This window comes from Thunnus albacares, chromosome 11 (genome assembly GCF_914725855.1).
Source record: "Thunnus albacares chromosome 11, fThuAlb1.1, whole genome shotgun sequence".
Taxonomy (NCBI): Eukaryota; Metazoa; Chordata; class Actinopteri; order Scombriformes; family Scombridae; genus Thunnus; species Thunnus albacares.
The window spans coordinates 20,252,563-20,396,741 of NC_058116.1; the positions used below are offsets into that span (position 1 = coordinate 20,252,563).

A 144,179-nucleotide genomic window follows, 5' to 3' on the forward strand; every position below is an offset into this window, starting at 1 on the left:
CTAGTGGGTCTTTAATCTTCATTTAAACACATTACACATCAAGGAAAGTATTTCTTGACACTACTTCACAGTTCCTAGAAGTTAAAATGCTTCATGGTTGAAAGGTTTGTCTTGTGATGTTTGACTACTGAATAGCTATATTGTAAGAAATGTTTATCTATGTTTCCAGTGGGCTTGTAATCTACATATTATGTGTCGTGGCACACTTGAGAGCGCTGCCACAAACAAAACGACATTCCAGTGGGGTTTCCCGCTGAGCATTTAGTTGGGACACTCTGATGTTTCAACATAGGGTCTTACTAACAGAGTTAGGATTAAATTTGTAGATGTGCACCACACCCATAGCCTTGGTTTTCACCATGCTTGCCAAACTTTTCATAGCTCCACAGGCGAGACTAGAAGCAGATGACAGAAACATAGAAATCCACATAAGAGTGGTTTACAATAGAAGACAAAGACATTACTATTAAGACGTTTGCTTTACATCCAGTTCTGTTTTAGCTTAAACTGGGCAGTCTCAAGGCAACACTTGTTTTACATCATCCATCTGCCGAGCGCATTAATCCTAGTGTTGCTCTATATCTACAGTATATGGCTCTGTGTCAAAGCCCTATACATTTTCCCTCCACAAATAAATCAACAACATACCCTTAATGCTCAGTGCAGGCTGAGAGAGAGTAATTTAATGAGTAGGTGTTGAAATAATCATATTAATGCAATATAATTAGTGCATACACAAGGCTGTTCATTGTCACTCAATGCTCCGTCTGCTTTTTTCTCTGCCCAGCGGCTTGACTGTATGTCGCTCAGGTAACCTCAACAACAGCCATGATTAATGGAAAAGGAACACCTCATTAGTAGCTTTGACAGGGAGCAGGCAACAAGTGTGTATATGTAAGTGTGTGTGTGTGTGTGTGCTTCCTGACTCCGCAGTGTCTTCCCTTTTGTCTCGTCTTCCTCTCTCGCAGCACCAGAAGTAAACACAAAAGTCTGTCACAATATGCCACACTTTGTTTGCGTGGACATGAATAGACAGTGAATGTGTGTGCGCATCTTGTCTGTGTGTGTGTTTGTGTGTGTATGTATGTCGCTTATGTATGTTGTGGAAAGACACATGCGTGTGTGTCTGTATATTTGTACATATAGATGTGTATCTGCTGGTAAATAGTTTAGACAACACAGATGTACCCAATGAGAGTGAGAGATCTGCGGAGCCATAGGCCAATTAGATGCTATTATAGAAGCTGTTTGATACTGACACGCTCATAAATAACAAATGAAGTCTTCAGCACTAACAGATAAGTGTATATCACTTTTTTAATGATGCACAGTTTTTTGATGCCGCGCATCATTAAAAAAGTGATGTACACTTATGAGTGAGTGCTGACGACTTCATTTGTTATTTTGTGTGATCTTTTTGGGTCGGCACCCATTACACTCTAAAGATTTTGAGTTGAGCATGCCGGTTCTTTTGTTTAAGCATACTGACATGGTCACACACACACACACACACACACACACACACAAACACACACTACTCCAGGGCCTGTACTCCATCATCTGTATAATTAAGGTGCTTTTCTCTTGAATATTTTAGTTAAATGTCTCGCAACAGCTCAGCAACAGACCTGAATGTCTTCCCAATGAGGACTGCTGCTCGGAGAGTGAAGCCATCTGAAAGCACACAGACCTTATTACAGTGACTGATATTCCCTCAATGTGTTTTGATCTATTAGTATAGAACATGTTTTCAATCAAAATAATCAATCCCTATTAAAGATACTGGTAGTTAAGTGCTGTTTAATTGTACTTTTCCAAACAAAGTAATCATATATATATATACTTTGAATGAGTAAACTTTTGAACATTGAACATTTTATATGTTACTTTACCAGTTTTGTTGAACTAAATAGTTAAGATGGTGTCTTGTCCTCCTATTCTCCTTGCTGTTTGTGAATATATTATGAAAGTTGATTTTGTGTGTATGTGTGTGTGTGTGTGTGTGCGTGTGCGCTCGAGTGCATGCGTAAATCTAATCCTACAGCAGATGGAGGAGGAATATTATCCAAGACAATACTGGCAGAGGGAACAACAGAGAGAGCCACATGGAGGTGGGGACACTGTCCTGATGAGAGCCGACTGTATGACGGACGTCATCTTGTATTAGGACAGAACTAACTCCCTCCCAGAAAACACAAAAGCTCCTTTTACTTTATTATTATTCTTAATTATTTAAGTCAGGACTTGGCCATGACTGTTATGTTGCAACACCATGAAATGAGTTTATTATTACAGTTAAATTAATGATCAAGTATTCAGTCTCCAACAATTGTTTTCAACATTTTTTTTAAAAAAATACAGCTGATTTTATTATAGTTGAGTAGGAGACACAACACAGTTTTGTATATTGTTCATTGTTCATGGACCATTAGCTGGGTAATAATTAATGATGCACAGCAAAATACTTGAGTTTGTTTGTGGTAAATGTGTGTGTCTGTGACCGATATCATTTGTTTATATATTTTGTTTTTTTTGTGTAAGACGTAATGAATTGATAATATGTAATTTAGCTTTGGCGATAATGTAACTTCAACAATCATGCAAATAAAGATCGGGAGGGAGGGGGCAGGGGCAGGGAGTTGGGGGTTAAGGAGAAGACAAGGAGAGAGAGAGAGGGAGATTTTCTGTCTGCTTGTTTGCATTTTTGTGTGTCTCCTCGTGACAAAACCTCAATGCCATCAAGGAGACCGTTGTTTCCTCCCTCTCTAATTACAAGCTCTCATGGTTAAGCCTTGTTTAGTTGTCCTCCAGTAAATAAACCCTCATGTCAGACTGTTTTGTTTCAGGGCATTTCTCAGCTTGATGCCTTACTGACTAAATGTTTCCCAGGTAGAACTGTAGATTGCATGTTTTCTAAAGGAATAATCAGAAACATTCAAGTATAAATGTTTTGTTATGCTGCTCTATATCACTGACATATACTGTATAAAGTTATGTAGCATAAAGCTTTGCATTTACTTTCTCAGACACATGGAAAGTTAAGATTTCTACATTTTATCTTTACATCATGAGGGCTGATATATATTCAAAATACAGACATCCTTCTATTGGGTGCATTTGTTGTGAAGATGATAACTGGTTAGTCATTTTCAGTGAAGAAAATCAAACCAAAAAGATTTGGTACATGGCCAGTTCATCAGAGCATAATGAAACAACAATGCTTTTAAATTAGAGGGCAATTTTCTGTGTACAATTACTGTACTTGAATCCAATTTTGAGATGCTTAACCATTTACTTACATGAAACTATGTCCATTCTAGGAAATGTTCTTCTTTTCATTATTTCATTACATCATTTCATCCTGTTATTTATCCGGTGGCTGTGTTTAATGTTCAGACTTTACACTCAACGCGGGTCCATAAATAATCTATATCCTCTTTATTTATACATTTCTTCCCTTATTTCCTTCTTTCCTTTATTTCTTTCTTCATGTCTTCATTCCTTCTTCTCTTACCTTCCCTTATTCATTCCTTCTGTTTCCTACTTTCTTTTGTTTCTGTTCTTTCTATTTTTTTTTATTCTTGTCTGTCTGAACAAGGATGTGCACGCACAGAGGCTACAGTGGCTCTGATGGTAAACTCCCATGAGTTCCCGTATCCAAGTGCAACTTAAAAAGTTGAAACTACATTAATGGGACACTCAGTCTCCTTGTGTGACCGTCGGACGTCTGCTTGTCACACCGCAGTTGAGCAAGAGATCGACGGAGCATCAATCGGGAAATCTGTCATAGGCTAAAGCTAGTTAGGTTTATTTATAAGCACCTATCCAGCTGGGAAGTATGTTTAAGTATTTGTCTGCTTATGTTTTGTTAAAGTTGGAAGTAGTTATGAATTCATGTAAACTTGTGTGTGTGTGTGTGTGTGTGTGTGTGTGTGTGTGTGTTAAGGCATTTTTAAAAAAGGGTACCCTTTTTGCCCCTCACTGTACTGTACTGTACTGTACTCAATGTCCCTACCTCAGAAATCGATTAAAAAAAAAAAAAAAAATCCCAAAACTTGAGAAATAAGATATTCATCTGGCAGTAAAACCAAACTGTATATGAAACCAAACTGTACTCTGAATACTGATATATCTGCTTAAACTTGTTTACTTTTACTTGAGGAACATTTTGAGAGCAGTACAGTAATGAAGAATTGCACTGTTGTTTCACTACCTCTACTTATGTAAGGGTCTCATACTGCTTCCAGCTCTCGGTTAAGTCCGGCCATGCTGTTTCTTTTCTCAGGAAATAGCACAACCAACTGCTTACACTGCTGTCAGTCACACAGACACGTGTGTGACCATAGATTTGACCAATGTTCTTGCCATGGCAGGAACAAGCCTGTGAAATAACATTTTAGACCACCAGTCATGGGAACTAACAGTCTTTACCGAAGGGTGTACTGGTCGGCTGTACTGATTGGCACAGCTTTTTCCCCCAGGTTTTACAGAACGACACCCCTTATTAAGTAAAATCATTTTAATACATGAGGACAGTGCATTCTTTCAACAGTAGACAATAATCCTCCTATCTTATCTTTTATTAAAGAAAAACAAAATGGAAAAAAAATAGGCCAATATCAGCAGACGCATAAATCTGCTTCCCTCATGCTTTATACTCTCTTGCCTGCCAACCCGTCCCGTTCCCCCTGCACTAGCGGTATGATGGGACATGATGGTGACTGGATGTGGAAAGAGAGAGAATTGTTTCACAGTGGGAAGGAGGCCCAGCTCTGTCTGTTGTGGCAGGCCGGTCATATCAGTGCAGCCGTGCAGTTGCCTCTTAGAGGATGAAAAACAGAACTCGCCACATGAACCATAACCCAATTAATCAGTGGTGCAAATACAGGAACTAGAGGGGCAGTTGACTTCTTTGTGCAAACAGACACACTCAACTAGGCACAATCTTCATAAGATAAGAATAAACACTCCTTGTGTGATACTGACATGAATATATCACAAATGCAATTCCTTTGCCTATACGCAAACTTTTGCTTGCAATTGGTTGCAACTGTGTGGAAAAAAAGCAGCAATTGTGATAAGACATATCAACTTTCATTGCATTAGACCATATCACTGAATTCCTGAGAGGTGATAAGAAGTACTGTCTGTACTGAATGGTACCAAGTATATTTTAGGTGCTAATTTGTTCATCCTGCTGCTTTCTACAGACCCAAATAAATATAAGCATTAGTATTAGTATTAGTATTAGTATTAGTATAGTTAATATTATAAGAATTATTATTATTCCTGTTCAATGGTCACATGAATATTGTAATAATACTGTATAACTATACTTATACTATACTTATTATACTGTGTATAATGGGTATAATTTATATATATATGTATATATGTATGTATATAAAACCTATAATTGTAGGCCAACTTTAATTAGAACAATGGTGAGACGACCGCAGTTGTCTTGAGTTTTAGAATCCCCTGGTGCTGTAACAAAAAAAAGCACGACGAGTGCTGGTGTTGGCAATGGTAAGAAAGCGTCCCTGGTATGATGTTTGGTTCGGGGGGATAGTGTTACATGCCAGCAGCCCGCTGGCTTCTTGTCCTTCTGTATGCTGTGAGTATGGAGGAATGTGCCGCCTGGGATCCACAGGGAGGAAGAAGGTACTGACAGCGAGCAGTAAACACAGCCAGATTTTCTGTTTGTTTGTTTGTATGTTACTGTGTAAGAATGACATGTCTTGGCAGTTTCAAAGCTGCTCCTAAACAACATCTGTTCCGTGACTTTGGAGCACCATATAGCCACGTCAGGATACATCATGACTTGCAATAGCGGCTCTAAATCAATATTTTCCTCCATCTCGTACTGGATTGTTCCACTGGCAAGAGTTCAAGAATGGACAAGCGCTCATTGAGAAGAGGGAAAAAATGTTAGAGTGGATAGACGGGAGGGACCCATCACATTTTTCCTATTCACCACAATCAGAAACAGATTTTCAACAATTAGTTTGAACTAACATGCGGATTTATTGACTAAAAACATGGACAATTCCTCTCTGACAACCAAACGAAAATGATCACTGCTAAAAGTGTTCAACTGTCAGCATGTACTTCCTTTATAATCATATTCAAAAATATTGTATTATCAAGTTGCTCTTTTTTACTGTATTAGTCCAAATATTTAAATTTCTAATTCCTTCGCTGTCGACATTCAGTTTAATTTTAGTGTTACTTTGCTACTTGTAATAACTTTCTTTTCAATACTTTGCATTTCTTGTAGGAAATGTAACGTGTATTATTATTTCACAACTACATACTCCTGAGCGTGCCTGCTTTGTTTCCAACTTCTAGTATATTTGTGATTCTCTCAATCTTCCATGAATATGTAGTATTTGAAAATAAATGCAGTTGTTCACTCAGAAACTTCTCAATTGAAACCAAAAACCTCATATTTGTAAACTACAAGTGCAGAACAACTAGCCTTTGAATTGATTGTTAGCCGGAGGGCCCCCCGTATTAATCTCTTTCAGTGTGTAATAAGTGAATTAGTGGGATGTAGAGAATGATGTATGACGAAGGCTGGCACATCTCAAACCTGCTGTAAATCCACATGCCACAGCCACTTAATAATGTGGCCAGAGACCTCTTGGCATCATTCTTCACTGTATCCATTGACAACCTGGAACTCATAAATCTCTCAGAGTAAGACAGTGCTCTGAGTTTGCTGTTAAGCCATTTATTCTAAAAAAAAAAAAAAATTACAGGAAATGCATTGTGAAAATGTCCTGGTTTATTTTAAAGGACCTTTGAACACACAGCCACCTAAATGATATACTGAGCAAGACATATAATAAAAATCTTATTGTGATTTTTCACCTGAAAATGCAGCAGTGTGTGAAAGCCATGCTGCATACATGTAGTCATTTTTCAAAATGTAGTATGTAATTACCATTCTTAGCTATGTTTTCTACTGTGTCGTAATGATTTGTATAATCGTTCTTATATATATATAAAAAAAAGTTCATTAAGTTCATTCAGTGGGAGCATAACATTAGCATTAGTTAAACAGGGTCCCACTGTGACTTTTGGCAATGCCTTTACTTTTAAAAAGATTTGTGAAAAATTCAAACCATTAAAATATGATTGAATTAGTTTCTCATTACAAAAAAAATCTCACTCCTCAATCCGTGCAAGAGGACTTTCTCTAGAAATGTCTTCAGTGTCTGAGTGAGACCTACTGTAACCCACCATAGATTGATTGCAGGAAACGATCGAGTAATTTGAATTCAGGAGCTGTTTCTACCACTCCAAGTAGCGGCGTTGTTAGCTGCTGTGTCCTTTAACTTTTCCCATACGTCAGATGCCTTCCCAACCTCCAGCCTCCATCCCCCCACCACAACAGCTGGCGTCTCAGCCAGGACCCTGACGTTACACTGCCACCCCAGCCTTTCATTGCGGTTCAAGTATTGTGGTCTCAGGGGCCCCTAATGGCACTCACAGAAAAATGCACACAGTAGAACCAACACAAGCACATGATATGTCCCTCTATACAATGACAAATAAAACTTCGTCCTTCAGTCTGAGATTATAACATGGAAAACACTATAATCCAAAATGTATGTTCTCTTTTATAAGTAGGTTATTGGTTATGTGTCAAAATGATACATTAATATAGTGGCCATAAAAATGAACTATTTAAACAAAAAATAATTTAACATGTACATTACATATATATACTAATATTTAAAAAATTAAATTGTTTTAATATCAGGAAAAAGGTTTTCTGCATGACTCTCACTAACTCATTATTCACTATTTGCATCATGTCACTTATGACAAAATAAAATAAACTGGGTTCTATTTATTCCAAATTAGGTTAAAAAATGTCTCTACTGAGCAAAATCTGCATTAAAAATGACAAGATTCTGTTGGCTGTTCAAATTTCTAAATTTAAAGTGTTTCAAGTGTGCAACAATGGTTAATCCACAGTCAAAATTAAAAACAGATCCAAAATCACTGACTTAAAATTGGAGGCCGGCTTTGGCTGTTTTATTAAAAACATCAGGTTCTTACTGGGTGTTCCAGTCCTTTTTTTATTTTTATTTACTGAATAAAGGCCAAACTGTGCTAAATAAAGCCTAATGCTGATATGATATAGCTATTTCCTGTCCATCATCAAACCACATAACTATATATATTTAAAAAAAAAAAAACTCCCTGGGAAAATAAAGCAGAGAAATACTGTAAGTAAGAGGATATGTTGTAAATGTGATTGAATTATTTGTAGGTCACAGGAACATATGGTGTTACCCTTTTATTCCCGGAGAGATTTCTAATATTTCTCCTATATATTGCTCTCCATTTCACTGACTCAAATCACTTTTGGATAGACTAAGGCTGTAAAATATGCTGAATAGCTGAGTTTGTCATTCACGTCAAGGAGACGCCCGTGGTAAAGGATCTAAACTGACCTGTGGTGAACTTGAGCGCTGTGTGTTTTGCTGTCTGTCAGACTCTGTAGGACCCAGCGGAAATCTGCTCCAACCGAAGGGAGCCAGAGCAAAGAGAGAGGGAGAAAGCTGAGTGGAGAGAAGACGCTCTCAGATCAGTCAGTGGCTTCATGGAGTTATGTACCTCTGATCCGCCGCCATGGATTGCAATCCGCGATCACTCCTTTTCATTTTACCTCTTTTATTGTCCTGTGCTCTTCCTGCGTTTCCCATCATCTACCCTCCTAATGAAGGTAAGACAACTCAGGCTGCGTGAATATGTTTATGTGTGTGTGTGTGCGCGCGCAGGTGTGTGTGTGTGTGTCTGTGTGTGTGTGTGTGTGTGTGCGTTACGGCACACATCGTTGCCAGTGCTTTGCGCTCACCGCGGACTTGCTACTGTCCAAATTGATAACAAAAACAATGTGATCCAAAGCGCATTTCGATGACACCGAGGATCACCGAGAGTCTGTATTCGGTCACAACCGGACAATTTCACAAATGAAACTTGAAAATAGAGCCAAACAAGGCAGACAAGGCAGCCTAATTTCGGATAATCTCAAAAAAAAACGTGGATTAATAGTTGTTTAAATCGGGATGAATGAGCGGAGCGAAGGCGAGACAGCTCCCATAGCGCCCATCGAGGAGTTATTACGGGGCGAAAAGATGCAAAGAAACTCCGGTGTCTGTGTTTCCGAGAGAGGGGTCGTGTTGATCTGCTTTATCCATGAATCCATTTGGGGGTAGCTAGACACCCGAATGAGGCTTACAGTCACACCGATTTAAACAGACGATGAGCACAATCGCACAGCGCGTAAAAACGCAGATGGCTGTATTTATGGATTTGACCTGAATAATCCCAAAACAGTTGAATTATTGACTGCTGCGGGGTTCCTGTAAACTGTCCATTCCATGAAGTCACGTTATGATTATGTTTAAATGATATATTTCATTCAGAGAGTGAAAAAAATGACGATGTTGCAGGCGTAATTAATTTCATTTTATTTCCAGTGCGAGTCTCGCGCACTTCTTTGGTGATTTTAAGCATGTGGCAACATTTTGAAACCAGGCAGAATGAGGCAGATCGATCCACTTTGAGCACAGTCACTTCTTTAAACATGTGAAACTGCGCTGGAAACAACTGAAATCTGTCTCAGCTTATATTTACGTATTTGCTTAACTTTCATAAAATGTTCAGAAACATCGTCCCGTTACGCTGGATAGTAAATACTTGCTATGGTTAAAGTGTTTTGCAGCGGGGTCAAAGAAAAGAGATGCGTGCTGAAGGTGCCCCGAACGGTCAAAGCTGCGCGCAGCAGGGGAAAAGTACATTTGGCTGTAGATTTGGGTCACATTGTCTAAAGGAACATGATTTCTTGGATCACAGTTACAATTATTAGCCTAACTGTAATATATATATACATATATATAAAACGAATAAATAAAGTACTTGCTGTACAGTAACCTATATGAAGGCTTTGCCACTAAATTTCCAAATGGTGCGTCATGGGAGTTACAGACAGAGATGATCCAACACAGGTCACAGTCGAAAGCAGTGTATGGATCCTGATTTAAATCTTAATGCAAATAAAGTAATTAAATGAATCAGATTGAGCTTTAGTAGGACTAATCTACACTCAAGTAATTAAATGTTCAGAGTCAGACAAGTGGAGTACATAAAACCATAAATAGTGGCCCCTGATCCTCCTGCTGTTCATAGTGGGGGGACGATAAATAAATAGACTGCTGTTATAGGAAGTATCTGTATAGTTTTGGACAGCTGGCTACATCAAACAGTCAGAATTATAATCTAATAGAAGCATACAGGGAAGCTGAACATACCCGGATAGCAAATGATGTATTGTGTTGTTTCCGTTGACTTCATTTATGATCCGCAGTAATGATGACTCCTGCAAACGACATGGCCAACAGCCAGTCTATTCAAACTTGCTTTATTTTCACACGTGAACTTTTTTTTGTCCCCTAAACTTATAGGTTTCTTTTTGCCAAATTCAGTCCCTTCAAAGTTGAAACCTAAAACCTGATTTCGTCTTTGTATGTGGGCTTTTCATTCATTAAACGTTAGTTTGTTTGTTGGCGATTTTTGTTGTTTTTTTTTTAAAAAAAATCTTTTTGTGCGCCACAATTTGTTTCAGGCGAAGATCCCAAACCCCTGCCCTCTGCTTAGTTGTCAATGTGAGAAATCAAAATGTTCAATTGATGATACTTGACATGAAAGCATAATCAGAAGTTAGTAAAGATGTGTAAAAGTCTGTAAAATTAAAATTAAAAATAAATAAATAAATAAAAAATAGAGAGATTAGAGAGTGCCTGAGTCGAGGTCAACTAGGCCTACTGCAAATGTGGTTGGTGAGTTTCCTTTGCCCTGAGAAACTTTTTTTTTTTGTTGAACAGCCTAATAGTCCGGATATAAGTGGTTTATTTAAATATAAGGCTGATGGATATACTACAGTATACTCTCCGTGAGCCCAGCCCCGAAAAAAGAAACAAGACCACATAAAATACACCCTGACAAAATATACAGTGGTCGACTGGTGAGAGTGTAAGAGTTTGTATGTGTGTGTGCTTGAGTGTGTGTGCGTGTGTGTGTCTTAGAGAGAGAGAGAGACAGAGAGAGAGAGAGAGAGAGAGAAGTTTGAAAAGTGTTATACAGAAAGTTTATAAAGTCGCTGAGTTTTTGTGAGAGCTTGTAAAGGAGGAGGAGAGAAACCTTCTGACCTGTTTACAACTGCAAACATATGTGTGTGTGTAAAAAAAAAAAAAAAAAATACTAGAAACAACCCAGACAATTAAATTCACCTCTCCTAGACATAAATCTGCCAGAGAGTGTCAGTATCGAGTCGCTCCGTCTCTTTATTGTATAGAAATCCATACGCTTACATCATAAATATGGATCTACAAGAGGACAAAACGCACTTTGGATTAGTTGAGAGCTGTTTCTCCTGTCTCGTTCACTAACAGTGTTAACAGTGCAAACGGGATGGTCCCCTTATAAAGTCTGCAGTTTCCAGCGACAGGAACTACTGGACCCACTAGAAACTCACTGATGAGTGCTACAGACGTATTTCTCCTTATGGAAGGAATTAAATAACCCAAAAAAGACACTGTAATTACTTATATGGTTGTGTTTTTAAGTAAAAATTGGGACCGAATAACTTATTGGTGTATAAAAGTCCCTTCAAAAGTTATTAAACATGTCAGGGATTATGTATATTCTCTTCAGTTGTATTCATGTTTAAACAGAAACAGCAGTGACAGCCTAACGAATCACAAGCTTTTTTTTTTTTTTTTTTTTTTTTTTTTTTTTCCTAAAGTTGATTCACTTGTGCTGCATTGTCTGTTGGTTTATTCACATGGCTGAAGAATAAAGAAAGTTAGAGGCTACTGGCCTTTATTTGTATGCAGACAGGCTGAACATTCAGGAAATGTACTGACGGCCTTATTTTCCTATCGTGTGACTGTATGGAACTTGTAACACAAGACTTAATGTAATAGATTCACAAATTACGTTTTTTTAAGCAATAAAGAAAAAAAAATCTTTCGTGGAAAATAAACTCCAACTTTGATGACGGATAACGGAAAACCCGTGTGATTATTTTATTAGGATGTTTCCTCTTCCAAATAATAAGGAAACCAAAACGCATCATTTCGTTTAATCTTCTATCCAATCTCGGCACCACGCCTCGACCAACATTTTTTTTTAAGAATTTACTATGTGGCTTTCATTTAATCATAATGATCTTGTATAAAACTTTGAGGGAAAGTTGACTGAAACACAGAGAAAATCCGAGAATTTGCGGACTCATTTTAACAGATATGAGATATTAGGATTTTTTTTTTGTAAATTTTCCCCTATAATCGAAAAAAATAATGAAATGGCTGTGGTGCAGCGTTTCCCTTCGCGTATTCTTGCGTGGTGTGATGTTGACCCGCTGCAGGGCGTCGGGAGGCCTCAGGTATTTTTAGCCGGCGGTAGGGAAGCTCGGCCCGGAGAGCCCGGCGCAGTAGTCCCGCTGGGATGGATGGGCGTCTCTTAGCGATGGTACCTTTCAGAGGTGCTGGAAATGTGCTTACACATGCCAATCCTTTAACTCCCCCCGCCCCCCTCCTTTCTCTACATGTAGGTAAGCCTATATTTATATGTATGTGCCAACAAAACACTGAGCTGTAGTTGGAGAGTGGCATCTTCAATTTAGCAGCATGTGCTTTAGGCCTCAGAGTCAGATAAAAAAAAGATGAAGTGGTGTGTGAGAGATGGTTATATACGGTAGGCTATGTGTGCAGCATAGCTGTATGCATTTATGTGAGTGTATAAGTCTATGTGTGTAAAGTATAAGGTGTGAGAGTAGAAGAAAGAAAGAAAGAAAGAGGAATGGGGGCAGAGGGGTTGGGCACACAGCAGCAACATCAGACAGAGCGACTCTGCACTTGAATTATTCATAATGGGAGGTGAACACTTCACCCTTTAACACAGACACAAGTCGCCTTGCTTTGCCTGCACTGCAGCCTGCCAACCTTCACATGCACAGAGCCAGGCTGTAAAGACAAAGTCCCGCCCACTTTGTTCAAAATTAGATGGCAGATATTACAAGAACATGTGCAAGCATCTCTTCTCCTCTGTGCTGTTCTGTTCTAAGGGGATCTCCACTTTGCTGATAAAGCATGAGTTGATTCTAGACCATCCATGTCCATTGGCTGTGAGCTGGGTTCCTTCATCATCATATTTTACTGGCTTCTGGGGCAATTAAAGGACCACTGAATTAAAAGTTTGTGCTAGACTGTCATAGTGATGAACTTAGACATTTAAATATGTAGGTTGTAGATCTTTACTCCAATATTCCATGTTAATATTTCAACATGTCCTAGCAATAGTAGGTCACTACATGCTACATGACAAATGGTCTCAAATGTAATTTGTATGGTGCTCATCTGGATTACATATCCCTCCCAAAAAATGTCAATGTGTTTCCATCAGTTTATGATTGTTGCCTGTGGCGTCGCGTCTACTTCCGTCTTCTTCGGGTTCAGTTTATGTGTGTGTGGGGGAGTGTGTGTGATGGTGGCCCTCGCTGTGTGTTATATATTGATTCACCTGTTTCTACCTCTGTGATGTTTTGCTCCCTCGCAGACAGGCTGGCTCAGTTTGCTATTAATACTCCTACTTCCCGTTTAGAGGCACTCCCTGATGGGGCAGGGGCTATATGCTTGGCTGACGCTAGCTTGCTAACTGACTATGTGTGTGTGAGTGTGTGTGTGTTTGTGTGTCAAAGAGCGAGAGTAAGGCTGTCAGCAAATGTTGTGTATGCTCATATTTTGTGCATGCGTGTGCATGTTCAACTGAAAGAGTGCATGCGTGTTGTGTGCGGGTGTGCGCGCATGTGTGTGTGTAAATGCTTTTATTTTGAGTACGAATGCGTGTGAATCTAACATCTTGGTACAAATGTGTTTCAATGTGTGTTTACTCCTCTATTTTCTTGGATGGGGTTGCATCATTTGGTGTGATTCTGTGTTTTTTGTAACAGCGCACAGTGCGTGAGGGAGTGTTTATGCATATATTTGTGAGTTTGTAAGCCCATGTGTGTGTGTGTGTGTGTGTGTGTGAGTGCTGATTTCCCCAGCCAAGTGCAGCTGGAGGGAGCTTTTTTCCTCATGCGATATGAGAGCCGTCTAATTTTCTGCTCTCAAATTCCCCCGCTCGGCTCAATTTGAGTGGTGGGCTCGGCTCGTTGAGAAATGTAAATTGGAAGCAATGGCCCTGGATGCTGAGCTGCTATTATCTGACATGAACAGATAGCTTCATTAGACTCTAATAGGAATTTGTCTACTGCCACTCAACTGGCTGAGTGGCTTAGCATGGCTACAGCTCAGGTGAGCCTCAATTTAGTAGCTTTTTGAGCCTGGAATTTGATAATAAGGCTCCCTGTGCATGTGGGCGTGCGTCGTCCTTTCTGCACTTCCCTTTCAGGCTCTTTTCTGCCACATTGAAGAAAACGATGATTTCCATCTCAACCTTTATTCTAGTGTGAAACATGAATTAGTTCACAGAGAGGCAAAATCACTTTTCTTTGAAAATTTGGTTCGACTGTTTGACTGAAATAGTTTCTACAGCACTAAAGCAGTCTCTCATGACCCACAAATATTCTCTATGGTTGTGTTTGGAGATGTGTACACTGAGGCTCTGAATGGAAGAATACAGGGGGAATGTATTCCTCATATTTTCACAGTGAATGGAGTTACAGCTGCAGGGCCTGACTGCACTGCTGCTTCACTTTGCTGTGTATGTGTTCCCTCACTTGGGCAATTGTGTGTGTGTGTGTGTGTGTGTGTGTGTGTGTGTGTGTGTGTGTTTGTGTAAGTGTACATTTATTTGTGTATGTTGAGCTGTGGACTGCTTTGCTCTCAGCACGATGAGGAGAAAGAGGCTGAGTCAGTCTCAGGTTCTAACTTAAAGGGAGAGACCATTGGGGCGGCAGAACTTTATTGCTCTCCATCCATTTACATTAGCTGATTATTTATCCTTTACATTTTTATGTATGTCACTTAAGAGTGTGTGTAACAGCAACACAGCAACATGTAAATTCATGTGTTTTTTTTTTCAGTCAAATGTGGTGCTGTAAACATGAAGTGATTCCCTCAATTTTAAGGAGGTCCACCCAAAAACAGGCTTTGAAAAAAAAGCAGTTTTAGAAAGTATTTTTTGCTCAGTAATAAAAATGTGTATATTTAAGAAAGACAAACCAAAAAATGGAAGCCCACTAGAGACTTCTTTCTTCTCCACACTGTAGTGAAATATTTTAGCTCCTCATATGCACTAGTTTTTTCAATTAACCCTTTTTTAAAATGAATAATGCTCTTGTAGAGAAAGAGAATGAACAAGATTGAAAGTCAATTTCAAATTGTAATTAATTTTGAATAATGAACTTATGACTAATTTTTATTGTAGCTACACAGTCGCTTCTACAGTGGCTCTCTATTGTTTTACTTTACATTGAAGAACTCACATTAGCTTATTGTTTCTTATTTGTGTTGCAAACCACAATCTGGTGGGGAACTACAGAGACCATTTGGCTGAAGTGGGGCATCCATAGAGCATAAGGCTGCCTCTGCATTCCCCACTCCATATGTCATGGTCAGTACTGACAGTTGTGTTCGATGACAATCATTCACACCACAGCCGTGCGTGTATATACTAAGAATAGAAAATTTTGTAGCTAATTTTTCTGTGCTTGAGTAATATACTGTATGTCAGCATTGAGGGTTGGTAAGCGGGGTCTGTTCTTGTGTGCACAAAAATCACCTGCAATTTGCATTTTGTACTTGTGATTTTGGTCTGAGGAGGTGGGCAATGAAAATAAAAGTATCAGTAATTTGTGACGCCAAAACTGTTTTGTGCTGCTCCTTCAGAACTGACGTCACCGCTACTTCAGCACCATCAAGTTCACCAAATGAAACCCATTTTGTGAATACAAAGCTTCACCTTACACCATCACACATATTCCATCTATTAGACATGGACTTCCCTCAGTGCTTGATGTCTGTTTGATATAAATGAATTCTTGCCAGGACACACGTAAAAATGTATTTCCATTTGTTATAGACAGATTCATATTTTGTTGTCGGTGTGGCCAATTGCATTTCTGACTACTTCTGAAACTGGTGATTGCATCCTAATTTAGATTTGATGCATTTTTGCTTTACCATGGTTACAGTCCAATCATCATGGTTGAAAAGAAAATAAACATTTTCTTTTTGTGGTTCTTGAAATGTTGGCCTTTCTTCAGTTCAATACCTCCTCAGGATATGTGTGTTGTAGCCAGTGTGCCCAGCCAACTTCTGCTTTGATGACAAAAAAGCCAGCTCTCACTGTTGGTTAGCATAGGATACAGTCCTGGCGCCAGAGGATTTGGTTTCTATACGCAGGCCCTGACAATGAAAGTCATTTTTTTCAGACTTTTAAATGCAACAATGGATTCATATTGAATAGTTCAATGTTATGTAGGTTTACAGTATATTAAAAAGACTACCATGAAATGATATGCTTATTTACTGACATTTAAAATTCGTGTCAGTCGATATTAATAGTGCACAATAGACCCGATAGTGCAGCCTATTATTTATAAGAATGGCAAAGTATGCTATAGTCGTGTAGCCTCCCCCAACTATTAAACCTTATAATTCATACACAAACAGTCCAGGGGTTTGGTTTTATCCACCACCCCGAGGTCATCTGGAATTAATCTGCTTAATTCTCCAACATGACGGTTGGGAGAAGGGATGCTAACAGATGCACTACCGCCATCCAGTTCTGAGATAGCTGCTGGTGGCGAAAACAGCAAGCCAGGCCCTGTTAGTGGTGGTGGAGGAGAGGGGAGAGGAGATGGCGGGAGTGATAGCACTGTGGTGGCTGCTCTCTTCCCTACCGTGGTCGCTAGCTTGGTGCTAATATCAATGCTAGTTCCTGTTTCATCACTAGAATCTACAAAACTGCTAGCGGTAGCTGATTCTTGTAGTGTGGCTGCACCTGCTGAGTGACTATCCTCATTAAGTGAGCCTTTCTTGTTGGTAAACCAGTTTCTTAAGTCCATTTCCACAGAGAAATCCGATTGCTAATACTTAAACCGAGCTAGCTAGACGCTGGACAGCCAGCAGAGGGTGTACTTAGACTGTATTATCAGAAACAGAGCCAATTCTTTCAGGCTTTCGTCCCACAATTAAAACATGATATTCCATACGCTAATGTTGCAAGATAATTGAATACAATAATAAATCTATGAATACACACACACACACACACACACACACACACACACACACACACACACACATATATATATATATATGATAATGACCATAATAACACTGATTTCTTCTGAGAGAGCCAAGTTCCTGGATGTGCGAACTTGGCCCCCGGGGCCCGCCCATAGTGCCGAGTCTGATAGGATATGTGCAGTATGTGTGTATGGCAGCTGAGTAAACAGAGTCATGATCAGTGCTTAAGGTTGGTGATCCCTCCTGTGGGATTAGATAAAGGCTAATTGGGGCTAACAAGGACTAGACACTCATATGTTCTCTTTGTTTTCCCTCTCTCTTTCTCTTCCTCACCACAGTCAACCTGTTAGACTCCAAAGCAAGCCAAGGGGAGTTAGGATGGATTTCCTACCCATCGCATGGGGTGAGTACCTTCTATCTCTATATTTACCCACATTATGTCTGATTATGCTAGCATTTGGGAGACATATCCACCAACATGATTTGATATAGGATTCAGCCCCGCACCACATGAAATCAGGATTTTATGTTATGTCCTGTGGCTCTCACTGTGTCATCTTGACCCAATGAGCCAAGTGCAGATTAACCCACTTTTCTTTAGACGTTTTTTGTCCATTCTCCGTCTCACAGGTTAAAGGTTAAGTATTTAGAGTTTGCCATATGGTCAAGATGCTTAAGGGAAAATGTACTGTGTGTTTGTGTATTTGAGTGTGCGTGTGTTTAAAGAAAGATTAAGGCATTAAAGGATTTTAGGTTGTAGGCACAAAAGCATCCACACGAGAATGATGATAAGCTTACCCACTTTTTAGTGAATATTGCATCAACAATGCAGATAGCATTTTACTGCTGTTGCATGAAAACATTGTCATGCCATTGTTGAGATTTCACTTGTTTATCCATTTGTGCTTAATTGACAGTATGGAACCACCTCATTCTGTCTGTGGCACATGCGTCGAAACTGGCTACCAGTCTTTTAATACACATTTTCCAAGTTTGTGAGATTGTGCTTCTGGATTTGGCCCCTGGCATGTTATTTTCATTCCATAACCATTCTGTGCTAACAAATTCTCTCCAAAAATTTTATTATTACATGTGAGAATTGCACATCTCTCATAAAACTAACCACCAATGTTGCAGCAACATCGTCCCATACTTTTGGGAAAAAAAAAAAAAAAAAAAAAATCTCCACAGCCTCATCTATCAGCCTCTGTCTGCTACCAAAGTCCCTCCAGTGGGCTCTCGCTCAGTGTTTATTTGTCCAACTAGTTAGACTACTGTGCCTCAGGGCTGGCCCACTGACACACACACACACACACACACACACACACACACACACTTCCCTGTTTTTCCTTTATTAAGTGTTAGAATTACTCCTTGGCAGTGGCTTAAGGTAATCCAGTCATTTGTTCCGTAGAGCTGCCAAACCTTGTTTCCCTCAGCCATATGCAGCGCTGGCACTGTCAAAACGCTCTGAGTTTCTTCTTGAGGTTGAACCACAAATGAAAAAAAAAAAATGACCCAAGGAAAAACTGTAGGCTGTTTAAAAATGCATATAGTCTGAGAACAATTGCAGGTTACAGGACAATCGCGTGACCATATTGAGAGATTGATGTTGTGTTGAAAAAAGTTATTCACATGTGAGCAAGTAGGGAAAAAAAAGAGTACTGATATTGAGGACTTGATCCAGCACTGGACATTGGAATGTGTGTCGGACATTATGCAGTGTGCGCAACAAGCTCTGCTTTATTTCAACTTATTTGCTTTGATCGAGTTCAGAAGAAAAGCGTGTGGTGATACAGTACATAAAAATGCTGCCGGAAAAGGGAGCCAATGTCATTCTTAAATGGGAATGACTCCAGAGAGAAAGAGAGGACAGGAGAGGATCAAAAAAGAGGGGAGGGGAGAGAGAGAGAGAGGGGGGGATGCAAAAGGGATGAAGAGATAGAAGAAGAGAGAGGAGGAGGAGAGAAGGAAGGACATGAGAGGATCAAAAAGAGGGAGAGGCAAAGGGGATGAAGAGATACAAAGGCAGAAAGAGAGAGAGAGAGAGAGGAGGAGAGAAGTAAGGAAGGAAGGGCAGGAAAGGATGAGAGAGACAGAGAGAGAGATATTGCTGATGATCAAGTCCTCAAGGTGAATCATCTGTAATTACTCACGTCATCCACTGACTTGCTCCGATAAGCAGCCTGCCCTGGGAGACTGCTGCTCACAAATGATTTCTCATAATGTGGCAGTGGCACTGAGCCCTTACGCACACACACACACACACACACACACACACACACAAACACTCATTCACATTGATGGAGAGGCTGCGGCTATCGGCCTACTGAGACACAACGTGCTCCGGTCAGAACAAATTAAGAGTTTAGCTTCCCCAGGATGTTCACTCCATAGCCACTGACTGGACTGATGAGTGTGTGTGTGTGTGTGTGTGTATGTGTATGTGAGTGCGTGTGATCCAGATATACTGTTATCTGTTTGGGAGGCCGGCTGATTGCTGAGCAGTGTCCAGGGGGCTTAGCTGTCCACAAGACTAAAGAGTGTTAAAGATTACATTCTTGAGTGCTCTGAAAGCATTCTTCAGCAACAAACCAACACCCCAGACACTGGCTGTGCATACAAAATAGAATTAATGGGTACATACAAAGTAAAGTCAATTTTTCATAGAAACCTACAGAGGATACAAACTGCATTGCTGTGTTTGCCAGGAACTGTGCGTATTGCAGTGATTGGCAAATAGTGCAAAAGCAAAGTTTTTGCATACAAACACAGAAACGTAATTATTATGATTTTATATATTGAACTAAAATGCTGAAAACACTTAAGAAGCAAGTAAGTAAGTAAGTACAAGTAAGTGAAACCCACTTTATGCTTCTGAGTCTCATCTAAATTCCATTTTTATTAACATTTTCAAGAAAATAGTTCCTTGATGCTTGAATAGAAACAAGTTTCATGTCAGATGTTTGCTACAAGACTTTTGGTTAATTTAAGTAATATAAATAAAACTTCTTTGCAGCTGTTTTTACAGTTTAGGGCTCACTCCACCGGACTGTGCAAGTCTTTTATAAAAGCTAAGTAATAATAGCATCGACTGAACCTTTTTTATCACAATGAAGAAGCTTGACATCTATAGAAAAAAGCCAGCGGTCACATCACATCTCACATTCCAATTCTCAGGTCCAGAGGAAAGGATGGGGGTGGTGGGAGGGGAGGAGGGGGGGGGGGGGGGGGGGGGGGTAGTATAATGGCATAGCTTTTTATATTTTGGACTGGTTCCACCACTTCAGACAGCCAGCTTTCTTTTATTTAGTTCTCAGTGTACAGACTGCTGTTTCAACTTCTTTAGTCACCCAAGGGCTCTTAAAGCCCCCCCGTGCACTGCTGCCACCCCATCTGCAAATTCAGCCTGACCAGCATAAACTGCTCCCCCCGCCCTGCGGAAAGAGAGAGAGCGAGTACAGAGAAAAGCCCATCCATAAACGAGGATTAGCAAGGAAGGCAAGGGACCAGAGTGGAGGAGGAAACAGAGAAGGTATAAAGTGTGTTATGATTACTAGTCCAGCTCATGGCAAACCCTCTGACTGACAAGCACACAGCATGACATCATATCCAAAACTATCTCAAATATACTCATTAGTGCAAGAAATATATTCTAGTAGTAGATTGAATAATCCTAGAACAACAAAAATGTAAGACTTTAATATCATTTAAAAATAACTTGTCAGCAGCTTGTCTAAATTTATTTAATTTGCCCTTAAAAAAAAAAAAAACTAACGGAAATTACACATACTCACAGCCTCATTATCCAACATTGTTTAAATATACACACACACCCAGTAGGCTCCTTTGTTTTCAGCATCCTTCAGTGATTGTTGTTGATGTGTCCTTGAGTAAAGCATAGACAAGGATTAGCAAGTCAAAGCTCGGAGCTGTTCGAAAACAGGAGGAAGGAGGATGAAGAAGAGGAGGTATGAAGTGTGTATTCAGGTTTCTCTTTGGTAACAGCGGCTGATGAAATGCCCTTTGACTGATATGCTGCAGTTGGCGTGTCTGTGACCCCATTCGCTGACCTCTACGGAGCCCAAAAATGTAAGCTGCATGGCTCCGCACTTGTTGTAGACGATCCGGTTTTTAGAGCCATCCCTCTGAAGCTGTAGAGGTGTAATGGACAGTTGTGAGTCCCTTTTAGTAATTCCAGGTCCCAAAAAGATTACAAACAAGCTGTTTCCCCACATATATAAATATATAAAGATTGATTTAAGAATGAAAATGTAAATGCAAAAAATCTCAACTGGTTTAATTATATATATTGTACAACATATTTGAATTATATAATATTGTTTCAAACAATATTTAATTATATATGACTGCCATTCATTTAATTAAACTTCTTCTTCTCTTCTTTTTGTTTTATTTATGCAACCTGGATAATAATTATTGCTACACTGTAGATTTGGCCTATTCCAAATTAATTTCTGACAGAGTGACATGATAGACTCCAGTATGATTAAGATGTAAAATCCCGTCACTGATTATTTGTTTAACCTTGAAATAGAGGAAGCTCTTTCTCAATCTTGTTTCCTAAAACACAGCTAGTCTTGGTCTAAATGCATTGTTACCCTATACTGGTCCATATACTGGTCCATTAACTCTCATTGACCTGCGTGTCTTTGAAGTGGTGTGCTGACTTGGTGACTCTGAGACGTGCCTGTTGCAATAGTTGTAATGTTTTGAGCAGCTCAAGTTACCGCACTCTCATTTTACTGTCCCTTTAGCTGCTTCACCTACAGCACAGATCAGAGAAACCAGGGACAAGATCTCACCAAAGTGTGGCCCAGCTGTGACCATCAGGGGTCAGGGTCAGAGGTCACAAGGACTGGTGTAGGGTCCTTGTGTTGTTATATATCAATTAGAGGGCAAGGGAAGGGGAGTTACACCCCCCTGGAGAGAAACAAGGGGGTTGCCGGCTCACATTAGATCTTTATTTATTTAGACCTGGTCGATATACAAACAGCTCTACACATTCACAGTGGTAGCTGCCTTTGCTGATGGGCTCTGAGAAGCTCTGGGTGGGAGAGTTTCAAAAAGGAATGAGGAGCTTCGAGATCATTAAAATGATTGCCAATAGTACTTGCGCAATCACTGATAATTTGCGATTCTTTCTAATCCTACCTTGATTTGATTCATGCCCCCTCAAGTGCTGGACACAAGCAGTCACAAGGGTGTTCCACCGCTACCTTGCCACGCTTGACTATATCTTGATTCATGAATTAAGTGCCTAAAACTATGATTCTCTGAATATGCTAGAACTCTCCCCTTGCATTTGTGGCTGGTTACTTATTCATAACAGTGGCTGAGACTCATTTGTGCCGTTTTGTTCCATACAATTGATACCTTCACTGGACTATAGAGCATGTCATTCTCTCATTAGTAATGCATTTCTGCATCTGGAGCTGGATTATGGTTTCTAGAAATCATTTATGTCTGTCCTCACCCCCTCTTCCTCTAGTGAAGGACAGATAAAACAAGCCTTAGCTGACTAACACAGGGAAGTGTTTCAAGGTTGTTGGAGTTACTTCTTATGATGTATTGTTTGGAGTTGGGGAGGAGGGTAGCTCCATATATTAGATTTTATCCTCCAGAGTGGGATCCTCACATCGTTGCGGAGGTCTCATTTACTTTGGCAGAGACTTGCTTAAGTCAAGTCATCTCCTGTGGAATAGGATATAGCATACCTAACACACATACATGCACACACCCACACCTGGGTTTAATTTTGAACACTGTGTGTGTGTGTGTGTGTGTGTGTGTGTGTGTGTGTGTGTGTGTGTGTGTGTGTGTTTGTGTTCAGCAAACTTAAGACCCCTCCCAAAGACAGCTAAAAAGCAGAGAGCCCTCACTCGGTTTAGATTTAGCACAGTTTGCATCATATGGGTAGACATGAAAGTACATAAATGGATAAGACATAAAGGCTGCAGCTCACACAGACATCTGCTCACAAACTAGTATGCACAAACACACACAAAATACATACACAAACACAATGCATACACACATTAGCACACAATATGCTCATACGTAAGAAAGTGAGTGGAACATTGTTCATATTCACAAACACACATTTGCTCAGTATATACAGGCAGTATAGTACAAATACACACACTCTGCACTCCACCTTCGGGCCACTTGTTTTGTCATAAACCAATTTTGCTGGAGTAGCTTACTTTTCAGGGAAAGGGCATATTAAATGTGACACAATGAAATACGACAATAATTTTATCAAAACTCTTGAAGCAATGAGAAAGGGGAGGGACAGTCTGGAGTGGATATGTAAGCCTGCTCCATTTACATTAGTTCCATCCTCTTAAGGTTTTCTTATGATAGATCACAGAGAGATAGAAACAAAGCCACAGAGCCAACCAATTCTGTGCTCTTTATATTTAATCAAAAACTCTATTTTTCAGTTATAATAATGAATATTTCATGTTTTTACAAATTACTACATTTGGATTTGTAATCTCACACTTTTCAGTTTTGAAAAATAAGAATTATCAAGTGTTGCATTATGGGTTTTTTGTAGCATTAATGTTGCTAGGCTAGCGAGTGTCTTAAAGTCTGTTTACAGTGAGTGTGTTAGAGTCAGTCAGCACTAAAAGTGTTTCGTTAGTCAAAATTAACCTGCAGGAGTTTCTGAAAGCTCGTGTAACGTTTTCCTGCCACGGAAGAAATAAATTCATGACGAGTGAAAACGAGTCCAAAGCGTCTTCGACGTCTCTACTGCAGAAACGGAATATATCAAGTTGCCAAATACCACTGTGACAGATGATAAGGAGCTCAAAAAGACAAACAGGCAGTCTTATAAATGCTAACTGCCAGAGAAAATAATTTTTGACCGCTTCCAAGAGCCTGACAGGAGAGTGTGTGAGTAACTATACTATGATGTAAGTTATATTCAAAAAGTTTTCCAAAAACAGCTGTTGGAAAAGGAGGGGTCGTCCTATGATTAGGGTCACCTTATAGTCATATTATCATTTATATTTGTGTACCTCGAGCACGAGCACATTATGCTATCGAGAGCTGCTAAACGCATTGAAAAAGACTTGGAGGAGAAGACGGTTGAGCTAAAAGTCAAGCTAGCTCTGACCACCTAAGTTACTAGCTCTCACTAACGAAAGCTGCGTCATAACTTTTCTTAAAAATTAAACGGTTAGTTATCGACTGTCAAAAGCAAAATTACCCGATACTGACATCCCTATTCTGGACAGGATGAGAGTCTGTCTACTTATGTTTTTAGTACTTTTAGCAGGTCGCTAATATTTCCATTGAGTATTTTTAACCAACAGCACTGACAGATTGAATATGCACAAAAATTTAAATGCAAAATGTTCCAAAAAGAAGACATTTGTGCTGCTTTATATCCAGGCTTAAAGACATTATTTCACTATGACAGAAACAGTAGAACCAGAGAAGAATATATCATTACAATAAGTTCAAGTCAGTACATTGGCTTATCAAACATAATATCAACAGAATCGCTAATCATAGTGGCAGGTCTTGTCTTCCCTCTACTTTCTGTTGTGTTAAAGTCTGTCGTCGAATATTTTTGCATGTCATCACATCATTCAGTCGAGCTATTCATCGCATGACTAAAGCGAGGTGAAATATGAAGTTTAGATTCACCTCTCTATATTTAGCTCCACTTAATTCTGTCTACTTTCCCCTGTTATTGTTAGACGTATCGAGAGGACTACACTCTGATGAATGAGGTGATACTAAGGAAAGCATGACAGAGGAGACTAAACACCAATGAAATACCCCCTCCCCCCTTTCCCCCTTCAGTTTTCCCCCTCTCTCTATCTCTCCCTCCTTCCTCCTTCCACTCTGCTTTTTAGCTTTATCTTTTTTACTTTTTCCAGCTTTTTCTCCTTCATTCTCCTCCCCCCTCCCTCTCCCTCTCTCTCTCTTTCAGGGGTGTTTCATTAACTTTACTGTAAGATGAAAAGCAAGTGGCCATCCTTAAGCCTGAGAGCTGCTTGAACACCAGACACTCACAGATATGCTTTACACCCACACACCCAGACACACACACACACACACACACACACAGGCACACAAAAGCGCGTAATAGAAAACCTCGACTTTCTTAGCTCGTTATTAACTTCTGTGTTCGGGCTGAAAGCACCTGCTGTGTCTGCCTGCTATGGGACTTTAAACACTTCACATGAGTCTTATGCGAATGTATATGTGTGCGTTTATGTTTCCATTAATGGTTGTGTGAAAGAAGCGATAATTCAGTTTCCACTTACCAAGAAAGTGTTTTTCTCCCTCTTTGACGAAAGCGCTGCTCATTCAGACACACATCCATTCTTAACTTCACCAAAAAAAAAAAAAAAAAGAAAAGAAAAGAAAAAGCATCCATTGAGGCCCGTTTGTTGTAATGACTGTCATTTTACCCACAATGAGTCCAGTGTTTCAGGTGTTTGCCCATTCATCATCGCCGTGATTCATTGTTGATTTGCCTGAACAGCGAAGCCAAAGCACATGATCAATGAGTCTTCCCGCTGTGTTGAATTCAAAAGGAATGACCCTGCTTTCTTTTCTCCTCTCCTCTCTCATTGCTTTCTCCCAGTGGAGGGAAAATGTAAGATAGACACGGACGTTCCTGGTATACACTCACATCTGTCTATACTTCGTAGCTGCTTTTTGTTTCATAGTGGATTCAGCACGTTTCCTTTCGTAGCAATCGTACTGTGATGCAGATAACCAAGACTGCAGCTTGAAGTCCTAACGCGTTAGTATAAGGGTGGGAAAAAAAAAAAAAAAAAAAAAAACACTATAAGATTTTGTTAATATTTAACAGCAATTTAGTAGCTTCACACACATTTAGTACAACTGAGATGGGAAATCACTTCATGGTTTTTCTCTGAGATATTTTCACAGTGCGCTAATCTAGAAAATTTGGCTAAGGCAGCAAGTTTGCTTTTAATTAATTTGAGGAATTTACAAGAGATCTGATAGTGTGATTTTTCACCCTTAAGTGTTTATTCGATGTTTAGTATTCAGCAAGTGTATCTGAATTTGAATAATTCATTCATAACTGCTTACAGGGTGGAGATAACTTTATTTTTCTCTCTGCTATCCTCCCCTACTTTCCTCTTATTCCTCCTTCTCTGACTCCAACCCTCCCCTTTCCTTTTCCTCCCTCTTAAACTTTGCTCTCTCTTTGCTTGTCTTTTTTTTCCCTCAAAATGCTTATTTTCTTCCACCCCTTCATTCTCCGCCTCCCTTATTTTTTGTTCTCGTTTCTTAACATTTTTTTTCCCTTCGTCTTTTCCGTCACTTTCTTCCTCTTTACAACTCTGTCTGTTACTCCCATCATCCCTTCCTTTGCCTTCCTCCCCTTTTCTCTCCTTTCTCTTTAATCTACCCTCTTTTTTTTCTCTCCTGTTTATGCTTCTCTGCCTCCCTTGTCTGTTGCTCCTACTCGTCTCTCTCTCTGTTTCTCTCCTCCACTCCTCCTTCTCTCCATCTTATTTTTTTTTTCAGTGGGAGGAGATCAGTGGGGTGGATGAGCACTACACTCCCATCAGGACTTTCCAGGTCTGCAATGTGATGGAGTACAGCCAGAACAACTGGCTTCGCACCAACTGGATCCCTCGCCAGTCAGCCCAGAAGATCTATGTGGAGCTGAAGTTCACCCTGAGGGACTGCAACTCCATCCCGTTGGTCCTGGGCACCTGCAAGGAGACCTTCAACCTCCTCTACCTGGAGACAGACGATGACCAGGGCAGTCACTTCAGGGAGCACCAGTTCTCCAAGATCGACACCATCGCCGCTGATGAGAGTTTCACCCAAATGGACCTTGGCGATCGCATCCTCAAGCTCAACACTGAGGTGCGTGAAGTGGGCCCCATGACCAAGAAGGGCTTCTACCTGGCGTTCCAGGATGTGGGCGCCTGCGTAGCTTTAGTTTCAGTGAGGGTTTACTTTAAGAAGTGCCCACAAACAGTGAGGAATCTGGCATCCTTCCCTGATACGGTGCCAATGGACTCCCAGTCACTGGTGGAGGTCAAAGGCTCATGCGTCAATCACTCCAAAGAGGAGGAGCCTCCACGAATGTACTGCAGCACAGAGGGGGAGTGGCTTGTGCCTATTGGGAAGTGTCTATGTAACCCGGGGTACGAGGAGAGGAGCAACACCTGCCAAAGTAAGACAGATCTTCTTTCAATCATGCATTTTTATTTCTCAGTAGTTCTGTCATCCTTTCAATTTGTCTGTCATCTACCCTTCTTCTTATGTAATGTCTCATTTTCCTTTTGCATCAACAACAGGCTGAAAAATTAAATGTTTTGTTTTTGTCCTTGTTTGAAATGCTGTCAGTGACATAATACGGTGTTTACCAGGGCTGCAAAAGTGCTGTTTGATGTGAAGACTCTTACACTTCATATCTGTCAGCCCAGAACCTTTAATGTGAAATGCCCAACCTTTGTGTATACATGTATGTGTTAGTGTGTGTGTGTGTGTGTAATGCCTTCAAAAGAACCCAAGAAACCCAAAGTGTTGGTGGATAAGTCAGTAATTGTACCTATACATTTCCATGTATGTGTGTGTTGCGTTATACAGGTCTTTGAGCTATAGAGTGCAGCGCGCAGTAGTTCAATAGTAAGCTGCTCTGTGTCACATCATTAGCTTTGGGAAGATCTGAACCAAGGTAGCAAAGATGGGACTGATAACGCAGAAGAAAGGAGAGGGCTGGAGTGGATGGTGAATAATGAAATAGCTGCGGTGATGGTTGTGGGTGTCGGTGGAGTCATGAGTGGGCAGACATTCGAGTCTGGAGATACTCGATCTCACCCTCAAAATATGTTGTCGCCTTTGAGGTGCTGGTTAAAGTTAAAAAAATATAATCCCAGCTGTCTGACGGTTGACTTTCTTTCTGTTTCCTACATCATCATCATCATCACACATGTTTCGCTGAGGACTGATGTGAGCTGTTGCCAGTTGGTTGTTGGAGCGAATCAAAATGATACAGTTATTGGAGTCACTGAATGATGGTTTGGCTCCCGGTGCTACTGATTTTTGTTATATTTATGGAATAACATAGCGCTCATGCAAAACATTCCTTACCTGAGGATTTTAACAGCAGATGCAGCTGTTTTCTAGACAACTTGTTTATTGAATGTAATTGTCTGTTGTTCCTCTTCATGTTTTCAATTCATTTGAGCTAAACTACTTTGTCAAAAAAGATTAAGTAAAGGACGCCCCTATGGCAACTTTTATATCCCCTTTGGGATCAAGCAGCCAGTGGGTTCAAAGGTTAAACGGCATAATGGGCCTTTCATCTTAGCACATGAGACAGCATCTCAGTCTGTTTAAAATTCAGAGTGTAATATGCTTTTTTTTTTTTCAGGTGTAGGAAAGCATTTTCTTTATAGAGGGTTGCACATATGCATAAAGATATAAAATAACTAGGCTAAACCACTTGTGCAAAATTAAGTTTCCAGTATGTGGCTCCTGCGGCTGGTCTAACAGTTTTCATCAGTTACAGTTGCAGCACTTTGTCAGTGTTTCTCCGCAGCAAGATTATTTTGAGTTAGCAGCTTGTCCAGTGCAGCAGCTCCATCATGTTTTGCATCGGTAGAAAGTGTTGCTTCTAATACATTTAAATGTAAAAGGGAATTTTATATTTAAATACTGCAATGCATATGGTGTGTTACATAAACTAACAATAGACGTGGTATAAATACTCACTTACTTCAGGTTCCGCTGGTTTATGTTTTTCTATATTTTATTTGTCTTCATCAGACAGAAAACTGCTGGCAGCGGCAGACAGTGTTCCTCTTTTCTTAGTTTCAGAGAGCTCTTCACTCTGCTTAAGAAGCCAGACGCAGCATCTATTTGAGAGCAGCCACCTCTGCACTGCGGCTGCACCACAGTGACTTTAAAGTTAAAATAGTGTTGGAAGTTTGGAAAAAAAAAAAAAAGAAGTCTAGCTCTGTCTAGCTCTCTTATCCTAGTTATTGTAGCTGGTCCCAAATGCTCCCATGTTCATCAGCTCACTCCTCTCCAGAGCCGTGCCCAGTGTTAATTAAAGATCAAAGGCAGTCTACCAGGTCATGCCCCTGCTGTCAGGGCCAAGGGAAGCTCTTTTTCTGGGGCAGCGGACTCCAGGCAAGCCTGTCTCGTCATCCAGATGCAAGGAGAAACTTTGCTGCAGCTGTCAGATGGAAACCTTGTATCTACAAAATGTAAACACACTGAAGAAGAAGTTAAATGGGGGGTTTTCTATCGCTTTCATCAAAACAAACAAAAAACGGCAAATAAAAAAAGAGTTATTGATATTAATATGATATAGTTACTGATATGCAGACATTGATCAGTCAGTGTTATCTGCCTCTGAACCTTTTGTTAATACCTAAAACCCCCTGAAGTTATTCATTAGAATAGTTCTAAAAGGGACGTGTCCCATGATGTCATTTCAGATTATTTACGGGAAATATTTTAAACAATAGATTAATACAATTTGTGGAAACTTGAAATGTCGCCTTAAAGTTGAAGATACAACAATGGAACATTTTGTAGACAAATGCTCCCCACCCCCCTCACCACCCCTACCCCCACCCCACCCGCAACCCAGCCACCCCTCCTTTCACGTCCTGTCTCTGTGAATTGTGTGAATGTTTGGATGTATTTGACAATCTCTTATTAGTTTCAGAGAGGTCTAATGGACTCTAATAAGGTCTTATGTTACTCTGGAGTGGGACAGCTGCACCAACAGGCCCCCACAACCCCCTGCATGCAGCCATCAGGGGCCCCAGCGCGCAGCTCGCTCTCCAGGCCCCTCTGTGTTAACAGATAGATGAGTGCACGAGGTTAGGTCACCGTACAGACAGATAGCAGGGATGCTGAAAACATATTTACAGCGCTACAGCCAGCTAAAACACATAGAAACAGATGTCTAAACCATGTATTTACAAGTCACAGACCTGCAAACAGACACATATTGGGCTCCAAAACTCCACGCAGGAGTTTGGTTGTGTTTGACTTTTCCTTCTATAAAAAGATTGTATATCGATATAATATTGTTGTGTTCAAAACCTCTTCAAGGACTTCACCAAAATACACAAACTGATTGAAGTTCAGCAAAGATCACAAACGAATAATCAAGTAATTAAACATAACATGCTGTCAGGTAGCGGCGGTTAAGCAGTAGATTTAAGAGCGTGGCGAGCGAGGTGTTTGGGTTGAGTGCTGTTGGCTTTGACTGTTCGCTCTGAGTCAAGTGGATGGAGCACCTTCACTGAATATTTCATGCTTTGTTTTCTTTGACAGGACGCTTCAATGCAGCATCTTCCATTTACCTAAGTCTCTATCCGAGGAGGAGGAGAGAGAGAGAGAGACAATACGAGAGCAGTTGTCTTTGTTTATACAGTCTCCAAAGTGTGTTCAATGGCTCTAATAGAGTACACTCCGGTATTAGACTGTCATTATCTTGCTGAGCTGTGTGTGTGTGTGTGTGTGTGTGTGTGTGTGTGTGTGTGTGTGTGTGTGTGTGTGTGTGTGTGTAAAGCCAGAAATGTTTGTGAAAGCAAGGATGTTTTTTCAGTGGCGCCTTCAAAAGAACACATGAATTCTGTCTGGCTGTGGAAATGGGACACCACGCATGAGCTGCAGTTATGAGAGTGTGTGTGGACGTGTGTGGACGTTTGGGTTTGGGTGTGTGTGTGTGTGGCTGATGGCTGCATATGTGTCATTACATGTTTCACAGGATTCAGACTATTACTGTGAATGTATTTTGATATTTCATCATCTATATTACAGCAGGAGATGTCATTGGATCTTGTGTCAGGGTGAAACTGTGAGTTTTCATACTGTATGATTTGAATGGACATGTCAGTCATCATCTGGATTACTGTATGTTTTGTGAACAGACTTAAGGCTTTCTACGGAGAATGCGAGGCTGGATCTAATCTAGCTAAGTCGGTCTTTCATCTGTCATTAGAACAGACTGGAGCAGGTGAACTAACTCCTATCTACCATCAGTGTGAAATTCCTGCAACCCTAATTTGATCCTGAAACAGCGAACGGATGTCTGTCTGTAGAGTTTGTGCGTATGTGTGTGTGTAACGTGCGTGCGTACGTGCGTGTTGCAAATGCAAGCAGCTGTTCTGTTGTACGTTAAGGGGAGACCCAGGTTTACATTCTTGCTGGATTTATCAAGACACACAATCCTTATACTTGCTAGCACCATAATGCTTATTACAATTACACATACAGTAAATCCACACACACAGGGACACACATACTGCCCGAGTTTTTGGTCTTGCTCAGATTACTTATTATAGGTAGAAGAAAAGAAAAAAAAGTACTTTATTAGAAAGAGAATAAAAGTTAATTTGTTAAGTTTTAAGGCACTATAAAGTAAACAAGAATTCTACTTATTTCTAATAGATCATTTTGATGTTTTAAATTTATTTGTATTTGATGACTGCAGTGATCTTTTCCCAAATAACAGTGCCTTTTTTCTCCTTGTTTACTTCCTCTGCTTCTTCCCCCGCTCTCCTTTCACCCCAGTGGCTGATGGTCTTGGCTGCCGGTTCAAAGCCCTCTGTCCATCTCATGTCGAATGTTTTATATTACTCTCCACTCTCTCACTAAAATGATTTAGCTGCTGCCTTCATGCAAAGACAGGCTTTAGCTTTCAAGCAGACATGCCAGATCCGCATTACACATATTTCATTGGCTTTTGTAACACAAAGTTTACATCAACTTGACCGATGAAATACCGAAGTTTTGCTTTCTGAAATGATACGGCGTCTATTTAACTATTTAATTCTAAGCAAAACTCTATTCCGCAATATTTTAGATATTAGCACGGCCATTCTCACACAGTATCCATACACATTTCAAGTTGTTTGTATGGGTTTGCTGGTCTCTGTGGTGGAGAACCAACATCGCCAGTGTAGAAACTTTAGCACTTAGTTTGCCAAAAGAAAAACAACACATACTCATATGCATATACATACATACACACTCCAATAGGATGCAAGTTCTGCTCTGTTTCTGCTAGATGTGTTTTTCTTTCTGAGTTTCTTTTGGAGTCTCTCTGCCCCCTAGGGATCAGAAATCCCTTAATGCATGCAACAAAAATTGTTCCAGTGCTGTTTTTAGCTTGACCTTCTGTATTAGTTATACAGTGCATGGCCTGAGGAGAATAAAACCGTAGATATAACTTATCACACGATTAAAATACTGAAAATCATCAACCTCGACGTTAAACATTTCGGTTTTATTTCAAACGCTCTTTCTGGTCAATTACCGTAAGCGAAGCAGAAGAGTTTCAGCCATGCTGTCGCTGTATTCGTTCTACAGTTCGTTCTTATTTTTCTCATCACCCATATTGTTTTTTGTTCTGTGTTTTTGTATATATTTTTCTGCCAGACTGTTGAGGCTGAGTGCTGTGAATTCATGGAGCTATTGGCTCTCCTCTGGTCCCTTGGAAGGACTCTGTTTGTTTGTGTTGGCCATTATATAACTGCCCAGCTCTCCACAAGAACATGTCAGTTCAACACACACACACAACCACATCAAAACGCACACACACAAACACACACTCACCACCACATCCCCTCTAAATTGCTATGACAGAATTTCTAGTCCAGCAACAGGCTAATATACATCACTGCTTTTTTTTTCTTTTTGTCACTAATATGTGATTGCATGTGTGCGTATGTGTGTTGTAACCTTTATTTATCCCGTTCACAGTCAACTGAGCCATTTTTTCCCTTTTTCCAGCAGCACCCGGCTACACATCATAGTCGCACACGTACACAACCGGAGCTACACAGTCTCACACAGTACAACAATAGCCTGTTACTGCGGGGCATTCATTTCCTCGTTGAAGGGCACCTCCACACTTTGTGTTCAAGAACGGGTGTTACTCATATACATCCGCCACACACATTTTCAAAGCCAATCTAGGCATTCACATCAGTTCTCGCTGTCCTTTGTGTGTGTGTGTACGTGTTTGTTTGGGTGAATGAAGTGTTATACTGTACATGGCTCTGTTCTAACACTAGTGTTCCATTGCATCAGTCTCCTCCTCTCTTGTCACTTTAGCTTAGTGTGGAAGCTTTCTCTGCTGCAGCCTTTTGGCTGTGTGCTGCCTGGAATTTAGCCATTTTGGAATCTGAAAAAGAAAGGAGAGGCTGGAAGAAAGGACAAAGCCTGGATTGAGTGCTCCAGTTAGAAAGGTCTTGAATCATGATGTTAACAGTGAATTTTACTAAATTAGCTAAATGTGAAAATACACTTTTTTTTTTTTTTACAGCTGAAATCAGTGACCCATTCCAACTTGCTACAACACTTACGCAAATCAAAATGAGTAAACCCAAGCTCTCTCCCAAACAGTAGCAAGTGAGCACTCTCTCCAGAGAAAGTAGAGAAAGCAGCATCTTTTTGGGAATTTACACCTCTACACCTTTGACATTCACCTCATCTTTTCATATGTGTGAAAGGAAATCCATGCATATACATCTATACACAAAGTTGTACATGCAGTAGTGATGTTAACAGTGTGTCTCTACAAGTGCCCAAAATTTTGTACCCCTCCAGTACAATTTGACTTTTTGAGGATCTTCCATAACCTTGATTTTTTTAAAACAAAAAGAAAAAAGGAGCTAATTAAAGCATGCTGAGAAGCCTGCAGCAATCATACTGACTCCCACTTCACTCCGCAGCAGCCGGGAGGGAAATCTGACTGGAGGGAGGTGAAGAGAGGAAGGGAGAGTGAGAAAGTGAGATAGAGGGAGGGAGAGGGAGAGAGGAGAGATGATGAGCATAGAGTTAATTAGAGACCATTCCACTGTTGTCCAAAGGCAGAAATAACTCACTAAGCAAGGCAACTCAGCAATAATTGTGTATTTGCTCACATACTGTATGGTCTATATACATACTTATGTGTGTGTGAGAGAGAGAGAGAGGGAGAGAGAGAGAGAGAAAGAGAGCATGCATTCATATGCTCATTGCCCTACATGCAGACTAAAAGATTTCATGAGCATATGTCTGTTTGTGTCTCAGTCCCTCCCTCTCAGTCTACTTCTTGATCTCCGCTTGCACTCATACAATATACCAACGCAGCGCTGCTCGTGTGTATGAGTGTGCATGTGTGTCTGGCATGAAGGGCCAAGGAGGAGGCTGTAGCCAAGGATGCAGCAAAGGTTTGTTCATTCGGGGTATTATTGCCTGTTTGCTTTTCTCTTTATGGGCCTTCAACTGCAGGCTGGGGGTGGCGGGTAAGCCTGCCACCCTGGGGCCCTGGTGCTGTTGGGACTTCAAAGCTGTTGGTAACCACAGGCTCAGGAATTCAACTTAACACACACAGAGACAAATACATCCAAATGCACACAGACTCACACACACACACACACACACACACACACACACACACACACAACCAGGCCCTAAAACAGAAATGGAGGGATAGATAGATAGGGTGTTTATTTGTTGGAGAGGCCCCTACCAGTTGACAGGATCACTTCACAGTGGTCAGTCTTTGTGTGTGTGTGTGTGTGTGTGTGTGTATGAGAATACTGTATGTGTGTGTGTGTGTGTGTGTGTGTGTGTGTGTGTGTGTGTGTATAGTACAAAGGGATATGGTGAACATGCAGCTTGTGTGAGCACAGTAAAAAAAAAAAAAACTAAACATATTTAATTTATATATGAGTGTGTGTGCTTCCATACAGTCCACATATGCAACCGACAAGTACGGCTTAACACTGAGGGATGATCACTGTGGGACTCTTGCTGACATCGCTTTTGCGTGTATGTGCGTGTGAGTGCGTGTCAGTGGGTAGACAAGAACAGAGAGACGGACACAGTGGGGAAACGTCCTGTTTGACAGACACAGTGGTGGTTTGGATACACATGTAATGTAGCAGGGGAGGGGAAATTTGGGAGTTGCACAGGAAAGTCACTCCATCACCTCTGATAGATGAGAGGGAACGAGCCGGGGAAGGAGTAGGAAGAGGGAGGAGAGGAGGGGGAGGCGAAGGCATGAGAGAAAGAGAGTGAGCTGTCACTGGGTTATAGACCCCTGCTGAAAACTCTCTGGCACAGAATGCCTGTTTTGTAATTTGTGGTGTTAGTGCTATCAATTAAACATCCACAGAGAATGACATGTCATGTTTTTTTTTTTTTTTCTTTTTTTTTTTTATGTGCTGCACTGCTCCACTAATCATCACCGCTGTGTATTGCTTTCAAACATTCCAGGAAGTTGGCTGATAAAAAGATTTTCCACCACAACTTGAAGACAAACAGGTCACAAGATAAAACAATTATCAGTGACATTTAAATGCTTTTCTTTTCTTTGTCATTGTTACCTTAGTTATTTAAGTCATCACTAGGGCACTGTTTTGCATAAAATAACAGGAAAATGTAATGAAAAAAAAAAACAAAAATTGCAAAGTCCAGTTGGATAATGTATTGGAAAGAAGCCATGTGCAGGAAATGACTAATATGGACTTATAGCACAATCTGCAGCTCATTTGAATTTAAGACATTTTCTTCTCATTTTGTATTACTACACTCTATTACTATTATCAGTGTCTCACCTTGCAACTCTCTGTCTTTGATCATGTGAATTAATCGGATCCATCTGTCCACCTTCAGTGGGGGATGGAGTTCAAATGGTTGCACAAAAGGCAAATTAAATGGCCATATAGAATACAGCCACAGCCTATCAATGAGCCTAATTATAATACTACTGCTACTCTGAAACATAAAACGACTTTTACTATAAGCGATAGACACTTAATGTCTCCTTATTTAGCTCATGAATAAAATAGACCTATTACTGTAAAGCTATCATGTGTGATGTCTGCTGTCCTTGGTGCTGAAGATGCGGTGGTGACCTCAGCTGCGACCTCAGACACATATAGGGACCACATGGCGCCTGTCAAGTGTCTTGCTTATCTAAACAGGTCCTGTAGGCATGTATTGCAAGTTGTCAGAAGCATCATCTTGTTGTACAGCTGCGATGCGATCAGTGAATAGAGGCCTCTCAGTGTCATTTCATTTGAAAAAACATAAATGTCTGTCTTCCAGCAGCTGTCTGATCTCACAGTGATGCTATATCACAGATGTCAGCATGACAACCTTTCCGTTTCACTGCAGTCTTTAATGACAGCAAAACAAAGACAGAAATGTCTGTTTTAAGGCTTCTGAGAGTATGGCACGGCATGGAAATCTACTGATAATTCTGCATTGATGTTAGCCTGTTACCATATTTAAAATTACAGAAATCTCACCATCACCATTTTTGAACATTTCTGATCAACTTAACTTTTTCTGCAGCAGCCTCTTGCTGTGCCCCGTTACACAAAGTGTTCTAGTGTGGAATAAAAGAGTTTCCATTGAAAACATTAACATTTTGCTCTAACAGTAAACTATGTGACAAATATGAATACAGTACAATCAAGTCAGGGAGTCATTTTTGTTTCAATAACTCACAGTCACTACAAATGACATACAGCACTTTTGTAGTATTACTTCCTCTCTATGCCACTAACATTGTCCCACACCAACTACTATCTACTGTTATGTTTTACTTAGTTATTTTTCAATTATCAATGTTGTGATACTAAGACACTGCAATTTGCTTTGTCGCTCTCATTTATTTATTCCATTTGTGTGGCCAAGGCCTTGCTGACCTGTGAACATACGTACAGTAACTGTGGGTTTAATGTATTTTCACTGCAAATCAGTATTTATAGAAATCTTTGCATCACTATGTACATTTATGGTTCAATCTTCAGGAACTTTGAACAAAAAAGGCAGAGTACAAAATTTGACTCCTTGGTTTACCCTTAGCTGCTTTGGGTTTTTTGTATTTATTTTTTTTGTACCTGTGTCTGCTTGTGTGCTGCTGACCTTGTTATGGTAACCTTGGTTTTTTTTATTGTTTGTGTCTTCCATCTTAATCAGGTCTGCAGGAAGCGAGGCTTCAGAGCTCCTCTGGGATATATCCTCATATACTGCATGGTGTATACACATCTGTGTGTGTGCATGAGAGAAAGAGAGAGAGATAGAATGAGTGCAGTACATAACTGTAAGAGACATGTCTGTCAATATATACAGGTCATTAGTGGACTAGAAGTCAGCAGAGGTGAGAAAAAGAAGACAAGGTGCTTACCACTGCGGAAACTGCTTTTCACTGACACACACACACACACACATGTGCGTGTGCACACTGAAATTAAAATGTACTTCATATTCAGTGCATTTACAGTATGTCTGTCAAACCAATCCTTCATCCACCAGTCATTTTTTTCAATGCATTCAAATGTTCTCCTGTTTGTATTTGTCCATAAAGACATCACTTTCCAGTGAAAACGCTGTATGTTTGGCCGGGGCACAGCCTTGGGATTGACTGGCTGCCTTCAAGAGTTTTTCTCTGCTTTTGACCCTGAGCAGGCTGAAGTGGATCAAAGGAATCTGGTCAGGGGCAAGTTTTATAAATCCTACCAGGAAAAAAATGAAAAGGTTTCACTTGACTCTTCAGGTCCAGTTAAAGGTCCTAAGGTTGTCAAATTTCTTTTCATGCACACTGCAACTGAGCTTCCTGAGGTATTCTGTAAGAGATGCTCTGGCAGTATGGGATAACACGGCTGTTCTAATATTTACAGCGAAAGCTAGAAGTTGGCATTAAATCAAGTTTGTTTATGGTGGGAGTCACACTGGCAAATATATACATAGTGCCCTTCCATTTGTGATATTTATTGAATATTATATCATCAAATAGTAAAGACCTGGGGCCACATGCATAAAACGCATATGCATTCTTTTTGTCAGATTTATGAATCTGTGCTATGCATGGTTCTGTTTTATACATCTCAGCAAGAGGAACTGCTTGCATGTGCATGAGCCTTATTTCCACTCCCACAATTAGCCATAAATGGATGAAGACATGTAATTAACCTGCCGTTTTCATATTAATACGCTGCCTGCTCCACCAGTCTGTACACCTGTCAATTAAGCAAATGGAGAAGAAGAAGTGCTGTTTCACTGATTGTGTTGCGCCAGCGAGGTTCTCCAACAGCCAGAACAGCTGTCACTACGCACGACCATTACACACGGCTGTGTGGTTCTTTATACCATCCATGTAATTAATTCATCACATCATGGACCTGTAAACCATCGTTGGTGGTGATATCTCAGAAATGTAATCAATGGTTAGTTTGTAGTGCTCATATCTTTAGAAGTTATTTCACAACTAAGGATAAAATAAATAGAATATTAACAGCAGAATAAAATGTTGACTCTTGTGTAAATTAAAAGAATGATAAAATTCATCACACAAACGTAATGTATCATCGTTACCTTAGTAAATGTGCCTTTTATCAGCATTTTACAAATCTTTGTGTAAACACTACGAAAAAAAAAGAAAAAGAAATCATCCAATCAGTGTAGCTGGTTATCAACCAACACAAACAATGTTTTACTAAAAGATTCCATCTCTCAGCTTATATTTCATCTCCACCTCATCACATCAACCTCAGATCGCTCTAGAAAAACATGTATACGGCTGCTCTAAAGAATGCGAGAGGTGCGCACGATCTCACCGAACATTCATATTTATATATTTATATATTTATAAATACCGGTTCATGTGCAGGAGATGGTGTATGCATGGGTATTTGTGTGTATGCATCCTTTATGCATCTGGCCCCTAGACTTTGCAGTTCAATTGAATGAGGTGGACTTTTCCACTCTGGTGAAGGGACAGCATCTGCTTCCCGGAGTTTATGAATGTTTGGATGATGGGAACCAGTTGGCCGCTGGCTGCGACTATATTGGGCTATCATGATAAAAACAAAGTGGAGGCACAAAGCCATAATAGATGAAAAAATGACACAGCGGAGAGAAGCAGTTCAAGTACGCAACCTTTCTCTGTACGGTTACATGCTTCACTCTCAGTAATGTGCTCAGGAGCTCAATGAGTTTTGGAGTTTCATTGAGAAGTTGAGAAGGTTTACACCTGGTTAAGATCTCAAGGGCACAGGGCATAGCTGACAGATGACTGACCCAGGGCAGATCCAGGACATGCTGGGGCAACAACATCTCAAAGGAAGAAAAGGGAGAGCTGAAGAGACTTAATCTCTCTCTGCTGGCATGGAGCCACTAGACATGCTGAGAATAAAAACACTCATTTTGCTTTGCCTTATGGCCATCTTTAGCTGCAAAGAAATTGCATAATCCGATGTAAATCGACTCCATTCACTCATTGTTAGAACACACACACACACACACTTCCCTTGCATGAACACCCAAAATAAAGTATACCATCTCAAGAGAACTCATTTCTCAGCTTGTGCCCCCACTGAAGAGTCACTGGTCCCAGACAGTCCTGTCTTTCTGAAATGATCCATAGAGTCCATGCATCCCTGACTCTTCCTACTCCCACAGCTGATGGAGATAAAAGAAAAGGTCTCTGCACTTATTGCATACTCTCTATCCACTGGCAAGAGGCAGAGTGATGACATTTTACCTTCAGCCATGGTGGTTGACTTAGAAACGGTGTCAGGTGGAATAACATGCCCTCTAGTGTTTAAGTGTACGTGTCTCAATGTGTGCAACTGTGGAAGTGGAGTAGTTCATTTGCGTGTGACATATACTGTATACTATACTGCTGCGTATGCATATGAGTGCGTTTGAGTGTGTGTGTGTGTGTGTGTGTGTGCTGATTAAAGGCGGTCAGGCCTCAGTGATCAGGCCTTTAGCTGTCCCTGCACTCTGAATGCCAAACACAACAGAGCATGCCCAGAGCAGCCAAGCATGGAGAGTGCAACGCCGGACAATCTTAAAGGCCTGCAGCTGTGTCTATGTTTGTGTGTATGTGTGTGTGTGTGTGTGTGTATTTTTGTGTGCCCTCTTCATTGACCATTTCAAGCAATCTAGATAAGAACAATTCTTACTCAACACACAAGTTTTAATCTCCAATTACCAATTTCCAGCATCTAAATGAAGCACTATATTGACTGTATGTGTATGAATTCATACTTTTAATGATTTTCCGTTATTATGCCTCCACGTCAGCGACAGCCGTGGCGGGCAGCCTTATGTTTTCGGTTTGTCCGTCCATCTGTATGTCCATCCGTCTCATTCTCATGACTCCGATATCAAGAACCCCTCGAGGGTATGTCTCTCTCATTTGGCACAAACGTTGTGATCTCACAAAACAAGTTTTAGGCCATAACTCAAGAATTCAGACGTTAATTATGACAAATGTCTAATAGGATAAAATGATGAAGTGAACTGATGAAAAGGTCAACTTTGCTGTGACATCATAATGTTCTGCAAAAAGGCCTTTCTGGCTGTTATTCAGCACCATAACTGAGGAATGTTTTAGAACTTGTCGCTTCTTTGCATTTTGCTTTCCCAAGGTACTTGTTCTGATGTCAGATGTCTATGTTAAACATAATCAGAGTTCCAAAACTTGAGGTAAATGTATTTAAAAATGCTCCATGAAGGTCAAAAGCCAAGGTTATTGCTACTACTTCCTCATGATGACATCAGGTTGATCGGGCATGCCCACAAATGGCTGCCCATTCTGTAGCCTTTGTTTCTAAGTTGTTGCTAATTTCGTTTTACAAGCTGTTCACGTTGTCCTCTCGTATATTTTGGATCGGAATCTGGCTTGAACTCGTAGGGATGTATTTGAGAATTTCCATTTCGAGTGAAATCCTACTGCTACCGTTTGTTTACGTAGCCTCCCAAACTGCCGGACGTCAACCGAGACACAATTTCCGAAAGCTAACCAATCAGAATAGAGTAATGGGCCGTAAAGAGACAGGAGCTAAAATTGAAGGGCCGCATAAAGGGCCCGTATAACATAAATAAGGAGTTATTTGAACAGTTAATCATCCACAGATATTCTAGTAGAGCTCCAGAATAAATATATATAGACTTGGAAATGTGCATGATATGTCCCCTTTAAAATCTGAAGAGTGTGCTTTTGAATGATAGTTATATTTATACCTCCCTTGATTCAATACATGTTGAGTCAACATACATGTTGCTGTTCATGGTACATTTATTAAGAGAGACATATTCTTATTATTGTGTTTGTATTTCATATCTGTTGTTTTTCCTTTTATTGCGAAGCACTTCGTGAGTTATGCTGTCGAAACGGGCTAGAAGAAAACTTTACGTACTTACTTTGCCCCCCTCAGATTTCTGTCCACAAGCTTAATGCTCAAGTAAATGTGGCTTGTTTTGTTTGGAGACTGCTGGGTCTCAATGGTAAGGTTAAAATTAATGAGTTTGAAATAAAGTTATTATGTCCGTAGTGTTAAGCTGTGATATCAGCTGTGATGTATTATATTATTGCTGGTACAGGGAAAACACATGCAGCTTTAACTTCCTGCCTCATCATCTGGATCCCTTACCAATACCAGTGCTGTGTGTCAACAAGAGTTTGTACTGCCAAAAATGTTTAATGCTACCTCTCTCAAACCAGAGGCCTCTCTCTCTCTCCGTCTTTGTCTACGTCCCTTCTCTCGTCGAGGCCGGAATAAAGCGTCACTTATACCAGGACAAAGGATCCGACCTTTAAAGGTTCAGGGATACTGTGGAGATGAGCACTGACCTTTCTTACAAATTACACACACTCACTCACAAATTCTCTCTCTCTCTCTCATACACGCACACACACACACACACACACACACACACACAAACATGCATGGAAGGTTAGAAGTGGAGCGGAGTGTGGAGATGAGCAGAGAAAAATGGCAGACAGCAGTGTCCAACAAGATTACTGTACTCATCATCCACAGATTTCCCACCTCCTCCGATTCATTTCCCTTCATCTTTCCCTGTTCAAATGGATGGCACCAGGCATTTGTCAAGGTGAAGGTAGCACGGCCCACGCCTAGCGATACAACCGACCAAGTTTTCCATTTCTTCCGCTCGGCTGGTCTTTTGCTATTAAGTGTTCAATTTCAGCACCTGGAGCCGATGCCAAAGTGCAAAACCTCAAGGAATGTTAGAGAAATCTCACTGATTAATGCAAGGCCTCCGCACAGACTCCTGCCTGTTTCCCTGATTTCCTGACAGGCTTTGTACTGCTGCCGGTGAAAACAGCTATATTGATGTGTGGATACCGGCCTTTAACTAAAACCTGGATATTACTTTTTGCCCACTATCTATGATATATGATATGATATTTTTTTGATTTAATCACTACGCAATACATACACAGAGAAGTAGTTTGGTTTAATCTGAATGAGTGTGACCATTTATCAGATTCAAAATCATTCAAAATTTTTGTGTCCTATGATCTCAGTTCCATTTCAGAGATTCATAGGAAAGCACTTTTATACTCCACTATTAACATTTAATGAATGACTATCAGAATATCAATTCTTTCAGCACAAAAAAAAAAAAAGAAAAAAACCCAACTTATATCAATAGTATTCAGTTGTGGTTTGCTAAAATACAGTAAGATTCTTGACAAAGCGTTGTGGCGATGAAAGATTACTTTAAAAGAAAAAATAACATCATTTAAACATAAATTACTGGTGGATCTTGAGTTCCCAATCAAGAGGTCTCATGTATACCAATGGTTCTTTTGTGTGTGTGTGTGTGTGTGTGTGGGTTGAGTTGGGTTGACAGCTCAGTGCCAGGGGTAATTGAGGTGTATGTGGTATTGATGAGACCCCAACTCTAATGAGCTTTAGCCAATTAATCCATCGATTTACATGTAAATGGCTCCTGAAAGGTTAGTGGCTCTAACCGCCATCTGCATGTACTTACCATGCTAATGTCGGGATGAGTGACACGTACACTCTCTACACGCACGCAGAAACGTAGGGGTTGAGAGACGGAACGTGTGGGAGAGACAGACATAACCGCTTGATCGCTGATAGATTGCGCTGCATCCCATTATCGGCAAAATAAAGTGTTAATTACAATGCCATACATTAACCGCGGGTGTACACACCTTTTAATTATGAAGCGAACATCTTTCATCTGGTCTGTCAGTCTCCCCCCCGCAGTACATCTCTGCACATCAGTCTGTCTAGATGTTGTTTTTTTTTTTCTCTATGCATTTTTTGCCATCTTTTATTATTTATTACTATATTATCACTCTCTTGTTCTTGCTTTTTAACCTAGACAAGAATAAATTTAAGTGGGAAACAGCAAATAATAAGTTATTTTTCACTCAGGCATCTCAAAGATCTGTGAAGATTTCCAAGAAACTTGTGGGACACACAGGCATCAAGAGCAAATTTATATCTGGGAGTTTTGTCAGCAGACATTTGCTAGTTTTCACAACTATAAAACTTCTTCAAAGTGACTTAATTCCAAAGTTTAGGTGTGTATTTGCTGCTTCAAGCAGTCGTCGGAGAGAGCTGTGCAGCATAGCGGTCTCTAAGAGCGTTCTAGTTGTACAGTAATTACTCTTTCACTCCACATGCATTTACACCTCTCCTGCTAGTGTGAGGATGCTCCAGTGAAGAATAGCTCATTCTGGTTGAATGAAAATGGGCTCTGTGAAGTCTTTCACCTAAAACAATGCGATAATGCAGAGCTCTGCTATCAGCCAGCTAACTGACTGGGGTTCAGTGTTAATTACCAGTGTGCTCAGCTTAACCGAGATATTCTGTAAATTGTCCCCAGGTGGGGAAAGAATAGGCTCTATCTTCATTTGTCATTGCGGCAGTTGAGCTAATTATGATGGTATGTGTGTGTGTGTGTGTGTGTGTGTGAGTGAATTTTGCTTGGGAAGGTTGTTTTTTTTGTGTCTTTTGTGTATGTGTGAGAGTGTTTATGGGCCACTTGAGACTGTTAGCTTCCGTGTGTGTGTTCATGTGTGAGTTACAGTATGTGGTCCTCAACATGAGTTCATTGGTCCAGCTTGCGTATAGTATGTTTGTGTGTATGTCCATGCCTATCTGTTTGGAGGGTTTGAGTGTGTGTGAATGTGGTGCATTAAAACATTTCGTTAGCATCTATACTTTTGTCTTTGTTTGTGTGTGCATGTGTGTATGTGTTTGTACATCCAAACAAGGCGAAACTGGAATTGGCACATGCTAAAACATGGAACTTCCAAAGCCAACAGTCCTGTTAAGTGAGATGTGCTGCGTTATAATGATGCCATCTATCACTCCCTTCATCTCTCCATTCCTTTATCCCCCTCACTGCTCCATCTCAGTCTCTGTGGCCTCATTAATTTAGCTTGGACTATTTACAGGCCTATAAAAACAATAAGGAAAGAGAAGAAGGATTTTACTGGCACGACAGACGCTTGCAGCGCATGGGAAAGATGAGGAAGCCTGTTGAGTTAGATGGAGCATACCACATCACTTTCAGTTAATTGCGCTCTATTATTAACATCTGGTTAACATTGGAAGATGTTTCCATATATGCAGTATGTTTTTTGACATATCACAGCTAGTCTGTTCAATAATTCAGAGCATAAGCCTAGCTGCACCGATTGATAATTAGGAATGGGAGAGACCAACTTAACTTATGGATGTATCTTTTGCAATAGAAAGATTGGAGCTTAGAATTTATTGATATAGAAATAGTAATATAATAAGGTCTAACCTCTTATCACCCGCTGTTCTGTCAGTGGGACACTATCATAATACGGAACCTTTATGGACTGCGTGTACTATAAAGAGTAATATGAATTTAAATTGGTAATATATGCATTTATAGGTAAGATTCTTGTCTTGTTAGTTACTTTTATTGTCATTTATTTCAGGAATAGAGCCCTTGCACACAATAATCAAGGTACAATAAGGCAGAGTATAAATGAAGCCTTAAAAATATGGTGTCTACCTACCTTCAGACCATAGACAGTCCAAATGTAATGAGACCAAATTCATCACAAGGGTCTAAACAAACAAAGCTTTAGGTGATTTTAAGTCAAATTGTATGTGGTTGAACATTTTTCACATTTTACTTATTATTATAATGTTATACCATTAACCATTGAGTAACTATACCTATTTACTCGAAGGTTAATAGTGGAAAGTGTCAGGAAAGATGGATGGGAATGGAGGATGAAAGGTCCTGAGGTCTTTGGATGCTACGTTCCTTGTTACACCACCTTGTTACACCTTGTTGCATCATAACCAGCTGTGCTTAGGGTATGATGCAATAGATCATTTGTCATACTTTCCCATGTCCTTGCCTAAGTTTATATCTCAATTGCATGTCGGCTGATCTTCATGCTACTAACATAGACACACTGGTGCTTATTTTGTGTTTTTCCCACCCACCATTTTGGAGGAACACTGAACAAATGCTGTCATTGGTGTTCATAATCTGTTGCCTATTAGACCGTCCGTCCTACTAAGGAGTGTTTGAGGTTCAACAACTTTAGACTACAAGACTCTTGTCGGCCGCTGAACTATGGTAACCTGTGACTGCTGTCAGCGAAGAGTATGTAATACACACTATAGGCTAGCCTTTATGGGGTTGTAATGTGTGCTTGTTGCCTCCTGTGAGGCTTAAAACATAGGGCCACATGAGGCTTTGTGGAGCTCAAGGTCTCATTCAATGGGAGGCCACTCACACATTACTGTGTGTGTGTGTGTGTTTACTAGGCAGTAGAAGAGGGGGTAAATGGAGATAAAGAGTCAGGAAGGGAGTAGGGATGGGATGAGATAAAGCAGTTGGTTTGTGCAGGTGTTTTGGAAATGCATTAGAGGGTTTTAGCTGCTATTCAACGGTTGCAGTGTTTTTTTGTGTTGGATTTACTTTAAAAAAAATGTCACTGAGATTCAGATTTTCAAGAGAGACCCGAGAGAATTATCATGACAAGCAAAAAAAGTTGCAATTAATGTACATAGAATAAGTCAGTCATCTAAAAAAGAAAGCAAAGCCAATATGTACATGTCTGATGAGCTGAAGAGAAAGAGTCTATAAAGACTGTGAACTCTGTGCAGCTTTCATATTTTTGCGTACATGTCACCACACTGCGGTCTGCATCTGCCTGCAATGAGAACCCTTCACCAGGTTTCTTTTTAATGATGGACTGTTCTGGGTGGCTGTTACTGGGGAGAGTGGGGGTTATCACCCTTCTGCAGAGTGAAATACCATGTGTGCACCCAGCGGGAGAACATTCCTGCTAGCCCCATGATTTCCTCAGGTCATTCATGCAGTCCTCATCCCCACTGTAATGGTATTGTCCTGGGGCTCAGCCGCCCTGCCAGGCCCCCCACGCTTCAGCCTTTGGCCTCCCTGACAGCACTGCCCTTCAGCTGCCTGTCAACCACGCCAAGCCCGGGATGGTTGATGGGTGAGTGGGAGGGGTCAAGAGGAGGAGGCCTGCGCCGGGGCTAACGCTACATTCAGGTCATTTGAACATGATGGTGAAAATGATAAAAAAAAATGCTGTTTATCTATACTCAATTTATAGTCAGTGTCTAACAAAAGCTGAATTTCTAGTCTACTACTCATTGTAATAGATTTTTAGAATCCCTTTCATCTATATGAAGTGTGCAGCGTGATTCAGAAAGTGTGTGCTCGATTTTCAATAGCTGCCAAAGATGAAAAATGTACACACATCTTTGTGGCAGAGAAAACACACACTGACTCGCATTAAACCATGAAACGGTCATATTTTTAACTGCATGTTATTGAACTCTTTCGATTGCCAGCATGCTTTTCACACCTGGAGAGCAGAGAGCATGTTTTAGCATTCCCAGCGTCTGGCACCGAGAGTTGCAAAATATCTCTGTCTATGCTTTCCACGGAACGTCAATAGTAAAGTGACAGTCACATAACAAAATAACACCTCCTTTTAGCATTTGCTGAGCTAAACGCTGTCACACACCGTCTACACACTTTCTGCTGTCACTTTATTTTGTTCTATGATAAAGAAACATGAGCGTGAGGCTGTGCGAGCCAAGCGGAGGAACACAGTAGCCAGCGCCTTGTACAAAGCGAATCGGCCGCATTGACTAAAACGGATGTATGGAATGAAAGCAGAGGAGGACGGACGGCATCTGCCTCTACTTATGAATTCAACAAAGAGTATGCAACACACGGCTTCTTTCTCAAAGCTTCTCTCTCTCTCTCTCTCTCTCCCCTTCCCTCTTTCTCTCTGCATTCTGTGTGTGTAAAAGGGGCTGTTCATCATTATTCAAGGACGGAGCTGATTAAAGGTGATTAAGCCCTGCCCATCCATCACTCTCGCCTTTCAGCCTGTCACTGGCCCCAATATTAAGGGGCACACCATTGTATGTATGTGTGTGAGAAAAAAGACTGACTGTCCATCCAGCTATGTATTTTCCCAAATATTCACCATTACACTAATTGCAAATAATTTCTCAAATAGAAAGCAAAAATATACTGTTCTTGGCTCTTTAATAATGCTGCTTAATACTGGAATAATACACAAAAGTATTCAAATTGGGGTTTGAACTTAAATGGGCCATGGTAGTCCATTCTTTACAGGATTCTACCCTGTGACGAATGTCTCCTTTCTCCCCTGACAAATGAAGGCAGCGAGCGCCTTAACATTAACCCACAGTATCACTAACCAATGATGCTAAAAAGAAAGGATCAAGTAAGAGTTGAATGATTGATTTTACATCCTATTCTTGTGTAATTAGATTCTTAGACAGACAGGAAGCCTTTGAACAATTTGCATAGACTGGAGAAAGAAGGAAGTTCATTAAAATGATTTTTAAGGCTCAGATACCTCACAGGTTTACATTCTGCATCTGTAATATCATTTCAATAGAAACAAAACAGAGAGTCAGTGTTTTCCCCCGAATATGGCTATTCTCAGGGTGGAAATGCTTCCGAATTAACATTTAGACCATCACAGGACACTAAAACTGTCTAGCTTTTTAAGATTGGTGAGGCGGCTTTCATGGCAGGTTTTACAGAGTGTTGAGTTAAGTTTCACTAACTGTGGTCAGGGAAGGAAGCTGCGGATGACAAAGACTGGCTGGTATCTGATTTCTTTTAAAAGGACAATACCAGCTTCACAATGTGAGTCCGCTTTGGTTTCTGCTGCCCAAAGAAATGCTTCTTTGATGGGGAAAGGGTGTGTGTGTGTGTGTGTGTGAATACCGTATGTGTACTGATGGTGACGTGGCACGGATACCCTCTGAAAGTTTTGTGTTTAACTCTGTCTGTATTGTTTCCTCAGGAAATAACCGCCGTGTGACTGATACTAGCACACACACACACAGACTCACAGTCTGCTGTACAAGATCCAAGAATGATAATAATAGCACAAGGCAAATGTGTGAGGCGAACAGTTCTCAATATGTGCACTTGAGCTTGAGAGCATCCGTTTATGCAGAAAGAGGTTGCGTGCGAGCGCGTAAGAATGAGAGCCGGGTGAACTGTATTTGCACAGAACAGCAACTCCGGTGAAACCTGTAAGCCTTGCTTTGGGAGGAAGACGAGTCTGGTTATTTAACTCGTGTTCCCCACTGAAATGAGCCGGGGCTGCACAGACTCCCAGTAACATTTACTCTGCAGGGTGCTACACTGGAAATACATTTCTGCTGAACACGCACTTCTCCAAGTGTCTCAACCCAACCACCACAAAACACCCACTCCACCGCACCCCTAGGACACAAAGTCACAGAGATAAAAGTTTAGAAAGTCATGACTTAGTCATTTCTGAGCAAAGGTAATAAATGAATGTGATAATCCAGGGTTTTACATTTGTCGTATTTTGCCTTTTAGATGCTAAATATAAGTGACTTTTTTAAAAATTTGTATCTCAGTTCAACTTTCATTTTGCACACTCTCACACATTTCTACATATTTTTTTGCTACATACTCTTCTCTCTATCTGTGTCTTTAGACTGAACACAAATTTTAGAGGTAGAGAGATTGCGTGCAAAGAAAAATGCATTGTGCATTTTTCACTCAAGCAGAAACATTTGCACGTATCCCGGGGCTTATGAATCTGCTTCATAAATGTACAGAGACTAAGAGGAAAAAGGAAGAGAGACCTGAGGGAAACAACAAAAAGAACAGGAGTGTCTGATGAGTTCAGTCAGATGCTGAACACACACACACACACACACACACACACACACACACACACGGTTGATTGCTACAGTAGTAATGTCACTGGTACATGGGGTGTTTGGCACAAATAAACACAAACTGTCCAGTGGAAAATGACGCAATGACAAAATGAAGTTCGCTTACTGTCTGAATGCAATGTAGGGCAATACGCTTCTAATACATAATTGTGTTCTTAATCCAACAGATTAAGAAAACTATACTGTTAAAATACGACAACATTAAGCCAATTAACGGCAATACTTAGCTGAGCTGATCCATCGTCCCCATGGTGTTTGGATCCTGCCAAATTTTGCAGCTATATTTCAGTCATATTTACAGATAGCTTTCCTGTAGTCCAAACTGCTCAGGAGTGTCCCTCGTGTCAAACAGTCTTCATATCTTAATTGGTCACTAGTGTGTTGTTTCAAACACACTAGTGCTGTTAGTGTGCCTTCCAAGTTTAGTCCAGGGAGTTTACTTTAAAGGGACCCCTGCAAATGCTAACCATGCTTTCAGCGATGTCTCATCACTATACACACAATATATTGTTTACACTATCAGCAGGATTCTGTGCCTATATATGTCTGCACCTGTGTGTTTGATTTAATTGTGGCAGATGTTAGTATATGTATGTGAAGCACAAATTAAAGAAAAATGAATGATTCACAATAGTTAGCTTAATTCGTTATTTGCTTCTTTGTGTGTGTATGATTATGTGCGGGTGTGTAATATGCAATATGCTGCAGCAGCAGAGGGTGATGGGAGTTGTAGAGGTGGAGCCACAGGAGAGTCGGGAGGGGGGGGGAGTAAGGCGAGAGTCTTGATGTCTACTTGGATCGTGCCAGGATGTCTGGGCCTGTCTGTAGTTCACCTGCGCTGGTCTGTCACACACACACATACACACACACAGTCAGGAATGGGTGCACACATACAGGCAGCAATACACACAAACACACACTTCCAAGGGCATTGTATGTATACATATGCATTCTCACCCTCTGCTTCTCTCTCTCTCTCACACACACACACACACACACACACACACATGCATAACGTACTCTTAAATCACAAGATGCTGATTTATAGAGAGGTTTATCTCTCTCTCTGTGACCCAGTAACCGCTACCCCTGGGTCTCTCTCTCTCGCTCTTTCACTCTCTGCAGTAACACATGGCGGGACACCCTGTGGTGAGGTGTGTCAGTTGAGGAGTGATTTAGCGCCGCTCTGCCCCCAACCACTGCTGAGACACCTGCCCCATGAATTCCAACTGCACACACATACACATCCGCACATATTTCTATGGATGCACACAGATGCTTGCATTTGTACATGTGCATACAGTATGGGCACATGATGAACACACACATAGTAGCTTTACTGGCTTAATCTCTTCACACACAAATAGTCCATATTGTCTGAGGAGACCCTGTTTTACTGTTTCCACAAAGCTTTGCATACTTGGCTCTTCGTGAATCATCATCTAAGATATTCAGTCATGAATATGCCACTTAATCCTTTTCAGAGGGATTTGATACTGGACATACTGGATGGCAGAGAGAGAAACACCCCTGATCCTTTTTGTTCAAATTAGCTTCCATCTGCAAGTTATCACGATATGTTACAACATCAACGAAATGCCTGAAAGAAGCTCACAGAGGAGTGCTCTGACTGGCTTCAAGTTATAGCTATAATGACACTATATAAGAGCTATAATAAGACTCCCTCACACAAACTATGGCTATATCACATAGCTATGTACATAGCAGAGACTTTATAAGAGGTCAGATCTGAATTTACAGTGTGATTTTGTGCATGACACCTGCTTCGAGACAGTTAAGAATTTTTTTTTACAAGGGCATCAGCTAAATCAGTCTCTATGAAAGCTAATTTAAAGAAACACAAGAGTGTGTTTACAATATAATAGTAGAGTACATTTTCAAGTCCTTTTTGTTAAGGGACACATGCCTCTTGTAGGAATTAGTAAAATTGTCACGGGAATGAACATTTCCTCCATGTGTGTGGACATTTCAGGGGAATCATAAAGTTCAAATATGCAGCCAATGAAATTTCCCTTCATGGTAACACGCGTAAATGCTTTCCATCTAGCAGTTATTTTCCATGACAACCGTATAAAATGATTGTTTGCAGCTGTCCAAAATAAGTATTCAAATAAAATAAGAATTTAGATTTGGATGAAAGTGTCATGCAGATTCTTGGGCAGGAATAAAAAAAATCTTTTCTTGTTTGTCCAGATCAAAACGGATGAATGAGATAGGGCTAATCTGAATGCACACAAAACCGTAAGCGGAAGGGGCTGCAACATCGGCAAGGTGGTGTGAATGTGATTATTATTTTGTTATACGAAACCTTGATCAAATTGCCTCTCATTTATCCCCCGCGGCATGCGGGAGAATCCGATTAGACACCTCAGGCCTGGACTCCGCTGAGGAATTCAAAGACCTTTAGACAAAGAGATTCTGACCTTCCCGCTTCTGTCAGAGATTCACTGTGTGATGTTCACTTTCAAGGTGAGACCTAATGAGATACACATGAAATATTCGGTTTGGCATGATTTAATGAGGTAAAGAAAGGTGTGTTACTTTGCAATATGGTGTTATATATTTGTGACATGTCCACTGGCGCCTCAGGAGTGTACCAGGAATATAAGAATCTGAGCATTAGTAATGTTATAAAAATATTGATAGCGCAACATGAAAAAAACTCATATTAATGGATTTTGGCATTCCGATAATTATTCTTTGTTCCTTGTCTTACCTCAGTTTTTCTTCGATGAGGAGTATAACGTTGTCAGTGAGTAATGTCGTGGGTGACAAATGGCAAATTACCACCGTTGAAAGTATGCCAAATGAACTATTACCACTTCCTGTTTGCAGTATACCCATGGATGTATAGATAGTTATCACCGGATTACTGGATTCTCAACAAGTTCCGGACTTGTAGGGAACGTCTTTTTTAAATGATGTAATATTTTCAGGAAGTGTAAGTCACACTGAATCTAAAAAATAGGTGTATCATATCTGTGTGTTCAGATTTGATGGAGTTATAACTCAAAGAAGGAATACAACTTTTGTGGCAAATTGCGGCTCATGTCTCTCCCTCCATACCCCCCCCCCCCCCCTTGACCTCTCTTGCGCCGCTCACAGTTTGAAAAGGGTTATGGTAAAGGTAAAGTCATTTTTTTAAATTTACAATTAAAGAGCAAGGTTACATTATTAGCTGAAGAACCACTTTTATTGAATTTGCACAGTACAATTCCACCTGATCATGTCTTATCGCTCCTGCTTACAACATGCTTTTCTGTTGAAAATCCTATACGCCCCGACACATATGCATCCCTCACAGACGTAATCTACAGAAAGCTTTACTGAAAAAGTGAAGGAACCCTTTCAGCTTCAGACAGTGGAAACTAAAAGTGGATAAAAGTGTTATGGATCAAATCATATAGTTTACGCCGCTTCCCGTAGCAACAGACTCAAACCAGATGTTGAAATGTTAGACTGCAGAAAACCAGCGTAACACTTATTTGTTTCAGAACGCAACCATCTTGTCCACATAATATTCAATAAGAAAAGAAAATGTGCTTATCAGATTTGGATGAAAGAATGTTATTTTAATTTTTACTAACATACGTGATGGTAGGTGGAGACTAGAAAGCAACAGCCAGGAGTTTGAAGTATTTCTATATTCCTTCAGTTTTGAATTCATCCCAGCGTCCATTTCCCAGTCAGGATAATACAGATCCCAGTGAGAGTAACACTGTGGGCAATATGAAAGCCAGACTGTCATGCTGTCTGTGGTGAAAGGAGCCTGGGGGCTCTTTAGCATATAGCAGCGGCCACATACCGAGGCATGTGTGTAGGTGTCTGTCAGCGTATGTATATGTGTTTATGTCCTTCAGTCGTCCTCAGGTGCTCCAGCAGTGAAAGTGTTTTTTCCCCTAGTGGGCTTTACTGCATTTCTCCACCCAGATCTCAGCAGGCAGAGTAACTTCTCCCCAACTGGGGCTCATTGTCAGCAACCATATGGACGCTTATTCATCGGAATTACAATAAACACAGGACTCAACTGGAGTTAAAACATATGTCGGATTTATGAAGTATGAAATCAATGCGTTATTCAAAGACGGAAAAATAACAATTCACTGTTACATAAAAGTTACTACAAAAGACAATGGTTATCCGTATTGTAGTGCTACCAGTTGTTTATTAGGACATCGTGTTGTGAGTCACAAAGTTTTCTTGTCGGGAGACAGATGTCGTCAGTGTTCTGGTACAAGAGATGAGATGTGTATGAAGTTTTTTTGGTTGCATTAGTGCATTTTGGATGTGAGATTAACTGATGAGTTGAGCTGCATGATGGTAAAGGGAACTGTGTGAAGAGTTTTCTCACTATAGAGAAATGTGTTAAAAACTGTAATCTGACTGAAACTTTTCTTATGCTTATGTCTTTTCAATTTAATTGAAAAAGGTGATATTAATGTAATGCTGCATTTTCTTTAAATCAAATAATACAATTCTAAGTGTCATAGTTTATGTTGCATGCTATATTGCACCGATGTGATTGTATAAGTATACTTTTTTTTTTGTTCAAGCCTTGCTGACTGAGCACATTGAGTTTCACCATCACCACCAAGTGGGTCACCATCGCGCATGTGTGTGTGTGTGTGTGTCCAGCAGCATTGTAGATGACCTATTTTCTCTTAAAGCTGAGAGCATGTCCTCTCTGGCATTGGTCAATAACAATAAAACCGCCCTGGTGTTGCTTGTCTCTCAAAAAAGGACAACGTGTACATGCTGTTCTTATCCAGTCGTCATAAAGCTATTCATCGACACATTTATCTACACATGGGTCCATTTCTCAGTATGGTTCAGACTGCTGACACAGGGGGCAACACATAGTTTTAAGTCAACAATATACATTTTTCCCAGTAACAAGCCATAATGTTTATTATGTATTTTCTGCCACTTTTATTTCAACAGATGACACTATGGGAGTTGTAATAGAAAATGGATGCACTAGATTACTTTTACCAGTGACATACATATATATATGACATTACTTATGGAGTTCCAGTGAACAATAACACTTGTATAAATCCTTTACTTACCAATGGTAATCTGGGCAGAGGATGGAAAGTCTGTCTGAGCTCCACATCCCTGAATTTTCCCATATCAGCCTGGAAATGGCATCATGGTTGCCGCTGGCTACTATTGTCCCGCATGGGATTGTAGTACAATGGATCGTCCAGCTCTAAATCACAAAGATGACGACAGCCAGTGTGTTTGTGTGAATGTGTGTTTGGTGTACATGGCTGATTATCAGTTGTATTCAAAAAAAAGCACAATGGTCCTGTAAAGGATGAGTGAAAGCAAATGGGTTTAAATGCCAGTTAGGTTGTGCAGTGTGTGTTTCCAGGGAGTGTAACAGTGGAATGTGCGTGCGTGCGTGTGTGTGTGTGTGTGTGTGTGTGTGTGTGTGTGTTTGTGTTCGGGAAACTGTGAGGGCATTACGAGGTCAGTGTCATCTTCAAACACAACACAGTGCCTGCATACACACACACACACACACACACACACACACACAGATATACACACTAGTGTGTTGGGTTTGTAAAGATGTAATGGCAGTGTGTGTGTGATGGATCAAGACAAATAGGTCTATTGTTGTTGTCAGAGCATGGTTAGTGTTTGTGTGTGGGAATGCTAACGGGGCTAATATGGATAAAGAGAGGACTGTGTGCATGTGTGTAAGGAAAGAAAGACACTCAAACACACACACATATATATATATATATATATATATATATATATATATATATATATATATAGAGAGAGAGAGAGAGAGAGAGAGAGAGAGAGAGAGAGAGACTGTGATTCCCTGCTCACTCTCTTTCCATCTTTCTTTCTCAGTTTGTCTCCCATTTGCTCTCACCCTCCCTCATCCTCTCTTTTTTCTTCTCTCCAGGTCCCTCTCTATTACAGTTTAGGGTAACAAATTGATCAACATATAATTTGGACATATACATTTGTTAAAAGTGTTAATGTCCTGTCTCCCTGCATCTGCGTTATTGCAATTACCATTACCCCGATGCGTGTGTGTGTGTGTGTGTGTGTGTGTGTGTGTGTGTGTCTTTAGAGAGTGTGTTTCTGCTGGTGTGCTGGTTGTCCTGGATTTTCTTACTGACCCGGCTAATCTCTGGAGTGTGGAGTGTGTAGGAAACGGTTATCACATCCTTGATGGATACAGCAGGGAGTTGATCCATGCCTCAGCGTGTGTGTGTGGTTTACAGTACTTGCCCTGTTTTGCCCCACTTTATTGTCCTTCACATAACAGCAGCTTTACACACACACACACACACACGCTCTATCTGTTTAGTTTTACTGTGAGAAAAGGCACCACATGTGGTATCTGTCACATTTTATATATTAAATTTAGATACAGGTGTACTTTTTTAAACTTTTTGAGTTTGTTGTTAACAGAATTAAAAAAAAAATAATAACATTTTTATTTTAAATGATACTAAAGAGATTTGTTTGAAATTTTAATGGATCACCTTTGTTTTTTTTAAATCTCCCACAAATCTGACATTTAAAAACATCTTGAGGCTTTAAATGAGTAGTTTGAATCAATATTAGTGGAAAAATCTATATTTTTGAATTTATAGGGTATTACAATGATGCCACAGTGCAGCAGCTCAGCGAGCAAGGAGGCTTATACAGTATTCAAACAGGCATCTGACATGTTGATTTTTCCCCCTTCAACCGAGCAGAGCTTTTGTGAAAAACAATGAGACAAGTTCAGTAGCTCATTTTTTAATCATCAAGGTTAGACTGATATATGAGGTCAATATTTGCTTCTATTAAAGTCTAATTTAGTGCAGTCAGCCCACTTTGATTATACTGCACGGCTGATTTGATGATTAATAGTAATCATCAACATACTCCTCATCTACTGGAAATAATTGTGTTTAATTTTGAACAGTAATTATGGTAAATCAGTGTGTTTTTTGGAAAACATCAGATATTAAATGTTAAATATAAAAGGTGAATAATGTGCTTGCATGGTTTGGAGTGTTTCTACTCACAAACATGTGTTTTCTTTCTGCTTTCCTGTCTGCTACTCTACCCGTAATGTAGACCTTCTTCACCTTGCACTTCCTCCTCTTCTCTCTCACCTCCCTACATCTTCCTCCTCTACCTCCCTTAGTCTTCCCTCTTCTTCCTTTCAGCCTCCTCTTATCCTCCTCATCAGCCTGCTTTATTATGCAAATCAGTGTTGGATCAGATCACTTAATTAAGCTCGACTGTGCCAGCTTGCGCGTGCGCAAGCACACACACACACAAACAAAAAAACACACACTCGCACATACAAACACACACCGGACTACACATGTTAACTGTCCCTTGCACGGACAGACACTGCTGGTGGTTCTGTGGTGTGATGATTAGTATTCTGGACCCTGAATCATACACACAGCGCATCTAGGCAGCAGAAGAGTCTCTTTGAGTGGGTATAGATAAACAGACTTGAATAGCAGGGTCTCTTCAGGCCATTAGCCTGCAGTTAGCATCACAAACTCCAATCTGGCCCTCCACTGCTCAGCTGATGAAGCCAACTGCTTCATTTTTGTGGCTGCTGAAATTGCAGCTTATGGGGTCATGGTAATGATAGGCTGAACATCAGGGTCAGAAATTGATCCGGTGGCCCATTTTTAGGTTCTCTGTGAAAGCTAGATGAGCTAGTTTTCATAATACAGAGCTGGTTTATAGGTGGTTTTAAATTAAAAGCTAGTCAAAATAGAGCAAAGAGTTCGAAACATCCAGAATCATAGGAGCAGTATTAACATATTGTTACATTTTTAACCGAGTCATTATATACTGTAGATTTCATTGGGTGAAAATTGAAAATCTCCATGTACTAGGCATTTCCATTTTGAAATGTGTCAATGATGAACCCATTTGATGAATCAATGCAAAATTTTCCTCATATCACAGATCTTTATTTCCTTTATCGTTCAACCTTGATCTACCGCGTGTTCCCATTCCCAGTTACTGGTAGCTGTACTGACATATAGATCTCTAACAAATGAACAAAGAAACCGCCAAACACTGCTGATGTTTCTGCTTTATCCTACCTGATTCTTCCTCCAGCTTCTGTTGTGCCAGCACAAGACTGAAAAAAATACACTATAAAAGCATCAACAGTTATAATCTTAAGTGCTGAGAGCCTATCACAGCTCTTTGTTGTATTCTGATTAGCTTTGGCAGCTTCCATTAGCTACATTCGCTGAAACTGAAGCTTTAAAGGTTTAGTCATATCCTCCAGTTGATGGTTACCGGCTCTGGAGGCTCAGAATCACGTCCCTGTTCAGCCTGGCAGACAAAAGTACATTGGTCAGCCATACTGTCAGATGAATAAACTCCAGCGTGTTCCCAACGTGATTATCATGACAAATGACAATAATTGAAACATAAGAGAGATGGAATGTGTAGCAATTTGCCCTAAGACACAACCCATCAATTTTGATGATTGCTTTCATTTATACTTCTGACAAAAAATGAGTTCATTTGATCGGGTTAGGGACATAATAGTTTCAACAAATTAATTGTAATTCAACATAATGGATCTGATGGTCTGTATTACTTTGTGTGTCGGAGTAAAACTGTAACAATGTGTCTTTCTCTTTCTGCATTGGTATGTGTTTGTTATAGTGATTGTCTTGGCGTTGTATCTGGCAAGTTTTTTTGTGTTAATATTTGGTTTTTGGATGAAATCAAATACCATTTTGATGTCAAAACAAACATTTATACATGCATCATTAAGCCTGTTTTCTCCTCTAAAACAGAATTGAACACTTTCAACACACTTAAACTCTCCTCTGATATTTAGACGGATGATACGTATGTATGCATTTTTCTCATTAGTCAACAATGTGCTCTTGTCATACCATGGTGTGCTGTTTTCATGCAATGACATAATTATCAGGCAGTAAAATTTACCCAACAAAATGTACCATGGTTTCATAAAAGACTTTGACCTTTTTCAGATATCTGTAACTTATTACTGGGTTGGCTCAAAGGGGAATTTCAAGGCAGGGGGGCAAGATGTTTACTGTTGCCATGTTTCCAGAAACATTGCAAGTGGCTCCGGATAAGAACGGCAGCCAAATGCCTAAACTTTCATTTCAAAGAGAGCTATTGCAATTAAGGAAAGAACGACGCAGCAAAAGAAAGACGGGAAAGCCACAGAAAAGAAGTAGAAGAAGGAGGGCAGGACGGGGAGGAGAAGTATAGACGGAGAGAGATGGAGGAGGAGGAGGAGGAGAGAGGGATTGAAAGTCATTGTGATCTTGTCGGTTTGAAAAAGAAAAGAGGTGGAGGTGGTATGAAAACAGGAAATCAATTGTTAGGTCAGAGTTTTTCCCTAGCGCCGCTTGCAGCTAGACTGAAACTTGAAGTGTATGTTTATTTGACTGACCATGAGAGGGAGAAACGAAGAGCAATAAGCTTCAAATTAGGCCGACACAAAGAAGGGGGTCAAGAGCAGAGGTACTTTTTCATTTCCCTTGTGTGACACCAATCAATTTACAAGAAACGAGTGAGAACAGGGGTCGAGAGGATACGAGCCATGTGAGAGGTAACATGTTGAGCGTAATCCCCGGTCATATTTCTCTGATGATTACAGTATATTGCAATAAATGCCTTGATGTGATTATAATTTATCATTTCTGCACACAATGGCTACCACTGGATGCTCTGCTAACGTTTTAGAATTGAAAAAAGTTTTGTGTAATTGAGCTTTACTAATTACAGTGTTCTGTATTTGAAAAGCACTCATCATTAAGTTGCTGTCTTAATTAGTTCAAATATTCCATTAAAAATAAATGTTTATCCAGGTTTATCCTCAGATTTATTTTCTGATACTCCAGATAGACTAAATGCAGAGTAATTCTATCAAATATGTAGCAACATACAGGGCCGTACTGTACTTGTCATAATGTGAAAAAACTCACAAAATATCACATTTAAATTGTGAAAAATCATCGCCTTAGAATCACTGTAACAAAAAATACTTGTTTCTTGTACTGACTGGCTAACATGCCCCCCCCTCCCACACACACACACACACACACCAGCACCCAGCACTACTGCACTGTAGCACTAGCACACGATCATTACTGCCCCTGGCTTTTACTCTATGGTTTTTATCCTCAGCTTTGCATTTTAATTTGTATATGAATTAGGTATGTATTTTATGTATCACGGCGCCTCACAGAAAATAAAATAATTTGAATTGAGTTGTTGTCTCAAAAATTCTTTTGAAGTCGGTCCCGTTTATAACATAATTCAGTCTCATCAAGGTCAGGTCAGGTTTTCAACTAACATGTAGAAAAAAGGCGGGGACTACATGTGACCACTAAGCTATCCAGCAGTCATGTTAATTATTGATGAGGGTGTCCCATGACCTAGACTATTGATTGAGCAAATTGCAGCCCCAGTTATTTATACAACCACCATATCATGTGGCTGCTGCAGTTGTATACGTGTGCACGTGTAAGTGCTCTGCTCTTTAAAAGTGAATGAAGAGATTGTATTTCAGGCATCATTTTAAAGAAAGCACCGAGACATTGTGTTACAGCCTCGTGAGTGTATGCAAGTATTTGCAAGAATTTCAACTTGAATGTTTATGTGTGTGTGTGTATCACAAAGGACTACTTAGAGGGACAGTTATCCAATCCTTACATGTTGTTTCTGCCACTGTTATTGATCTGAAAATACAGTAAATAAAAGATGATTCATCGGGGATAACCTTCATAGCAGTGGTGCTCTTGTGAAAGTGTGTGTCTGTCTCTTTTCACACACACACACACACACACATGCACACATCTTTTAATTAATCACACATACTCTGTCATTTGAAGAGGTGCTGCATTTCCTCTCCTGGGGCACACACATGCACACACACAAACACACACACACACACACTATTATACCATCCATTCATGCCCATGCACACACTGCTGGCGAATGTCAGTGTAACACATCTCGGCTCTCCTCTAGATGAGGAGTTAACCTCCTTCGAGCCGAATCTGATTTTACCATCAGCCTCTGTCAGAGCCTTTATCCTGGCAGACACGCTGGGAAGAAACAGAACCTTTATTATCCTTTTCCAACAGTTATAAAAATATTTTTAGGGTTGTGGTCAAGAAAATACAACATATCACCACTGTCATATGAAAACCTCATACCGTTAAGTGCAGCTTTGGTTATTAATTTTTACATGGAAAGTTTATGGGATCCACTCTGTGCCTAATAAGTTTCACGGCTGTGTTACAGACTGAGAAGTCCCTGTATATATTTTTAACTTTCAAGTGGAAATGAGGCTGTTTTTCTTACGTTTGCGGAGTGTTGACTTGCCAGAGTCATCTGTCCAAGTGAAGTACGATGGCAGTTGCAGAGGGTCACGTTGAACGGAAGGGGGTCTGAGCTAACTCAGAGTGAACAATTAATAAATAAGTTTGAATAACTATCTTCTTACAGGCTTACAAAGCTTTACAACTACCTAAATCATGTCTTTATCTCTGTCATCTGTCTTAATTTATGTTATTCTGACATAAACACAAAAACTTTTATGATTACAAGAATAGCATAAAGAGTTCTGCTTATGAAAACAAAAGAAAAAAAATCTTGCCAAGAAGTTTTGCTTTGGAAATGCATATCTTCATAATTGATTAGTGTCTAATCCACAGTGAGAATGATGCCAGGAGTTAGTAAATGCAGTAGCTAAATAGAAACAGATCCAGTTGGACTCCAGCCCAGTGGTTTGACTGTCCAATGAATACAGTGAAGGCATCTTTCATTGGTGTAGAGGTGAAATTTTAGGGGCATGTGTGCTTTGTCAAAGGTTGTTGTTTGTGGATAAAGGGATCAGTCGAAGACCGCGTCTCCCACTGTTATGAGGTTAATTCATTATAGCTACATTTTGTCTGTTTATCTACATCTTCTGTTTTATGTTCATTGTGAGTTTCTGCTGACCCAGCGGTTATCCTGCTTCTTCTCTTACCTGATTGGCTGGGTGTGCCTGCTGTCGGCTCTAATTTCCTGGTGTATCCTCCAATCAGGGTGGTCTGTGTTGGGTGTGTCAGCAAATACTGTGGTTGTCATTCCACTACCAGGATCGTATTTGGCTGTTTAAACATGCTTCACATTCTATTACTCTCACACGCACGCACACACACACACACACACACACACACACACACACACATACGTACTGTTGATGGGAGGTTGTGGAGTATTTAGTGCAGCACGGGGACCTTGGTGTGCCAGTGTCAGTGATGGATATGGCAGTAGTATCAGCAGTGTTGGCTTTTGCAGGAGTGTGTTGTCCACCACTGGGATCTGTCAGACATGTCCTGCTGAGCCCACACATTCTGCTGGCTCGCTACTATTGCTGCAAGCCATTTTTTTTAATCTAGTGTGTATGTGTGTGCATGTGTGTGTGCATGTGTGTGTTTGTGAGCAAGAGAGAGAAAGAACAAAACAAGCTTGTTTGACAGAGTAAATGTGCAACAGCATCAGATTCATGTCAGAGTTCCATATTTGCATTTTAATAAAAATCAGATCTTGTCCAACATTTGTCTTCCAGCTCTGATATTTATAGATATGATGCAATTTCAGATGACTGATTATTTATTTTATGATTAATCTACCTTGTTTGTCTGTGAGAGATTAACTAAATGCAGTATTTTGATGGCGTTGGTAGCCCAGGAGGACTGTTTCACTTGCAAAAACAGTCAATACTTTTTTAGACACAAAATGGTCACATTGAAAGATATTGAATTAGCAGCTTAAAAAGGGACATATCATGCTTTTTGTGAATTTCTGTTATTTATATACTGTTATCGTGTTGGATGTCTATGTTAAACATGCCTTCCATTTGCAACATTACCTCTACTTCCTCCTCGTTATGACATCAAACCTAGCCTTTGTTGCTAAGGTTGTTTCCATGGGTCGGTCGCTTTGTCCACTCTCATATTTCGAACCGGAATCGGGGTCGAACATGTACGGATGTATTTGAAAAGTTTCCATTTCAAGTAAAGAACAAGTAAAAAAAAAAAAAAACCCTACTAGTGCTGTTTGTTTACTTAGCCTACTGAGGTGCTGGAAGTCTGCCAAGCTTCCAGCTAATCAATCAGAGCAGAGTGGGCTCATCAGGAGGAGGGGGAGGGGGCATTAAAGAGACAGAAGCTAAAAACAGCCAGTTTCAGACAGAGGCTGAACTGAGGGGTCACATAAAGGACCAGTATAAGTTAGTTAAGTTTTTTGAACTGTAAATCAAGCAAAGATAATCCTAGTAGAGCCCCAGAATATAAATATAGACCTGGAAACGTGCATGACACGTCCCCTTTGACCTGTTTCACTTGAACGTTAAGGTCTATTTTGCTGATGAATAACGTTGTCATTTTTTTTTGCAATTAAAGCCCGTACACTGAAGTAGAATTTATAGTCGCTGTGTTAGAAATAACTCTAGTTTGTAGAATGACTGTTGATGTTAAACCCTAGTGGCAATAAAATTGACTTCAACTTGGAGAGAGGCTTTTTGTAGGCTTAAATGCTTTGTATCCTTGTATCCCCATCAAGCCTGGATAATGTGACAAAGGTTCCAATCTGCAATTGAGGAGAAGAATAGAAAACAGAAGAGAATAAAGGAGCAGAGTAAAACTTAACAGATGAAAGAGGAAGGAAGTTATTTATTTATTTATTTATTTTTTTTTTGTCCTACCCTTGATCTCCCTTCCTACACGAAATCTCATACACACATCTCTCTCTCTCTCTCTCTCTCTCTCTCTCTCTCTCTCTCTCTCTCTCTCTCTGTCACACACACACACACACACACACACACACACACGCACACAATGTACGTTATACATGCACAGGTAGAGTGTCACCCTAGTTGCACAGATTGCAACAGATTTGTGGTGAGTAGGAGTTAAAAGAGCTGAGTGCAGATTTAATACCACAGATATTTAAAGAGAACAGCCCTTTTATCTGAGGCGACAATTTGCATTATTCATGTTGCGCCTTGCGAGAGCCGAAGAGAGAGAGAGAGAAACAGAGACCAAGACATTTCAAAGATTTATTGTTTTTTTTTTATATATATATATATTTTTTTTTTACAAGGAGTCAATGGTTTTTTGTTACATTAACAGAAAGATTTACATCGAGTCTCCTCCCGGTTTGTTGATGTGTGTGTGCGTGAGAGTGTGTGAGTGCATTAACTACATCCCATCTTTCATTCCTCACGCAGGTTCTCTGAAGAAGAACGTAGCTATCGCATAGCTGTCGATGTGCTGGTTCAGCACGACACTCACGTCCCCTTCTCTTGTCTTTTTTGTCTCCAGTGTGCAGGGCGGGCTTCTACAAATCTACGCTCGGGAACGTGGAGTGTTCAAAGTGTCCGCCTCATAGTTTCTCTCACCATGAGGGGTCGCTGCATTGCGGCTGTGACAAAAACTACTTCCGTGCCGAGGGAGACCCCGCCTCTATGGCCTGTACTCGTAAGTGTGCATGCGTATGCGCCTTTATGTGTTTATACAGTGGACGGTTGGGTTTGATATTATACCATATGATGAGCTAATGGTATTCTGATAGGATGCACCGCTTCTCGTGTTAGTTCTATATCAGATATCTCACCAGAGAAACCTTACAATGTGGTGTGGGAGGATTTTTTTTTCTCAATAGACTATAAGACATGCAATAAAACCTGTCTTAACCCCTCCTTGAAGAGCTGCTGATCCCCATTAGTTTGGCTGTCATCAAGTTTTAGTTTTCCATGATGCTCTAAATGCTTTCAGATGTTTTTCACACTGAATGATTTTAAGGGAATACTATGTATGTCTATGTAAATCTTATATTATTGTGCTGTATGACATAAAAAGCTTTCTGATCATCAGTAAAACACTCACTAAATTCAGAAACTTCAGAATTACATCTAAGACTATCTTTAATTTTTGGTAGTGTCAGTACAGTTCAGTGTATTTTCCCAGTTAGTGTGATCTCAATTAACACCGCATTCCTACACGTCATACAGTTGAAGGCTGTTATAACATTGTGCAATTTCCCAATTCCTCAATAAAAATAGCTTACTAATAGAAAAAGGAGGATTAACATTCTTTACAGTATTTACTCAAAAGGTCACGGAAGCTACGGCTGCCCAAAAACTCTTTATCACCTCTACGCGCTTCATACAAGATTCTCTTTTGTCTCCCTCTGATGCAAATGGTTTGCAGATGCAGATGCAGATTCCTCCTGCAAGCCTTCCAAAATGCATTTCCCGTAAAAACTATAAATCACTGCATTCCCTGATGTCAGATTATGAATACATCCGTTACTAAAAGGGCTAGGGAGGGAAAGAAAAAAAAAAGAAAAAAAAGGCTCTCACCGTGTGGAGAACAGTAGAAAGTACAAATCAACGCCCACAGCCAGTATCCTAATTAGAAAGACAGTCACGGCAGGTCTCTGCTGTGATTATCTCAACACCATCTTGTCAACTAGGCAAATTTCACCTCATTGGGATAGATTGAGCGACGCGAGGGCTGCAAATGAATAGATAAGTTGTTAGAAGATAATGATCATGGTTATCTCAGAATAGGGATTTCACTGTTATCAGCGTGGTAGAGGTTGTTTAGAATTGACTAAAATTTTGAAAATTAAACTCAGAGAAATAGTGGGGAAAATTACATGCAACCGTACTGTATGTCCTTACGTATCCAACAGGAGACGTTACTCTAACAGTTGTCTTAACAGTGCATAAAGTATAGTTTGTCATTCCACTAATTAAAAGTGCATCAGTGCATCCGCCTACATCCCAAAGCATTTCCTCCAAATTAGCAAAAAAACCGCTCAAAATGTGCCGATCCCCCCTCTCGCCGATCATCACCATCAGCCTTCTTAGAGACACTGTGAAATCACCGCTTTCACAGCTTTAAGTTTTAGACCCTGCTGTCATCTGTGGTGATAAGTGGGAGGCTGGAAAAAGTGCAAACAAAGAACGGTCAGTGCATACGTCCCTTTTTTGAGGGATGGGAGATTACATACACATCCTCAGTTCTTACGCGCCGTAATTCATGTCACATGTTAATCTCGATGTCTATGTATTATTTTGACATTTGGAATTAGTATATGATTGCCTACATGTGTACATGTGCATGCCTTTTGCAGGTATTATTTGATGTGAGTTACAGATCCAAACGTTTGATGTGGTCAGTGGAATTGGCTGTAAAGGTCAGCCAGAGGACTGTCAGGGTCAGATTAGTAAAGAAGAAAATACTGTCTGACTTTCAAGAATTCACAGATTAAGGTGACATATAGTATACATTCATAATAAAGGATACTGTTGATGACGGGGGATACAGAAGCTATTCCCTGTCTGTGCCCACCATATTGGGATATTGGAAGTAATAGATCTTAAAAAAGCATAAATTGTGTTCTTTTATCATAACTTTGAATAGTTCTAGTATTCATGATTATTGCTTCATATTTTCATGATATGCTTTAATAAACAGGTTGTAATCGGACATGGTTATCAGATTCTTTAATTGGTTTTCTGGAGCCTTTTTTTCTCATGTATAGATTTAGAAGTTTTAGAGGTAATTTTCATATAAAAGCTGTTTGTGACAGTTGAGATATTATACTGTCTTGGAATTGCAAAACTTAAATTGTGAGGCATTTTTTGTGATTTCTGATAACAATAACATGTCTTATTACATCTCCAATTTACATTTCTGAGACTTGCAGACAACCTCTCCAGAACTAAACATTTGCTGTATTTTTTTTTAACTTTTTTATTTCTCTTGCACAAACACAGTCTAAAACTGTACTGCAGATTACTTCATGGCAGGAGCTAGGCATAGCTCGGGAGTGAAGTAAATTGTTGTCAAGTCAAGCAAACCAAACAAAGCATTTTATCTCAAGACTCAATTCACTTCAGCCTCTCTCCCTCCTCCTTATTTGGCAGTTTTGTCCTCCGCAGTCATAGCTTTGATATACAAATCTGGAAATATTCAGAGAGATCTGTTTGTAATAAAAAGTTTTAACTTTTATATGTCAGTCTGAGTTTGACAGAGGCTAACATTTTTTTGTGAAAGAGGCTGTGTCATGCCCCTCTCTTCTCTTACTGATCCAGAAAGTGAGGGAAAACAGATGCATACTGTAGTACATACACACTCACATTAACAAAACCTGGATAATACCATCAGTAAACTACAACGACAGAGGTACTTGTGTATACATTGTGTAGCATCTATTATGATAATTTGCTTAAATGTAGAGATCCACACTCCACTTTTTCTGCAAAAGTCACTGTGTTCAGACTTTTTCAGTTTGTCTTAACTTTCTTACATGCAAGCAAATTTTTGGTACACTACTTTTGCAATTTTAAAACCCCCAAAAATAGAGAGTTTCATCCTGGAAAACTGTCACTTTCTAGAAAAATTGTAATCCAATGTGTTGACCTCATTTAGACACATACACAAACTTCAACCATCATAGTCTTTTTTAGGAAATCCTAACCTTTTGCCCCTTTCTCTTAATTGATCCCATTAGTTCAGAGTTTGAATGATCCCTCACCTATGCTAACCTCACGTATAACTTCTCAGAACCGTATGAGAAGTTGTACTTGGAAATTGTTTGGAAAAGTGCAGGCACTTTCAAAAAATACTTGGCAGGTGATTGTATGAATCATCTGTCCATCACCGTCTATCAACATCTTGCCTTACGAGGCAGCTGCATTCGCAAGATCATGCGAGAATCCTCACAGGACGCTGATTTGTCCGAATCACCGTCGGTTTGGACGCAAAGGCGTAACTTGAAGCTTGACAAGAAGGATTCTCTCGTGATGTTGTGATGTTGTGATGTTGTGAATCCAGCTGCCTCGCAAGGTAACACTTATGCTGCCGCAACATCATGTCGCAATAGGAAATAAATCACACCAAAGAGGTAAAAATACCATTTAATTGGGCCTTTAATTCTTGAAGTTCATCTTACATGCTGTGTTTACTGTACTTGGCAGATGACTCCTACTAAATGATAGTTGATACTACTTTTCTTCTCTCATTTTCCTCCACTCCCCCTGTCTTTGCACCGTTCCCTTTCTCGTATCATTCTTCAAACATTTTCTCTCATCCTGTTTATCCAATGACCTCTCCCTCTTCTCACCTCCATCTCATCCCATTTCCTTCTCTCCTCTGTCTACCAGGCCCTCCTTCAGCTCCTCGAAATGTGATCTCTTCCATCAACGAGACTTCAGTCATACTTGAATGGAGCTGGCCGGAGGACACTGGTGGCCGCAGGGACATCACCTTCACTGTCCTCTGCAAATGCTGCCGTGGTGGGGGTGGGAACGGCAGCAATGGTGGCACTCAGCGTTGTGAGCCTTGCAGAAGCAATGTGCGATTTCTACCGAGATCCACTGGGCTCCACAACACCACGGTGACAGTGGGTGACCTGCTAGCCCACACCAACTACACATTTGAGATTGAGGCGCTGAACGGTGTGTCATCGTTGGCACCCAAGATGAGGCAGTACGCCGCTGTCACCATCACCACCAACCAAGCCGGTGAGATGTCACAGCAGATGGTTAGAATGAAAACGGCACTCAGATAACCAGACAGGCATACTCACAGAAATAACTTTGAACCTTTGAATGTTATTTAAAAGCAGGTTTTCACTTCAAACAACCTACTTATCAGGTGATTTTGTTGAGTAGTGGCACTTGTGGAGCTGAAGGTGTGTTTGCAGTGAGGAGCAGTATATATTTATTATTCCAAACTGCACTCTCTTTCTCCCTCTCCTTAAATACCTCCCTAAATATCATTCTCATATAATACACTAGCCTCAAGACGCATGTGCTCAAACATATGCACTCCAACCATCAGCCCTGGACATTTACAAGGCGATCCCAGGCCACTATTCTCTTGTTTAACAACTGGGATCGGATGTCTTCCGTGTTCACAAAATAAAAAAAATGTAAAATTCATCCTTTTAATAGACACTCTAAACATAAAGATGGGGCTCCTAAAACTCCCATCAATCTTTTATACAAATATCTATCCACACATCTAGTCCAATAGAAGGATAAGGAGACAAAGGGAAACTGGATCTTTGAAATTCCAAGTATAAAATAAATCTAGCTGCAGTAGAAAGTGCCAAACCTCAGAAATCCCTAACTCTAGCAAAGAATGCACAAAGGTCTCACTGTAGTCAATTTATTCTGCTATTTCCCCCTCTCTCGCTTTACTATTCTCTTACACAGTTTGCCTTTGTATTTGTTAATGCTTTTGTGTCTGCATCTCAGCATTTTCTTCTCTTTTCCTCTCAATGATCGTCTCTCTCTCTTTGGTTTTCTTTTCTCTTTCTCTCCTCATCTGGACACAGGATCTTTTATTTTAATCAAATCCAACTCAGATTCCTCTATTCTCCTCTCTGTTATGAATTCCTCCATTTCTCTGTAGGGTTTCTCTGTCTCACTCTTTGTGAGGTGATTTGACGCCTGGAGCGTAGTTTCTGAGCAGGGTGAACAGACGGGAGTTTCTTTCATAAGTCATCATGACTCAGTCAGGGTGAGACTTATACACTCCATCGCATAGATGATGTCAAAAGCTGTTGATTTAACCAGAGGAGGTCACTGATACAATGGAACTTATTGTGCAAACATTATGTTTGTTTTCATTTGTATGCACGCATGGAGATTCTACCTACCAGCTTTATTTCATAAATATAGAGTTTCTTTCATTTCCAAACACTGCTTTCTTTTAGAGGATAATGCAGTCACCCTGTGAATTTTTCAGTTTCTGCAAGGTGAGGATCCTACAGTATATAGCTTTTACTTTAGAGTACTCTGAGAATGACTCAAGTGCAAACTTACAGTACACACCATATAAGAATATACTGTATAGCTGTAAGTACGTGTACATGTGTAAGTCCTCTTACAAAGACACTTGTCAACAGGACAGCATGTCAACATGCAAATGTGAAAGGTTGTGTGTACACGCAGTACATACACAGATACACATATTTACACACATATACTTATTTGTATGAGGTGTCTGCTGTGTCTGTTCCTCTGAGTCATCACAGCAGGGTTGTATTATAAAGTGCCAGACCTCTTTAAAATGACGAGACAGGGATTAGTAGTACATGTAGATTTTGTGTTTGTGTGTGTTTGCTTGTTTGCATACAGTATGTGCAGACGTGTCTATACTGACGATAAGTTAAGGATTCGTATCATGTGATCACATATGAGGAGAAAGGGCAATGGGGAGGTACAGTTTAAGTAGAGACGATCCAGATGAAAAAGACAACATGGTTTAGGAAAAGCTTCTGAGGCTTCTCTTAGTAAGCATTTTAATCTGTATGTGGTTAGTCAGAGGGATTCTCTCTGAATATATATTAGATTTGAAGAGGGCTTATCAATGCTAAGAGGGCTGTTGTGTGCTCTGAATATTGAAAACCATCTTTAATGTTTGAGTGATCATCAGAAGAGATGGATCTTTACATATCATTGATCAAGCACACACAGCTACAAGCAGATACACACACACACACACACATAGAAGCACAAAAACACACAACTAACCACCATACACACCTTCCCATACCACACACACACACACACACACATACACTCACACTCTCTAACAAATATCTCAGCCTGCAGCTGCACACTCTCCATCAGCCTTGAGAGTTTACAAGGATTAGGTATGTCAGTGCACTGGCCCCACCCAGATACACACTCTCTCTTTCTCTCTCTCTCTCACACACACACACACATACACAAACACACATACTCACACATACAGATGCCAAAGCTGTTAAAAGCTGGATTAAGTGTTTCCCTGGGAAGGAGCAGTGTGCCCTGGCTGTGCTGTCAAGGTGCTGTCAGATAGCTCTCTTCCTCTCATCTCCTTTGCCCTCCACTCATTGTCATAGGTATGCTAACAACAGAGTAACTTTGATCCACATTTAGAGTAGTTTAGTCCGGTATCAACAGCCTGACCTATAGCTGAACCTGGGTTTGGCAGAAGAAAACTCATGCACATACAACAGTATACATACATGCAAGGGCAAACCCCTTCTTCACCTGCCTGCAGATCTGATGATGCGGTTATTAGTAACCACAGAGAGAGGAAGTGAGGAAACTTGTAGATAAATGTCTACTGTATATTTTATCAGTTGTTTCCATCACATCAATATTTCATCTTAGCTACACAGCATGTGTTCACATATCAATAATGTATTCATACAAAGTCTGGAGGTGATGATCAATAGCCGTGTAGTCCAAGAAAATGCAAAACAAAACGGTGTGATTAGAAGATGGGAAATGCAGAGAAAATAACACTATTTTTTTTTTTAAACTACTATCACATCCCATAGTCCACTAGTGTTGTACTGAGGAGATCGATGTGTTCCCACAACTGCATGCCCCTCAAATCACACAGGTGAATAACACTGAAGGCCAGTTTTTAAGGCCATTATCGGCCTGGTATGCTATATCAGTTTTACAGTTATGCCGCAGACAGAAACAGAGACTGACAGCAAATTAAGTGCTTGGCAATAGATATGCACACAGAGAGAGGGAGAAGCAACGAGAAGGAAAAGGAGGAGGAGAGGAACTTGAAGCTGCCTCCAAGCGGCTCAGACACAGTAAATCATTACCACCATAAACCACAGAGCCAATAAAAAGCACAGCCTTACCCCGCTATCAGAACCAGAGGGAGAGGAGGAGAAGAGGAGCAGGGGGTATGGAAACAGATTCTCCCCATCTGGATTCATTACAGAAGAAAAAATAACTTCCCGCGGAAATACACACGAGTATATGCACGGAAAGACGAAAACACACACACACACACACACACACACTCACATAGACACACTCCGCAGCTATATAATCACAATCAACTAAGGCTCGAACATTTCAAAGACAAACATGTTTTTTCCTGTGGTCTAATAAAATTAAAAGTCGATGCCTCAGATGCCGAGCTGGCCCCGGAGCTGCCTGGCAATTAGAGAGCAGTAAAAAAGGGAAATGAGAAAGGGAGTGAAGAGGGAGACAGAATAAGGGAGGGGTGCAGGACTTGATAGAGGGAATTACTAGATTGGGACCATGTGAACTCCCTGAGGCGAGGCAAGGCATTGGTGAAGGATTGGCTAGGAGGATTGGCAAGGAAGAAAGCACCAAACCAAGAGTGATGGGGACAGCAAATAAAGAAGGAAAGGGATATAGATGGTTTGTCAGGTTTCGAATGAATGCAACCCTTTTCCGAAAAATGCAGCTAAACAATTGAAGTCCTCGTGATGCCAAATCCAAATTTCAAAGGCATTTAAATTGCCTCTTCAGCAATATAAGCAAACTAATGTATATTTTATGTGAAGTTGAATAGATGATTGAATGGGAGTTTCAAATTCTCACTAATTCTATACATAGCTAATGTAATAACCAAGCAGCAACTGTGGTTAATGCTGCTTATACCAACTACCTAATTTTCCTATATTTAACTGGAAACATGCATCATTATCTTCCCTCTAGAGAGCTTTTCCTAGAAAAGATCAAGACACCCTTTTAAGAATCATACATTTCAAAGTTTTTATTCAGTGCTTACAGTTTCAAGTATGCTTAAGTTATGTTATATATAGTAGTATAATAGTGCCATAAACATGTAAAAAACCTAACATTTCAAGTTTATCTTTTATTTGCTAAATCATCTGACCTAAGCCCATGTTTGCATTAGTGTACATCATCTCGTTCCTCCCACCGACCCTGGACCACAGCCTTTAATGTGGCCCCACCGGGCAGCAAACTCAATTAAGCTAACAGGAACCATAGACAATTGCCAGGATGCAACACCGGGAACTGAACTTCCATTGAACCTCTCTATAAAGGAACTCACTCTCTGTCTCTCTTTCTCTCGGTTTCTGTCTATGTCTCCCGTTCAGCTCCCTCTCCAGTAACAGTGATCAAAAAGGAGAAGACGTCTCGAAACAGTGTCTCTCTGTCCTGGCAGGAGCCAGAAAGACCTAACGGCATTATCCTCGACTATGAGATCAAATACTACGAAAAGGTTGGTGCTGAAAATATCACTGTCAACACTTTACCTCATGTGCCTTTGAGCAAGGCAGCATCATAAGCTGCACTATGTGGTGTTCTGTGGTTCTCTCCACTCCTGATGTTTTTTCCTCATTCTACCTCCTCACTCCTTTTTCTCATTCCCTTCTTTTCTTTTCTCATCACCCCACCTTTCTCCTCTCCTCTTCTTTCCTTGTTTGTCTTTTTGTTTTCATTCCTCCACTCATACTCCTGCCCTCCTTTCCTTATTTTCACCTCCCATCTCCTCTTTTCATGTCTCCTTCTATCTCTCATCCTGTCCTCTCCCCTTCACTCCCTAATGGAGACAAGTTTTATGGCAGACAGTAAATGTGTCTGTGGGGTCGCTCATTCTTCTGTGAGGGGAAATTAGTGCAGAACGAATTACACTGGCTTTCAGCACCAATGCTGTGCTATGGCTGACATTTGATGGTGAAATTAGCCGTGGATGCGAGTTTAATCACTCTGGCAGATTCAGTGTGTGTATGTGTGTGTGTCCCAGATCACGGTTTGCTTGAATGCCAACGGTGGCCCCTAATCTCTTGATTAGTAGGCCGACAGAAGCTGTTTCCTCTCTAAACTCTGTTCCCTGCTCAGCCATCCTTACCTAAGATGTTAAAAAAAGGCTGGAAAACAGTGAGGGGAAAAGTTAATGACTGATACTGGGTCAGAGCTCACTGCAGATATAATTCTCAACTGTGGTTTTTCAATCGCACAGACATGCTTACACATCACAAATGCGTATTCTTTAAAAGACGACAGGGAAATGAATGAAGAGGTGGGGTTTAAAGGAGAAACTGTGTGAAAGACTTTTATAATGAAAAACCACTGGGCCTTTGCACTGATCCCTGTTAATCACATCTTTGTTTAGAAATGACACCCAGGGACAGACACACTAACACACACATACGCACAAACCAAGTTCCCAAGAGGATTCCCCACAGAAGCCATACATACGCAGGGATTTTAAACTCCATTACAAAAGGCTCCTCCATGCAGAAGAGCGAACTGGGACACCCAAGGTTTCAGGCTTCTTCCTGTGGCAGGCAGAGCGATGATGAGGGCGTCCGACATGCCAAAGATCAAGGCCATAGGAGGACAAATCCACCACACCGTGACTCACTTATGAGACAGACAGAGGGATTTAACGACATACATACAGACATAATTGCATACACACATAAACAGGATGGTGAAACAGAACACAAAAACAGAGAGATTAAAAGAGAGAGCTTTTAGCAAGAGGATGTTAAAACGCGCTGCATCAGCCAGACTTTCAGCTTATTGTGTTTGTGGTATTCTCTGTCTGTATTTACATGACTTTAAGGGAAACATACACTGTGTACACCGTCATGTAATCCAATATCAATTTACCAATGACTCAATTTTCTCTAAATGTGGAAAAGTGAACATTTGGCCAACAACACTTCTACATAGCAGATGGAATACTTTGTGGACAATTTTTTTTTTTTTTTGTTGGTTAGAAAATCAAACAACTCTGTTTTGTGTAAGACGTAGCACAAGGAAAAGTAACATTTTGAAAGTTGAGATATTTCATTAGTAAATCAACAAGGGCTTTACTAATGTGAGCTCTAAAACGAGGTAGAATAAAAATATTATTCGTCACAAGTCATTTAGTCTCATAGTACTGTAAATCCTAACTGCTGATTGGACTTTTCATGCTTAAAGTAACGCACCGGTTTTGTATCACATTTCCTGTCTACTGATGAAGACATAGACATCATAATCTGCTACGTGCAACCAATAGATCATTTCACTTAAGTGCTCCATACGAACACATACATTACGTTGAGTCAGTGCAGGCTCCATAATAACACTAAGTGAATCATTTAGCACATCAGTGGCATAAATAACCTTCAGTGTTACATGGGAGGAAGTGGGAAGTTGGTTAATTTACCACAGACCTCTAATTGAAGTCAAATGAAATGAATACTGCTTTAGAAATGAGTGTGATTATAACATTCCTTTTGAAAGATGTTTAATTTAAAAGGAACTTAATCTAAACTTAGGTAAAAAAGAGTAGCTACAACAGAACATATGTTACGATTTGATAGATACATTAAAACTGTGGTAAACTGTGGATAAAGTCAAAATATACAGCATATAATGAAAGCAATAGGATTTACTGTAGGTGTTATTCTAAATATGGTTACACTAGATATTGTTCAAAAGAATGTTAAGCTCACTATAAAGTCACTAACAATAAACAGATCCGAAGGTCTAAGGGTTGATGGATCTCAGTGGTGAACTGAAATATTACAGATCTCAAATATAGTTACGTTACAGTAAACTATAAAGAGGTTCATGATATCAGTAGCTGACATGGCTCATTTCAGGACAACCCAACCAGACCATTATTTATTTTTTTAAATCAGCCTCATCTTTTCAGTCTTTTACCTCCGAGTTTGCCCCATGCCCATATTGCTCTTTACACAGCAGCACATACCATCAGCTAAACTGCCCATAGTGCTTTGGGCTGTTCACTTCCTATGAATCCTATGAATGGGAATTCTTAGGGAATGTTCAGTGATATTCTTGGGAATTCCCAATCAGAAAGCTTCCCAGAAGAAGAGAGGTGTTTCATCTTTGGAAATCCCAATCCCAGGCTAACTATATGATCTTCATGTCGCTTTAACAGGCTAAGGCTACTTTACAGGCGATAAGGCATTTCCAAGTGCACTTTGAGAAAATAGAATTTGTGGGAATACACTTCGCTGATTGTTTTTGCATGTATTATCAATGCAATCTAGACAGCGGCGAGAGAGCTTCAAATCCACTTTAATTTGGGCTGTTTATTTAGTCTTAGATGGAAGGAATGCTGGCTGAAACACTGTATTTATAAGACTTCTGCTGTACATCTCCTGTTTTGGGGTCTGTATGCATTTGCATCTGTGTGTGCGCACATGTGTGTATGTGTGTTATACAAGCTATAATTTGCTACAGCTTTGTTTAGATTGTCAAAGCAGAACGCAGCACGGAGGCCATATTAAATTCTAGCAGTGCCCTGGTGAGACGCACACACACACACACACACACACATATGATTGGATAGTCCACAATCACATGGCTTGTCAGGCTGTAGCATGCATAGAAGAGAGGTGGGTGACCTAAGTTTCTATCTCTGTCTCTCTGAATCTCATACACACACACACACACACACACACGCACACACACAAAGGTGCTTGTGCCACACCTGTGTGTGATTTTCAGGGGATCACATGCTGTCCTGAGCGCTGAACGGTGACAAGCTGCGAGTAGATTTATAGTGGTGATGAAGAATTGTCCCAATGCTGGTCTGGTGTATCAGTTACCTCCTCACACACATACCAGTTTAAAAAGCTTTGTGCACCATAAAACTCTGATCCACTCCATTAATGGGTGTGAAGTTTCCTTTGGATACTGTCTGTGTGTGTATGTGCAAGTGTATGAGCGTTTATGCCGTTGCCTTTTAACAATGAGTGCCTGTTAATAACTAGGTCTATAAAATGAGGATTTGACTCTGCCTGGACATGATTTGGCCTTGGATGATTTTTATGAGTCTGGCTATGTTACAAAACATGTAGCTCATTTTCAGCATTGTTGAAGTCATCCCTAATAGGTTGTCATTAAGATTTAAGATCGGCCTTGTTCTAGTTTCCCTCTATTTAACAGTTTCATTGAGGCAATAGCAATATGATTGCAGGCCAGTCTCATGGATGAGCTCAACAATTCAAAAATCACTGTTAAAGCAATTATTTAGCTTCCCTAGATGGCTTTTGTACTACTTCTGTACATTTTAATGTTAAATAAGGTAGGCTGCCACTATTTTGTTGCCAATCAGTCTTATACAGTATGAAAAGCAACTTCCACCAATCAGGGTTATCCTCAAAAACATGTTGCCTGATGTAGTTTACTCACATTCATGGCATCTTTGTTTAAAGTAATTATGTCAACTAAGATTGAAAAAAAAAAAACATTTTAGTTAATATATCTATAACCTTTTTTTCCCTCAAATAATCATATAAACTCAAACATATATTTTTGATGGGCTACTTTATATCTTTTCTCTTCTTTATCTACTTCCCGCCCTCTCATCCTTTCCCCACCGTTTTTCTTCTTCCCACATCTGGAAACGATGTGCTGAATGCAGACCCAGTGTGTAAATCCTCCTGTTGTTTTATCAGTGGAGATCAGTAGGAGAGAAGTCATAAAATATAAAGGGCATAATTCATCAGATTGGGAAGAAAGCTGCCAAACTGTCTGGGATATTTGTGTGTGTGTGTGCGTGTGTCTGTGTGTTTGTGAAAATTTGTACATATTGTATAACGAGTTGTATCGGGCATATTTTATATGTATGTTGAATTCATAAGTAGTTACAACCACGTATATTTCATTCCCCCCTGTGTGCGTCTGTCCCTTTGTCTGCCTTCTCTCGCAGGAGGAGCAGGAGACCAGCTACACCATCCTCCGTGCTCGGGGTTGTAATGTGACTCTGAATGGTTTGAAGCCCAACACTGCCTACCTGCTGCAGATCAGAGCTCGCACCGCTGCTGGATATGGAGCTAGCAGCCCCAGTTTCCAGTTTGAGACCAGCCCCGACTGTAAGCTCAGGCTTTTTTTGTAAATACTCCTGTGGTTGAAATATGGTTAGAATGATATGTGTGTTTGCTGATCAATTGCCTACTGGCCTTTTATTGATAATGATAATGGCGCCATTCTCATTTTAAACCACATAAGTATGCATGTTATTTTTATCCTGGGTTTCAAAGAAGAGCCTTTGTCTCCAGTGGTCTAATGGCTGTTTCGAAAGCTTTTCTGTCCTGGCAAGAACAACAGTCTTGCATTGTTGAGGGACATTTTTCCACACAAATTTGAATATCTTGGGATTTACTGGCACAAAAATATCAGCTGTAGTAACAACAAACAGTTTTACAACAGCACTGGTCTTCGAAACCCATAATTGAACCTTAGCAAACTTGTCATGTGTCATGTTGTCAGCTTTTACTGTGTATCCTCTTGAGGGAACTGAGCAGAATATTGCATTAAATTGAATAAATATTTGATATTGATGATATAGATGTTGAAATACATTGGAGGGTAATCAATGTGTGTTTGTTGTCAAAAAAAAATTCTACTCAATACCTGTTGCTCTCTGTCTTTCAGCAGCCTTTTCCATCTCCAGTGAGAGCAGCCAAGTTGTTCTGATAGCCATTTCCTCCGCTGTGGCCATCATCCTGCTCACCGTGCTGCTCTACGTCCTGATTGGCAGGTCAGACCACCTGTCACTTCACTGAATTCTCAGTATCGTGTCCTCCGATCACAGCAGTTCTTTTGCTCTCTCCCTTCAGTAGTGCCTGACAGTTAATTGTATATGTACTATACTTTATGTATGTGTATTTCTCAGAATGATCATTTACCTGTGAAGACCACACACTAGAAATTTTAATGTTTCACCTAATAGAGTTCCCTGAATTTCTTCTCTGTATTTCTTGTAAAAGATACTGTAAGGGCTGTATTTAGGTGTATGAGTGAGTATATAGGAGAAAGCAAAGAAATGTTAAGTTGGCAGTCAGTACTGTTCAGAGAGAGTATAAATCAACGGCTCATTATAAGACTTACTGATCCTCTCTTGGCTTATAAGAGCTGGGATTACACATACACACACACACACTCACACAGCTCTTGCTAGCTTCCAGGCTGGGCCAATGGGTGAAGTTTTATTAGATGCGGCAGTACTTCTGACCTCTCTCTGTTTGGATTGGCAGGTTTTGTTGCCACAGCAAATCCAAACATCCTGATGAGAAAAGACTGCACTTTGGCAACGGCCACTGTAAGTACTGGATTCCCCCTTGCCTGCTGTAGTCTGTCCTCTCTCCATTTTGCAATTCACTGAGTATAAATCCAAATAGGTAGATGCATCATAGATAGTTTGACTGTTTCATTTGAGTAGGCATTTCTTTCTCACAGCATTTTCGCACATCTAAAACAACAGCGGTTGTTTTAGAAAAGTTATTCCAAGCTTGAACTGGTTTTCCTTTGATTTTGGTTCAGTTGGTTATATGAGAAGCCCCTAATCGGACCAAGACCACGTTAAGAAGAGGTTTCTCGGCCCATTTGCAAACTAATCCTGGAGGCTTTATTTGGGAGGAGAACAAGATCAGACTGTTTTCCCAGCCAGCTACAACAAGTACTGAAAATCAAGGGTCAAACAATCTCAAATTATTGGTTTTTACTCCAGAAAAAAACTCCTTTCCATTCGTAAATGTCTGACCAGTAAGGAAAAAGTCTCTTTCATACAATTTAATGTAAAATGTATGACATGAAATGGGACCACTGTGTAAAAGAGTAAACTTATCCCTTGATATGGACTATAGGTACATCAGGTTTACAGTAAGAAGTACCCTACATACTAAAAAGCACTGAACCAGCATGGTCAACTTACCTAGCACCCATGGGTAGAATACCACCTGTATTGATCCAGTAACACAATGGTTATATCAAAAATAACTGGGTCATTAGTTATCTCAGTATCATGCTGGTGGGTCAATTTGTAACTGAGTGATGCAGAGTGATACACATGTATATACTCTATTTCCCAGCCATTTTCTGTGTTCACCATGCTTGTTTTGCGTTGCTTGTTCTCCATTATCCATTTACGACGTGTTATTTATTAGAAATACTCCTACCTTTGACCTTGACCCAGGCATTAGTCCCAGAACTCCCAGAGGCACTGAACTGCGGCTGTCCATTGCTCCATGAGTAGTTAGAATGGGTCACATGCATAGCATAAATTTCCCTAAGGGACTACTAAAGTACAACTTTATTACTTAAAGGATAGGTTCACATTTTTTCCAAGTGTGTCTTAAAACAATACTCATATGCCCATATGTACACTGAAACAGTTTTTGGCAGCCGGGATTATTCCTCCTACCCATACTGGCTTTGAATAGTTAGTCAGAGATGTGAGACAAAATCCATCGTCTTCTTTCTGAGCAAAAATGCATCGTCAAGTTTAGCTGAAGCTAATATGAGGCTTTTGTGGTCAGATTTGGAAACATCAAATGTGTATCTTCCAGTTTTTTTTTTTAGTGTGAAATTTCATATTTGTGTCGCTATCACTCCACCACAGCTAAGCAAGACACACTGTCTATGGAAATGCAAAAAGTGTGAGAAAAAAATATGAATCAATAGTTTTACTCAACTTTAAGTGTCTTTATATCTATTTATTTGTTGAGATTTAGTTTTTGGCAATGTTTTTAAATGGCCATTAATTGATGCAACCTGCTCTCTCCTGCTGCAGTGCGTCTGCCGGGTATCAGGACCTACGTAGATCCCCATACGTATGAAGACCCGAGCCAGGCTGTGCACGAGTTCGCCAAGGAGCTGGATGCCTCCTGCATCGCCATTGATAAAGTGGTGGGAGCAGGTGAGAACAGACAAACCAGACTTATGTATCTCCTTAAAAAATCTTACTTAACTGCATGTAAAAAATGTAGGTTATTCAGTTAAGCATGAATAATCTACAATTTCTACCTCAGAACCTTTCACTTTGTTACTCTTTGAAGCTCTATTTATGTGACAAATGCGCACAACACGAAAATTGAGAACATGCAGAGCTCCTGCATTTTCATAGCAGCAGCAGGGTAGTTTAAGTGTGTGCCATATAACGCACAGCTGGGAATGAGAAAGTAATGCCCCAGCTTGAGGTCCCCTCTTCCAGGCTCTATAAGGCAGAAGAAATGAATAAATGAGAGTAAGGTTGCTCTGGTTACCTTCAGTTGGTTCATTTCTCCCTTTCTTCTTTCCTTTCACCATTTTCCTCCATCCATTCCTCTCTTTCTTTACACTTCCGATTTTAGGCAGTTGGCTCTAATCCCGAATGAAGTCTAATGATTGCGACTGTAAAACCCGCTTCAGTTTCTTTTCAGTTTAGAGCCATACTGTAGATTGATAATATCATACTGATAATGTTATTGATATCTTCACAGCTATGCAGCGAGCTAAACACACTTCCAATGAAGGTATTGGAAAACAAATTAAATGATGGTAATTACAAATCAGAAAAAGATACTATGAACAACAGTCACACCAAAGATATTGTAAAAAATAATCAGTACAGTAAAAAAGAAACTGGATTCACAAAAGTATAAGCTAGCTGTCAAGTTAGCTACATTGATCATGCCAGGAAGAAGCAAAGTATCATAATTTAGATTTAGGGAAAGATAATGGGTTGGGTCAAAATGATCACTTTGTTAAGATTTGAGAAACATGGTTTGGGTTAAAGTTACTACTTCCTCATGTTTAAGCAACATTCATCATCAAGGCTACAGAAAACACCACAGGGTTAAAGTTAGGGGGCGATCGTAGATACGTTTTTTTTTTTTTTTTTTAAACGTTCTGACTCACAGTCGGAAACGGGAAACAAACAATGGTGATGTCAGTTAAGCAGCAGCAGCTGCTGTAGAACTGTGTGAGTAGGAGTTACTACCAGCTGAAACCTGCTGCTGGTTGCAGAACAGATAATACTTGCCTTATAATATTTATTATTAATATTCATCTGTGTTTGTGTGTCATCATTTGAAGGCCACAATAGACCAAATTTAGAATTGAGGCTCCCTATAGACAACAATTACAATACCCATCCATTACATAATATGCATTTGAATAAACTGCATCATATCAGAGGGGGATTATATCAATTATGCCATTAGGCCTTTTAATGATACTCCAGTTAATATGTCTATGACTACTACGAGGTAATTATAATGAGTGATAGAAAGAGAAATCTAATAGGTTTCTTTCTGTTCCTTCTCTTTTTCTTCTCCATGGAGGTATTTTCCCTTCTTTTTCTCACTCTTTCAGCTTCTCTCCTACACTTTCTTTTCCTCTCCTCTCCCCTCCTCTGCTGATGTACTCCTTGATAACTTGAGCAGGAGTGCAGACGGGAGGGTAATGCGTTGTGATTCATGTTGAGTGCAGACAGAATAGATGGAGACTAAAGCACACAGCACACATCAGCAGGCCGGTCTCCAGAGTCCCACCAGCCCTCCACACTGTAAAGCTGTCAGAACAGCCTGAGAATCTAATACCTGACTCCACACTGGACTACGCTACACTGCACAATGCATTTTTCATAGTACATAGCAGAGACAAAGCATATTGATTTCTATAGGGTTACAAAGATATGGGCAAGTATTGGCTTTTTTTTTTTTTTTGGTTTTTGGTCAGATTCAGACAAGTCACTGTTGTCCACTTCTTATATGAAATATTTGTTTTCATGTTTTATTCATTGAAGAATCTGTGAATGATTTGCTTCTGAAGTGACATTTTGATGTTACACAAGCATTAACCTTTTTAAATCTGCCAGACCAATTGGAGAGATATGTATAAACTAATGCACAATATATCTAGAATATTAAACATTTTTTGCAACGTTGCAGGTGTAAAAAATAAAGAAAACACACACCAATGTGCAATAAGTCGACTACTATCTCTGCTAGAAAGCAACTATGAAATCATGGTCAGTGTATAAAGACTATATCTTACTTAATAAATAATGGCCTTGCTTTCACTCTAACACAAGAAACTTTAGATATTAGATGATTGGAGTCACTTGGGGCAAACTCTCTTTGACTAGTCCAGTGTCGACACTCAGCTTAAATGGGAACTGTGCCAGTTTTACACACATCAAAGTCTGTTTACATGTCTTGGGGAGTACTGCTGCATATGTGAAGAAAAAAAAAAAACCCAAAAACAGTTGTATAAAGCCTTTTGTGGCTCCAGAGGGAGCTGTGCGAAGTCTGATAAATTGCCTGAAGTGACGTAACTTGAAGATGACTAAAAATCTGAGGGTGTAGAGTAAGAAAGAAATGAGCTTACCAGACCTCTGTGGCCCGCTCCTCATCCTGCCAGGTTTTGACGAGGAAGGAGAATGTGTAAAAATAAAAAAAAAGACGATATTGTTGCCTCAGCATTAATTTTGAAACGTTTTAACTTTCCTTCCCGAGTTCGACAACGTCATAGGCGTACAATGAGAAATCAGTCAATACTCTTTCAACAGTCACACCTTTTTCAATTCAATTTTTAATTTAACAAATCATTGCTAAGGCTCACGGTGTTGGTGTTAAATGCTAACAATGCCATACAGTAGCATAGAAGCTAACTTTTATTTTGACTCACAAACATATGAATTGAACGTTAAAGGTGAAGCTTAAGCCACGATGTGAACATTTCTGTCCATCGGCTTGAATACAACGTACCACACATCTGTGTAATTTTTATGAAGCCGTATAAGAACTCTGAACAATATACAGCATACCTCCACTTTCTTCATCCCTGCCTCAACCCCCATCTGTCTTCATTAAACATGTTAACAAGACTTTGATCTTCTTGCCAATTGGTGATTGTGTGTTAAAAGACAGAAAACATGCACCACTCTGCTTACATGGGTCAGACTTTTAGATCAAAGTGGGATACCTAGCTCCACTCAGAACAGGAAAGGAGTGAGTGTCCCTAATCAAGCTTTATTAGACCAAGATCTTCTTTCTCAGAGTGACCACATAAAAAAGTTTCCTTGGCCTGGCTCGTCTGTCCACTGCTGAGGGCCAGGAGGATGGAGCAGAGCAGGAAAGAACAGGCATGCTTTTGGTCTTTAGACAGGGTGTAATTATTCTGGCTTAAGCTCTTCCAGACCCCATCGCTTCAAGTCTAGTGTTTGACCCATGCTCTCTGATCCAGAGCTGCTATGGGAAATGATTGTACAGGGCAGAGCGAGATCTGCACATGTCTCAGCTCTTACATCACCTTGCATGGACACACTCAATATGCATATACATTGTAGAGCAACACACAGAAACATATACACACACATATACTGACTCCAGTCATCTTCTACAGCCCAGCCAAATCCCCATCACCAGCTGTAACATGGCTGGCTGCCTTTGAAGTGGCCAGCCGGCCTCCGAAGCTTACAGTACCTTGTGAAACACACACACACACACACACATTTACACAAACATGCACATACCCTGGCATGGGCTGAAGTAAACACACACATCCCCTCACTGGCAAGTAATACTAATTGATGGATGTTGAGTCCCACTGCATTTTAATAGGACGTTGAAAAAAAGGTTAAATGTCACTATGCTGTCTGTTAAGTTTGAAGTTATTTGGATGTGTACTGTAGAATGACTTCAGAGTCTGAAGTTACATTAGTTAATCATGGTAACAAATCATTATGCGTTTATGTTTTTTCCAATAACAGATTGTTGTTGCCCGTGGTAATCATGAAGATCTTTTTTATGTGCATCTTTGTCATGATAATCAGCCTTTGCAGATGAAAGTACATCTAGCTCCATTTGTATGGTCATAAGACAACACAAGCAATAAATATCAATCACAGTGTTTTGTAGGCAGTGTTTCCATGACAGCACATTATTAATTAGAATTCAGAGGACTGAAATCTGGACTTGTTTATGTCAGTGACTTTGGGAGTAAAAAAAAAAAAAAAAAAGCTCCTCATTTGAGCAACTGTATTGTTGCGTCTTCCATGATTTTATCTTCAGGTGAGTTCGGCGAGGTGTGCAGCGGTCGCTTGAAGCTGCCCAGTAAGAAGGAGATCTGCGTGGCCATCAAGACTCTTAAAGGAGGATACACGGACAAACAGAGGCGGGACTTCCTCGCTGAGGCATCAATCATGGGACAGTTTGATCATCCCAACATCATCAGGCTGGAGGGTGTGGTAACGCGCAGTAAGTGCTTGCATGACTCATTACTCAAAGGCACTTTGAAGGGAATTTTTATATTTGCATGCATCTGTGAAAATAAGGATCGGCTGAAATATCAATCCAGCAATCCAATTTTGTCTTGTACTTTTGATTAATTTGTTCTTGAATTTATATAGGAGTTATGCCACATTTTGTGAGTAAATTATGGGTGTTTCAGTGTAGAACTGAATTGAAAAAAAACAGAAAAGAGAGCAGAGATATGATTTATATTCACATTCCATAACAGATCTGGCCTCTCAGGAGAGTCTTTTTACCGATTCCGGATCTGCAATTGTCTTTGACAAATGGCTCTAAAGTGGCCGACACTTCTGTGAAAGAGCGCAGGAGTTTTATTGAGTTGCCATGGTGTAAATCTCTGCAGATCAATGGGCTCTGATCAAAGCCTGTGTCCAAAGCAGGCATAAATCCATAAATCCATATCTCTGACTCGCTCCCCTCTGGGCCTTTTTATAAGACTATCATTAGCACGCAGAAGGCCTCTTTAAAAAGGGATGACTGCAGAAAAAGGGAAATAATGAGTCTGAACTTTGTGGCTGAGAAACCAGCCTGGCCTCTATCTCTCCCCGTGGCACTGAGCTTGTTAAGTAGTTCTGCCAGTACGGTTCCTCCAAAGAGTGGAACAGAATACCTGGAGAACTTCCCCTCACTTAATTGTCCTCAGTGTTTGATTCCTTTTATTTTGTCTCATTTGTTCTACTTTTCTTCATCTCTCCCCAACTCTCGTGTAATCTCAACGCCTTAATTGCTCCCTGCTCTTTTTAATTCAATTTGTTTGAATTCTATGACTTTATTGAAGTGACTCATTTGAATCAGAAACGGTTTTTGCCAAATAAGGAGTCAAACCATAACATGCAAACTGCAACAGACAGTACATTTAAATTATATTGTGTTAGTTTATTTATTTATGGTCTTTCTTTATAGTTTATGCAGACATGTCAGGCTTAGTGTCAATAAAAATAGCCCCCAGTGTGATCACCACTGTATAGGTACCTTATAGTATTTATCTGACTCATCATTTTGAGTCAAAACTTACATAGAGTATATCACAAAAGTATGCATAAATTATACACTTCTAATTCTGAGAGTAAAATAAAATGATGGAAAGTGAATACAGCACAGTGCGATAGTGATCTAGTTTGATTTTGGACACAGTGTAGTTTTCAAATCTGGTTATTTCCTCTTGTCTCACGAAAGCAAAGCAGTTCTTATTTTTTCATTGGAATCTGCATTCTACGGCCACTTTATTTGTTTATTCATGCGGGTAATCCCTCATCATTGAGAGTGTGTTTGTCTAATACATCTTAAACCACTCTTCCTATGAATGTCCAGCTGGTGAGGAATGCTGCAATAACACTGACTGCGGTTTCATTTGCTGCTTTTAGACTAATAGGGGAAGCCCGAAATTCAGTAGTGTGAGCATTTGTGTGTGTGTGTGTGTGTGTGTGTGTGTACATGACATTTGGAGGGATACCCTGAACAGATGTGCGTGAGCTGGAGCAGCATGAGTGCAGGGTATAGTTTTAGAAGGTCCATTTGATATGCTCTCACACACAGACACACACACACTGCTGTGGGGTGATTTATTGAGCTGCTCCTGTTAATTCTTAATAATCCTGAGACTTTCACACCCCATTTACCTTGCTGCTGTTCTTGGCTGATCCACAGGCTGCATATTTTCGGGCACACAAACACACACGCACTCTCACACACACACACACACACACACACATACACGCATGCATGTACTCTTCTCTCTCACGCCCGTACACACACACATCCACACTTGCACACATGTACTCACACTTGTGTTCGCAGAACAAAAGGAGCTTGGGGGCCTTTATCTTTGCTGCCAATGTTGAGAATAGAGAGAAGAGAGAAGAGGGCGGAGGACAGGAGGGAGGAACGGGTGTGTGTGTTCCAGTCAGCGACTGTAAAAGCCGTCCGCTGTTAAACGGAGTGATCCATCACAGCCTTTTAGGGATTCTGGGTGTGGGTGGAGGGTGAAACTGTGTTTAAATGGTGAGATTTTTTTTTTTCACTGTAATTGTAGGAGACTATATCGAGAGAACCCATGCTGTTCGGGGAGTTAATTTAGACCAGTTTAGTTTTGAGTTTACCTTCTTTTTTGGCAAAAAAGTAGAAAAGTCTATGTATCATGGACAAACTTACATTGGAAGCCTAATGAAGTCTTTTTAAGGAGAAAATGAGAGGACAAATGGTTTAAATTTCACAGATTCACAAAGTCATAATTTATTTTTTATCTCTAAACCCCAGACTTAACTCAACTGCAACTTCTGTCTGGACTGCCAACACAATGCTTGTTAGATTTTTTTTATTTTTATTTTTGTTTTGTGAGCATTTTAAACAGTAATTCACATCAGATCTGCTTTGTTCAGATCTGCTTTGTTCAGATCTGCTTTGATTTAATTAAAGGAATCAAGTGAGCCAACTCTCATCATTATTACTGTAATGAAACATTTATTATTTTCCAATGAGGGTGGTAATATATTTGTTTCTGATTCCATCATCCTCTCCACGCAGCTCTTGTCATTCCTGAAAAAAATTTTTTTTTAAAAAGTCTGTCTCACCAGATGTGGGGAGGGTTCACATTAATACATGCAAGAGGGATAGAAAGCAGAGGGAAGGATGAGGGTGATGGGGAAAGAGAGGCAGGGATGATAGAGAAAAGGTAGGTCGGGAATTAAAGGGGGAAGTGGGGGGGGGAGGAGGAAGGAGGGCACATTAATCAGAATAAAATGGAGAAGAAGCATACGGCTGGTGGTAAGTCGAGTGAAGCAGCAAGAACAAAGCCATCTGGGACACAAACAAGTCCTGACACCGGGGCTGTTCATTTAACAATGGCTGATTTAAAGGTTTCTTAAAGAGATTTTTTTTTTTTTTTTCTTTCTTCTCCTGTAATAAACCTCGTGTTGGCCGTAGTCTGATCAGGTACAGATGATAGCAGGCAGCATGGATTTACAGCCAGATCTTCCACAGAAATAAAGATGTCACACTTTGACAGCTGACCCGCTGCCCTTAAAGCTATAACTTGGATCATTTCATTTTGCTGAATACATGTGTGTGTGTGAGTGCATGTGTGTATGTATGTGTGACAGACAGAGAGTGAGTGAGTTGAACCTGGTCCCTATCATGCCCCATGTATGTCTGCTTTAAGTCAAGTTACAGCCCTCCCTGTTGACTCTTATATGACTTTACCAGTTTCAGAGAATAAATCTGAAATCAATATGATGTTGGAGTACGAAAGGTTTTTGTTTGGATGGCTGTTCAGCTGCACAGCAAAACAAGCAAAAGTCATTGAACTCACTTTCTGAGTTATACGACTGATAAGATCAGAGCCGGATTAAATGGATAGATTACACGAGGCAGACTGTATTTTCGATTTTTTTTTCCGAGTCTTCGGGCGGAGAGGGTCTTGCAGCAGCCGGTAATTGAGGCTGGCTTGTTGGCTTTGAAATTGCAGGGCCTGAAAGAAACTTGTGTGAAGCCCCTCTCTGCCGTTTTCTTTCTTCATTTTTCTTTTTTTTTTATTTCTTTTTTTTTTTGCGCTTTGCTGCACCTGAAAGCATACCAATACCAAAAAGCTGCTACTGTAGCCTGTATGTCGCTGCTGCTAACTGAACCGGAAATACTTTTTCCCGCACATTAACGCTAATATAAAGTTGTATATGTTTTGTTTTTTTGTGTCACACATTATTTTACCCCTCCGTGTGGGCCCCCTAGTGGCAATGAGGCCCTAGGTATGTAACTAGAATGCCTGTACATGGATCCGACTCTGGATAAGATGTGACCATAGATTGAAATCTCTTCTTCTGTCACAGGTAAACCCGTCATGATTGTCACAGAGTACATGGAGAACGGATCTCTGGACAGCTTCTTGAGAGTAAGTAATACTGTTTGTACACAGACAAACACACACACACACATACACTGTATGTTTAGAGTCTAGAGTGGATCATAAGGCATCATAGAGGTCCCTGAGGCAGCTTAGGGAACCAATACTGAAAGAACACATACTATTTTACAAGGTTTTTAACTTCATGGTGAGGTGTTAAAAAGTGTCTCGCACCTGTGCAACACACAGTCCACACTGTGTTTACATTACATACCGGGTCACTTGGTCAAGCAGTACAGTAAATCTCAGACATTACATTTTAAAATTACATTTGCTTACATAGCTTGCATTTGTAATGCTCAACAATGACATTTTTTCAAACAAGTGTTAAAAGTGTAGGAGTTTATGAGAACATGCAGGAGTTTATTGTATCAGAGCTGGAATAAAATAGCGGTGTGAGGAATCTATATTTATGGTGTTGAAATGCTGTCATCTCTGACCATCATGAATTAAATCTTACTTCCTCTGTGCTTTGAAAAACAGACATGGCATAAAAAATCTCTAAATAAAAAAGTAGATCTGTTTAGTTATTTCAATTGTGGACAATGCAGTTGTGTAAAAATGAACATCAGCACTTCCACAGATTACAGAGATCAGTCTAATATAATACCTGACATATATATTTAAAAAATGTGCAAAAAAGTGTATTGATAGTTAAGAAATGATTAGTGTTATTATTACTATTATTAAAAATAGTAAATAAATTAAAAATTTGCTCAGATGGTGGTTGTAAGGCTCTAGATTACAGTAAATACTGTACATTAGGAAGGTTGGTTTCAGCAGTTCTGACTGTTTCAGATATAGAGTTTATCAAAGTTTATCAGTTTTTTTTTTTTCTTTTTTTTTTTTTTTACAGTTAATTGTGTGCCTACTGCTCCCCTGCCATGCTTCTGTCTCTAAAGGAGTAATTGACATGCCTCACTGAAATTAGTCAAAGCACAACAGCCAAGCCATAACACTGGCATGCAAGCATCTGTACTGACGCCTGTTTTAAGCCTTTTCCTTATGTCTGCACAGCATCCAGACACGTACTGGAGGAGTAGCTGTTGTTTTCTGACATTTTGCCAGAGGCCTGCACTTCATCACTGAAAATATGTCATATGTGCAAACACACACACACACACACACACACACACACACACATGCAAATTCATAGCTTATGCATTGTAGCTTATGTGCGTGTTCTGAATCTGCAAAGCTTTGAAGTGACTAAGCCAGGTGGTCCGGCCACTAATTGCTCCAGACAAAATGGGAAGTGAGGTGGGCCCGGATGGTTTTCAAAGAAAAACACACTCATCTCACAGTCATCTTGCAAATGACGTGGTCTTTGACAGAGCAGACCAGAACATTGACACAGTCACGGTATACTGGATAGATAGATAGATAGATAGATAGATAGATAGATAGATAGATAGATAGATAGATAGATAGATAGATAGATAGATAGATAGATAGATAGATAGATAGATATTCTGTTTTTTATTAGTGTTTTATCATTTTCAGTGTGCACTCTCCTCATGTCTTTGACAGAGCAGACCAGAACATTGACACAGTCACGGTATACTCGATAGATAGATAGATAGATAGATAGATAGATAGATAGATAGATATTCTGTTTTTTATTAGTGTTTTATCATTTTTAGTGTGCACTCTCCTCATGTCTCTTCTGTTTATTTTACTTTCCCATCCAGACAGCAGCAGCAGCTCACAAGACATATAGGCTTACTCATAAACACTTAGCTGTATAAACTAGTGTAAACACTTCCTCTTGCCAATGCAAACAGGAAAAAAAACAGTTTATTTTTTCATCCAGCACTTTGCAAACATTCTGTAGAGCTAAAAAAAATCCAACGTATAATCCAAATGAGATCTTCAGGGTTTGAATCATAAACTGATTACTAGACAATTTGATACTGTGCAATGGAAGTGCAATGTGCCAATATTAGTAAGTTTTGACCTGATATGGCTTTCTGATGATCAACACCAATGTTCCCGTATCTCCTACCTTTTAAATTTTACAGTTTTAATGTTATGCATGGAGTGTGATATATACTTTTTTATTTTAAGCATTCTGTGTTCTCCCTGGAAATACCTGTCACAGAAGAGTAGCCTGTAAAAACTGTATTTAGACTCTGTGACTCTCTAATCAAATAGATAATATCATATATGAAATGGATGACAATCACTGCAGGGATGTGGAAAAATAACTTTAAAATTATATATTGGTCTGATCCTAATTTCCATACATTACTGTGGCTCTGGCTTTGGGATTTCACAGTTGAACTGAAGATGAGGTACAGAATGTCAAAGGTGGTTTTTAAAGGTTAATGAAAATTCTGTGGATACTAATGTTGAAAAGGTTTCATTTTATGCAAATAATCAGAAAGGTCAGACTCCCTTTGTGTTCTATGTAATATACATTAAAAGTGTGGCATTAACAGTGTACGCCCGCTCTTTTCTTTCTCCCTTTCTTCTTTCTTTCTCTTAGAAACATGATGCCCAGTTTACAGGCATCCAGTTGGTTGGCATGCTGCGCGGCATCGCCTCGGGCATGAAGTATCTGTCAGACATGGGTTACGTTCACCGAGACCTGGCAGCTCGAAACATCCTCGTCAACAGCAATCTGGTGTGTAAAGTGTCAGACTTCGGCTTGTCCCGAGTTCTGGAGGATGACCCGGAGGCCGCTTACACCACCCGGGTGAGCTGAAACACAAACACAAACTAAGGACATAAATGACAGCATGAACAAATAGGTACGGCATTGTTCTGGGGAACACCGTTTCATTCAGGAATGCATCACTGAAAATGCAGCGTTATATAAAACTCCCTCAGAGCAGCAAAGGAACTGCTATTAATACTGCTACTATAATCTTATAGCACTAAAACTAGCTACTGATTTCACTCACAGAGCCTAAACTAAAGCACACACACATACACTCCCTTTTCCATTCTCCTGGCAACGTAGGGAAACACATAAATAAAAACAGAGTTGTGATGAGACTAACATAAATCCACAGAGCTTCAACTACCTGAATCACAGCACAGAAATGACAAACAAACACCAACTTGGGAGGTCATGGAAAGGACTACACAAAGCACCATGTGCTCTGGTGGGATGTATTACATTGATAAGAATGTTGCATGTCTGTATTTGTGTGGTCAAATGCTTGTTGAGACATCCACCATCCAAACATCCACACCAATAGTTTACTGAAGCTCTACAGAATTTGTTAGTAGTTTATCATTTGTGGTCCAAGCCCTCAGCCTAAGGCAAGGTGAGTTTATTTGTATGACATATTTCATAGACAAGGGCAATTCAAGTGGCATTACATAACACATTGGGATATTAAAAAAAGAGAAAGAAACAGCATGAAATGTTAAAATTAAAATTTAAAAGAATAGAAACTTTAAAAGAAATACAAACAGTTAAGAACAGAAACGGATTGATAAAGATGTAGAAGTTTGAACACTTGTGGAGGTTTGATGTGCCCTGACCCTGATTCTGATGATGACACAGTAGTGTCGAAACATTAGTCTGTTTGCACAAAGGCTGCAAATTAATCAGTGTGCTCCAGTCCCTTCTGTTTTTTGAAGTCTGCTGTCCTAAACTGAGAAGCTGCTTTTTGTTGGAAGATGCGTGGAGAACCCTGTTTCTACTTGTGCCCTAGTTTGAGACAGAGAAAACCTATTTTTCCTTTTTTTTTTTTGTTCATTTTTTATGCCCATTGTTTCCTGTCGTATTTATTGCTCTTGGATAAGATTTACAACTTTGCATTTGAAACTTTCCCTCAACTGTCTTTGTTTTGAGACAAATGTTTTTTAGATAATTAGCTATACTGAACAACAACAACATTTTGGATTGCAAATGATTTGATTAGCCTAAACAGGAATGGAGTTACCATAGCAACCTTACCATATATCTTCTGCAGGAAATCTGTTTTACCTCACCTTGAATCTTCTTGAGATGTTTCTTAAAAGATACCTTGAGGGCAAAAACATCTACCTGAATCCATCAATTGGTTGAGTTAATTTCTTTAGAAACCATCAACGCTATCTTGAAAGTAATGTGAAAACATTGGTTTGCAAAGATTTATACTGGAAATACTGAAAATGATCTCACTTTTCTTGAGGAGCATGTCACACAATGAAACACAACCATCAGGCACGCCATGCTCCAGGCATTCAGCTATTCTTTCTGCAATGTGTGTGGTCATTTTCATCATAAGATCCTGTGGTCTAGACCATGCGTGCAGCTCCTTTTAAACACAGTATAATTTTCTGGCTGAGAATTGCTTGTCAAATAAACAGTCAGTGTGCCGTTTGCCTTTCTCCCAGAAATACATAATCTAAAATAATAAGACAGAATAATAAACTTTGCCATGTTACAGTAACTGACAATGCTCCACACATGTGAGCAGATTGCCATCCAGCCCTCTCTGGAACTCTTTTTTTTTGGGTGGCCTATATTCATTAGGCAAAATCAGAAGTTTTTATTGGATTGTGTGTGTCAAGTGTGTGTATGATGTTCATACATCTTACTCTTTAAAGGCCCCATGAAACGGAAGTTAGCTTCTGTACTTTGACGTATTTCCCAGTGAAATGGAATATTTTGACGGTGTGTAGTTAGTAGAGGGATTTAAATCAAATCCCTTGCATTTGATTGGACCACTAAAAATGGGTGGGGCGATATGGAGCTACAGAGGACTGTTGGCTCCACACACACCCAAACCTGTTGTTAGATCAGGAGTAGGACAAGGAGGAGATGAATGAATCAGGCCACTATGATCCACAAATGGTGAAGTGCAGTTTTATATGAGTGATTTGGCTAGCTAATCGCACACAATCACATTTGATTGGATGAACTTTTGTAAACACCCCTGAGTGCAGGATGAGTCATCAAACATCTGAAACCATTTTTGATATATGAAATATGATTTTTTGACATATATAAGGCATATAATAAGAGATAAATGAAAAATTAACACAGGCACACAGGATTAAAACTGGCAAAATGTATTTTTCATTTCATAGGACCTTTTCATGGGGCCACCTCTTAGAGGAGCAGATGAGTGCAGTATGAGTTTAAAGGCAACGTGTGTGTATGTGTGTGTGTGTGTGTTCATTTGTTCACCCATGTGTGTGATTTTGTGTTTTTTCTGTTATACATTCCAGGTATTAGGTAGAGTAGAAGTAGAAGAGAGTTTTAGCAGGCAGTGTGTGTGACTGCACAGCACCAGGCAAGAGCTGAGTGACTTGGCCAATAACTCTGTTAGCTTTGGCTGCTATCGGCCTCCTTTCCTCAGCTCCATTTTCTTCATTTGTTCTGCTTCTCAGCTTGAATGACAAATGCAGCAGACACCACAGTGAGAAATTATGCAGGAAACGTTGGATTATGGTTTGATTAGTGGGTTTTTTCTTTTTTTTTTTTTTGTTTCTGCCTTAAAGTTGACGCAGATACTTTTTAATTAAAACTGACCAATATTTTTTGTTGCAGTAATATTCAATGTGTCTTTAGATGAGCTTTTAGATTTTTTTAGGAAAAATATTTAAATATATAAAATTATTTTTGTCAGAATATTTATACTTGCCAAAGTGGGAAAGCTAATTAATCATAGGACACCCAAATTGTCACACACACACACACACACACAAGAAATGCTTCTACATGTCCAGCAGCTCCTTGAGGCAACATGAGACTGCAGTTCCCACTGCAGGTTTTCCCACACTGGAAATAATAATAATAATATTTCAGATAACTGTTCAAGTTCTGAATCTATGGTTGCGATCAACATGCTTAAGTCCAAACCGCAGAGCCCATAGGGGCTACAGTGTTTCAGAACAGCCCTTAAAATTGTCTGAATCTCCAGGACACCTAGGCCTTTGCATGTGACATGAACCTACATTTCAGATCCAGACTGCTCTTATATATAATTTCAAAACTTCTCCACCGTCTTTACTGTAATACTGCTCTTTGTCCTGACAATCTGTTTTTGAGGATATGATTTTGCCATGTTATATGTCTGACATCTATGGTCTTTTACGGATTTTTGCACAAAAGTTAATCAATGAAAGAACATAGTAATGTCCAGAAGCAAGATTGTGATGCAAAATATTAATTTATTAAATGATTGGTTGATTGATCATTGTCTTACTTTCTGTGTCTCAGGGAGGTAAGATCCCTATCCGGTGGACGGCTCCAGAGGCTATTGCCTACAGGAAGTTTACATCAGCCAGTGATGCATGGAGTTATGGCATTGTGCTCTGGGAGGTGATGTCATACGGGGAACGGCCTTACTGGGAGATGTCTAATCAGGATGTGAGTACAAAGATGCCCAGTCAACTTCCTGTTGCAGGGACGTCTGTATGGCGCAGGAGTATAAACATCCATCCACCACTGCACCAGTGCCGCCAGCTTGGCATATTTGAGAGGTTTCACTGATGGGAAATAGGCTAGGAAAGTAGGACTGCAACAATCTCCAGCAGTAACAGTGAGAGTTATCAGTAATATGGAAACCAGTGCAAATGGGAATGGCCATTCTAAATTTGGTAAAAATGCAGAAAAAAAGACAACAATATAAAACATGGAAGGGAAAACCACAGATGTGTTACAATAAGGCACTCTAAACAGATTCTGACTCTGTTTACACCTCTAAGTCAATTAAGGTTAGAGAAGTAGTATTGGGTTCTGTCATACAATACAAATATCAAGACTGAAACTGCAAAAAGTATGTGGAACCTGGATCCTATGTGACACATAATATTTACAATTACAAATCACTTATAGTAGCAATATAAGACAAGACAATGTAAGATCCAAAAGCAAAATTAAGGATCAATACATGTAACCCACCACTAAGGGCATTTCCAGAAGGCTACTTTTGTGTACTATGTAAAACCCTGATAATAAAAACAGTAACTACTACAATAGAGCATGGTGGATGTTGTTTTGCTGTTAAATGTACAGTACCAGTCAAAAGTTTGGACTGTATCTCATCTGTCCTTTCTCAAATCTTATATTTTCTTTCTCACATCAAGGTAATAAAGGCTGTAGATGAGGGTTACCGCCTCCCACCACCCATGGACTGCCCTGCTACCCTATACCAACTGATGTTGGACTGCTGGCAGAAGGAGAGGAACAACCGGCCTAAGTTTGAACAGATAGTCAGCATCCTGGATAAACTCATACGCAACCCCGGTAGCCTCAAAATCACGGCCAACACCACATCCAGGTACCCTACAGATACTGTAACTTTTCCCTCTTCGTGTTTGTGGTCTTCCATATTTTCTGGTAATACAAATGATAGACCCATACATCGTTCAGACCAGTTCATAAACAATTTTTCAAAAAAAATCTTGAATGTAAATTTAATGTCATTACAATTTGCTGTGTGTGAAAGATAATGTTAAACATTTAGAATTTTACACATGTAATTAAATTTGCAGCTTTTGTCTCCTGCTGTGGTTCCCATGTATCTGACTAACAGACACCTGCCACCAGACAATCCAATACCAGAGGTAGCACAGCATTATGGGTTATTGCAGGTCATAGCACTTTGCTTATTGGCGATCACAAAGCATTGGGACAATAATGGCAGTTGTAGCTTATGAGGCACTGTTATTCATTATCAATGTAATGGACAATACAAAAGACAAAGGCTGTATGCCTTTGTCTAAATATTTTTTTTCTAAATTATTTTCAAATTTTGTAAATAATTTTTTAAAATTATTTTTTCCCTTTCCCTTCTAATGTCATATTCCTCTTTACTTGTCCTTTTGTTTTAATGTTATTTCTCCTTTGTGGAGACCACCATTCTCTCAGGGGACTCTGTGGAATCAGGGCAGCCCATGTACAGTTGGCAATTCTGGGCGGGAAGGGGGCTAAGCACGGGGTCTGCAGCCGGCTGTGGTATTATGGAGACGTCAGAGCTCATAACATTGACTAATGATTTCTTAAGAAAGTGAAAATAGGTCCCTTGGAGTTTGCATGTAATTTTCCTGATTGGCTTTTAACACTGGGTGAGCACAGGCTGGCCGACAGAGGAGTGTGTGGTGATTTATGAGAACTGTGTGTGTGTGTGTGTGTGTGTGTGTGTGTGTGTGTGTGTGTGTGTGTGTGTGTGTGTGGTGGCAGTTGCACAGCGGGAGCAGCTGTACTCAACTCCACACACCTCGTTTGTCGCAGGGCTGTCCTGGCTCGTTAATGGAGCACCCCCTCCTCCACAAGCTCAGACCACAGTCTAGGACCAGAGTAGAGCATCTGGAGGCTTCAGGGGTGGGACCTGGTCAGAGTTTACTGTCTCTGTATATATGGATGGAGAGGGGCTGGGGTCAGTGGGCCAAGGTTGGCTGTCAGAGACTAATTATAGGCCATTGAGAGTCCAATCAAGGTTAGAGGCCACTATCTATCAGACAGGCTTTACAGGGTGTCTAAAATATATGAGATCACAGGTTATAATGGCTCCACAGAATAATGTGTTTGCATTTAACAAAGCACAGGAATGGCTGCAGCCAAAGGGCTAGAATACAATTACTACTTCTGTGCAAGGGTCAGTGATGTACTGCTACAGATGTAGTTGGATATGGCTTTTTACATAATAAACATTTCCCCCAAGCCTTGCAAGGCAAAATTTATAATGACAAGCCTCTATGAACATGTAACTACAAATCAAATCTATAATATTACTCCTCTGTGATTCATTTTCAAACAGCCTCTATCTAGAGAATAAGGGTCTTTGCTTCATGTTCAATTGTTGAGCTGGAAATGGGGTTGGAGATGAGACAAGAGCTAATCCATTTCCTGGTGAAAGAAGTGGGACTGGAGCTGTGGCCATGGCTGCAGATGGAATTGAGCTGAGATCTATGTTGGTGTGGATCTTGGTCTGTAGGATAAGGTGGTTGGGAATGTGGGAAAATTGGTGAAAGGAAACCAGTTGACATTTTGGGAAATATGTGTAGTTACTTACTTGCCTCTTCCTGGAATCTTGAATCATTGTGAAGCTGACGGGAAGTTCCTGTGTTCGGCCAAGAAATAAACCCACCCCCACACCCCAACACCCCCTTAAAACCACAATGTGTCTGTTTCCAGTCTTTGTGCTAAGCTAAGCTAGCCAACTGTTGGTGTTAGCGTCATATATACCGTGCAGACATGAGAGTGGTATTTATTTTCTCATCTAACTCTCAGCAAAAAAGTGAATAAGCATATCACTCAACATGTCCAATTAATCGTTTAAGGGAAGAATGAAGATATATGGGCAAAGATATAAGGAAACTATGAAAAGGCAAACAATAGGGCAACACCATCCGTCAGCTGAGTAAGTCAAAATGTTAAGTGGTGGAGGGCTGAATGGGGGTACAGTGCACAAAAGATAGGGGACGGCAGATTTATTAATGCTGATGTTTTGGGTATTAACCAATTTGAACATTTTCAAGTCAACACATCTCTTAAACACCCACTTAAACTCTATACTGAAACTCTGGCATGTAATATAAATCAAGAGTTCAAAGTAAGAATCATGCATGCATGAGTGGAATCAAATCAAAATGTCACACTTGAAGCAATTTAGGTTAATAGCTTCCCTCAGACCACCTGAGTAGTATTGATTAAAACTACATCACATCCATCATATCCAACAGAGGCAAGGGATGCCAAATAGCTGCTTAATTTAAACGGCCAATACCGGTCTTATATGTCGGTCTAACCTCTCTGTGGGACACCCTGGGAATTGCTCCAGTAACACAGTGAAAGGTGAATTCCTCTCACACTGTCCTGCCCACATGTATCTGTTCAAGCTCTTCTCCTCATCCACCTCTCCTCTATACTCCCTTGAGAGCTCTAAAAACAAGAGACTACACAGCCCTGGTTATTTGGAGGTCAAAAGAATGAAAGATAGAGCAAGAGAGGGGAAGGGAAATGAAAACTAGAAGGGGGGTATACTTTATTCTCTCTCTGGCCTATATATACTTCCTTCTGTTGAGCGGGTGTTTTCTGTGCTCCTATGGTGTTAAGTCCACGAGGGGGTTTTGAAACTCCCTCTGCCGTCAGACAGATGCTTTCTTTTGCTCTTTATTTTCCCCTTCATCGCATTCCTCTGTTTCTCTGTTTTCTCACCAATCATCATGTCTCTTGTGTTGCCGTGAGATGTTGCTGAAAATGTAACAACAAAGGAAACAAAGAAAATGATAAGGGAGGGGAAACAAGGTCATTTACAGTTTACCTCCTGGAGGAGAAAGAGGAGAGGGGAAAAGAAAGCAGATGATATAGGGGGAAAGGAGATCAGAGGAGAAAAAAAAGGAAAAGTGGTACATGAGCAAATACAAGGAAAGGAGAGAATCAATAATCTTCCAAAAAAATCTGAACACTAACAGCCCAAAAGTGAAAATATAAAACATATATGTACTGTATATATCTCAGTGTTTATCCCAGCTGGTTTTGCAGCAAATGCATATTGGAAAAAAGTCATTTTTTTGGCACTTTCATAAAAAAAGATGAGACTGTTCTCTCAGGGAGATTCAGACACTTCCTTATTTCCCCCTCATGCAAACCGCCCCCACCCTCTATCCCTCAATCCCCTCTTTTTCCTACACACCAGTCTCTCCAGGGGGTCCTGAGGGCCCCTCAGCCTTTTGACAGGCCTCTGATCTGGCAGGAAAAGACTCAATCATTGTAACAACACCCACTCCACCACCTCAAATGCACCCCTGCCCCAACTCTCCTTTTTCTTCCCTTTTTCCTGTCTCTGTTTGAGATGTCAACTCACTCTCCTTCTTTCTTTATACCTCTTTGTTGGCGTCAGTGTTGCTTGATCACAGCTTGATGATTTTCTGTAATACAGGTTATTAGATTATAAATCAAAAGACATTGAATTAACATGTAGCAAAGGGTGCAGAGAATGTTTCTTCTTTAACAATACAATATGCATCTGACTTCCAGACAAAATATAAAATGTAGGATCTTAATATTTTTTCATGTTTCATTCAGAAATGAGCTGTTGATCAAGTAGAAACTGAAATTATGCTAAAATAAAGTAAATATAATTGAAAATGTAATAATATAAAAAACATTGCATGGTATTGTGTTCCAAAAAGAAACACAGTTACTACCTCCAGCATTTTGAAGCAGAGTATGCTCTTTATGAGAGGTAAGAGATGGCTACTAATAAATTTCATCCCAAAACAGTTAACAAAGTGCATAGGATTTATCAAATTTACAACTCCACACACATTTCTTTGAGTTCTAATGCCACCTCTGATGCCACAAAATGCCACTTTGCAGAATATTTTAAATTCATTTTGTAGCACAAGAAAATTAATTTGAATTCTTGAGAACTTTAATAGCTTTTTTTTTTTTTTTCACCTGTCTTATGATTCACACCTTCCTAATTCCATGAACCCTGAATAATATTTCCCAGACTCTCACGAACATAAGCACACACAATGGCTCCAAACCTCACTGCCAGTCCAAATCAGTTAGGCAGAGGTGGACTTCCTGTTATTATAATTAGTTTATTTACAAGGCTATGAATAGTATTCCCTGAGGGAGAACTACTCTTTTTTTCTATCCTGTCCTGCCCTGTTCGCAAAAGCTCTATTCCACTGTGTGCGTGTGTATGTGTGTATGTGTGTGCTTGTCTTGATGCAGGTGCCTTTGTCTGATGTGCGAGACAGGTGTAGAGTGTGATAAAAAAGAGCGTCAGTTGCAACCCATTTTTGATTGCCATTCACAAATTTAGCAATAAACACACAAACTGCTGTTACTAATCCTTCTTTGGTTTTCACTGTTCATTGTGTTTTGAGACTCAGTTTGACTTCATGTGGTTTGACCTGGTTTCCCATTTCCTGCCTTGATGTAATCAAGTTTCACACAGCAGAGGGGAGTCATATTTATATAAAGCACAGCAACAGTAGTGACATCAGAGATTAGACATTAATTAGGAAAATAGCTTTCTGTCATTTTAGTCTCTCCCTCCACTCTCAAGCTGTAATACTCCTCTCCCTCGCTCTCTGTACTGTATGTCATTCTACCTCTCTCGTTAACCCCCCCACCCCCACCTTCAACAACTATCAGTCACAGCTAGTCAGAACAGTGCCTGCAGCCTTTCCTTCACCCTCTACTGTTGACTGAGCACTCTAAAGCCCAATGCAGTTCATTTAATTTGATTTAATGCAATTGAAACCATCAAGTGTAATCAAATCTAATGTTGCATTTTTCTGCATGGTACATGTACTGCAGGAAACAGTAATGACATTAGACAGAAACCGATGCCGCTTTTGTTAGCAATCTTGTTCTTGAATATGTTAAATATATTATGGAAATAATTTTTGTGGCGGTTTGATTTCCCCCATGTATTCAAATCACAAAGGCATTGCGCAGGTTTACTGGAAGCCTATGCAACAGACACATAAGAGGCCATAAGAGTCTTGTGAGTGTATGTGTGTGTGTAAGTGTGTGCACATGTGTATGGCTCCCTGATGAGGGATCAGATCAAGTGGTCTGGTTTATATAAAGTACTGCAGGTATCCAAGCACAATATAAAAATGGAAAAAATAAACACAAATTCAACTAATTGAGAGAAGACAAATTGCTGAAACAATATTTTATCAATGCCACATTTTAGCCAGTAGGCCTGCACATACTAGGTGAATATGTTAATCATGGTTACACTGAAAATCTGAAAGTAGAAAATGAATTAAGATATAACTTTTTGTCAGCCACCTATGTGATAAAGGTCATGGACAAACCAGTCAAGCACAGTTTGTATGTCAAGTGCAGGAGTGGTGTGGTTAAATCTGACTGAGCAAAAGTGATAGAGCACACACACACGACATACTCTTCTCTCAGCAACATACAAGATAACAGATGCACCCTTTACTTTGTTTTTTTGGGTGGGAGTGGAGGTAGAGGACGTCCTCTCAGGTGTACAGGTGTAACTGTTTTCTGTTGATTACTGACCACATGATGTGGAAGGCTTTATGCTGAAACGTGTCAGCAGATTTGTCAGCCTTTTGAATGTGAATAAATGCATCTAAAAGACTGATACATCAGGTGATTCTGTTTGCTGTTCTCTGATTTTGTTCTAGATAATATAAGCTGCTTGCGTAACACCAGCCCCATCCTAGTGTCTACCTGTAGGCTCTGAATTCCCTACAGGAGAACTTTGTTATCGTCACTCCCTGTTTTTCTCTGTGCTGATTCTGTGTACTCTTGAGGGGAGTGACAAGATCAGAGCCAGACGCTGCATATATCAACTCAACACACATACTCTGTATTCACATACTTACCCCTTGCAAGAGAGGTGGCTTACTGAAAAGCAGTTGGTAGCTACAGTACAGTAGCAATTATATGTATAGTATGGAGACGGATGTTTAAATAGACCAAGCTGTGGTGTGAGTGTCAGCTAAGGATCTGGTCGGCACTAGTGTCTTTGCATTCTCGAAACTATACAACTACCCACTTTTATTAATATGTAAGTGTTCATGGTTATTACTCAAAAAAAGTCTTTCTTGTCCATTCATGTTCTCCCTACACTCTCTCCTCTCAGGCCAGCCAACTTGTTGTTGGACAGGAGCAGTTCAGAGGTTCCCTCAGTGGGGACGATGGGTGACTGGATGGATGGAATGAGGACCTTGCCTTGCAAGGAGGCCTTCTCCGGGGTCAGCTACAGCTCCTGTGACACCCTGGCCAAGACTTCCACAGAGTAAGACAACCACACACACACTCACAGATACACACACATAGATACACACACTAGCTACTCTGCCTATTCATGTCAGCAGTGTTTACAGGGCCCCAGTACTGTGGCAAGGCCTTACTGGGAATTTGTTGAGGCTCTTGATGAAGAACACACACACACACTCTCCCCCTTGTTCTTTAGAAGTTAAGAAATCTACAGAGCCATTACTAAAGGTGTCCAGATGAGACTCATGGTAACTCATAATGACAGGCCTTTAGCCACGGTCTCAATGTTGCAAGCACGACCACTGAGGGAGAAGATGAGGCCATGAAAAGAAGAGATAAATAGAGAAACAGAAAGCGAGAGTGAGGGATAAAAGATAAACTACTGAGGGATGGAATGAGAGGGGGAATTTGAAAAGTTTGAAAAAAAGCAGAGAAGGGGGCCTTTCAGAGACCAAATGAAGACATGGTTGTCAAATAGGTATGTACAGGGGTTAAATTTGTCCGGGGCTATCCGGGGCTCAGGCCCGGCATATAGGCCTATGCTCTTATGTCATTCATCAGGGGATGTTTAACTTAGCACATCTTCAACATTGTATATATTTTTACACTTTTCTCGGTCTCAATAATTCAAACAATGACTAAAAGACATTTTCTTCATTGCTCTGTATATATCCACACATATACATACACACCTGTATGTACACATTTACATACAAAATAAAACAATAAAACAAACATGCATAATGTTGAGGTGCATCAAGCCAGTGAGCTGAGAAAAAACAGCTAAACATCTCTCAGTTCACATGCGGCAGACTGTTCCATTTACTGAGAATATCCATTAATAAACCGGAAATTAGATTTTGTATTCAAATTAAAAATGGTATTATATAAACAAAAATACATATTCAAAACATAATGTAATGTCTATATGTTGTTTTTTTATTTAATCGTGGTAATCATGGTGTTCTTCTCTTATGTAATATAATATGTGTGTATTTTTGCTTTTGTTATGAAAGGATGATTAAAATTTCCATGATTGCAACACTCTAAACAGAACAGTTGAATTACAATTTTGGTTAAATATTAAAGTCAACACTGACTTCAAGCACAAGACGGGATATAAGTGATATAAGTCACACATAGCCTACATAAATGGGAAAAATGTTGACAGTTAGTAGAATCCAGCAATTATCCCCTCAAATTATTTGTGTGTAAATGTTTTGGGTTGAATACAATGTATATGTTGTTGGGTGTACACAATTTGTATGAGGACATTTTTGGTAGGTTTGGTTATATTAGAGGCAGAGAATATGCCATAACATACTATATGGTTTCATGAGTCAATGTCACTAGATAAAGGAGAGTACCAGAGACACAGATTATATGCCTGGATCTACAGATAGGATCCTCAGGCTGACAAAGGTTTTGAGAAAGTGGATCAGGTATTTTAGGCTCAGTCTTGAGAGAGCTGCTACTAGGGACAATTAAGGACAGCTGACTTCTTTAATATTTACTTGTTATTATTAAAAACTTCCTTTCTCTCTCTCCCCCTCTCTCCCTGCCTCTCTATCTTTCTCCCTCACACTGTTGGCCTGCTGCTAGTTAATTGATGTGGTATGTGACCGGGTAAATAATTGGACATTTCTAATCATTGTGATCAAAGCAGCCATTTACTGTGGTGATGGCAGCAGTGGGGGCAGTTGGGGAGTGGCGGCCAGTGCTGGAGCCAGCTCCTGTCAGTAACTTCCAAAACCATTAACAGTGTGAGAGTTTTAATATATTAGAAACCAACTTGCAATTTCTTATTATTTTCTCTTGCATTGTTCCCCTTTCAGTTTCACATTACTGATCTACAGGTTACATTATTTTTTGTGTTACATTCAAGCAGACGTACTATACAAACTTTTTTTTTTTTTCCTCCTGACATTTTTCATGCCATTTTATCAATGAATATGTTGAATCAATAAAGAAGTTCTCTTCAGTCCCCATGTTACAAAACAAAAATAGAAGACAGGTCTAGTTTTACACTTGTACGCTTGAACTCTACGGCACATATGCACGACTTATGGTACAGACTCACAAACTCTGGCAAAGACACATCTGGACCAGTAAACACTCTGGCTGGTGGTGATGTGGTGGGTGACGTACTACGAGTTGGGTGGTGCTTGGTTTTGCTGCGTCCATTTTCAACATGGCAGCCAGGTCATAAACTTTCTCATATTACAGCTAAACAGTACACTAAAATATGTTTCTGAAAACATTTGAGGTGAGAATTGCAGTAACAGAATCTTGATTCATATTTAATCAGCACTGCTTAGTTTGACAGTTTGATCTGAGTTTTGTGAGCCAGGTGCGTTGCGCTGGACAGACTCATTTGCATAAAGGTGAGGTTGAGTCGTGATTATGCAAATTCAGATATGGTGATTGGTCCGTCAGCTCGCCGTGATGTATCCATCATGCACTGTGCGGCTGGATCTCCTGGTCTCCATAGAAAATGAATAGAATCCGTCAACTTGACATCTATCAACGGATCAGGTGTCTGTACCTTAATGGAAACGTATGGTCACAGCATCCGCTCCATGAGCGGACCACTTACATTATGTGACCAGTGCAGACTAGGTGGAAACTTACTGTGCATTGGTTATTGACAAAATACATCACAGATAAACTGCACCAGAGTTATCTTCAGAGGTGGGTCGTAACGCATTACATTTACTTCATTACATGTATTGCAGAATACTTTTTACTCTTTTTCGAGTACATTTGCGATAAAATAAATGTACTTCTACTCTGTTACATTTCTTGCTATTTTTACTGATACATTTAGCTATAAATAATTTTTATATTCAGCTGAGCTCACACACACACAACAGTGATTGTATCGATAACTAGATTGTATCACACTGTATTATGCCGCACAGCAGCTTTCTGATATTGCCACTGCACTTTCTGACCCAAACAACTGATCCGCAGCATAATGTAGTGCATGGTTTGCATAGAAAAATAGAAGCCCTACGGTTGAAAACATGTAGGGCCAAAGGAATGGGCCGTCTGATGGACAGTACATTGCTTAGCTTCTGTGCTGGTAGGCTGTTCCTGCCTGCTTCTCCAAACTGGGGGTGTGCCGACCCCCATCTACTGCAGGTAGACTGACTATGAATAAGTACCTCATACAACCCCACTTCAAAAAATCCAAACTATCCCAACAATATATGTGCACTTCACATTTGTTATTACTGTATTTTTTGAAAATAAGTGAAAAAGAGTTAGCCAATTACTGACAAGATAGTTTGGAAGATATACATTTATGTAATAAATTGTATCTAATGAAGTTACTCACTACTTGAGTAGTTTTGTATGAGATACTTTTCTACTTTTACCCAAGTAGTTATTTTTTTTCTGAGTACTTTTACTTCTACTTGAGTAAATATTATTATAAAGTAACTATGCTTTTACTTGAGTACCGTTTTTGTTAACTCTACACACCGCTGGTAATCTTGCACTTGCAGAAATCATATGGGCCTACATATTTCCTGAAGCTAGATGCTGAATTGGGTCACTGCAGTATTAATCCACTGAAGGCTGAGGCTATGGCATCCAAGGCTAGCTCAGCTACAAGGCTAGCAGTCTTATGGCTGAGACTATGCATTGCTCAGTATAGATTGCTCTATTGATTCATACAGTCTTAATCTAGTCCTTGATATTCAGCACAAGGCTTGGCAGTGCTCTGACCTCTGAGGAACAGCAATCATACTTGGCTGCAGTGTGCTGACTCATCTGCCGGAGTAATTGAAGTCTTTTTTCGTGGCGGGATAGGATGGACTGACTGGGAAATACCGCATCATTTGAAGTATTTTCTTCATCTGGACAAAGTGCATGCAAAGTTCACGTCAGGTAGAAAGTGACACACTTGACCTAATCTGCTGGACAAATGAAGTAAAATGAAGAAATACTTTACAGTACATCCTATCGTCTTGACAAATACTGTATTTAAAGTGAACCAAAGCTTGGTGAATTCAGTAACAGTCTAGTTTTCAGTTAAGTTTTCTATTGCACAAGCTTTGTGCTCATTCAACCCTTCCAAGGACACTGGACTGACACAGCAACGAATGAGATGATTACCACTGTTCAAGGATGGTCCTGTCTGCTCTTTGATATTGAAAGGGTTCCTGTCCACATGTCAAGTGGAGTAAAGGTTTAATGCTTTAATGCTATTTGGCTTAGAGACAGCAGTCTATAATAATGATACAAAAAGAAAACAACATTGAGTTAAAGCAGCAATCAATATAAATAATACACAAGAACACAGGTTAATGTCGACTCCACTGTTGTCATTGTCACCAAAACAACCAGAAAAGGCAGCAAAAGACAAGAAGCCAGAAACCATGGGATACCATGTCACATCCACAGCTAGTAACCGGCCAAATCACATTTTGTTTAAAATGTGATTTGTACTTACTGCATAAAGTGCTTGAGATTTGTTGGCTTTATTCATGAAAAGCTGTTTAACATCAATGTAAACTGTTCTGAAACACCCTGCAAAGAGGTTTTGTTCTGGGGTGATGAGAATTGCTGACTCAACTCTGCAGAAGGAAACTTTAGACTTTTTTTTTTCTGTTTATGTTCTTGAAGTTGGCTGCCTATCTCTGGTTCTGATTTGTAATCATACCTCCTGTGTTTCATGTTTAAATTTGTAGATTGTGGTATTCTTTTTGCATCACTGTGTGGCTGCCCTGACATTTAAAAGAACAGGCCTGTCTGATTAAGATGAGAAAAAAGCTCATTTAAGCACATTCCTACTCTTGTCACAAGGAGAGCATGGATATTCAAAAGCACATAACAAACTTTTTTGATTCATACAAAAGAGGACACACAGATGCATTAACTCTCAATGCAACAACATTAAGGCACAAAGGAGATTAATTAGTATGTTTTGGTGTTTTAAATGTATAATTACAATGAAGCATTTGATTTCCACAATGTTCCAAATATCAAAACCTGTCTGTCTAACTACCCACAAAATCTTAAAGTGGGAACATTTGCCATGATCCCATGACATATTGGGAATTCCATTTAAAACTTTACACTATATTAAATAAGGTTATCTTACCTGCACACAACTTTAAATTCATCTTATATTGTGTTTCAATTCAAAACTGTTGTGAGTTGATGCTGTGGTGTGTCTTATTTTGTTTGCTTCTCAATTGTCACTGCACCCTTGGACAGCCACAAGAGCCTCACAAGTAGGAGGGCCAGAAGGCCCCTTTACCCTGTTGGCCCCGCTCCATAGATCGAGAAACCAGGATAGATGTCTTGCATAAGTCTTCCAAAGATTAATGGTTATATCCAAGAACAGTTAGTTCTTTTTGCTAAAAGGATTGTCCACAAGTGACCACTAAATATGTGTTTTTCTGTATATTTTGTTAAAAAATGTTACCATGTCCAAAACACATGAATTACTGTCCAGTGTACTGAAAGCTGAGTATCTTACTTTCCTGAATGTAACATGCAGTAGATGTTTAATGTACATTGTATTCTAAATGATACATGTTTTAGACTTATCCTTTACAACTAAAATGTGTTAAATATCATCCAAGACATAACACATATTGATGGCATCCAGTTTAATGTCTTAACATCGCTGGGCATGGCTGTTTCTCAGTAGAGTGGTTCTGACGGAGGTCCACGTCACACCGGCCACTTGCCCAGAATGGGAGCCGTCCATGGGGATCACCACTCTCTAACGCCCTGCTCCTGTCCGCCTCCTCGGGCTCTGGATGGTGGGTGGTGGAACGAGGCTAAGGCCCCACTTGGGAGCAGTAATTGAACTCCAGAACCACTGATGGGCCTTCACTTGACTGACTTTTAAAGGGATAGTTAGTAATGACTCTATAGCTATGTTTCCATCTCACTGTAAGCTCTAACTACAAACAAAAGTAAATGATACTTTGATTGGCCAATTTAAAAGCAAATGAGGACTGATGTTCAAAGTAGGGTGACAAAGTATTTTTACCTATCAAAATATTACTTAATTAATTATACTGAGAGTTAAATGTTTACTGTAAGCTGATTATTTTACATAATAATTTCCATTGTTAGTGTGTGGATGGAAACCAAGCTATTGTGTCTGTATAGCATACTCTTTTGGTTTTATTTACCAGAAACTTTATGGAAATTCACATGGAATTGTACAGTTTACATTCAGTGATGTATGTAGGTACCAAATAAAACTGATTTAAGTTAACTATCCCTTTATATTGTAGCACAGAGTGAATTAATGTCTGTCTCGGTGTGTGCTGTTTTGGCTGCTTTTGCAAACTAAATGCTCTGCTTCCGTAATAAATACTTTTTGTTATAACGTTTTTAATGACACTAAAATGTCTCAATGGCTGAACGTGTTTGTTATAGTAATACCATCACTCCAACTGCAACTCCGCTGCTTCTACTAATACAATACCTTTGTTATAATAACTGAGCAAAAGAGATTTGTCTTAACATGTGACTATTTCCTCTTGTGTACTGTCATATCAGCAACTCTGTGTGTTGATTTGTGCATACTATGTATTTTAGAGTTGTTGGTAGTGTTTGTTTAAGAAATGGCTTAATGTTTTACTTAAGATGACTAACTACTGTGTGTATTTGATTTGTACAATTCATAACACCCGTGACACTAAAGCTGTAGCTCTAAATGGGCTAGTTTTCCTGAACAGATGGTCTTTTCTTACACTTGAATGCATGCACAGTAACAAATATTTTAGTTTTAGGTTAACAGATCCATCTGAATCCATGTTATATCTTACACATGTACCAGTGCTGCTCCTTTCCACGCACTCCTACCTGCCTGTAAAATACAGTCCAATGCAATGCAGGAAACTAGGTCTTTTTTATGCCACTGTGGCTCTTGCATGCCATTGTTTCCTCCACTGACAGGGTCAGTGGAGGTAGCTGTCAGTGTAACCCCCACAGGCCCATCTCCCTGTTTGTTAGTGATGGAGAGTGGAAGCAACAGTCCCTCCCCTATATCCCGTACAGAGATGTGGCAGCTCAGTAGCCTTCTGGGAAATGCAGTCCTTTGTTAATGGCAGCTGCACGGGAAAGTGAAGGGAGCAGCGCTGGAGGCATGTCATTAAATGTCACATGGGTGTCACATCCTTCATCACTAACGTACACTTTCTCCCAATCTTTCCCTCTGTCTCTCTCCCTGATTGTATCTCGTATTTGACCTCTCCCACCCTCTCTCTCTCTCTCTCCTTCACACACCAGGGATTTGAAAAAGGTTGGAGTGACTATCGTTGGACCGCAAAAGAAGATCGTGAGCAGCCTCAAAGCCCTTGAATCCCACACCAAGAATGGCCCAGTACCTGTTTAAAAAAATGAAATCCACAAATGAAAACCACCAGAGACCTGTCTGTCGGTCTGTGTTAACAGATTGTGGGAGCTAATCGCACTCTAACACAGTGACTGTGTATCCAAACTATAATGGAAGAAAATGGAGGAATAATAGGGAATTAATCAAACGAGGGCTTTCATTGTTCCGTTGAAAGACAATATCAAGTCCTGACAGAGAAATGGGAAGAGTCCAGTGCAGCTAGACTCTTGAACCCTCCGTCCTTCCATGCCCAAGTTGAGATGCCTTACAGACAATAAGGGGGTGGGGGTGGTGGGAGTAGAGAGAGCAGAGGGGAGCCAAGGAGGTCCAAGAAACCTGGTCAGGGATACAAACTTGGACTGGACTGGGATACAGGGCAAGAATTGGACAAACATAAGGCAAATATAAAGCTGCAGCTCTCCAAGATTGGCAAAGCTGGATAGCAGAGCCGTCCCTTTACAGCCAGTTGGGGACGGGCATGCTCACAGTCTCCTCCCACCACACCTGATCAGCAGCTTGCGGAGAAAGGCAGCGGAATGGCTGAGGTACCCTGTGTGAAAGGTCATGGCAGACAGCAGCAGCTGACCCCCATGTGGACCCTTCCTGGACTAATGAAGTCTTGAGGCGTGAAATTCTGTTGTAACTACCTACATTTACTGTTTCTTTCCATGAGAGAACGAGCTGGTATAACTATACGGACACACCTAGACAATAACTCTGTAAGATCTAACCTATAGCATTTGCATTCAGTAGACATGTCACATAAAAGCAATAATTATAAATAATCCATTAAATAGTTGCATTGTATGGAAGCCATGAGTCTGTCACATATACTATGTATTGAACGCTGTGCTTTGAAGGTACAGGGGCCATAACACACTTCACACAGAGAATTTTCCATTTGGTGACATATATGTTCAATGTGCTTATGAGCAGATATTGTACAGTTATAGTGCTGTTCCCTCAACCCAATGCCCTTTGTGTGAAATCTCAGGATGTATACGTTCTTTGTTCTTTTTTCTCTAACAAGGGGAAACAGATCAAGTAAATGGAGCAGAACCAGGAATTGAGGGTGCAAGTTACAAGAGACGAGAGCAGGAAGAGAGAAATTGATAAGAGTTAAAGAGATGAAGCAGTATTATTCAAAACTCTTCTTCAGACATTCTTGTCGTATTACGGAAGTGTTTTAAACTAGAAATGTGTTTGTACTTGAGTTTCTTTTTCAGGGAAGACAAGTTAACATCAATAACCATAAACAACTATACTCTACTCAGTAAGTTGAGAACACTGCACCTTTGAGGGTGTTGTAAACCTATGGTCCCCTTGCTTTGGTCTGAATCCATAACTTATTAACAAAAGCCAGATGAGATCTGTCATTTTCGTCTTTGTTCAGAAATTATCTCTAAAAAAGAAAGGACTTTGTTTTTATTGTAAAATTTGCTCTTAATCCATAAATTCTGGTGTGTTTAATGCAAAGAGTAGAGTGCCTCATGTATTTGGGTTGGATCATGTTGGGATCACCATGCAAAAAGCTCCAGTTTTGGTTTGGTTTCATCAAAGTCTAATTTCTGTGTTCTCATATGGACACACGGTTTATTGTCACTGCCCTAAATTAACAAGGTATGAAAATCCCCTAAGAGAGATGCAACACTTCTAATAAATGATTGCTTTCTGATCGTACAGTACTAGTCAAAAGTTTGGACACAGTTGAATGACAAAGGGAGTCCAAACTTTTGGGTACTTTATATCCAGGATGGGATTTCCTGAAGGCACCTTAGAATTTAGATGATACAATGCAATACATAAAGATGCTAGTCTCCTTCTTTGACGTCACCCAGCCAGTCCCTCAGTGCTACACATAACCAATGTTTGTGAATCGGCACTTTGGTACTTTGTGTTGCTGGATGAGGAATATTCAACTACGAGGGTTCTATCTTTAAGCTTGTCCCAAACGCTTAGTATACGATATTTGAGCACTTTGCTTTGAATGGGAATGTTATTGCCTTGGCTATAGACTAAACTTATCTAATGGACAGCGGTGATTTTGGTGCTTTTGGGAAACCCAGCCCTGTTCATTGTGTCAGTCAGTCCTCTGTTACTTGGTCTACCTGTGGATGCTGCTGTTGCTGCTATGTGGTCTAATTAGCATGTACATAATGTAAACCATCGTAATGATAGCAACTAGCCCTACAGATCCCACTATATGTACATGGCCATCCCTCTTTGTACAAATTTTTGTATGTATAAAAGAATAAATAAAAATTGTGCAACATTTTTAATTAAAAAAGAGACAAAAATCATCTGTATTATATTTTATCTTATTTTGAATTATATTTGTCAGCTTTGTTTGTTTTTATTTTCTACAATAAAAAAAAAGGCAATTGTGATTACGTTATTATTTATTTGTTAACATTATACAGCGCAATGTTGATGTCTTTTTTGTAGCATACAGTAAATTATGTGTCAGTGTTATCTGTGTTTTGGTTTTTGACTTACTTTATAAACCTGGGACATCTGAGAGAGCAATACTGTTATGCACCCCCATATCCAGTTCCCTCATTTTTTTTGTCTCAAGACTGACCCGTGTGTCTGTGTGAGAGTTTATGTGTTCAAATGTAGATGGCCTTGTCTACTAATGTAAAATGATTTGTAGTGGAAACATTTATATTTTTATAATAAATATTGGCAAAATATTTTCCAAAAAATGGATGATGATAGAATTGTTCCTGTGTTTTTATTTTATCATGTGATTGTCTTTTACAAAATTTACAAAACCACAGAGAGCGAATGTATTTTCTGAACATATAATTGAGAACTTGAATAGCGTCTGTTCCGTTAAGCTCTGTAACTCCTTATACCCAGTTTAACAGGCATCCGCTATAGTGGAAAAACTTGCAAGATTTCACTACCCTGTCATATTAACAAGGATAAAACAATTCTATTAGCATTCAACAGCTAAACCTTTAATGAGGATTTGCCTGAGGTGTGCCTGTGCCTGAAATGCATGGCAGTTGTAGATACTGTGTATTAAAGCCTATTAAAAACCCATGACTTATTTTAATGGATGATTACATTCTGTAAACTAACTTCAATATGGAGGCTGTCCTCACCAACCATATATTTAAAAATATATTTCCATATGTAACAAGATGCCATCTGTTTACTTTAAATTCCATAGATCACTGTTTTGTCACATTTTGCCTTTAAAGCTAGTAATCTTATCTGATATAAAGTACAGACAAGTGTTTCAAATTCACTGATTCAACATGAATGTTCTAAGAATTTGCAAATAAAATCTAGAGTAAAAATCACACAGAACATATGGATGCTTATATTAGATTTAAGCAATGTGTACACATATATATATAAAAATATATCTGAGGTATACATACATTTAAAGCCAAGTAAAGAACGATCAAAATTTATTCTGTCTTTTAAGTCAGTGTGTAAAAAAAGTATCACAAGACAGAAATTAAAACAGAGAAACACATTGAGTGTGTATACTATATAATATAAATACAAATATTACATTTAACTTACTTTACCTTACTAGCTTGACTGTGTGTTTGACATCTAGGCAACTGTACCTTTATTTTAAGGCAACTTTCTAGAAAAACAAGCCCAAATTTTCTTTAAGCCAGACATGGCAACCCTGGTCAGAAACACGAGGAGATGAATGTTGGTGCATTTCAGTCAATTCGACGTTCTGTCCCATCTAAAGGTTATGAGGTGTGGCTTCTGAAGATTTCACAGAAGAGGTCTTGGAGAATCCTCCCATTATGAAAATGACCATATAAAAGTCCATTCTTCGATTATTTTATTTAAAATCAAGACATAATTCAATTTTCTTTTTAAAAAAATAAGTAGTGATTATGCATTTTCAAACATGAAATTGAAAACAGAGAACAGAGAACAACACTTTCATAGAGTTTGCCCCTTCATTCTTTGATGTCCAGAATAGTACTTCACATTTCCCTCTGTGTAACAAGTGTTTTATTTGCTTAAACTTAACCATATTTTAATAATAGTTTATTTTCCATAACTGAATGATTTTATTGTTTTTTTATCATATCATATGCATAGGTGCTATATGCACCCATTGCGGAAATAAATAACTTTTCAAATACTGCTATTGAACATTTAAAAGAATTATCATTTACCATAATTCAGGGTTTTGTAGAATCATTCAGTATTAACCTTCTGTCTGGTGACGGGATTGTCACATTTCATGCACCTGTCTATACCGGACCCCTTTGTCCACAACTCCTTCCACATCTGGTAACCAGCTCCCAACCACCTCAGCCTCTGTTTCTAATCCCTTCCACCCTGCTGTCTCCTCCTTGTTTCCCCAGCCACATCTAATAAAGCATTTTGTTTCCGATCTTCCGTTGTTAAAGTACTTTTGTTGTGTGATTTCAATATGGAAGATCTTCCTTTCTTTTTCTTTTTTCTTTTGCTGACAGGGAGGAGATGAGAAAGAGTGATGGTCACTCTGCTCAATGTTGAAAGGCTGACACTATCCAGATGTTCCCAGGCAGATGTGCACAGAGAGAAAACAGGACATTGCCCTCCCCACGTCAGGAAACAATGAACACACTATGCTTGACAACGTCACCAATTTGGTCTTGTTTTTATCTATAAAACCTCCATGGTACTCAAACCACCGGGGTGATGAGAAAGACAAAGGCGGGGCGGAAGTGGGGGAGGTAGAGAGAGTGAAAGCTGAGAAATGAAGCCATGGAAAGGAGGATAGAAGGCAGGTATGCTCAAAGTCCAATGCCTGTGTCAGTTCTGTCCAAGTAGATGAGAACTTTGCGAACAATGGCATATGATAATGCAGTAATGCAGGAGAAGATTAACCAGCACCATTCATCATCTTGCTTGGCAGCGCGCTGTTGAAATGTGCTCCCTTAGCTACTGCAGATACAGAAAGCACGGTTCCACTTGGAGAGTAATGATAATGAGAAAACAAAGTCATGATGTGTAAAATTCATTTCCCACTTTGAACAGGGGTAATATGTAATCATCAAAAATATAGTTCCGCAATAAGACATTGTTCCTTTTCCCAGACCTTTGACAAACCACCACTGTTTCTATATGGGTTTGGATTTCATAGAATCATAAAAGTATTACAACCAGGTTTTGAACTTGAATTTTATTTGAGTAACTAATGTACCCTCTTCATGGGCCAAACCATCTCCTTAACACAAGCCAAAGCAAGGAAATACAGTAAAACAAAGACACATGCTTGTTATTCAGGCAGATGAATGAAAAACAAACATAATTGTTGATCTGCAAACAGTGTTATGCTGACTTGAGGCCATTTTCTTCTCTCTAACCTTTTATTTTTAAATTGTTTGTCAACCATTCACTCCATCATGGTTGAGGAAGCATAGTTTGTGCATTAGAATTTTGCCTTATACATGTTCTTGATTTTTGGACAGCAAGAAATATTGTCCTCATTAGCTACCAGCTAATGTATCCAATTCTAGACAAAGACACGTTTCATCTTCTACTGTACTGTATGTATTTTATGAAGCGTGTTTTGTTGTTTAGATACAGCTGATGGAAATGCACCTGATTTTTATTTATTTATTATTTATTTTTTAAGAAAGAGCAGGACCACATCCCGTATCCTATCCCCCCTGTGTGGAGATGTCTCCTCCTTTTGAAGCCTGCTACATGGCCTCATCCCTCTATCGCTCCACTCTTCCCTCTCGGTTCCTGTTAAAAACTGGCCTCAAGCTGTGTGCAGCTGCTTTGCAGGGCCTGACGCAATGTTACAAACTCATAGTGCCCCGTTCAGCTACCCCTGCGGCCCGCTGTGAGGATGTCATCCTTCTAAGCTGACTTCCTGGGTTCAAAGTTCACTGATAAAGGACCAGGATGTCATGTGTTAATTATCTTTGTTGCACACCATGTTTATCTGTCTGCAGAAATTGATTGTGGAAGCATTGAGGCTTTGCCTCTCCAGTGTTGTACTAAATGTGCAAGCACACACACAAAGCAAGGCAGTGCTGACACAAAGAGAATCTTATATGTACACATGTTCACCGGAAGGGTGCTCCTTGCAGTGTAAGCAGAAAGCTGTCACAATATTGTCTCCAACCACACACATGTACATGTGCACACAGGCACGAAGATAGATAGATGCTAGTTGTTGGCTTTGTACTGTTTGTGCTCTCTATGGAACCTAAACACAGACAGACTCTTCAATCATTTTATTACCAAAGTAACTTGAAGTGTTATCATCACAGCACACACACATACAGGTCCCACGGCTGCAGTGCTAACACCACTTCTGTCACTTTAACAAATGGTGGTACCAGAAAGAAATGTGAAAATATCATCACAGTCAAAGACTCTTTATCAGTGGTGGTATGATGGGGAGACAACTAACAGAATGTTTGTCTTTTTAAGTGGAAAGTACAGGTATGGCTGCAGTTTGATAAAACAAGATCCCAGGTAAAATCTTTCTCACTGAACTGTTTCAAGGTGTTTTGTCCAGAGAAAGCTTCTGGCTACTTTATTCAACAAGATAATGTAAGCTCAGCTGTTGAAATTAAAAGGTTCTGGGATACTAAAAAAAATCCCTTCATGGAGGTTTGCAAGTGTGTCAAAGTATTTACAGATCTAATTGGAGTAGAAATGTCAACCTTAGAGATTATTTCCTCACAGCAGGACTGCCTTTTCATGATGAGAACACACAAATCAGAACCAAAAACCTTTTTTTAAATCTGGGGGACTAAGTATAGCAATAAGACCATGATCAGACTCAACTACAGGAAGTTAAGAATACTTATAGATAAGAAATAATAAAACATATAGAGCCATAAAACTTTCCAAATGTTCCACAGTGGGACTAGTAGTTGACTTATCTCCCTCAGTGATTTATGACTTTTTAAAATTTCTGGTCCAAATCCACACAGTTGCTCATTGTTTGCATTGTTGAGTCAAACAGTATAGTTTACACCCACCAAAGTGCTAGAAATGTTGGAGTAGCCAGTGACCTTCCATTGCCTCCATAATAAATGAAAAGGACTTTTACTCACAGAACCTCTGTGGCCAATTTGCTTGAGACACATTTAAATGCACAAAAAAACAAATTTGGGTAACTGATGTGGTTTAATAAAGCAGTTTCACCCACATTACAGTATTTCTGGCCAGTGTCTAAAACCTTGTCATTACATTATCAATTGCCACAACCTCTCACAGTAAGAAACGTACTCTGGACCTCAGCCCAGCACCCTATAGATGAAGATCAAAGTGAATGTAATGATACCCGAAGAGGCAGTGCTATTACCACTCTGTCTGTTAATGTTAATGGCTGAAGCGAGGCTGTAGAGCTGCTGGTCCTGCATGCTGTTGACACCAATGTCCAGACCAGAGAGAATTGATTTTCCATGAAAGCTGAGTGATGTGGAGGGACTGCTGGGTCTCTGATGTCAGCACTCTGTCATCTCTCTCTCTTTCTCTCTCTCTCTCTCTCTCTCTCTCTCTCTCTTTCTCTCTACATCATCTCTGTCACTCTCTGCCCTCCTTTCTCTCTAGTCTTTTCATCGTCCATCTCCTATTCTTCCTCAGTTAATTTTCAGTCTTTTCTTCTCTCTTCACCTCTCTGCTCTCTATCCTTAATTTACAGCTCCTGCTCTTCTTCTGTCTCACCTTGTCTCATGTCCTCACCTCTCTCCTTTGCAATTTTTCTGTCTTTTAGTCAATTCTGCTTTATTAGCATTACGTATTGATAATATTCATTAGGGGTCAAATTATAAACATTAACCGCTTATTAGTACTAATTAAAACATAAGCGAATTGGCATCCCTTGCTCTCCTTCTCCCTCCATCTCTGTCTCTCCGTCTATAGCAGCAGGCAGGATGATTACATGATCACAATCCTAAATAAGAGCCCGATTTCCACTGCTGTCACACTCTTTGCATCATGCCCATGAATTAATTTCATACGGCTGAGCTCTTTATTTTGAGACAAAATAGCCTTTTGTTTACCATGTATCCAGCTCTTATGCATTTCTGCCAAAGGAGGAGAGAATTAGAGGTACATTTTGGGAGTTAGAGCATCTGCAGGCTTGCTTCTAGTTTGTCTCTTGCATTCTTCAGGCTTATTGTCTGTGTACTGATACACACATGCTAATGGCAATGGGAAACATTTACATTCATTTTTGGACAGTCTGTAATTTCAGTCTTTGGGAATTTGTAGCCATTTCAGGTTTCTTGATAAACAGATGGTCGCAGAAAATTTCGACAACTGATTTATATTTGTTTGATGTAAATTATTGTGCGTTGTAAATTTCGATAATGCCATAAAAATTCCATTAGAAAATTAGTTCCCATCAGTATATATGCAATAATGTAGAGTTAAATTAATGACCAATTCGGCTATTATTGAATATCAGCATTGAACCTTTTTCTTTTTTTTTTGTCCTACATACATGTACTGTAAATAAGCCCTCACTTCATGCAAACTCAGTGTGGCCTCCTGAAAAACTTAAGTAGCACTCAGTATTTTCTTCTTGTGTTGTGTTTAACACTCAGTGACCTAGTTCTTAACCTTTACATACTGTTTAGGTCAACTTTGACCCATTTTGACATTTGAAAGCAATAAAACACCCTGAATTACACTTTTTAAGCCTGAAATTTTATGACTTTTCCTAAAGTGGCCCAGAATATACAAAATTGGAAACAAAACCCATTTATTTTCGTGCAGCTGGTATAAATTTTTGCACATAGAGGGTGTTTCGAGTCAAAATTGACCCGTATTTATTTAAAGAGATTTTAAAGTCACCAGAGGGGGTCAGATCAAGGTAAAGGGTGGTTATGGGGAATCTGGAAACAGGGGAACTACAGATTGACATTTCTGTGCATTTTTGTCCTTGGGCCAGTAGGAACAGAGTTCAACGGGGACCTTGACATGATCACAAGAACTGCCCAAGTTCCCATTACTGCTATATTTCCCAGGGTTCCCCACCCACGTGGGCTCCTGTAGACCTTTGAGGTGTTATGGAGGAGTCTTGAAACAATGAAAGAGTAAAACTGTGCGTATCATTATATATGCTGTACATACAGTAGGGACATAGGGTCACGAGGTGCCTTGACTTGACTTGTCACAGCATCTGCACCTGCAAAAAAGCCTATACAAAGTAACAAATCAAATCCATCAATTCCCAGGCAACCAACGTAGTGATTGCCCAACATAATCCCCCACATGGTGAAGGGCAGCTTTCATAGGACAAGTACCACCTGAGCCCCTATTTCACTGATTTGGTGGATCTGTTATTCCATGATAAAAAAAAAGGGCACAGTGAGTTGAAGAAAAAGTATTAGAAGAGGAGGACAACATGGAGGAAAGGCCCTTGTGACTTTTTCCATGCAAAAGCAACACCACCTTCCCCACACGCCAGCCACACCAGACACAACAGCACAGTGGTCTGAATCTTGCTCCGATCAGTCTGCAGTCCCAAAGTTTATTGCCACAAGGTTTGAAATTTACAAACCAGTTTGTTGTTTTCTTTAATGATTAATACAATCAATGCACAGTTGATGGTGTAGAAGTGACAGATGCTTTATGGACAGTGCTGATTGTTACAATGTGTGTAATTCAAAAATTTTATTGCATCCTTTACTCTCAATAAAATGAATAATGACTGTTATGTTCTCTTATATAGATAACATAAGATCATAATATAGTGTGATTAAAAACGCATTTTCTCTATTAATGAATAGTGTCAAACCTAAAGAAAACACTCTCTGCTCTCTGAAATAGTGTTAATTTTGTCAACTATGAACAGTATTTAACTCTATTTCATTTTATTTGCTATATCTCACTAAAATGTCCTGCTGGAGAAAAACACATTTCCTGACAGGGATTTATCATATATTATTGACCTTAAATAATATTATAAGATATTAGTAATTGTTACAATAATTTTCTCCCACTCAAAATCTAAAGTTCAAATGTTGTGTTTTAGTCGTTTGAATTTGCTGCTTTTATGTTGAGTACAATTGAACCTGTTGGTGACTGCAGTGATCATTTGATTTATCATCAAAAGTGTTATCATTTTATTGTAATAATAATATTGTTATTTTAAGTGAGTCTTCTCTAGACTCACACACTTTCACACAAATTCAAAACTCATTCTCAAAAGAGAGGAGGCCATTCCTCCTCTCTTTTTCTCTCTATCCCTCCTTCCCCTCTTCCGTCTCTCTCTTCTCTTCTTCTCTCCATTGCTCCATCATTCCATCCACATATTAAAGCCATATATCACCAGGATCAAACCCAGTGTGTGAGAGCTAGCGACAGGCTGATTTACTGGTGGGTTTCCTCTGTGTCTGTGAGTTTTTTGATTGGGGTCGAGGGCCAGGGACACAGGGATACATTTCTGAAAAGGTCTCTCTTTGACTACTGGTGTTTCTAGCGTGTTTCATGCTTTCTCGCTCAGCTTGACCTCCGTGAATTGCAAGGCCACATGTTAATGCCACTTTTGACTTAAACAACTGAGTTCCAAAAAATGTAGACAGCCCTCACCAGCTGTTGCAGTGGTTAAGAGCCTCTCGGGACTGTTTTTATTCTTCAGTGGGTTGCCATATTTTTGTAAAAACTCTGAGGCTCTATTTGATTAGTGTGGCCAGCTTCCACTAAAAGTCACTTTCCTTTGACAAATTAGGGGCAGACTTTACCATCAGCCAAGGAAGGTAACTGCCTGGGCAACTGAAAGGGGCCCCAAACTGCTTTATAGTAGATTTATTATGATGTTTAGATATAAAACATATACTATTCTAAATCATAAATACAGTAACTTACTATAAAAGGCCTCATAAACGCTTCCGTCAGTGTGATCACAAAAGGAAATTTAAAATCATCATTATCAGAACTTTAACTGAAGATTCTTTTCAGCATTTATGATTATTTGCTATATTTCACACCATCGCTAACATAATATATTATAGTGCTGTCATTTCCAGGTATGATTTAACTTGTTGAATTTCTTACTTGCAGTTCTACAGTAGTTTTTCTTTCCTGTATCTTGTTAGCGCGTCCTGCTGCAGTGACCACATTATCCCACAGACAGCAATGATGTTTCAGTCTATGTTAAGACAGTGTAATCTAATGTGATCTCACCCCGAGTTTCACTATTTATCTCTTCTACCATCTAACGTTGATTCTCAATTACTTGCTTCCTAGCTTAAGACTTTCAGACAAAATGACTGTGAGAGAACAATATGTAAAAATGCTAGTTCTCATAATAATGGAGGTGGAGCTGCTGTGTGGGTAGTTCTTCCCAGAACAATAATAACCTAATCCGTACCCAGTCTAGAAGAACTCAGGCCAGGATCCATGACTTAACCCAACCAGCATACACAATACTGAATCTGTGCTTGCACACATAAATACAGGGCACTGGGCAACTGGGACATAACACAGTGAAAACAACAAATGACACAAGCAGACGTACTGCTGAGACCATAAGGCCTGCATGCATGAATGCTTGCACATAGTGCATAAAGCAAGATTTCTATCTCTCACACACTCTGTGTCTCTCTCTCTTTTTTCTCTCTCTACTTTATTCCTCTTTCCTCTTGTGTGTTTCCATGTCAGCGGAGGAGACATGACAAGTTCTTTCCGGCCTTTCCCCAAAGTAAACCAGTTCAGATTTTACCACAGTGCGTCTGTCAGCCAGCCAGCCAGTCAGCCAGTCAGTCAGTCATACCACACTAGTCCAGCAGGAATGCAGAAGAAGAGTCCAGCCAATGGGTTACTTCTTTTATTGTGAGTGATTTCATTTGCAAAGTGATCATGCTGAGGAAGAGAATGTGGAAAATACATGCAAGTGTAATAGTATAGTAAATGTACAGTATTATGTTTAAAAGCCATAAATGTTACATGGTTCACATCTGAGTAATCTGTTTATATATAGTCTCAACATATAATTGGATGCTTATGAGCACAGGTCATATTCCCTTTAAGATTAAAATTATACAGAATTCAAGCTGTGTAGCTAGTTGATGACTGACTTGTGTAAGGCTGTGTCTTATGGCTGTCCTGTAATGCTTCTCCCTTCCTCCGTCTCATATATACACATAAGGAATGTAAAGCTATTTATTTTTGTGTTAATTCTGCCTGACATTTACAATTACCGCTGTGTTTGGTTGCAGCGGGGCCTGCTTTAACAGGGCTGTTGACTGTCAAATTTGGTTAGGTCTCCTTAGATCTCAGCCCTCCTTTCATGGGGACATTATTGTTTGTGTGTCTGTGTGTGTGTGTGTGAGTGTGTGTGTGTGTGTGTGTGTGTGTGTGCAGAGGAGGGAACAAATCCTTGCTCACATGTGTGCTTTAAATGTGCTGTTCTAGATAAATGAGAAAGTGTACAGTGACAAAGTTCGGTTGGCATGCATGAGACAGTTTTGTGAGACTTTTCCTGGTCAGGTCAACATGTGCATTTGTATGTATGTGGAGTTTTACAGGGCTAGTGAGAGCTTTCAGGAACAGGATGGAGATTACTGCTAGAATCAGAAATGATAGAACCGTTCCACTTCCGATGATTGTCATCAGAGGGAAAACGACATTAACAAGCCACGCAGTATCAGCTGCGTTTTCATTCTTTCTGATTCTGACTTCCTCTCTTGTTACAGCCGTCCAAACAGTTCAGGGAAGTGGCCGCTGTAATTCACTAATGACATGAGCAGTTAGCAGGGGACATATAGACAGACAGACAGAGTCGTGGGGACTGTCAGACATGTCCGTATTGATTTGGTAAGATGACACTTTGTCCTAATGGAGGCATTAAGTTGTTAATACAGAATTATAGCAGGGCCCTGGAGGAACAAACCTAACATTTAGGGGCAATAAGAGCCTTTTTGCTGTATTGATCACATGTCTGACTATATGTATACTTATATATGCATGTGTAGAGTGCTATGCATTCAAGTAATGAAATATGTTGTGTTTTTCAGGTAGAAAAGTTTATTTGGAAAACATGAAATACATGAAACTGTTGATGAAAGAGTGTGGAGTCACAGATTGTCTCCACTTCCTTCACATACATCCAGCACTGCATTGCTTCACATTCATACATAATCACACTTCCATTAATTAGTTAAGAATATCCACTGGGAGTATTTGAAGGAACTTAGAGTCTGAGATTCAAAAGAAAAGGATTCAAACCAGAAATCCTTTGCAAGCCCACTTCTCTAAGTTTGGAAAAAATGATACATTTTATACATGCAATATAATATTATTAGGTTTGAGGACATCCTGGTGGCTGAGGCTTTTAAGACAATGACCATGCAGTTGTAACATCTCTGGTTTGAGTGCGTCTGTGGACTTTTGTTTTTGTCATCCCTTCTCTCTCTTCCGTATCAGAATCAAAATCTGAATCTGTATTTTATGTATGTCATAATTTTTATGTCCTGTCCACTGTCAAAATAAAGCCAAGAATAACAAGAATATCAGAAGCATAGAAAGAAGAGTTGGAAAATACTTGAAATAAAAAATATGCAAAAGTCTGGAAAATATAAAACATGACATTTATGTGTGACACATGAAAAACTTCTGCAAACCAGCAGTATCGAGGTGCAACACAATGCAAATGACAGAATAACATAAAATGAAGGTATCAACAAACTAATGTGTAAATTTACAGAATAAAAACGCTTAAACAACCCACAGGACTTAATAGGTTTTGGATTATCTTGAAGTGTCGGTGAACAGTTTTAACAGTTAAGTGATAGAAGAAAAAAAAAAATCAATAACAAATGGTAGACGTTGACTAGATCTTATATTTCATAAGCACACCTTGGCACACTCAAATGGGCAAAATTGGCAGATGAGACACACACACACACACAGACACACACACAGTAAGGGCACATTGCCTACTTTCCTTTATAACAGAGGTATGGCTATCAAAGCCCTTGTAATGATGTGATGGTCTGCTAGCGCCTCAACGTCTATGGATGGAAAATGTGAGGAGAGATTCTATTAAAGGTCCAGTGTGATCAAATACAATCCACACAAACCCTCCGACCCACCCACCCCCCTCCTCCCCCGTCTCCCATCCAAAAAGCAAGGTGGAGAGATCAGGAGGCATATTTTCATTTTATTAAGCAGCTTTGTTTGGATTCTCTGGTCCTCGTCAAGCTTGTGAGCTCTAGGAGTTGAATACCTAAAGGGATGATCATTTCATCCCACTTGGAAAGTCCTTCTTCCTTCCTCATCTCTTGTCCAGAGAATATGCACTGTTCTCAAACTGTCTTCATAAAATGGAAGAATGCCGTCAGTGTATGAGGCATGCAAGGTTATGGTGGACAAAGGGAGGGTCAAGGATATTATTGGATCATATTTAGGCCATGTCCTGCACTCCTTGAAAAGTAGTTGCAAGGAGGAAGATGAATGGTGTACTGTATGCCAGTGGTTCCCAACGTGGGGTCTGGACCCCTCCAATGGGTCACTAGATGAATCTGAGGACTTGTGAGTTTAATAGAGGATAGATTCACAATTTTTCAAGTGTGTCTTACAACAACAGTCTCTTCTTTATGTGGCATTATTATGAGTTAAAAAATAAAACAATAATGACTCAAGATTCTTCAGATTTATAAAGAACCTAGTTTGATTATTTTGTGACAGTTTCTTCACACATTCTCAGATTCTTAAAATGCTCCTTTCAGAATTAGCTTATTAGCCATGTTTTTAGACTACATTAAACCACTTTTGATGGGCATTAAGAAGTTAAGAATATTGAAGTGATTGTTATTCAGATTTAGAGTTCTTTGAACAATTCTGTCTTTATAAAGAGCTACTGACCAATCAAGGAAGCTTCTAATACTATTCTTCTCTTCCCCTATTTCTTATGTTAAATTTAAAGATATGTAATAGGTGCCAAGAGGTGAGATCACTACACGTGCACAATACCATTAGCTCCTACATTAGAGCTCATCACTCTGGACACAGTGCGAAGGTGATTATCCGAACAGAACTTCTCCCAAGTAGGAAATAGGACCTGGGCCTTTATTTACACTCCACATATTTCAAACCGAATCAGTCGTCTCACCTCTGTAGAGCTTGGAAATCTCATCTGACGGCCCGAATCCCTATCTGGGTGAGATCAGAAACTACTCATCAGAGCTGAGACCATCTGTTTACACCAAGACAAGCCACAGAGCTTTGACTCAGGGTTACCCAACACCGCCAGGCCAGGCAGCTAACTTCCAGTGAAAAAGCAAGCCTTGTGGGGTAGCAACCGCAGATCTTTATAAGCATTCTGATCTGAGATAGTCTAAACAATAGACATGGACCGGAATGCTGTGAAAGTCATAGTTATGAATGAGGTTGAGGTGATATAATCAGCTGCCAAAATTTGATCTCAGTCAGCATTTTCTATGTCTTATATGGCGGATATAATGCAGTTTGGTCAATATCTACAACAGATTTGGACAATTTTACACTGGAACTTTAATTATTATTATTATTATAGTAATTTTTCTAAACTATTATTGAACAAATTGATGCTGCAGCTTTACACTGCTTAGTGTAGATAACAGTAGACATAGAAGACATAAAACCTAACATGAATTACTGCCTATCAGCAGCTTCAATCAAATAATATTCATTAGTTGAAAAAAAAAAAAGTTTTTCATGACGTTACTTCTCTGGTTATTTGATCTATTATTTCTGCTTTTGCATGTGTGTTAATTTTGTTTTTTGTTCTCATGACAGAAATACAAGGGCAGAAAGATGAGAAAAACCCAATAGTCTTGTGAAGGCTTGGATCCGTGGGTTGAGGGAATTTACTACAGCTTTGATATAGTAATATTTTTTGTTTTGTTTTGTTTGGTGCTTGTCTGTATCTGGTGGTAAAGCACACCTACTAGGCTCTAAGCTCAAGCAAGAGCTTGAAATATAGTCACAGTCAAACCTTAGTGTCTGATAGAAAGAGTTATTGTTCTCTTTGTTGCTGGATCTCAACCAAAGGTGCTTCAGGAATTTCAAATTCTGGAAATCAAGTTACTGTAAATCACAAAGAAATATGTTCTTGGAGGGTACTGTCCAAAATAGAACAGTTCTGTTTTCTTTTCTCTTTTTACCATCCCTCTCTGCTACTGGCCTGGCTCTACCCAATAAAAAAGTAAGTTTTTCTTAGCAACTTGTTCAGTTGACTTTCCATTTAAGGCAGGTCACCAAAATTTGTGGTATTAATTTGACTGGGATGTATTTGTGCTTATTTCTGATCAGATTTTATTTTAATAAGAAATGAAAATATCAATATTTTTCCTACTGAGTGTCTTTTTCCAACCAGATTTCTTACAAAGTGACAGAAAAAGATGGTTCTAAAACATAGTATCTGTAATTTGTTATTTTTAGTTATTAATAAATATACTATTATACTATTCCATTGTATATACTCTCCATACCATTGTTGATAAGTAAAATGAACTTGCAAATGCAACAGCTATTTCTAGTATCTCTAGCCCAGATTTCATTTCTAAATAAAAAAATACTTCAAAAATGTAAAGCCAGTCTAGAAGTGATGAATTTGATTGACACCATGTTTGTATTTTCATGCACTGAAATCAACAGCAGAAGCGGTCTCACACTTCTCAACCTGATGCATCTTCCAAGTTTTGTGATTTTTGCAGATTCAAATAAACAACATGCTTGCACGCAACCATTCCCAACTATTCTGCCATATCTGCATTAGTTTCCACTTCAACTATCCTTCAACACTGGAGAATGCATCAATTTGTGGACATTTCTCAGTTTTATCTACTTTAGGAAATTTATGTCTTACTACCTGTCGCTTCCTTGTACATTTACATCCATTAATATCTTTTGGTTCAGTGCTGCACATGTCAGTCATCTCTCATCTGTATTCATATTGGCCAAAACCACATAAAACCTTCCATGTAACTATCTGAATGAAAAGACATAACTTTTTTTTATGAATATCCATCATATGATTTACTGCAGACACAGCCTGTCTGAATATAAAACCTTATAATAAACAAATTTCCAGTGGGTCAGCCAACAACAACAGACATTAGCAAGCAATTGTCTCATTCCCCAGCTACATTATTCCCATACACTGGGTAATTCCCCCTTTGGCGTAATTGCATGTAAAAGCCATTATCATCTGGGTCCATGCTAATCATATTTTGAGGCTGGGCTCTGGGGTAATTGTTGAACTTTCTGTCAATGTGTGGAGATAGAAATGCAATCCTGGCACTGGCATAGCTGCAGCTGCTTCCCCTTTCTGGTCTGAACCCCAAAACCACCACAGATTGCTTTTCACTCTGCCCTAGTCGACTATGGAGCAGAATTAAGTTATTTTAGAATTTTATTCTTGTTACCATACCTTGAGAGTTGGCACTTCACTCCTCGGGATGAAAGATTGACTCCAGCGTGGAGTCAGCCAGAGAGAGGGAAAGATAGAGAGAGAGAGAGAGAGAGAGAGAGAAAGAGAGAGAGAGAGAGATGGAGAGAGAGGTGCCAGCAAAAAGTGGGATGGAGAGAAGGGGGAAAGAACAAAGAGAAGGGAGAGTGGGATGGAGAGTTTCATGTTAACAGTGTATGCAGAGACAGCTGTCACAGAGTGGCTCACTCTTTGGAAACACTCAGAGACTCATCAGTCAAAAGAGCTGCACCTGCACCAGTGTTTGTGTGTGACTGTGTGAGAGCGATGTAGAAATGCAAGCATATGTCACTGTGAAAGTGCATGTGGGCACATTTGTGTATGAGATAAATTACATTTTTGGAAACTCTGAGTAGTCTTTATTTACATTTCTTTATGCTCGGTTTACATCTGCTTCATGTGGATTATTGTACTTTAAATTTCCTCCCATTCTGCCTAAAAGTGCCATTTCCACAATGGTCAAAATGATCCAGCGACTGATATAGACTCATACATTATATTGAAGGCCCATACAAACCATGAAATATTTGGAGTGAGCATGCCAATAGCTGACAATGTGTGCACTGTGGCTAAAACTAGAAAATCTCAGAAATGCAGTGTTTCCCACAAAACTGCATTCTTTACAGAGTTAAAAGTGAAAAGGCCGCAAAAATGAAAACTAATAATATAAATCATACAATAACATAGCTGTTAAAAACAAAATACCATCATTTATCTATTTGTTTGTTTGTTCGCTTTGGCAGCATCTAAGCTACAGCTGTTGCCAATGACTGGACAGCAACTGGAATTTAAATGTTCTCAACAACCTCTCGGCAGAACTTTCCATAATTTTAATATGTACATACAAAATGCGAACAAATATATTCATAACCACTAAGTCTCATGAAACATTCATCACATCGATATGCAGTAATGATTCTGGCGTCACATTCCTCGGGAAAATATATGGCTCCTAATTACTATGCCATCAAGCATATTTGGCCTCCTGATACATCATACATAATGTGGGCTTGAATCACAATCACTGGCAGGTTTGTGCTCTGACACTCTTTCCTGCCGGCAGATAGATGTTTGCTTGAACCAGACACTTTAAAGATAAAAAATCCGTCCTTGGATAGGGGTATATATCCTCAAATTAGCAGTACTGACTCGTCATTAGGGTTCAGTTCAGCGGTTTCCTGGCACACACACTGTCACCAAAAGTTTGGTTATATTTTCTGATAAATTCTTGATTATTTGGCCAAAAATTTCAGTAGCAGCTGTCATACTTACTTACTTAATCCTTTTTGTTCCCTGTGGAGCATAAGGCGGCGACTATCTGCTTCCATCTGGTCCTATTATGTGCAGCATGTTGTACTGCGCCCCAAGTTAGATTAGCTGTTTTCAGTTCCGAGGTCACAGTTCTCTGCCAGATTGTTTTTTGGCCTCCCTTGTTTCCTCTTTTCCAGGTGGAGTCCATCTCAAGGCTACTTTAGACACGTGGTCCTGGTCCATTCAGAAGACATGTCCGAGCCATTAGAGCAGCTGATATTTCATTTCCAGCACCACATTGCGACAGTTTGTGTTTTTGTACAGGTCCGCAGCAACAGCTGTCATGAATGTTCCCAATCCCGAGTCTCATGTAGACTGAGAGTTCATTTACCTGACAAATGATTAAAGTTAAATTAGGTCATGTTATGTTCACAAATTAGGTGATGAGTGTTGTTGATATTTTTTAAGTATTTATTTGTGGTGTATAACCGCATCTCACCTTCCTTTGCCTCAGTCACTGTACTGTGACCTTTACTGGAACATGTGTTATCATTTACAGTCATAAACAAACAAGAACTTTGGCAGTATTATCTTCATCTCAACAAACAACAAAATAGTGAAAACATTGCTATTCACTTTGAATTTACAGGAACTGAATTTTAATTTTGATGGACCACTATCAGATCCATTACACTACATTTTCTATTTAAAAAAATCAGACAAACTAAACTGTACTTTTGATTGTTGTATACTGTATGTTTTCTTTACTATATTATTTTTCAGGCAAAGCTTGGATCCAATTACCTTGCAAGGCAACGGGATTCGTGAGATCACAACATCGCAAGATCATGCAAGAATCCATCTTGTCAGGCTTCAAGTTATGCATGTGTGTCCGAACCTCTGGTGATTCGGACCAATCAGCATCGTGAATCCAGCTGCCTCACAAGGTAAGACAGTGATAGATGGTGATAGAGAGATGGTTTATCCAATCATCTGCCAAGTATTTTTTGAAAGTGCTTGCCCTTTTCCAAACACTTTCCATGGGCGACTTCTCAGATGTTTCTGTAGAACAAACCATCTGGCGCGTCAGGTTAAGGATCCAACTTGAACCCAAAGAACTGCTAAACAGCTGCAGTAGCATGTCTGGTTCCCTTCAAAGCGGCCGTCTCAAGTTTGGCACTGGCCTGAGGGAGAGACAGCACAAGTACTTGCAGTGGTATTGTTATACACAAGCGTTAAATTGAAAGCACAATGTGGGTTTTAATAGAAATCAGATTTCAAAAGATAGATATTGCAGTACTGAATAGGATACCATTTTACAGTGCCTTCCTATTCAATCAAACTACTACCAAAGACAAAAAAGAGGACAGTAACAAAGGGGAGGGAGTGAATGAAAGGATGAAAAGGAATTAAATTCAACAAAACCTCATACTGTACCTGCACAGTTAGCAGGTTTCTTGTCAAAGCCTTCTAAAACAACCCATAAGGACTGTTACAAAAAAGTTAAGCCAACTAAAAATCTAAGCTATTATATGACAGTAACTTCACACTACTTGTAAGCGATGTAAGCTACACACAGAATTGCAAAGTCAAGATCTTAATGTAAAGTCAGTAAAACCGAAAATTTACTGCTTGGCAGCAATCTAAAACATTTGGACAACATCCTCTACTTCTTCTCACAGAGTCATACTAAAGCCAATTTGGAGTCCTTTAAAAGAAAATTTACATCACATGAACTCTGCAATCCGCTCCCGATAAAGCAGATTATCCAGCTTTCAATTAATACCAGAGTTGAACTGCAAACCACTAAGCAGTGCAGCCTAATTCCTTGCTTTAAACAGGACCAGACTTTGGATATGTGTGTGTATGTGTTGCTGTCGAAAAGGATCACTGAAAGTCTTCCTCTTTTTTCCCTTCCATGATGGAATTCTGTCATCAGGGTAAAGCGCAGTCTAAAAGTCGCTCATTGTATTCCCCCACACTCAGCACACTCAGCAAAACCCACACACACACTTACACACACAAAGCACAGAGTAGTCATCACCCATCTCCACGAAGCTTGCACAGCAGAGCTACATAGCAATCATTGTCTGTTGAAAAAAGAGGGGAAGTGTGGTTAACTGATGAATCCTGTGATCTCAGTGGCATTCACCACCATGAGTTTGTGTCACAGGATCTGGCTAACCAGTCATTTTTGAATACACCACTGAAAGACACTGGATTGAAGTGGAAATAAATTCTGCAGTGATTCATGACTGTGAAATTAAAAAAAAGACCGTTGGATACACACCTTCTTCAGAATGCAACCACATCAAATGAATGGAAATTAAGTGCGCATTTTAATGGAGGCTGGAAAGGACTGATAATTTTCTGTCACAGAGAGAGAGCGATCACAATGTCAGTGATTGATGGATGCCTTACATTCATATATGACATATTTTGATGTAAAGTGAGCTCCTGTAACTTTTGCTGAACAGCTGCCATGGTGGTGACAAGCTGAAGTTACAGGATCATGGCCTACTGCTTCTCCTTGATTTCTCAAGATTGTCTTGAGTCAGTTGCTTTAAGAACATCATCACTAGGTGACCTGACTGAAAGCAAGTGGAACCCTGTCTCCTAGAAATTATGTTTATATACTACTAAATTGTATTGGGGGTGGCTGTGGCTCAGGAGGTAGAGTGAGTCGTCCGCTAATCGGAAGATCGGCTCTTCCAGTCCACATGCCGATGTGTCCTTGGGCAAGACACTTAACCCCAAATTGCTCCTGATGGCTGTGCCATCAGTGTATGAATGTGAATGGTTAGTTTCCTCTGATGGGCAGGTTGGGACCTTGCATGGTAGCCCCTGTACCCATTCAGCGTATGAATGTGTGTGAATGGGTGAATGTGATTTGTAGTGTAAAAGCACTTTGAGTGGTCGGAAAACTCTAAAAGTGCTATACAAGTACACTCCATTTATTCCCAATTATGTTATCTTGTCACTGGCTGGATTACGTTCATAAGCCAACCTTTTTTCGAATGAATGAAGCGTTACATTTATGGTTAAGCCATACTGAGGTGGAGGTCAGGGTAGATGATGTTCATACTAGATGCAGAACTCAAGAGACAACAAATCACTTTCAGCTTAGTCAAAGATTGTGGTTTCAGTTAGTTACTAAACAACGTTGTGCTTGAAGTCATTGCAGACTTGTTTTCTGTACTAAACCATAACCTTTGATGACGTTCCCTAACCTTTTCAAAGTGATCATTTTAACCAAAACCATGATCTTTCCCTAAACCTAACCAAGTGGTTTTCATGCCTAAACCCAACCAGACCCTAACATGTTGTCATGTCATAAAACGTAATTATATAACGTTTGGAGAACTTGTTGGGATAGGCCTATTAGAATGCTTGCACTTATTTGTCAAAGTGGCACTTCTGTGTCATCTATGACATTTTATATCCTTATTATTGTAGACCAATAGTACAATGTACTTTTATTTGAATACAAATACACTTCAGATAAACATAATGTATATTTTCAGTGATGAAATATTTTGAAAATCTCTTCTGTAAATATTCCATACACTTATATCATTCACGATGAACAAATAAGAAAGTCCATTTCAGTTAACTCATGAACCACACAGTTTACATTCAATTCATGAAAGATTAATCTTCCCAACTACTTCTGAGGTAATACTGAACATTACTGTATAATTTCACTGTCAACAAAATTGACTAACATTTCTGTATATAAGTACTTAATACAGCTTCTACCCTGCCGGCAGTCTCTCCATCATGGTGGTCCTTCATTTATTGCCTCTATTAATCATATGGCAGTCATTTATTCAGCCAGGGTAAGAATCACATGGATTTGTCCCATAACAAACACGAGCCACTTCTGACATGTTTAGAAACAAAGTCAAATTACTTAATGACAGCTTGCACTAAACAGACAGCTCAGTGCATGACATGTTTTCAGTTTTGTTCATGTTTAGGGCTTTACTCAAACAAACATCTTCAATTTTAGTCCGCTGATGCTTTGCTTTTCCCATATGAGGGGGGGAGGAGCTCGGGCTCCACATGAAGACATATGAAGAGGTTTCCCTTCAAAATGTGATGCACATACAATGACACTCACATTTGTTAAATGTCTTTATACTGAAAGCAATACTTAGTTTTATCCCTTCTGATGTCGTATTGTACCTTAGAGGGAGAAGTTTGCATACTGTATCTACCAAAAATAAGTACAAACAATAATGTTACTTGTCATGTTCTGGGAGCCAAAGGGTGATGGATGTTGTAATCCACTGTAACTGTTCTGAAGCCATGCTAATAGCTAATAGCAAGTCCTAAGAAGCCTGATAATTACAGTTTCCAATACAAAGTTAAAGAATTAACAAAAGTGCAGAATATATCATTAGCTGATTTCCCATCGTGTTTATAACTATATGAATGTGTGAAGTGAATATTGAAAAGCTAAAAAAAAAAAAGGAGCCAAAAAACCAATACATTGCATTTCCCTGTCTAATTTCCATATATGGTTGGCAGCATGAAGCAGGCCCTTTTGATTTTAAAATATTTTACTGGTAAGTGGATCATTTTGTGCCACACTCCATCATGAATTCAATACTGATGGCAAGGTTGGAATCGAATTGCAGGATATGCGAATACCCCCATCTGTTCTCTGTCTGTGCACATGCTCACATCGGTGTTTGTGATAGGATAGTATCTATTTTATCATTGTTTGATATGTGTGTATGTTTGTGTGTGTTAGAAAAAAAAAATACCCACACAATGTACAGCGCAAACTTCCCCTTTGCAATCTGCTCACACACTTGCCGCCAACCTCTCCTCCATTTCTCACAACTGCAGCCTTAAACATCAAAAAACGGATCAGCAAATCCCCTAAGAAGCTATAGCAGGCCAACTCTTCACACATAAGAGCAGCAGACATCATGCCAGCCGCACCACAGTCTCCAGTAGTTAACAGCCTACATTAAGAAGTACAGTCAACAACCCCGTCCTTACACCAGACCCTCTGAAATGCAACAGTTGCTTTGGCCAATCTTTAATAAGCATACTCAGCCCTAAGGCATGCATTTAACGTTAACACTGGGTCTATACAGGCCTGTAAACCAGCACTCTATCCGTTCATGTGAGCCAAAAGGACAATTCATCCAGCCCAAACACAGAGTTGAGCAACACATAATTTGCTTTCCTCTGAATGGACAGCATCAGCCAAATAATGTGCAGTTTCAATGAAAGCGTAAGTGCATCTCTTGGCTTGGAAAATATTTGTGCATTGCTTTTAGTGTTTACTGTGGTTACTGATCAAGTGCAACTTGGTTTACAATATTGTATTTATTATACAAGGTCCAACACATGGCTAACCATAATGTGGTTGAAGAAGAAATTTGAACAATGAACACGCTAATTGGCTTCATTCTTGTGCTCTGAAACGTTGAAGTATTTAGCCCTTTTAATGTTTACAACATACTGAGTGTAAATGGACATTCGGGGGAGTCTGAGCAAGTTTCTGTGGATGTTTTGATACTTTTTTACACCATTATGATCCTATTTGACAAGCTTGAATCCCATGGTCAAAGCAAGACTATCTTCCTCGTACAAAAGATGTGATGGCCCTGGGGCTACGGGGCCTCCGCCACGGTTTGTGTGCATTGTGTTGTTGCTGTGTTGTGTCTGTGTGTCTTTCAGCGCTGCAAGTTCCTGGCTGGGTAGAGCTGGAGGCAGCTGGCCACTGTCTGTAGGAGTAAGTCCCTATTAAGCTGAGCAAATCTGTAAACACACCTTTTTCTCTTTGCCCTCCATCCAGACTAAATGTTTTTGTTGTCCAAAAACATTTTCGTCAGCATTCTATAGCTTCGCTGTTTCAGTGTGTACGGGGAAAACCGAGCTTTGCAAAACAATGACCTAAGCCTGCCCGGTGAGGAACAGGATCTGTGAGGCAGTAAAGTTAAGAAGAAAACTTATGTTGCCTCAAACCCTCTCTGTGATCACTCATTTTAAATGTCAATACAGCCAAATACACAGCAGAACTGTTGTATGTCGATTTTCTCAGATGATGTTGCAATCATAAAATAAGGTTGTATTTATGAGATGTGATTAAATCACTATTTACTCAATACATTGTCTGATAACAAAACCAGAAAATATGTAAATGAGACCAATTATATTGTGAATTTGGCTGTATTAAAACACAGCATAAGTGATCACAGATGACGGGACTGAACGCAAGATGAATGGGCCATCACTTTAGAAAGTAACCAGCTGCGTCAGTCACAGGCGGTGTGTGTCAATCATAAAGCTGACTAAATTATGTTTTCCTTCAACATAATGAGAAAATGTTGTTAATTAATGTATTTGTCATGTTTCAAAAATGTTGATACTGAATGTATGAGTAAAAAGTTTAATGACAACTTATTTAATTTTTTTTTTCTCCATCAAAATATCCAATCTTGCAGCACAGTATCCGCTGGTAGTTACTACAGCATGATTAAAGGTTAGAGAAATATGTGGTGTCGGTTAGAGTTACTGCTTTCTTAAAGTTAGGCAACCTTCATTGTAATGGCTACGATAATAACCATGAGGTTATGGTTAGGGGACAATCATAGTTACAGTTTTTAAATTACTGTCCTGAATCACAGTTGGAAACAGGAAATGAACAGTGGGAAAGTCCAATTTGTCAGCTTTTATATACGTCATCTGAACTGCACCACTGCTGCTCACTATGGCTGCTGGATGGTATCTGTCACTCAAACGTAACTATGTGTCGTTTTTTGGCGACTGACATTACAACCTACCAAACATCTTACATATACTGTATTACATACTGTATATTGCATGTGTACTAGTCCCACTTCCATGATATAAATATAAGTGAGTGAGTGAGTGAGTGAGTGAGTGAGTGAGTGAGTGAGTGAGAGAGATGACAGGTTCATGAGGTACTATGCTTTGCATCTAAAAATATAATGGCAGATGGATGATGCTAATTGGCTCTTTGAAAATCTAAGAGGAATGTAGTGATGGAGAGGACACATGGTTCTGTCAGCACACAATGTGTTTAATCCCTTCTGCCAGATAAACAAACATGCACACGGTTGAAACTGATCTCTGATAATGCACAGGAGGAAGCTAATCCATGAAGATTGGGTTTTCTCTAAATCCACAACTCCCTCTATCTGTTATGTCTTGTATTCATGTCCACAGGGTTTCTTTAAGTCCTGACATAAAGCCGTGTTGTTGATACTACTATGGCATATATCATTTACTTCCTTATACTTTATCAGCACACTGTTTATGACTCCAAACAAACTAATGAAAAAAGATTTATATATGTAGGATATGTGGGTAGTTGACATTTGAGCTTCAATAGTGGGGGAAAGTACAAGACAAAATAAGTATGTTTTTTCAGACTCTATATTTTCTGTTGCCAGACCAAATAAAGTGGATGATTCAAATGTAAAAATATTTTTTTTAATGAAAAAATGAGTATTTGTCCAGAGAAAATCTATTAATGCATTTAATTAGTTCATGGTTTACACAGAATACATGAACCTCATTCCTATCCCTCATCATATTTCAGTTAGTATTTAGGCCACAAGTTTAAACAGGGGAAAATTATTCAGACTTTGGGATTTAAATTTGGCGTCATTTCTCATTACAGTAACCATATCATTTTATATGTCTCAACAAACTGCTGTCCAAGGCAAACAAATGCCAAAAATCTACAACTTGACCAGCTCTGAGACAGACCAGAACATTTCCCCCCCTCCAGTGGTGCTGCTTTGTAGTTGACACTGACCTCTAGCCTATCTGTAAAAGGGGGGTAAAAGAGAAATCATTTCTCTACAGGGACCAATAAAGTAACATTGTGGTCTCATTTTTTTTTATAATCCTGGCCTTTAGAATTACAAAAACTGTTCTTTTTAACATTCACTTTTGAACAATATACCTAATGGAAGGCTGCAAACAGAAATGTTATTTCTTGTGCCTTGTTACTGGCAGAGGAAAAATATTTTAGTCTTTATTTCCTATCTCAAAACGCCAAAACGCTACCACAATCCAGTCATCTGGCACTGTGAGAAAACTTCCTTTTAAGTTAAAAAAGGCTACAGGACTGACTGTTGTTCTAGCCAATAATCACTAACTTTTATTACCCTGAGTATCTAAAATATACAAGACAGAATTTCCAGACAATGAGACTGGGTAATGTTATTTTCATTGCACTAAAATTTTTAACTAACTGGACCAGAAGCTGCCCCCATCCCATCCCCTGCTTGTCTTAGATGATGGAGTTGGCAACAGAGACATAAGTTCATTGCAACACACCTCTCACATTTCAGCATGCCTCCCACAACAGGGTCCTCTGACATTGCTCTTTAGATCCAGAACACCCTATCACTAAATCACCAATAACCCAGAGTACAGGCCTAGTTCTAGTTCGTGGAATAGTGAAGCAATGTGAGCCCCTGCTGACCTCTCTGGAGCTTCACTGTCCCGCGTATCAGTAAATCAGTCCGCCAACGTTTTCCCAAGGCTGCTGTGACTCTGAAGGTCACGGACAGGGAGGATGTGACATGAGGGGTCATAGGCCATAGGGAAAGTAGTTTAGGGTCCAGAATCCCACTGAGAGAGAGAAAGACTAGGAGACAGACAAGAAGACAGAGAGATGGGGTCTGATATATAGAGGCAAAAAAACAGAAGCCCTTGAGGGTTGAGTGTTTGATGGACACAGGAATGAACTTGTGAAAATGACATCCTACTGTGGTTTGGAGGAAAACACACACACACACACACCAGCACAGACACACTCTCACGCACATACTTGGGATATTTGGTTTAAGAAAATTGTTCACTGCCCCAAGTTTCCACTGAAAGTTAACCAAAAAATAGTATTATGTCAGATTGTGACTTATGTGGATTACACCACTTAGTGCAAAATTAATTATAAATCAAAACTGATATCTTGTCTAAAACTCAAGTCAGTTACACACATGCATATTGTATTTCTCAGATGTCATCCAAATTTTAATGTGATAATGCCTACCTGAGCCTACTTTTATGTGTAAAGATGATATTTGTACTTATTTGGTCTGACCTCTTATTTAAAGGGAAACTTCTGGATTTTTCAACCTGGACCCTAATTTCCCATCATTTTGTGTCTGAGTGACTAATGGGGACAACAATGTTTGAAATTGGTCCAATATTGAGTAAGAGCGCTTTAGCCAGCAACAACTCAACTCTCACGAGATTTCAGAGCGAGACTTCTCCTTGAGCGAGACTTGGTTAGACACAATAACAAACAGACCGGATCAAGTGAAAGGTAAAGAAAAAAGTTTTATTTCTCTGTAGGGTCCTTTCCATAATGTTGTCAGACACTTATAGCAACAATCTGAGCCTGTCAGTGGCAAAACCAGCACTTTTAGTGAATGTATACTGACGGGGTGCAATTGCCCCAAAGGATTACATTGCAGACCATTTCATGGCTGCAGGCTGAAGTGCTCTCCCTTAATACCAGACCAATTTCAAAAATTGTTGTCCCCATTAATCACTTAGACACAAAAAGATGGGAAAATAGGGTCCAGGTTGAAAAATCCAGAAGTTTCTCTTTAAGTTGGGCTATTTAACTGAACCTTTCATTCCAGTGATTGAATCTCGCTGCTTCTATGAATAAAAACGTTTTTCTGAAGACCCCAACAATCTGGAGGTTTCCTCTCCACAGATAAAACAGCTCGCCAGGAAAAATGAAATGTATGAAACTGCTTTTTCTATTTGATTCAGACTGCTTCTAATTCAGGAGAAAGAATAAAGAACCCAAAAGTAAGTTATTTGAAAGATTGCAGATAACAAAACCAAATACAGACACGTGCTACAAATACAGAAAACACAAGCTACTACTGCAGTGTGTTTGTATATTAGATTTTTTTTTTTCCTGCTTTCACACATTTTTGTCTTTGGTTGTGTTTTCTCTCTTTGCAGCCTTCTTTTCTCGAACGATACTGTGCATGTCTTGTCAAATTGGTGAAGATATTTTCCTCATTTACTTTTGTTTTGTTTATTTGTGTTTTTTTTTTTTTTTTTAAGTTGTAGTGTGTTTGAGCTCTCAGTATTTTAATGCCAGTAATCAAAACAACAGGAACACAAAAAGAGACCTGTTAGAATTTATTGATAGAATTATTGGGGTTGGTATTAAATTGCATTAAACTGTACAGTTGCATTAGATGGTACAGGTGCAGCACATAAACTGATAATTTGATGTTCTTGGCTGTATGAAAGCTGAGTGAAAATAGAACACAGGTACAGACACACACACACACACACACACACACACACACACACACACACACACACACACACACACACACACATAGCTCACAGCGAAGGCACTTCTGGCTCAGGAGTGAGGTGAAAATAGCATTTTCTTCTATTCTGAGGCTTCATTCAAGGTTAGCCAAGTGAGAAAGAGCTTACCGCACAACGTGTTATAGCTCAGCCTCACACCTATGCGCCTCTCAGAAAGGTGGAATATTGACTCTTCTACCTCTCTTTGTTTTGCTGGGGACTCTTGATAGTGTACAGTGGGGGATCCCTGTTGTTTCAGGTACTATTCAGTTTGTGTGAGCAGCGCTAGTGTAGTGTGATAATTAAATAAATTCCATGGGGGACATAAACAGCCTCAACATTGGCAGCTTCTTAAATCTTCAGAGGGGGATGGGTCACTTTGTTTCAAAAATGTATTTTTCATAACCATGGAATATGCTCTGGACATAATTGTAGGCTACAGTCAAATTGTTATACCCAGGTAAATGTTTACAAAAGCAATTTACGAATCATATTTTCCAAGCTGTAATTCATTCATTTAAACAGAGTGATAAAATCCAAGCATGTGGTAAACTTAAACACCAAATTGCAATGGTGCATCTCAGTATGTAATCACAATTAATATTGAGATTCAGAGGTTGTTACTGGCTTCTCTCCATTGTTCTGAAAAGGCTTTTTAAATCAATAACCACTGAACAGAAATGGGAAGAAAGAAGGTGAAAGCAAAATATGGTTAGAAACAGCTCCTGAAAGTTCATGACCCTCTGTAATTGATTGAAAGACACCAAAAGGGTGAGAATAACTTGATTCTGTGCTTGAACCTGGGAAAGTAGATACTCTGCATACGCTGAGGAACACATAATATGTATGAAGAGATTAGCAGTGTGAAATCACACGATTCAGTGTGCGGTAATCAATCATGTATTGATTTTTATTGTTTGTATTAAACATGTATACTTCCGCCACAGCTCAACAGGGAAACACTGTCTGAGGAAACACAAAGAGGGAATTTGATGCTAAAAATACTGTAAATGTGGCAGATATCCATTTGATATGACTAACTCAGACTGCTGAAGCCTCATATAAGCTTCAGATAAACTTTAAAATGCATTTTTGCACAAAATGACTGCGTGGACACACTGTGGATTTTACACTTACATTGAGGGGATCTTTTAATAGCCAGTATGAATAGGAGGAATGATTATAGCATGGAAATCACCTGACTGTTGTTTTAACACAGAATTGAAAAATAATATACAGTCTATCAATTCTAATATATGTATGTTGCCCTGTAGAGGCTTTCATGGTCTAAATTGTGATTCAGAAGCTTTTGCAAACAATTAGGGTTTTTAATGGTTAAATCCGAGAAAACAGGGAGGGTTTCCAGGCACATATTTTTCCCCTGCCTTTGTTATTTTTCTCTTCATTGCCTCTTCATCACTGTGGCAATGCTGCAGTCAGTAGAACAATATTTCCAAACAGACAGCTCAAATGAGTGATCCCATCAATATCGATGTTCCCTCATCAGCAGTTTTATAGTAGCTTTATATGGCAGCGTGTATGTGTGTGTGTGTGTGTGTGTGTCTGCACAACAGATGGGCCTCTGTAGGGAGCAAGGTGTGTATGTGCCCATCTTCTATCGTCCCCCAGGGCCCATAAAGCATGTAGAACAAACAGGCTAATTAGTCCTCCATACACACGCACACACACATGCACACACACACACACACACACACACACACTAACACACACAGTCAGTGTTTCCATCACTTCAGAGGGAATTATATTGACTTACATTAATTTCCTGGAGACTTACCTAAACCCTAATCCTCACCTTAACCTAACCCTAATCTTACCTTAATTTAAACCAAGTCTTCCCCTACAATTTAATGATTTATGTTACATTTGCTTTTTTGTCCCCAAAAGTGAGGTGAGTCCCCACATGTGACTGTGTCCCCACAACATGAGGAATACCTGGTACACACACACACACACACATATAGGCCTGCTCCCTCATGGGTCTCCCTAATTTCTATAAACCTTATAACTTTATACTTATATACTTCCAATTGGTTTAAGTGGCCTTCAAAAATGAAATTTAGGATTAATTCAAAAATACATAATTCAAGTCAAACACAAGGATGTTTTTATTATTCCCTGAGAACTTGATTATTGGTATTGCATTATGTATTTGTCACAGAAATTAAGTCGGCTATTTTAATTAATAGATTTTTCACAAAATATTATGTCTGTATAATATTGCCTCTATAGGCAAGGAGACTGTCCTGACAAACATGTTCAACCTTAGTGAAAGAATCAAATACAAACACAAAATGATCTAATATATCAAATGTGTACACATTTATATTTGTGATTATACATCTTGAATTCCAAAAGATCCAGTCAGTCCATTTCCAAGTATTTTAACAATCAAATCACCAGTGGTGTTAATATAATTCGATACACATCTGAGCAGGATAATAAAATCATTTACACAAACACGCACACCAGAATTACACATGCTATTATCGACTATAAATACTGTAGCTAACAATGGTAGGTGAGGCATTAGACATACTGCAAGTTACCACAGCTATTGTGTCTGTTTCCTCCTTTTGTTGTGATAAATGCTCGGCCCACAGATTTGATCCATCAGATCCATGGAAGGCTGATAGGAGCTGTGCTTATTCAAGCACAACCCGGATTATTCACACATGTCAGGCTGAGACACCAAGGCCGGTCTGCTGACAAATAAGAAGAGCTAGCCAACGCTTGTTGTTTGTTGACTGTATGTCACCTAAGCTGCATTTTGTGTCTCTGGATCAGCGTTCCATATCATGTACAGCATGTCTGCATATTTCAGTATTTGTGTGGGTAGATAAATCTAATCCCTTCCACATAAAGAAAAGAAACAAGTTTCTTTCACGTAAGTACAGGGAAAATGAGGATTTACATTGCTTTAAATACATAAACTGTTAAAAAAGAACTGAATCTTTTGTCAGTTCCATATACCACAAATAACTTTTATATGCTTTCTTGGATCTGCACAAGGTCAAACAAAGAGCTGGTGTGTGTGTTTATGTGTGTGTCTGTGTTTAGCTCCCCCTCAAGGGCCCTTGTGTTAAGCCACTGTCATGCACCTCCAGTTATCAGATAGTAACTAATCTGTGTGGAGCTGGTGCTCTGCTACTGTCCGACATATGTGTTGTGCGTGGTGGTGCCTGTGTGCACATGCATGGATGCATGTGTGTGTGTGTGTGTGTGTCTTTTCCAAAAGTTAAGGCTGAGATGAATGTGTGTCTGTCAGTGATGAATCTTCTAAATCTGTGAAACACTGGTGTCCTTGAACCTCAAGGTCTGCCATATGCTGTCCAGGACAGAGCCAGGGGAAACGTGTGTGTGTGTGTGTGTGTGTTTGTGTATGTGGTGGATGGGGTAATACCTTCAGGCGGTACTCTTCACACCAGCTTGATGTCCGCTAGATGCCGTCTGTTTCACAGAGGTCATTAGGTCACTCAGGGGAGTCTGTAATGTTGGCGTGTGCTGGAATGGCGGTGTTGATTCATCACACTATTTGGCACACTTTTTCATGAGTATGGTAGGTTGGTGTTAATACAGTTCTACAGTAAAGTGCCTTTTCCAGGAAGACGTATAGTGTCACAAGTAGGTGTCAATTTAAGTACGTAAGAAAATATTGCACTTAATACTTAAATTATTCTCTCACAAATATTAGACTTTTACATGTATTAAACATTGATTTTTGGTACATCAAACATACATCATTTGGAGCATAACATTTCTTAAAGTTTTCCTTCATTCTTTGTTGCTTTCCTTTCCCTACATCTTCTGTTCTTTAAAAAGTTCTGGATGACTCTGAGTTTGACCTCTCATTAACCGAAACATAAGTAATGCACGGTCAATCCACCGTAGAAACACACAAGCTTGCATTAGATTGAGACTTCCTCTTATCTTTCTTAAAAATATTGAATCAGATTTTCAATTTTCTTCCTGGCTTGACCAAACTAAAAATGGATGGACCCTCAGCCATGATAAAATGTTATTATAGTGACTCTTATTTCCCCTCAGCCTGCTCTGTCTGAAGTGTTTATAGTTTCTACTTTCACACTCTGTGGAAAGTGAAGTGTGAAATATTGGGCTCCCTCTTTGCAAAGCCTTTCTCCAACTAAGTCCTTTAGTTATGGGAAGGAATCAAAAACCTTTTGGAGAGGCGACCATATCCAATGTCATCTGTTTCCTCAGGAGATTGATGATGATGTGAGTTATCATCCAAACATGAGCTGAGATTTTGAGGACTGAGGAGACATTATTTAGGTAGAAACTGGAATCAATATATACAATCCAAAATATTAGACACCTTAGTGCACCAGTAGAACAGTGACAAAGACATGGCCCCACCTGCATTAACACTACAATTTTTTGTCAAACATATCTTTAATAATTGAAATTGTATCTTACATCAATGTAGGAATATTGGTTAAATTTAATGTCAGTTTAAACACTACTATATTTAATATATTTAATATTTTCTATCATGATATTTCTCATTGAGAAGGTATGGTGAAGTATTGGAATTTGTCTACATAGTGGTAGTCAGTAGTGCTCAGTATAGTGATGGTATCAGTACAATAGTGGTCATTGACTTCAGAGGAAAACAATGTTCACAAAGGACACAACAACATGGGTCCCTTATATAATACTATAATAATACTTCTGTATATTGCAAAGCCGACCTTCAGTGAGTAAATATATATGTTTTCAACCATAGTTATATCTCCACTCATTGTTTGTGATGCCTTACATGCTTTAAGTAGTAAAGATGACAGTTGATGACTTTCAAATTGTGCCCTCAGCCAGGTTTTAAATAAGCATAACTGAGAGAGATTAAATCATATGCCCAAAGTTCTTGGAAAGAAGCAAAGTGAGACACAAAGTTTTACCACCATGTCTGTATTCATGTCACATCAAACATGTACTATAGATTATGTGAACAGCAATAACTAATGAGGCCCTTAAAAGCTCAACGCACTGCAACTTAAAAAAGCACATGCAAAAAGAATAAACACAAGCAAATGAATAAAACATCTTCATCAGTTTGACAACATATGTGCAACATTTAGAGAAGAAAACACATCATCATCATATCCCCGGGAGCTTGATTATTGGTATTTTATTTATATATGTATTTATTGCTCACAGCAGTGAACTCAGCTATTTTATTGATATGTTTTTCATGCAATAAATGCATTAAGAGAAGAAAACATCATCACTGTGCATTTTCCTTTTCTTTATGATATGGCCTTAGTCCCAGTGGTTGCATGTTTACTGCTGTCAGCTAAAGACAAGCATTTCAAGCATTTCAAATCTTATGTTCACTGCTTTATACAGAATCTTATTTGTGGTTTAAATTGTGCTATTAAATGGGTTTGGCACTATTAAATGGTTCCTGATGGTTCTTTTAGTATCTGACAGCTCTAAAATCTACCACAGCATACAATTAGTCATGCTTGACGGCAAAATCTATAATTCACAAAAAGGGCTAAGGGCTTTGATCATGATTGTCACTGATATCTTTATTAGAGAAAAGACTTACAAACCTGAAAAAAGGCTCAACCACATTGGTACTAGAAGGTTTTGGATGGACCACAGTGAGTGTTCAGTCCTTTTGAAGAACTCAGGTAACTTACAGACCAGCAGAGCTGCCATGACCATATAATATTCAGACTTAACCTGGGCACTACGTGGCCCAGATTAGCAGAGTTTGGAGAGCTACAATGTCTAGATCAGATCAGCAGAGCGTGTAAAACCACACTGAGGAGAACTCTTGGACTCTCTTCTCCAGTTCAGGTATCCTAAGGAGCTCATGCAAAACCTTGACATTAAATTTTATTGTTTGTTTGTTTTATACACTGTATTTATGAT

At 39.6% G+C, this 144,179-nt stretch overlaps 1 protein-coding gene across 7 annotated transcripts; it reads left to right on the forward strand.

Annotated features, from left to right (window-relative positions):
• The first annotated feature begins 8,551 nt into the window (after nt 1–8,551).
• Nucleotides 8,552–111,515, forward strand: epha3 (eph receptor A3). Of its 7 annotated transcripts, none has more exons than XM_044365450.1 (18): nt 8,555–8,743; nt 17,618–17,682; nt 26,829–27,489; nt 63,763–63,918; nt 67,617–67,976; nt 72,353–72,477; nt 76,939–77,101; nt 77,664–77,769; nt 78,266–78,330; nt 79,801–79,926; nt 84,065–84,250; nt 88,126–88,187; nt 90,688–90,897; nt 94,366–94,515; nt 95,235–95,428; nt 101,738–101,893; nt 107,540–107,654; nt 109,138–109,230. In XM_044365450.1, exons 1-17 carry the CDS (start codon nt 8,650–8,652, stop codon nt 107,616–107,618), a joined length of 2,958 nt encoding a protein of 985 aa, XP_044221385.1. In that variant the 5' UTR covers nt 8,555–8,649; the 3' UTR covers nt 107,619–107,654; nt 109,138–109,230. The 7 variants fall into 7 exon arrangements, with proteins under 7 accessions (XP_044221388.1, XP_044221385.1, XP_044221384.1 ...); XM_044365449.1 differs by having other exon boundaries at nt 8,556–8,743; nt 107,537–107,654; XM_044365447.1 differs by lacking the exon at nt 107,540–107,654 and having other exon boundaries at nt 8,556–8,743; nt 109,138–111,515.
• The last annotated feature ends 32,664 nt before the right edge of the window (nt 111,516–144,179 follow it).

Coding starts and splice junctions, on each gene's coding strand:
- epha3 (XM_044365447.1), top strand. CDS start 8,650: ATGGATTGCAATCCGCGATCACTCCTTTTCATTTTACCTCTTTTATTG. Junction 77,770..78,265: donor CTCTACGTCCTGATTGGCAG/GTCAGACCACCT, acceptor TTGGATTGGCAG/GTTTTGTTGCCACAGCAAAT. Junction 101,894..109,137: donor CTGGCCAAGACTTCCACAGA/GTAAGACAACCA, acceptor TTCACACACCAG/GGATTTGAAAAAGGTTGGAG.